The sequence below is a fragment of the Saccostrea echinata genome, unplaced genomic scaffold (assembly GCF_033153115.1).
Source record: "Saccostrea echinata isolate AGI-Se365-2 ecotype Australia unplaced genomic scaffold, CSIRO_AGI_Sech_v1 ptg000037l, whole genome shotgun sequence".
NCBI classification, from domain to species: Eukaryota; Metazoa; Mollusca; class Bivalvia; order Ostreida; family Ostreidae; genus Saccostrea; species Saccostrea echinata.
In genome coordinates, this window is record NW_026889786.1 from 291309 (window position 1) to 435487 (window position 144179).

A 144179-nucleotide genomic window follows, 5' to 3' on the forward strand; every position below is an offset into this window, starting at 1 on the left:
GTCAGCAGTGAGCAGTTGGCAGTTAGCAGTTGACAGTTAGCAGTTGGCTGTCGAATATGGAATTCCATAGGGAAAGGAATTTAGTTTGTTTTTTTTTTTATGCTGGGCAGAAATTTTTTTTGACTGGGGTAGACCCCCATGGAAAAAATTCCTGGATCCGCGCCTGCTAATCAACACAGAGGGCTCACGGCGGGTGTGAACAATCGACAGCAGATGCTTACACCGCCTGTAGGCACTTGATCCCATGTCTGCCTGGTGTTTTCTATAGGGTCCGGTGTTTTTGCCTTGTTCACGATTCTTATGCTTTACTGGATTTATGAGATTGATCACTGTTCGTTTTCTTCACGTTTACACAGATTGGGAGGGGGCACAACGTAGCAAAAATTCCTGACACCCCCCTTCAAAAAAAAATTTAAAGTCATCTCAGACTTTTTTTTTTTGAGAATTAGCATTGTTTTCTATTGTAAAATACATACTGACAAAATTTAACTGTAAATTACCTTTGTTTTACCATAAAGTATATACATATTTAACTTTGTAAATTATTGGGTCCCCCACCCCCGCGTCAAGTGCCTCTCTAAATCCCTCCCCGTTTCTAATTATCAACTCTCATCGAAGATGAAACAAACAGAACAAACTTTCATAAAACAAGGACTGCGTTATATTCATTAAAAAACTGTTGCTTATCATTCCACATCATTATACCATACAGAAACGGTGTAAAAAGAAGATTTTCACTTTTTAGCTCACCTGAGCTGAAAGCTCAGGTGAGCTTTTCTGATCACATTTTATGTCGTCCGTCTGTCCGTCCATCTAAACTCAGAACCACTTGGCCACTTTCAACCAAACTTGCCACAAAGCATCCTTGGGTGAAGGGGGTTCAGATTTATTCAAAGGAAGGGCCACGCCCTCTTTCAAGGGGAGATGATTAAGAAATAGTGAAAATTTGGTTGCATCTTTTAAAAATCTTTTTCTCAAGAACCACTGGGCCAAAAAAGTTTAAACTTATGCGAGACCTTCTCTACATAATGTAAATTCAACTCTCTTCAAATCATGACCCTCGGCGGTAGGGTGGGGCCACAATAGAGGATCAAAGTTTTATATAGGAATTTATAGAAATAAAAATCTTCAAAAATTATCTTACCAAGAACAGCAAAGCCATGTTTAATCATATTGACATGGAAGCATCCGAAGGTAGTTTAGATTATCATTTGTTCAAACCATGACCCCCAGGGGTAGGGTGGGGCCTTAATGAGGGATCAAAGTTTTACATAGGAATATATCGGAAAAAATCTTCAAATATCTTCTTACCAAGAATGACAAAGCTATTTTTGGTCATATTGATATGGAAGCATCCTCAGGTATAGTGTAGATTAAAATTCGTTCAAATCATGCCCCCTGGGGATAAGGTGAGGCCACAATGGAGGATCAAAATTTTAAATAGTAAACGATGGGAAAAATCTTTTCTTCTCAAGAACAGTAAAGTCATGTTTAGTCATATTGATATGGAAGCATCCTCAGATAGTGTTAAATCAAGTTTGTTCAATTCATGACCCCCGGGAGTAGGTGGGGCCACAATGAGGGATCAAAGTTTTACATAGGAATACATAGGAAAAATCTTCTGGAGAACAGCAAAGCCATGATTAGTCATTTAATTCAGAAGCATCTTCAGGAAGTGAAGAGTCAAGAGTGTTCAAATCATGTACCTGTGGGTAGGGCAAGGCCTCAATAGAAGATCAAACGTCGGGACCACTTTTATATTTAAAACTTTAATGCTGAATTGATTTTTGCTTTTCCCTAGCCAAAGTACTCAGGTGAGAGATGTGGCCCTTGGGCCTCTTGTTTAAAAATATCGACTATAAAAGCATTGCGAAATTTTATTTACAGTTTGAATTAACAATTAAAATGATAAACATGTTTGAAAAAACTGTGATTTTCACGGAAAATTATAAAACCAAATTATTTGCTTTCATTCATATGGCATGTCAAACGTTGCAATATTCGATCTTTTCCAGTCGTATTCACGGTATAATTTTCCATTTGTATTGTATAATTTGCCATTTGTATTCTATTATTTTCATTTGCATTGTAAAATTTTTATTTGTATTCTATATTTTTTCATTTGTATTGTAAATTTTTTATTTGTATTCAATAATTCTCCATTTGTATTCTATAGCTTTCCATTTCTATTGTATGATTTTCCATTTGTATTGTATAATTTTCCATTTGTATTGTATAATTTTCATTTGTATTCTATAATTTTGCATTTGTATTCTATATTCAGATCAATCAGGATATTATACTCATCGGGACATTATACCCTCCCAACAGGAAGTTGAACATTTTTACACCGATAGATGTCGTGTTCGCGCCAGAATAATCAAGTAGAAGAGTTTTTCAGGGAAGATTTTCAGAAAAGGTTTGTCAGGTGTATTGATATTTAATTTTTAAATGACGGTTTTACTTAACTGGTACTGAGGATTAAATCTCTGTTCATATACCATCCTGACAGTTTCAAAATTTTCTAAAACAGACATCGATTTTCATGTTTACATCAAGCGGCCATGTTTGTTGAACGATATGTTGACGATTAATAATGATTAATAACGATGATAGAGGTTGAACCTTGGATGAAAAGTATAAATTTACACAGATTTTAAGTTGACAACATTACCAATGATGTTAAATTGAAAGATGTGATGGAGTAGGTAGTTGGAAGTATCATAATTGAACGTATTGCTATGTGTAAACCATGATTTCTATATACTTAATCGAAGCCCAAATCGAGGAAGGGGTTAAAAAGGCATTGCATATCTTGTGTCTTTATATATACAGTGGGGTAGGATGTTTTGATCCAGGGATTCATTTGCAACTTATTGATAAAAATTCAGGTGCCACAGCCTGTGAGGTTGGGCACAGTTCCTTTTTTCAGTAACTGTTATGCTAAAAGGGAATTGTTCCTCTTTTCAGTAATAAAAAACATTATTGTATACGGGAATTCTCGTCAAATTTTTAAAATAATGCCCCAAATCTGTGTATTAAATAAAAAATGCATGAAAAATATGATGTAAAATATGACGTGCAGCAGTAATCCACGACTTCTACTTAATTTTTCCCTGTTGACAAATGGTACAAAAAGTATGGAATCTCACAAGGGCATTCATTCTCAAACCATCTTTGAATGACTATCTTTTAAAATTTAACTATTTTCATCTGTAAAAGAGGCAGTGGTATTAAAAATTATTTTTACGATGTTTTTGAAAGAAATGATTATAAAATTTAATAAGAACTAATAATTTCATGTACAAGTAGCAATTGCTGAACGTATTCAATCTCACAATTTTAACACAGATAAGCTTCTGTAAGAAATCTATATCGTAGAAATAGTTCATCACTCTTTTTCAGCTTTTTGCAGCAATAAATATTATAGTTTACTGTTTTAAGCATATATACACTTAATAGACTATTAAATATTTAGAGGATGTGAAAATATTCTTGCACTTAATCTTTTATTCAAAGCAAACAGGAAAAAAGAGGGTAAATGAGTGAAAATTCCCATATACAGTAATGTTTTTTATTCATTCTAAGAAAAGGGATTGTTCTACGAAGGGAATTAAAATTTCTTGAAACTGTTCTTTTTTTTTTTCATTTTCTTTTATTGACAACACCTTCTTACATTGGCATATGTTTGATTTATTAATATAGAATATTTTTTAATCTCAAGACATAAGAACCAGTAATTTAATATGAAAACATCCTCATGTAATGTAAATTTAATTTTATTCATATAATTGTAGCCCCCCCCCCCCCCCAAGTGGGGTAAAAATCTTTAAATATGAAAAGAAATTGATGTTGGAATAGCTTGATTTGTTATAGTAATTTATCATATATATTTTTTTAATTTTAGTGCAGAATGAGGTGATACACATTGCACCACAGCGATGGCAGGATTTGAAAGAGAATTTATCATTCACCTGCAGAGTGTTGGTGAGCATAATGTAAATGGCTTGCTGAAAGGAGGCCCTGTCATCAAAGGGAAGAAAGAGTTGCAAAACAGTGTATACAGAAGATTGATGAAAAAATACAGAAGGCAATGGTGGGGGTCTGGTCCAGCCAAAAAGAAGAGAAAGTCTGATGTACAGGAAACCAAGAATAAAGACGATGGAATCCTTGAAAACAAGGAAGATGAAAATTGGGTAGAAAATAATCAGACTTCATGGTCCCAATTCCATTCTGGAAGTTGTACATCCAATTCTACAGGTGTTCTAGAAGAATCGAGGAAGTACAATTCATCATTGATGAACAGTGAAACACACTGTACTGATTTCCCAATAACAGGTATAGTACAAGAGTTTCCTGGAAATCGTGACAATGGTAATTCTCCTTTTAATAGCAGCAACAGTTGTGGATCTCCTGAAGGTATAACTAGTCAAGAACAGTCTCAGGTCATAGGAAAGCAAGTGAGTGCATCTCTTCTTACAGATACTCAGTTTTGTGAACAAAATAACAATTCCCAAAACATTGGGTGCTTGTGCAAAGAAAGCAAACAATGGACAGAATCTCAGATACCAAAAGTGCCTGGTTCACCTCAACAGGAAATAGAGGCTACTGACGAAATTCCCTCATTATCTAAAGAGGTAAAACCAAAGATTTCAGATGAAACCCAAACTGATCATTGTGTTAAAAATGAGCAGGATGAATGTAAAAATGTATTTGAACAAGCACATGAATCTCTGGTTGTGGTTGAACCAAAGCTCTCAAACTTGGAGAAGGATGAAAAAGTTGGTGATAATCCAACAACAACAGCCAGAGCTCCTTCCCGTCGAAAATCTGTCTTAACTCCAATTGCATGGCAGCAGCAATTTATGTCGTTCTTGTCCACAGCTCAGGAAGAAGAATCCTTTGCATCAGATGATCCAGACTTTGTGTGTCATGTAGATATATCCCCAGCTAAAATCTCTAGAAGACAGAGGTCTCGCAACATTAGGAATAGCAGTTGTTCCTGTTGCATTGATGCAGAGAGTCACAATAAAAAAGAAAGACAGTCCCGCCAACGAGAAAAAAAGCTTTTACGAGAGCAAAAACATTTCATTCAGGACATGTTGCATTTGGTGTCACTAAGAAATAAAATAGTGAAACTCATTCAAACGTTACTACCCGAAAATCTAAAACATTTTGTAAAAGCAGAAACAGAGAGCTTGGATGAAGTTGTAGAATTTATTTTGCGTATTCTTCGTTCAAGTGGTAAAGAGAAAGACACTGAGCAAGAGGAATCTCCATCCACAAGAGTGTGTTCTCCAAACAGGTCCCAGGATGAAGATGAATACATGGATGATGAAATGCCTGTATTGGAGAATTGTACAGCCTATGTATCCAACATACCGTCCTCACCTCCTGCTTCCAAGTTTCAAAGTTTGTCTGATTCAGGTATCGTGCAGGACCAGTCTTTCACTTGTGAAGCTACTTGTGAGACAATTTCTGTCAGCGTTGACTTTTCTGATGATCAGACCAATACTTATGAAAATGTTGTGGATAGGAATCCAGTTGCTCCCGATCACTCTCAGTATCTGGGTACAGAACTAGCAAAGTACAAAGGGAATTGTACTGAAATTATTCCAGATGGGACTCATATGACCATTGATGAGGATGAACCAGAAGGAGAGACTTCTCAGGTATAGCTTATGGTTGTCTTGTGTCATTTACTCTAAGATATTGTGTAATGAATAAATGCATTGAGATACATGTATATTAATTTTGTTTAAAATGTGTAGATAGATTGACTTTATACAGTAAAACTTGTTTAGTGCCAACACGGATATAGGGAAATTACGGATATAGCGAAGTTTTTTGCAATCCCCAGCGAAATTCTTAACAATTCCTTGTAAAATTTTATGGATATAACAAACTCTGATATATCAAATTTACGGTTATAGGGAATTGATTTTGTGCCCCCTAGAAGTTGAAATAACGAAATGTACATCTTTTATAGTGAATTTTCAAAAATCTCAATTTATAAAATATTGAACTGACATTAATTTTGTAAGTATATATATCTGAAACTCTACTCATCCGAAAACTTTTGAACTCCAATGTAAACATATTTTATACTTCCCTAGATACATTTGGTATTCATACTTGAAGGAAACATCTATTTTGCAAATTCACTATTTATACTTAAACAAATTCTTTCTACATATCTAATGATTTACGGATATAGCAAAGTAAATTTGCAGGTCCTCAGAACTTCACCATAACCAAGTTTTACTGTATATTGAAATTGACAATTTGAGTAATAAATATAAAATATTTGTAGGAAAATGGTAGCTGTGCCAATGTACTTGACAAAGAATCCATATCCATTGTTGGTACTGAACCAACACAATTGAATAAATCATCTGTGAGTGACAGTGCTATCTTCCATGTCTCAGATGAAACAAGTGCTATAGATGAGGAGTGGAATAAAGGTGACATTGATAGAAGCGACGATGAAGTTACAACTTCTGATAATTCAGCAAACATAAATAATGTTCTGGTTCTGGACAAGCTAGCCAGTGTTCTCTACAACAGTGACTCTAAGCGTGACCTCTCTTCTAGATCTGACCCTATAATGGGTCTTCTAGCAGATAAGACTTGTGAAGAAAACCCTGGAAAAAATAGTGAATGTGCAATAAGAAATTCCACACCTGTGGTAAAAACTCCGTCTGATGAATTTACTTGTGATGTGACATCTCTGATGACTAGCACGGCTTGTACAGACCAGCCAAAAGACAAAGTCATTGATGTGTTTGAACCTTCCATTGTTCTGTGTAAAAAGCCCAAAAAGTGTTTGAAGCTGTTCATGAAGAGAATTCACTCCCTCCTTCACAGGCTTTTACCAGGGGTTCATTTTGAGCATCATTTCTTTAGGAATTCCAACAATCTGGAGTACTTGTTAGATGCTATCATTCAAAGCAATCAAGAAAATCTGTCTGTAGAAGTTTGATTTGTTTAGTAATAATTGTTTCTTCTATATTGTATTTGTATGATGTTTGTTGGTTGACAACATCCATATGTTAGGCTAAATGACCATTTTTTTCCCTACAATAACCACCTGGATTACTTTATTTATTGAAAAATGTCAATTACTCATGGAATATGGTGTACATTGTAACCGTTGAGTCTGACTTGTACACATGTACTTGCCAAAGCCATGAAATGGCCATGTTGTTTTGCTTTTGTCTTTCATTGTATAGTGGTGAATACTATTGGCAAACGAACTATGTGTAGTTCAATCATGTTTCATTCTTAAATAGATAGATATTTTTCATCATGGTAATCAATATTTTGACTATATATGTTTTATTTTTCAATCACTTAATTTTCTGTGTAGCAAATTTATGGAGATGTTTATGAAAGGTCCATCTTCTAGTGTCCATTTTCATAATAATAATAATAGATTTTTGATAAAACAAATCCTCATAATCATTGCAGAGAAAAATGTCACATGTCCTCATGTTTAATTGTTCCAACCTCCCTCAACTGAATATTGTAAACCAAGAAAAAATAATAATTTTGATGTTTATTTATATACATGTGTATCTGATTAGAATAATTACACAATTTTTTGTATACGTTTGAGCTTTCACTGGGGTTGTGTCTACAATTCATAAGTTTGGTTGCAGGATGAATATAAAACTGAATAACAACTTTTACAAGAGGAACTGTAAAATCAAAAGTTCAAAGTGTGATACTTTGAAAATGAAATCTAGGCTTTTAAATACATTCAGGTAGTCTATGTAAAATAGTCTTATATTTTGAAAGAAGTTAAAATTAGCATCCATCTGTCATAGAATTAGACTTAGTCATGTTCATTTAATTGATGTAGATAATATTAGGTCCTAAATGTTAAGATGGAGAGAAGTCTGTCAGAATAGGAAAAAATATACCTGTATACATCTGACATTTACAACTTAAATTTGACAGATTGGGTAACTTGTTATGTTGAGTTTATGTAGGAATTTTTTAATCTATTTTTATAACCATTTAATACTTCCTGTGTTTATAATAGGATGTGATGAGATGGTACATATTTCTCACTGTCTACTTGTTCTTGAATTTTACGGTAAAATGCCTGATTAAGAAATAACTACAGAGCATTTGTACAGAATTATCAGGGCTTGTGAATAGAAAATTCACATCATTTAGTGTAAATTACATGAAGATGGAAGCATAACTATTAAATAAGACTTTTATATTTGTCTGCAAAGTATTAATCTTTTACAAATACTGTATGAAAAAAAGAATTGTGTTTCTAGTCTTTGGAAATTGTTTTCTTTTTTTTTAGCCCACTTGAGCCAAAGGCTTAAGTAAGAGTTTCTGATCGAAGTGTGTTCAACATCACCTATAAGTGGTCAAAATTTCATATGAGAATATGTAGGAAAATTCTTTTTCTCAAAAACTATAGTCTGTGCTCTTGCTGATATTCAAGTATCCATATGTAGCAGTCAAGTGTATGTTCAAATTTGTTATATATTTGAACTGCATTATCTTGAATACTGAAAGTCAGTTGGAAGTGCAAACTACTGTTATTTTCTTTATGTATTTTAATTTCAGTATCTCAAATACTCAGATATCTCAAGTTTTTTTTCTTGGTCCAGTCAAGTTCGAACTAGCGAGGTCTAACTGTAATCATATCCCATTGGGCTAGGCTGTGACCACAATTGAGTTTAAAATTTTTACAAACGTACACTATATATATATATATTTGAAAAAATCTTTTCAAGAACAGCATGGTCTTTTGTCATGTTCATTATTAAAACATCATCATGGTCCATGGGAACATAGATTACAAAAAATCTCAAGAACAACAGGACAGTAACTAAGTATATTGATATGCATAGATCCCCATATAATATGTACTTGTTCAAAGCAAGGTCTTGGAGACTAGATCAGGGTCACTGTGTAAGAATGTTGACATTCACAAGAACAAGAAGGCCACAAAATAGTAAAGTTGACATCAAGTCTTCGTATACTGATATTTGAAATAAACTGGTAGATCACCAAGATAAGGGTGTTTTTTACATACATTGTAAAGAAAAGCATGGTGACTGGTGAGCATTGTAGCCCTTGGGCCTTTTGTATATGGTGTAAAGGAATGTAACTATAATGTATTTTTGAAATAATGTACATGTCATCTTTGTTATGTTTGCATTTTTTTCATTTATTGTTGAAATAAAATATTTAAAATTTTTTTTTTTAAGTTGTACATGTATCTTCAGGACAATTCATTTTCATTGGTACATTATGAAACTGATATATTTTGAATGAAAAACTAGTATGATCACTGAAAGCAAGGTTCAAGAAGAGCCTTACCAACATGGACCTGTAGGAAAAATAAAACTTCATTTTTACCAAACAACTCTTCAAAAGTCACTTAAGCTTATGGTGACTACACATCAGATAAAAGTCATCTAAGTTTCTTGCTAGTCTATAAATGGCGACATCATGAATTTCATTATATCCATTTAATGATTATGGCCATTATTTTCAGTTTTATGTACAGCACAGCCTTTGATGTATAATTACATGTGATGATTTTTTTTTGGGGGGGGGGGGGGTGTAGTAAGGGCACACAACATGTTTTCAAGTACATGAACTCTCAGAATTAGCTATTTTATGATAGTATGAAGTCTACCTCACCTTGGTGATTATAGCATAATGGGGCTACAATAATTATCAATTAATATATGGATATAAACAGGGCCATTTTTTGCATATCTACCAATCATATTTGAGCCCAAAATTTGTTCTCTGCAAAGCAGGAAACTGTCAATGAGATTAGAATCTTGAGAGTTACCACTTTTTAGTCCACTGTTTAAATGGTTCTTATCAACTTTATTGTGTTTTATCAGGGACCTACAAACTAAAATATATATGTCCTTGGTTTTATCTTACTTATTGATTTTTCTGTGTTGATCCACCTAAAACTGTAAAGGAGGTTAATAGGAACTAAAACAGTAAAATTATATGTGCGGATTTCCCTGGTAAAAGAATCAGCAGGACGAATATTTATAGTACAATCTAATCAGCAATTGAACAACTTCCTGTTTGTAAAAAGTTTCCCAAAAAACTTGTCAAAGTTGAAGAAGTTGTTACCAAATCAATATAGAGAAGTGTATAATGAAAACATAGATTTCAAGATGAAGCCCGGAAGTAATGGTCACATTCAGAGAGAGGATATCATGATGAACCTCCTCGACGATTCATCGGAGACTGATGAGCTTCAGCTACCTCCTCTTAAAGGGAAGAAACAAGTTCGAAGGTAAAAGAAATGTTGTAATTGATTTTTTAACACGTTTTAATTACATGCACAATATATATATATATATTTTAAGTTGAGTAGAATCTACATTAGCTGTACGTGCAAATTAAGTCGACCTATTAACGTACCTGTAAACCAGACCAATATGGGATGGGAATGTGAAGACACCTCGGCCCATAGACATTTAGGCCCAATAACACCTCGCCCTAGACGGGTCGGCCCAAGACTTAAAGGGTTTTTATCACGTATCAAAATTTCTTTAAAATGAACCATTTTTATATTCTTAAAACATATAATTATCGTTTCATTATGAAATTATTTTGAAAACGGTTGTAGTAAGATGATAAAATGCCCGTAATATAGTACTCGAAGTAAAAATCTCCACTAATTAGATACTGGTCACATAGTACTGAAACGTCATAGGTGTCGATGGTAAATTGGAACTTGTAAAGCTTATCGTAAGAAAAACTATGTTGAATAGATTTTTATGTTAAGTAAATAGACTACACAACATGGCCGGTTCAAAATTTTGACATCAACCATATTTCTTTGGTTATAGACGGTCAATCTTTTAAGTATGAACATCTAGCAGGGAAATATTACCAGAAAATAAGCCGATAATTGGAGAGGTCACTGAAGATGAAGCCATTGACAACTCGGGACTTCGACTAAAATAAAATAGAACGAATCACTAAAGCTTAACTTCATAAACATTTATAAATATGGGAATTTTAAATTCTCCTTCTGAATTATTTCAATTTATTATATATAAATAAATTCCTGTATATCTTCTGTCTGTTCCAGCAGTGAATATCATGTACTCAAAATGACACTTCTTCAATGGCACCGTACGCCATTAAGAAGTTCACAACATTCCTACTAAATTCTGTGCGACTTTTAAAAAATGCGTGTTGATCATTTATTTATTTCAAAAAAGGTATCTTTTCATTAAAACATTTTATAGTACAGAAAAAAATCGTGATCGGGCAAAACGATTGTTCTGAATGGAGATAAACGCCCTCGCGTTTGCAGAAAAAGCCCCCCCCCCCTTCATCTCTTGACCAAGTCCAGGAAATGTGGGAGAAAAAATCTTCCTAAAATCTTTCTTGTGCACATTTGTGCATCATAAAGCCACAAATTATACCTTACTAGCTGTCAGTTATCCAATTATCACTTAATTTTTTTCTAACAGGTTTAACAGACGCAACAAATGAGCCCTTTTGTATGGGTACCCCTTTTGTATAACAATATTAGTACTTTGCTTGACCAGGATTGACACCTATGACGTCAGAGCAATGGCGCATAACATTGGCGATCAAAATATGCATGTTGAGAAATTTAAACTTTGAATCGCTGAATCATCAAAAATATTAATTTTCTAGCAAAGAATTTTAAATATATGATTTTAATAACATGTAAACTTTGTCATATCAAAAAATTTTGAGACGTGATAAAAATCCTTTAAGACAGATCGGCCCAATCCAAAATTGGTATAGATTTTGTACATTTCCAATGTGCAACTTGCATATGTTCATTGAAAAAAATTAAATGAATAATCAAGGTTTTAATTAATAACCATAAAAAGACTTTCCACCTGTAAACTGATGATAATTGAGGAAAGTGAAGACAGTGAAACTGCACATCCTTTTGAGTCTAGGTCTCTGTCTCAAGTGAGTGTCATTGGTGACAATGATGGGTTAATTACGAGCAGGCTTAATAAAAATACTGTGAGACATGATAACTGATATGATCTGATTTTAGAGGTTGGAGAAATGAAACAATTATCATACCCCCCCCCCCCCCTTGATTTTGTTTTTAAAAAAATAGATTGTTAAAAAAGAATTGTCTTGAAATTTAGTTTTTAGTTTTACTTAAGTTTTTATACATGTATTGGGCATTTTTAAGGGTGATGGAAAGAGCACAAAACATGTTAATGCAAAAATTAGCAATTAATTTTGCAAAAAACATACTGAAATATAAGTTTTGAATAAAATCAATGGCAAAATTAACAGACTTTGTTGCAAAAGGAAGATCACTGATGCAAATCCAACTGTCATTAACTGAAATGTTGCTAGATGGCATGCAAAAAAGAAAAAGTTGTAGGGGATAATATTATACCCTGTACTGGAACCATTGTGTCCATTCCTCTGTATGTCTGAAGACTCAAGGCTAAGCTATAAAGCAATTAGATTTATTGTCAGCTTATTTCAAGGGGTTTCCAAAACAAATTTACAGATGTTAATTCCTGTCATGTTGATTTTTTAAGAATAAATTTGCACTTTTTTTTAAATCTCTTCATTTCTGCATCTTTTCTACACCATGTTGGGGAAAATTTTCTGCAACTGCATACACATGTTCATCAGTAAGATCTCTACAAACTTATTTTTAGAAAAAAAAAAGAATTTTGATGCCTTAATTGTCATTTAATATTATCAATTATAACTGACAATAAAATTCATACTGTACCTTCCAGGAAGAGGATCCCTTATGCTGCCTCCACCTCTCCTGGTGGTGGTGTCTGTAACTTGTGGCAGTTCATCAAAATGCTGGTTTTCTTGTTACTGGTGTGCTCAGTGACAGTGATGGGTTTCATCACAGTTTGGCTTTCCAATCAAGTGAATGACCTTCAGCAACAGTTAAGTCAAGGTAAATAAATCACTGAGTTAAGCTGTTCGGGGAAGGACAGACTGATTGATTAATTTAAAACATGTTGTTTGCAGGAAATTTAATGTATTGTTGTTTAGTGTTTTCACAAACTTGAAAACCAAAGGTCATTATGACCCTTTGAAATAAATAATGATTGATAAAAATGATTGATTGTTGTTTAATGTCCCTCTCAAGAATTTTTGAAGGAGAATTTTAGAGGGTCAAAATGCATTTTGATAGCTATTTTCTTATATATATTAATTTCTAAATGTTTAAAAAATTGAAGAAAAAGTGATTGCGTTTTGGCCATATTTACACATTTTACAAGTTCAGCCATTTTGAAAAACTGTTAGTTGAAGACTTGAGGTCAAATCTTTAAAATTAACCTTCTTTCATTTTCTGAATTAATAGTACTAGGTACATGTGGAACCACACAGTTTACCTTCCCTTTGGTTAAAAGAACATGTATCCATCTTATTGTTTACTTTTATCCATGCTGAATTTTTTTTCTTCAAATTTTAGGATCATCCAATGATATGTCATATCATGCTTTCTTTTTTTCTGTGCAGTAATCCCTCTGTTCTCTGATGAAAAAATGCTTCAAATCCACAGGCAGAAGGAAGTAATTTCAGGTTTTTTGGGTGGATGGGGTGGTTACCAAACATATCCTTTTTTAATTTTTAATTTTTTTGGGGGGGGGGGGGGGGCTACCAAGGAAAAATTCCATGACAAGGGGAAAAAAGATCATCAGCCATTATTATTGAGGGAGGAAAAGCATAAATTAGCTTCAATTTATTTTAGGGGGGCACTACAGAGGAAAAATTCCATGACAAGGGGAAAAAAAGATCATCAGCCATTATTATTGAGGGAGGAAAAGCATATGATAAAGTAGCTATCTTTTCTATAATAAACTATATATGGGCCAAATATTGGAGCAATACTTTGATTCTTCACTATGTGTACATATACTCCGGTGATTTTAATCACATTCAGGATAATGCTCCATCAAGATCTTGCTTTCGTTGAAAAAATTATCAGGACTCGATATTTTTATGCACGTGAAAGGGGAGGAGTATTTGAAGAACGAGTTATTATGGTTTTGATGCTTTACTTGTACGACTTAATATGTATTTGTAACTTCCGGGTTTTCGTTCGATAGAACATAAATCGATTGAAATTTCTCTAGGCCTATGTCTTCTTTTTTAAAGTCCTATGTTGGACCCCCAGGGAAATTTAGACGTTGGTTTCAAACCATCGAAGAAAATGAAAAAGCGTCGAGAACTTGACGCTTTAGTTGGAAGTGGTAAAACTCGTCGTAAGACGAAAAATGGACACGAACTTTTGCGCACTGAATCTGATTCCTCTGAAGTGGATGAATTTTTAATAACAGATCGGAAGAATTTAATGAGACAGTGAGTTTTCAACACAAGACATGCCATTATATCATTACTTGTTTGAAATGAGATCAGGCATTTTCTAGTGATATGGTTCATAATTTTGCATATTTTTAAAGTTGTGACTTAATTAAAATATGATTAATTTAAAGTAGGTGTGAAGAATATTATTTATTAAGGAGACTCTCATGCACTTCAAGATACAGCGGCGTCGGCAAGTATTTCACATTGGGGAGGCGAAGTGGATCGAAAAGGGGGTTGATCCTAACTAACTTTTTGTGACATGAACTAAATAATGAAAAATTCTGCCAAAATCTAGATATTTTTCCATTTAAGTTAATAGCTTAGAGGTATATCCTGATTAAAAAAGAACAATTAAATTTGCAACAACAATCAAAAAAAAAGCTTTATGTGCATGTTTTAAGATACATATGCTATAAATAAAACAAAACTGGGTCATTTTTAAATAGCAAGGAGATAGTTTGTTTGAATTTGGATTTTTGGGAGTTGAACTATGTTCAATCTCCCTTGGTCATCACGGGCTTTCTAAGCACAGTAATTTGTATTGATTATATAGTGGCCGTCCGTGGGGCTTCTGTGTCGACCAATTTACTCCTGTGATATTCAATGTAAACTTGCATAAACGTCCGCCATAAAATAGTCCATTTTCTGAATTTATCTAACTTTGATAAATGACATGAAACTAAATGCAATTGAATTTCATTTAACTTAATTTGAATACTATATTTTGATTAAATTAAAATTGGTCTATACAGAACTAAAAAAAAATGTTGAAAATTGTCGTCACGAACCTCCCTTGCAGCACACACAGCGGCACCTATAAACAATGAAATGGAAGTATTAACGACAACTCTGCACATGTAACTATATGACTGCGCGAAACCTCTTTGCATTGACTAACGCGTGGTAAAAATTATTTCACAATCAATATTATACCTATTTTTTAGCCATAAATATTCGAAGTTTTCAACAATATTTATTTGGTAATACAATAAACATCAAAAGAATAAACAAATTACATGTTCATTGATTTGGATATAAATGTACAATTGTTCATTTAATATTGAATCCTAATACGTTTAACATCGAAGAGGAAGAAAATCGAAGAGAAGGTGATTAACGTAAACAGAAAGGTGAAACTTAAAGATAAATTACCAGAGTAAGCTTTTTGAGTTTTCAAGTTGTTTTCATGCTGTGGCATAAAATTTATAAGCATTTCACATATATGAAATTCTTGATAAAATAAGTCGGAACAGCCGAGTCAGGCATTTGAACTACATGTACATGTAAATTTTAAGTGGGAAAACAACAAATTATAACCGTTTACGTTAGATTCGTATAACAAACTGAAACTGCTTTTTTATTGTTATTTTTCAAACTTCCAAACAATTAATAGTCATGTGAAGAAGGAAATAAACCATGGCAAAATCTCGCAAATATTTCACCTATACTTCTAAGTACATTAGGACAGAATACAACTGTAAAGTCTACACAACTGTAAATGAATTTACCGTGCAGTGATTTTCAGGGCAGAGTTGTCAAAATTTTTGAATCACTGTCAGACATTTGGTATGACAAAGTCAAATGATCTGTTAGACTGGACAAAGTTTTGTCAGACATGAATCTTATTTTGTACGCTGAATCGCTGATAAAGGGAAAAAATAATAGCACTAAAATAAGATGTCTTTTAAAATTTATGATATTCGCTCTCACAAAAAATCCAATCTTATGATACAGAGTCTCTAATCAGAGACCTGCTTTAACAATTTTGATCGACAATCGGCACCATACGTGCGTTTTCGGCGTTTTGTGGCCCTTACCTAGGCACAGCGTTTTAGAAATTTGCATCACGTTCAATGTTTCAATTAAAGGGTCGTTTGGACCACAGTTTTCTTGTACGTTATCGGTCCAGAAAATTCCTTTCCGACCTTGCCGACAAGACTGAGTGTTTTTGACCACTCTGCAGATAAGAATTACTTATAAAGAAAGAAGTAAATTTGTGACAATTTCAGATGACATTAATTTTTAATCTTAGATTTCATGAATTTATCAACATTTAGTGGGTCACGTGTACAACACTAGTATTGAACTTGAAAAACGTGTGTTACATTAATTAATGCATTTCAACATGTCTGTATATAAAAGTGTATTGCAGTAATACGTTATCATTAAAAGTTTCATTTGATTTTATTAATAAAACAATTAAAATGAATGAATACATGCGTGTGCGGACACAATGGCTTATTAAGACCAGTGATCGATGTGTGAGAGAGATCGATCCTCATTATTACAACAGTTTTATTTCTTGCAGTAGCTCGTTAAACTACATCTGATTTTTAAAAAATCAAAACAGATTCAAGTCGATCGTTTTAATTCATTGAAAGTTTGAAAAACTTGTCCAGCTCAGCTGTATAGTATACCTGAAATTCAATTACACTGAAATTTGTATCAAATCAAAATCACAAATAGTAAATGTCACTCGCGTTGCACAGTTGTTCAAATCGTTTGCTCTAGAGATTCAAAGTAATGTGTTTATCATTACGTCGTGGGTTCGAATCCCACTGCGGTATGCATTTAGAAACGGACCCTTCGGATGAGACCGTATAAATCGAGATTCCATTTCGCAGGAGATGCTGGCACCAATAAAAAAAAAATCCCTCACTGCTCAATGGTTTTGTGTGTCCTGTATAGGTAAAACTTTGCAGCCCTAGCCTCCATTGGCAAGTGGTAGTGTCTATTTATGAGTAAAAATTCTCGAAGAGATGTAAAACAAACAAAGAAAAGGCAAAGTATTCAGAGATACTTACTTTTATATAGAAATTTCTTCGCATGAAATTAAAAATTATGGGATGTTAAAAAAATACATAATGATTGAGTTATAAAGAAAAAAAAACATTTTGATAGAAAAATTAAATACAAAAATTCTATAAAAATTAATTATTGTGTCCGAAAAGAACCAGTTATACCCAAAAGATAATATCAACTGCTTGTTCCAATCAGAGGAAAAAAAATGACGATTTAGTGTCTGGTGATGGTAACATTGAAAATAAAAAGTGCCAGTTGGTTGTTGGCACCAAGGATCTTCTACATATTCAGAAGAGAGTAGGGAGGGCGTCGTGCTTCAGATGCTTTCATAGGTATTTGAAATAAATTATCAATGCTCGAAAAATTAAAGAAAGGAGCCCAGAAGATAAAGATTTTATTTTCAGAAATTGGGACGAGCTGTATCAGCATGTCCATTAATATTTTGCTGATTCATATATTACATCCAAATGACTTGAAAAGTTACGCTTGTTTTGAGAGAACTTTGCTGCAATAGAACCATTAGAATGCAAGCCATTCAAAGTTGTGTTGATTCAGTTTGCTTAACAAATTAAGACCGCGGAACAATTTGGGTGGGTACAATTTGACACGGACGTCCAAGAAAACATTGGATTGAAATTCTAGTTTGAAATTCATTTTCAATCCACCTCAGCTACGCAAGAACATACGATGTTACTGATTGACCAAGAAGACAAATAATTTCAATTTTGGAATAGTTTGAAATTTATATAAATCAGAATTTTCTGTCCAGTGTATTTAAAGAAATATAAATGGACAAATATTTGATTTCTGTATGGTATGTGTATGTGTGTGCTGGGAGGGAGGCGGCCTGAACGATCTTGGAATAAATATGAAAATTTTCTTTTAAATTGACAACCCCTCCCTGCTTTTGTTTATCAAACAGTTTTCAGTGAAGACAAAACTAAAAAAAAAGCTTTTGTCATCCTAGAAATAAATATATTCTATCATGTGAAGGCATGATCTGACTCGACAATTTTTGACCCCCCCCCCTTCTAGAATCAAATGGCCGTTCCCTGAAAAAGTAATCCCCGTCTTCTTTTACTTTTACGTATCCTTAAAATTATATGCTAAAGTAGTCATAAATATGAATGTCAAACAACATGTATTTGGGAATTGAAATTATTTGTCTTTCGGATCATACATTCACACTTTAGGTTTGAAAACAGCTCAGGTGGATTGAAAATGAATTTCAAACTAGAATTTTAATCCAATGTTTTCTCGGACGTCCATGTTGATTGTACCTGCCCATTTCATTGTCTCTCTTTAAACATTATGATTGTAACAGATGAAAATTTAAATAACGTAAGCTGCATATTTCTAATTTCGCCAGTTAATGTTCTGCGCTCTTATATTATATGGATCCTATGCATGTGAAATTGGCTAAAAATGAATTTTGGATATTTAATAAATGAAATAAATTAGATTTAAGTTGAATGTATGTGCACAGGAAAAAAATCTTCATAATTGCAAAACATTGTTGTTAATATTGTGTAGATTTAGAGACCCCTAAGAGTTTGATATCGCCATATTAATTTATGCGGACACATTTTTTTCATGACAGGCACGTAGCATCGGGGAGGGGAGAGGGGTCTGCCCCCCCCCCCCCCACACTTTTTTCCAAACATGAAATTTTATAAAATTTTAATATTGTAAATGTTCATTGAAAGTCCGCCCCCCCCCCCCCCCGTTTGTTGCAGAATATTCAAATAAGGGTGATGTAGTAGTGTATGAGTAAAATTTGATACTGAAAGAAGTTTAAGACCTATCCCCACACCCAGAAAAATAGAATTTTCGAGCCCCCCCCTTTCAAAAACGATGCTACGTCCCTGCATGGGAATATTAAGTGGTAAAAGTTTTTGAAAATCTGAATAAGAACAGCACGGTTAAAGTCATTAAAGTTACTCAGGTGAGTTTTGTGGCACATGATCTTCGTTATTCAAATGTTTTTGAAATTATTTCTAATGTTTGGTGTTGTACATGTATCTCTGTCAAATCTGCAATAGTTGACTTATATCTAAAGCATGAAAAAATGTTCCGACACTATAGCTCCTTTACTTCCTATTAAATCTTTCACATTACTATGTTCAACTCCCATGAGTACTTTCAGTACTTTGATTTTGAAAGGTTAATGACGAGGTAAAGATTAAAATACATATAATTTTCTATAATTGTATAATATTATTGTTACTTGCTGAAAGGAAGCATAATTATGAAATTTAAAATGAACAGGGGAATTATACCTCCATCTTTGAAATGCAGAAATACGTTTGACATTATTAAAAAAAAATCAACTGAAGTTGTTTTAAAAGTAATTTACCCAGTATTTTAGTATTTTGCTTTAATTTAATAGCTTACAACTTCGATTCATCAAAGATTTCAGAACACTGATCGACCGATTGGTGAGACAATGAACAGGCCTGTTATATGCAGGGGAAGGTGTCAGGAAGTGGGGGAGGGGCTCCATTTTTTTCCACACTTTCTCCACTTGTTTTCTGAGAATAGTCTTTTTGCTCAAGTTTTGATTATGTAAAAATTCATTCATTTAGACGCTGCTTGTCCGCCCTTCTTTCATACACACTTTTTGTTGCTGTTATAGGGAACGACTTTACTTTACCGGTCCCCAGAAAAACGCGCTAAAATATAGTGTCGCCGTAGGCGACTTCAATATATATGAGATCGCATGAGCGATCGAAAAAAATAAAAAATATGAGGTTTTAAGCCTTTTTGGCTCCAAATTCGAATTCTACGGTTAAAAGTTTAGTTTAAAACTTCGTTTTTAAACGAAGTTTTTAACCTCGTTTTCTGAAAAAAAGTAATAAATGTTGTTTATTCAGTGAAAAGAAGACAAAAAATAATTGTGAACGAAGCGCGTGCGGCGCATGCTTAGTGCCGTTTCTTTCGTATTTAGCCATTTTTTTCATGTAAACAAACCAACGAGATGTCGTTGAAGCTGAATTAAGATCTTGCAAAAAATACAGATGCAACTGAATTTCTTAATTAATCTAAAAGAACAAGACACTAACCCTAATCTCTCGGGTGGTATGCGAGGACTAACCCAAATCTCCCAGGCGGATGCTAGACCATGTTAGACTAACCCATGTGCGAGGACTAACCCTAATCTCTCGGATATATGCGAGACTAACCCTAATCAGTCGAAAACTTATGCAAGGACTAACCCTAATCTTTCAGGTGGGTGCAAGGCTAACCCTAACCAGTCGAAAAATGTGCAAAACTAACCCTAATCAGTTGAGTGACGTAAATCTTACGTCATAGTGCAATGAGCGTGCGGATCTTGCGGATCTGGGGACCGGTAAAGTAAAGGGCGAATTTGTTGCATCTAAACTAGTTCAGGTTTTGGTTTAAGGTTTAAAACTAGTTTTTAAACTGGTTATAAGTTTCGATCCGGTTTACCTTGGTAAAACAAATGAACAGTTTATACAAGATGGCATCTAAAAGATGCATGCATGATTAATTATATTAATATTAATCATGTTAATTGGAAATTTAAAGCGGAAATAATGCTGCTGATGAAAAAAAGAGATAGAATAGCAAGAATTTTATGACGTTTTTCATGTGTATTTACAATGTAGGAACCTTAAAATACCGTTTACTACAGACTTTAAACATATCAGATATGTTAAAAATAAGGCGACCATACTTTATCCAAAAATGGAAATATGAAGAGCTAGAACATATTAACCAAATTACACATGCAAATAAAGTTAAAATCTTTTTCTTTATAAAAGATTCCAAGAAATTATAGTTTTTTCTTCCTTGTTTATCTTACTTAAAATGCAGTATTTATATTTATAATGCCTCAAAGATTCATCAAATGATCAATTTCCACATTTTTAACACATGGAAATATAAAAACTCAGGTATTTATAATACATGTACTACTCTTTAGATTTCAAACAATAAAACCGTCTTTACAGTAAGTTCTACAATTTACCATACATGTTAAAAGTTTGTCCAAATGATTCAAAACTTATTTTTGAAAAGGAAAATTTAACATTTTCTGTTCATTATCATTGAACAAACACCATTACAACATGCAGCATTTATCTATTCTCTGAAGCCTTCTATAAAACATCAGAATGTGGCATTAAAGTCAAAAAGAGTTGTTTGTCCTCGAAAAAACAATCATTTATAACTTTTTTCTTTATTAAAATAGTCACCACCTTTCATCACCGCCATACTGGAATACTTCCCGCTCTTTCGTAAACCGAATAAACCACCATCGGAGGTGGTTTGGTTGGTTTAACGAACTGGTTTCAGTTACAGCAGAAACAAATAGAAAACCGGTTCTGGGTTTAAACTAGTTTAAAACCAGTTTGTGGAACAAATGAACAGTTTACAAAACTGGTTCAAAACTAAAACCAGTTTTTGAGAAACAAATTCGCCCAAAGTCTACCCAACATAGAATTTCCAAAAACGTTGCTAGCTATGGGATTGAAGAAAAATTCGTTGCAAACTTGCTAGTAGCGATGGATACCATGATTATTGTTTACACATGCCAGGTACAGGTACATCCCAATTTGCGTCTTTGTAAACAAACAATTGATAAATAGCTTTTACACTTTGCCGCTCCATTGACCACAGATTGCCGTTATTGTTGCTGCTCCATTGACCACAGATATCGCCATTACAAATTTTGTTATTCTGTATTTCTCATTTAAAATTAATTTTTTGGGGGGCAAAATTATTGGGGCGCGCCCCTTTGCCGACGCCCTTGAGATAATCATGCATTAGGCCTACGTGAGCATGTTTACATACAAATATACTATGGACATTTGACACTTCTGGCAAATATGTTAACTTTCAAAACACCTATGCTTTTGTTTAATGTGTGACTTGTATTTGGTTTTATAAATGCCCATACATGTTGACTGTACCATTTTATGCGGGAATTGTACCACTTTTTTTCTCCATCTCCCACCCACCGCTTTTATTTTAAAAAAAAAATCTGCCACTTTTCTACAAAATTCATTTTTGGTTTGCATATTATTTTCTTGGGTAGCCATTTTGGAAGTCACTAAGGTACGGAATCTTCTTTGTTCATAAGATATTGAACTTGTTTATTATTTATGAATTGAACCGGGAGTACAAACATTTAAATGGATTTCAAGCGTGTGACTGAGAATGACAGATGCACAGTACTGCACATTTCTCTATGTATTACATTGATTACAAAATAGATTTTGATGATGTCCCCACTGAGAAAAAGGGAGAAATAGTATTCTAGAATCTGAATGAAAACTTTTGTATACATTGATAAAAGTATACTGGTAATAATAATTTGATCAAATTGTACATGTAATTATGGACCATATTGCTTTATTAACACCTGACAAGTTGATTTTATATCAGTATATTTCTTTTTGTTATGGACAGTAACATGAAATGTTGAAAACTCACTTTTTCATTTGAAATCTTGTTGAAACAATAGGGGCCGAGTGTCATGCTGTTCCACCTGTTTGTCTGTGTTTGGATTTTTTATGGTTGTAACATGTTTCATATTTACCGGTGCATTGTTGTACATGCATTTTCAAATGAAAGAAAGTGTTGAAAAAATCAGGGAGGAGATCAATACAGGTGATTATTTGTTCATGTTGCTGATTAATGCAGTCAGTTTTGCTGTGTTGTATTTTATTTTTAGTTATTGTATGTTGGTAATATCTTTGTGCTTTTTTAGCTCACCTGAGCCGAAGGCTCAAGTGAGCTTTTCTGATCACATTTTGTCCGTCGTCCGTCCGTCCGTCTGTAAACTTTTCACATTTTTGACTTCTTCTCAAGAACCACTGGGCCAATTTTGACCAAACTTGGTACAAAGCATCCTTGGGTGAAGGGGAATTTAAATTGTTAAAATGAAGGGCCAAGTCCCCTCACAAGGGGAGGTAATCAAGAGAAGACAAAAATAGGGTGGGGTCATTAAAAAATCTTCTTCTCAAGAACCACAGGGCCAGTAAAGCTGAAACTTATATGGAAGCATCCTGGGGTAGTGTAGATTCTAAATTGTTCAAATCATGACCCCCGGGGGTAGGGCGGGGCCACAATGTGGAATCAATGTTTTACATTGAAATATATAGGAAAAATCTTTAAAAATCTTCTTCTCAAGAACCACAGGGCCAGAAAAGCTGAAACTAATGTGGAAGCATCCTGGGGTAGTGTAGATTCTAAATTTTTAAAATCATGACCCCCGGGGGTAGGGCGGGGCCACAATAGGGAATCCAAGTTTTACATTGAAATATATAGAAAAAATCTTTAAAAATCTTCTTCTCAAGAACCACTGGGCCAGAAAAGCTGAAACTAATGTGGAAGCATCTTGGGGTAGTGTAGATTCTAAATTGTTAAAATCATGACCCCCGGGAGTAGGGCGGGGCCACAATGGGGAATCCAAGTTTTACATTGAAATATATAGAAAAAATCTTTAAAAATCTTCTTCTCAAGAACCATTGGGCCAGAAAAGCTGAAACTAATGTGGAAGCATCTTGGGGTAGTGTAGATTCTAAATTGTTAAAATCATGACCCCCGGGGGTAGGGCGGGACCACAATGGGGAATCCAAGTTTTACATTGAAATATATAGAAACAATCTTTAAAAATCTTCTTCACAAGAACCACTGGGCCAGAAAAGCTGAAACTAATGTAGAAGTATCCTGGGGTAGTGTAGATTCTAAATTGTTAAAATCATGACCCTTGGGATAGGATGGGACCACAATAGGTGTATTACATGGGGGAAAGTCTGGTGAAGAACAGCAGGGCCAAAGTTACTCAGGTGAGCGTTGTGGCCCATGGGCCTCTTGTATATATTATTAATTGGACAAAATTTGTTTCTTTTTATAAATTTTCAAATGCCAATTCTTGGTTTTTTTTTTAATGTGAATTTTTTTATGTAAGATTGTATTTATATACTTCAGTGTTTCATTCTGATAATGTGAGAATGAAGAGGGGTGGGGGAAGGGATCTAAAATGATTGGAAATACCATAAGGGATTGTAAAACAAAGTTCAAAGGAATGTGATCAGTTTTATACATGTAATTGTAAAATTTGATATGAATAGATAATTGTTACAACTTTTTAAATTGAATTTGATATTCTTTGTACAGAAATTTATTGTTTAGGAAGAAAGGTTGAGTTTCTGAATTTTGTTTTACAGTGAAAGGACATAGTCTACAAACCACTATGGAGGACTTACAACAACAAATTCAGAATGATATAAAAAAGGCACTAGTCAACATCACCAAAAGCCCTCAAGAAATAGAAGCCATTAAACAGCGCATGATCACACTCACTAGTAAAGTAAGGTCTACAGTCATTTTATTTTTGTTTTACCACATGTAGATTAATTGCTGAATAATTGCACTTAGAATAAATAATTGTTTTTACTTCATTTTTGTCTCAATAAAAAACAATTAGATGGACACATTGAGCACAGCTGTTGCAGCAGTTGGAAATAGTCAACCAGGCAGTAAACAGATAGTAAATGAAGTTAATACACTTACCACACAAGTTCCAGTCATATCAAAAGTAAGTTAAGCAGTACTTTGTTTTATGTTGTTATTTAAGTTTTTTTCCTTAAAATTTTCGAGCTATTGTACATGGTTTACTTGTGAAAATACATGTAGAGTATTTTATATTCATATTCCAGTTAACTATTTGCCTTTTCCTGATGTAACATTCAATTCAAGAAGAGTACTTGATCTTTGAATTTTTTTTTAGACTGTTGCTAATTTAGGAGTTGATGTCAAGACGATGAAGTCAACAGTGGATGACTTGATAAACTTCAAGAAAAATGTTGAAAAAGAGTTAGCAGAAATAAAACTTCACGAGGAGGTATGTTGTGTATCCAAACAATCTTTTTGTTTGTCTTTTAAGAAGTATTTTTTCTAGCAAAATACTAATTTTAATTTTTTTAGGTCACCTGAGTCACTCAGGTGACCTATTGCTATCTCTTTTTGTCCGTCGTCGTGCGTTGTCCGTCAGTCGTAAACTTTTGAACATTTTCAGCTTCTTCTCTGGAACCAGTGAACCAATTTCAACCAATTTTGGCATATAGCATCTATGGGTGAAGGGGAACAAAAATTATGAAATTCGTGGCCCCTGCCCCCCTGGGGCCTGAGGGGTGGGGCCAAAACCATCAAAATTAATGCACTCTTTAAAAATCTTCTTCTTTACTCCTGGACATCAAGCAGTCAAACTGTTGGCATGATTGTAATAAGCATTGAGCCCTCTACCAAAATTGTGAAATTCATGACTCCAGGGTCAGGGGTTCTGGTCCTAGGGCAGGGCTATATAGATCATATAGTGAAAGTGCATTATTTCTTTGAAAATCTTCTTCTCTACTCCTGGGTATTATTGAAACAAATTGAATTCATAGTTATGATAAGCAAGAGTGACTCTACCAAAATTGTGAAATTCATAGCCCCAGGGTCAGGGGTTCTGGTGCTAGGGCGGGGCTATATAGATCATATAGTGAAAGTGCATTATTTCTTTGAAAATCTTCTTCTCTTCTCCTGGGTATTATTTAAACAAATACATGGTTATGTTAAGCAAGGATGCATTTTCCAAAATTGTGAATTTCGTGACCCCTGGATCAGAGGTTCTGATGTTAGGGCGGGCCTCTATTTATTATATAGTGAAAATGCATTAATGCTTTAAAAATCTTCTCTGCACTTGGGCATATCAGAGGCAAAAAGAGTAAAAGTTTTAATAAGGAAGGGTATTTTTACCAGATTTTTGAACATCAAGACCATTTGGTCAAGTGTTCTAGTCCAGGTCAGGGCTCTATTAATTTGTATTCTACTGAGAGGAGTTATTCCCCTTTGCCATTTACTTGTGATAATTAATCACTGTAAATAATGTACTTGAAAGGTTAATAGAATAAGAGAATTATGCAAGAATTTTTAATTGTATAATACAAAAAGTACTTTCATAGTTTTAATGATCAGGTAGACTTGTCTTATTAAGGTTTTCCATCCCTAATAGGACCTAATTCTCTATCCTTAAATATCAATCACGTATATAATACTCTGATATTAATTCAAAAAACTTTACAGTAGAAAAGGATTTACCAAGTGAAAGTTTCAAAAATGTAATTAACTAAGCAGTATTTAATTAATAGAAATTGTTGAAGTCTATGGAGACAAGTGATTTTTTTAAATAAAAATTCAAATAATAAGAGTATCAATAAATACTGTGGTGGAAAGATGCTTTAAATCATTAGAAATAGAATGACAATTGAAAACAATTATTTTACCGTATATTTTTTTTAAAATTGATTTTTATTACTTAAAAAAAGAGGGAGATAACTCTTCAACAAAGGTCAAGTCATAAATTAGGACACGTTCCATTCTTACATGCTAATAGTAATAAATGGAGATTATGTCTAAATATACTGAGTATTCCACCCGTACACATTTGTTATGTATTCAAATTCATTGAATCTGAGGCTATTAAAGATGGAATACCAGTACCTTAAATGTTCATCAAAGACCAAGGATCTTACTCAGGCCAATGTAAGAGATTTCCACAAGGAATTAAAAGAGTACAGAAGCACTGATAGTTTGTTAATATACTCTCTGGTGAGAGTGATAAATGGGGAACAGTTTAGAACCTAATTTATGAACTGTTAATGAATACTAGACTAATTATTTTGTTGATCCTGAACACCCTATTTTTCTTGCTTTTGGGCAACAAAGCTTCACCTTTCAGTTCATTTTATACTCTATGGATCCTCTAAATTGTTGTGTTATACTCAGGTGACCGTTAAGGCCCTTGGGCCTCTTGTTTCAAAATGTGTTGTGTCTGAATTTACATATATGGTAAATATATTTACTATGATTACTCTAAAGCTGTACATTATTTGTAGCCTGCTAGTGGTGGGCAGGAATCTGGTGGCAGAGAGTCGTCACATGTTGACCTTAATACAGATATATCATCTGTAAGTTTTACTAATGAGTAGGGATGCACAATTTTTTTTTTTTTTTGTATACTGGTATATCATGATTTTTTTATTGTGCAATATGTATCGTGATATGGATACTAAAATACCGGTATTTAGTATTTAATTACAAATTACGGAAATAATTATTTCGTTCAAACGTTTGATTCACACTTAACAGAATTGCAAAAAATATAAAACAGTAAAACAACGACATCTAAGCATCCAAACATGCTCTGTTAATAAATAGATAAAAAAGAAATAGGTGCAATTAGGTTTTTCACTATATATTTGTTAGAAAAAAAAATTTGGAAATTCTTTTGAAATCATAGTAAAAAGTGCTTATAAAAATATCATGATATTAATTATCTTGATATTTTTTTGAAAAATCGTGATACAAAATTTTTGGCGATACCCATTCCTACTATAATGAGAGGATAATTTGTAGCATTAAGTCCGTAGATGTGTTACATGTGGAGCCGTGACACATTTAACGAGTACTAATTAGAACTGGAAATGATTTGGTCATAGCTACATGTATTTAGTTATAGTTTCAAGTTAGTATACTGTTTAGCCACATAATTAGAAAATAAACTGATTGCTAAAATTTGTTTTTAAGATGTGTGAATTTTAATGTAAGAAAAGCTTATTTATTTTGAAAATTGTAGTGGTCATTGTTCTGTCGTTTGAATTTTTTTTGTCCCACACAAGCGCTCAGGAGAGGTGACTTGGAATTTTTACTACAAGTACAACTTTGTTAAAAAGATGCATAAGTTGTCATGTATAATGTGCAAAAAAAGAAAAAGAAACTATGATTGGGGGGGGGGGGGGGGCATTCTAAATGATTGTTAGTAAACTTGTAAGCATGCTTTTTGCAGGTATATCTTTTTTCTTCTTTCTTGCAGAAAATACAAAAACTAGGAGATATGATTCAGATAGTCAATAACTCTTTATGGTCTGAGCTGCCTAAAATTCAGTCCAAGCTGTCAAGTCATGAGGTGAGAGAGGGGGAAGAAGTTGAAATCCAGCTTCATAGAAATTGTATACTAAAAGTATTAAATATGGACAATGCCTAAATGAATTAATTATGTTGTTTTCCAGGTCTACTTACTAGCACTACAGAACATCACTGCTAAATTACAGAAAGATTTAACTTCCTTGACTGGAGACCATTCATCCATAATGAAGGACCACAAGGACATGGGTGATGGTCCAAGGGAAGGAACTGAGCAGACAAAGGTTCTCATACACCAAGTGGTTCGTAAAGTTTATCACCTGAATAAGCATCCATACTTCATATATATTCAGAGGAATTTTGCCCCATCTTTTTTTGCAGTCAAAAGCATAAAATATAAGTATGATTTATTGTAGATTTTTTTAAAAATCAAATTAGCTGAATAAGTTTAAATTTTCTGAGAAAAAGAAGGAAAAAAAAAAAGATGCAATGTATAGTGCTAGATAGAATGATACTTCTTATTCAAGTTAAAAAGAAAACCTGATATATTTTAAGGGGGAAAAATCATAAAGTCTAAATATCTTAAATTGACTTGTTAGGTTTGATAATTGTTTAGATAGAGGACATGGGTCTAGCCAATCGGACAAGTCCCTCTAAGTCCTTGGATGACTTATCACTGAAGATAGATGACATTACGGCTAGTGTTGGTACACTGAAGAGTCAGTTCAAATTGGTAAGATTACCTCAAATAAAAGTCTTAGGATTTTTTTTTCTTTTCAACTTTTATGTCTGTAAATAATAATAAAAATTGATTTGAATACATTAAATATATGTTTATTTATATACTTCACCTAATTCTGTCATTTGTATCTTACTATTACAAATTTGATAACATGTAATCAACTTTATATAATTTTAGCTGTTAAAATTATTTGAACCGTAAAAATTGTTAGATTGTTTCAAATAAAATAAAACATGTATGATAACCATCTCATTATTTATTAGTATTTCTGAAACCACTTTTTTGTACTTTATTACTAGATGAAAGAGTCCCAAAATGGCTTTGGTTTGACAGATGCTGATTCTATTAAAACAAGTTTACAGGTACATGTATTTTCAGGTCACCCGAATCACTCAGGTTACATACTGGTATCCTTTTTCGTCTGCTATAATGCATAATCTTTCGAACATTTTCAGCTGAAAGTGGGTTAAGCAATTTAAAGTAATTTTAGTTTGAAACATCTGTGGATGAAGGGGAAAGGTTGTGAATTTCATGGGGGCCAGAATTATCAAAATTCATGCAATCTTCAAAAATCTATATACTCCTGGACCTATAGCAGTCAAAGTGTTGTGATGTTTTAATGAGCACTTAGTCCACTAACAAATTGTGAAATATGTGTCCCAAGGGTGGGGCCTAAGCTATATGAGCCAATCCTTGCAAAAATACATACATGTAATACTTCAAAAATAACCTGACAATCATTTTGCAACACTTATTTTCATGTGTGGGGTAGTTTACAGTACATTAAAATGACCAAATACACCATCAGTTATTTTGTGCATATTTATTCCCAGAGTACTACTGCTTTTGTATGAATTTTATTCAATATAGGCAATAAATAGTGCAGAATAATCCCTTGCATATTGTTTTTGCTACTACATCGGTTATTCAAAATGTGAAAATATTCACATGTACAAAACATGCATATAATTCAGTATTATATATATATATATATATATATATATATATATATATATATATATATATATATATATATATATATATATATATATATTAATATGCTCTGCTTTTTCTGAATTAGGCTCTGAACCAGTCTGTTGAAGTTCTGAAGACTGACCTCCACACATTAATGAGTAAGGTAACCAAGCAGTCCAATGCAGTGACTAAACTCACCAAGACAGTAGAGGTTTTACAACATTTCTCTGCCTCACTGGACAAAGACCACAGAGATATGCTTAAAGGTGTGGAATATAATATGTATATATAATATGTATAGTCTTAATTTTAATATTGTAATATCTTGATATGAAGAACTATATTTGATATAAACTGTCAATCCTATTTTTTAGCTCTACTGGTCAGAGACCAGAAGAGCTTATGCGATAGTAAGGTGTCCGTCGTCCGTCCGTCTGTCTGTCTGTCTGTCTGTCCGTCTGTCTGTAAACAATTACTCAAAACGCTACTCCTCCTACAGTTTTGGTCCGATTTCAATATAACTTGGCACACCAGTAGACTACACTAAGATACATAATTTAGTGCATCGGTTTTTGATTTCGATGGACGGTGTTGCCATGGTTACTAAAAATAGAAATTTCTGTGAAATTCCTTTAAAACGCTACTCCTCCTACAGTTTTGGTCTGATTTCAATGTAACTTGGCACACAAGTAGACTACACTAAGATACATAATTTAGTGCATCGGTTTTTGATTTTGATGGACGGTGTTGCCATGGTTACTAAAAATAGAAATTTCTGTGAAATTCCTTTAAAACGCTACTCCTCCTACAGTTTTGGTCTGATTTCAATATAACTTGGCACACAAGTAGACTACACTAAGATACATAATTTAGTGCATCAGTTTTTGATTTCGATGGACAGTGTTGCCATGGTTACTAAAAATAGAAATTTCTGTGAAATTCCTTTAAAACGCTACTTCTCCTACAGTTTTGGTCCGATTTCAATATAACTTGGCTTACAAGTAGATTACACTAAGATACATAATTTATTGCATCGGTTTTTGAATTCAATGGACGGTGTTGCCATAGTTACTAAAAATAGAAATTTCTGTGAAATTCCTTTAAAACACTACTCCTGCTACAGTTTTAGTCTGCTTTTAATATAATTAGGCATACAAGAAGACTATACTAAGATACATAATTTATTGCATTGGTTTTTGAATTCAATGAACAGTGTTTCCATGGTTACTTAAAATAGAAATTTTTGTGAAATTTCCATTAAACGTTACTCCTCCTACAATTTTGGTCGGATTTCAATCTAATTTGGCACACAGTTAGAATACACTACAATACATAATATGTATTTCTGTTTTTTTTTTATTTGGGTGAATGGTGTTGTCATGGTTACTAAAAATAGAAATTTCCCTGAAATACTTTCAAAACGCTACTCCTCCTACAGTTTTCATTTGATTTCAGTATAACTTGGCACAGAAGTAGACTACATTAAGATACATAATTCTATTTATTGTTGCCTGTTGCAATGTTTCAAATCCAAGTGCTACTTTTCTTTTGTTATACAAACAGACCAGTAGAGCTACAGTCTCATCAGAGACTTCTGGTTAGTGGTTTTATTCATTTAATATTCTTACGGCAACACTGCATAGAAGTCTAGGAAACTGTGAATTGTAATTGTGGGAGGGAGGGATGTACATTATGTTCTTGGTTAAAAAACGGAGGAATACTATATCACTTCACAGTTTCTGTATGACAGTAGAATGGACCTTTTTCCAGCTGTTAAGATGTTGAGAGATTTCAGATCACAATGCAAAGTTTCATTTATTTTATGGTAAAATATTTAAATAGTTATTAAAAAGATTTTATTACAGGCCAGATGACAACAACTATTCCAGCTAATCATGAAATAAAAACAACAGCTACTTCCAGTGCAAAACTGCAACCAGAAGCAGTGACAACTAAAAAATTACCCATTTCAACTACTGTAGCTCCAAATCCTGATGAAAAAAAATCAGAGGGTTTGGGAAATAAGTCTCCACAGGCAATAACAGATGGACAAGTTACAGTTACATTGCCAGTAAATGAGATAGTGCTTAGTGGAGTTAACAGCACTGATGATAAAAATATCATGCTATATCACTGGGAACAAATTAGGTAAGGACATTTTTTGGTGAAATAAAGCAATGGTAAGTTTCATTTTCTGAACCTATTCAAAGCATATTGGTATTTATTATGGACTTGAGAGATTAAAAGTACCGGTAGTGATAACTTTAATTCCCAAACCTATACAAAGCATATCAGTATTGATACAGTGGTTATGTATTACACAGCATCCAATTTTCTCCCATGAATTTGTGCTTAAAATAGATAAGTGGAACTTGGAAAAGTCTATCATAGTCCTGTATACATAGATGTAGTACTTTAAACTTGTAATTCATTTCTTAGTGGGCCAACATCCTTAAAAATTACCCAACAAGATGAGGCTATAACCACAGCGACTGGCCACATTGTTGCTGGGCAATATGTGTTTGAACTTCAAGTTTGGGATGAGGAGAACCTCACCAGCAAAGCACAGTTGACTGTAGATGTCAAAGACAAGGATTCAGGTAATGGGATTAGTTTTCAGAGAAAAAAATATGAAAAGACAGATACAGATGCCAAGAAAAAAGTGGCAAAAGTGTCTCGTTTGAATTTAAGAAATACATGTAGCTAATTTTTTTTAGGAGGAGATTCTGACAAATCTACCACCAGGAGTGTATCTTCAATCCCCCCAGGTAAGAGCATACTACAAAACTCACTTCTTCCTGTACATTTATTAGCTCACCTCAGTTCTTTTGATTAAAATATGGTGTATACAGTGTGAATTTGAGGGGATAAAATAAATATTTGCAGGCATGTTGATAAAGTAAATTTAAGGTTGTTAAATTGAAACAATTAAGGCTTACAAAGATGCATATGAAGAAAATAATAAAATCTGCTTTACAGAGTTTCTGCATGAAAGTCAGGTTGCCAATGAAGCCCTTGGACATGTTTTTATATGCCCCACAAACGAAGTTTTGGGAGGTATATAGGAATCACCTTGTCCATCCATTCGTCTGTTCATGCAATCTTGTGCGGGCTATAACTTTCTAATGGAGAAACATATGAAGCTCATACTAGGTATAAAGATTGCTTATGACCCGAGGGTTTGTCATGGTCATTCCAGCAAGCTATAACTTTGACTTTGTAATGGAGAACCACTGGAAGCTCCTACTTGGAACAGATATTGCTTATGTTCCAAGTGTGTCCTGACCTTGACCTAATGTTGTTATGGCAAGTTCAATGTCAGTGGCAGAAGAAGTTTCTGATGGAGAAATATTGCATGTCCATATTTTACTGAAAGATTTCTAATGACCAGAGGATGTGTCAATTTTTTTTAACCAAGGTCTTTTTGGCAAGTTCAAGGTCACATTTACAAAATTGGAATGAGCAGTAAAAAAATTGCAGCAGGGGGTATTATTTTGTGAGCTCACTCACAGTACCTCAAGTTCAGTTTGATTTTCAAGCATCCTAATGTAATTTGTTCACATCATATCCCAACCCCCACATCCTTCTACCTCACTTTGTAGGGGCAGGGTAATTATCAGTTCTATCATTATCAATTATGGGTCTAGTATTTGAAATAAGAAAATTTATATGGGAAGAACTTAAAGGTGCTTAGACACAGATTTGAAGTTAATATTTTCTCAAATTTTCTGTATAATATCACGACTTATATATTGCAATAGCATTTCACACGAAAATATAATTAAAAACTTATTTATCTGGAAATTATTGGAACTACGAATTCCTGGACACGTTTGATTAACACATCCTTGCACTTTCATAAAATTTTATCTTTATCCTTAACATTTAAGAAAAGAAGCGATTTTGTTGTGTATTAATGAAAAACATTACATCTATAATCCAGAAAATTCAGAGTAGAAATGTGCGAAAGCAAACCTCTCACTAATATCGTCAGCCCGTGCTCAGTGTTGTGTACAGAGTTTAACAAATTGAATACATCTGTGAAATGTAAACTGTTTTTGTAAACAGGGCACAAGCTCTGTTATTGTTAATGTTTACGATTCACCGGGTGTGTTCAAATGTTAAAGTCTGCACACACCACTGAGCACGGACTGACAATACTGTGAGTGGGTTTTGCTTTTGAACATTTCTACTCTGAATTTTCCGGATTATAGTTTTAATATTTTTCATTAATACACAACAAAATTGCCACTTTTCTTAAGTATTAAGAATAAAATTAAAATTTGTGAAAGTGCAAGGATGAGTCAATCAAACGCGTTCAGAAATTTGAAGTTTCAAGAACTACGAGATGAAATAAGATTTTTATTATATTTTAGTATGAAATGCTATAGCAACATATAAGTCATGAAATTATACAGAAAATTTGAGAAAATATTAACTTTAAATCTGTGTCCAAGCACCTTTAAAAAATGTATTTTTCTCTGGCATAAAATAGCATTTCAACTAATCATTCAAACAAACTCATATAGTGTAGATATAAGATATTCAAAGTGCTTCTGTATACTTTTGTGTTGTACATGAAAGTAGAATTAACATAAATCTATATTTTCTTTGCAGCACCATTACATAAGTTTATTGATATGACCCTTGTGAAAACATACGATGGTAAGTAAAATATTTTGATTTTATGAGAAAAAAAATCTCTTTTTTTGCTTCTCCAAAGAAAACTTCAATCTAATGCATCTTTTAAGAAAATAATGCTGATCAGGAAAATTAAATAAAAATGAGGGTTTTATTTAATTTTCCAGCAGCAAAGGCCTCCCAGGTTTAAGTTCTTGGAACAAATTTATTTATAATTAATTTTATGCCTTATATTGATTAGAGTTGCATGGATGATGCATCTAATATGTTTCATTGTACCAGTCAGGCCAATATTTTCTAGAAGAATTTTCAGCCAATAGTTTCCAGAAAAATGACCAGGTTAATGTTTTTGAAACATGTTAAAGTTTTTGGGGCAGGTTAAAGTTCATCAATCTCATTCTCAAGTAGCTATAAGCCCTATGATGACTTTCTTACATAGTTGATGGATTTGCTTTGAATTCAGAATCTGACCTACATTTTCCAGATAAGTGACCATGATAAAGTTTTTGGAGCAGGTCCATTCCAAACTAACTATAAGCTGTATGGTTACAAAACATGCATGGATGATGCATCTAGGGATGCAAACTCCATAAATGCTTTGGACTTTTTGGATTTGACTCACTGTACATTTTTCAGGGTGATTAAACAGTTAAAATTTTTGAAACAGAGCCACTCCTTAGTATCCTACCCAGGCCAATCTTGCATAGATGTTGCATCTAGCAATGCTCACTACTGGAACATTCATTTGTTGTGAGATTTTGCCTTACTAATGGAAAACATTTGTTGAGTGAGCTTTGTAATTTTTGATCACATATATGTTACAGACTTAGACTTAGGTGTTCGTCGCTGGGACAAAAATGGAGATGGACTTGTTGATGCAGATGATCTTAAAGATTACATGCCTGATCCCCCCTTACCACAACAGCTTGAGAAATTTGACTTTAATCATGATGGACTGTACAGTATAGATGAACTGGCTGTAGCCCTTGGGTTTCAGCCCTGGCCTAAAGGTATAGTTCCAATTATAAAGTAAAAACAAAGTACAAATGCTTGTCATGCATTTATTGCTGTATATACATGTATTTAATTTGGAAGAAAGGAAATGCAGACATACATATAAGTATAAATAAAAAAAAAACTGAGAAAGGTTAATTAGTATCACATGTAGTGAGAGGTAAAGTAACCTTATAAAATATTCAGAGAAATTTACTGGATACATTATTACTATATAATTATAGAAGTATAAGAAAATATTCACATGCATTAACAGGGATGTGTCTTCTTTTTATGCTTGAACAGAGATAAGACCTCTTTTTACATAATTAATTGAAATATATTAATGTTAAAAATATTATTTTGCTCTATAAAAAACAGATGAGAAAAATGATTCAAAATAATACTATTAAAAGTATTTCTTTCCAGATCAGCCCCAACCTGTAGATAATGGAGAAAAACACTAGAGAATGTGTAGTGATCAGTAAGAATGTTTAACATTCCTACAAGATATTCCAGGTCTCTTGAACAAAAAGAGTTTGTGCCATGTTGTAGAGTGGGCATCAAGAATTAGTGGTTATCTGTGATAATTTTGTTTTAATTTTAAACATGTTACATCATGTTTCATCATTTTGCTTTGAATTTTTGCTAGTGTGATTGAAAGGACTGGGTAAAAATAAAATAATATAGGCCTTTAGGAAAAGGGGGGAGCAATAATTTTGCCAGTGTATAGTTTACTATTAATTGAAAATGAGGCTAATTTACAGTTGTATCCCCTCAGTAATTTCACTAGTATGTACAAATACATTAAAAAAAACAATGCTTATTTATTTGTGGGCCTCTTGAAGAACATCTGATGCCCCTCTTTTTTGCTTTTTAAGAATTTTATGTTAGGTTGTGCCCCCTGAAACTGAAATAGCTTCCTACTGCCTTTAATGAGAGAGTGTTATAGTTTTGTTTAGTAGTAAATATTAGAGTTAAAAAAAAAGAAATTAAAAAAAAAACCTCATCAGTTTGAATTCAGTGTTGATTTTTCTTACAATCATGAATACTGTAAATCAACTATAATTCGCAACAATTTTATTTGTGATTTATCAGTTTGAAATCCATCCACCGCTAAAGTTTTGTGACTGAGTAAGAAACATTGTACATAAATGGTTCATGGCAATAAATTATTCATAAGTAAAAGAATTTAGGAAAACTCTCTAATATTTCTCTCTTGCAAATATAACTCTTGGATATTTCTCATTTGCATATACAAGTTGGATTACAATATTTGTAGATTATTATATCAGGCAGTATATGGCTTAATACTTACATTTTCTAAACATTTTTGTTTTCATGAGTTTATAGGATGCACAGTCACCTGAAACCATGTCTTGTTTTATTTCATTTCTGCTTGACTTTGTTTTGAAAGAAGGAAGTTTTAATTCATTTTCCACTATTATTTACCTATTTTTTGAACACTGAAATGTATACTGAACATTTACATGTAAATATTATTTCATAAACATTGATTAACTGCAACCTAATAGACCTGTGATTCTGTTGTGCCAATGTTCACTCATACTGTGTTTTAATATATCTATTATCCATGCAAAAAAAAAAAAATGTACACCCATGAGGTTCTTGATGTTCTCTGTGTTGTGGATTCATATGTTCCAGAGCAAAACAAAAAAAAAAGATCTTAAGTGCTAGGATAAATTTTTGTACTTAGATCAGGTTTCTGAATATATAAGATTAATATGAAGACTTTTGTTGTTCAGGTAGAAAATCATTGTAAATCATCATTATACATGTCATCTTTTTTTATGCACTAGGGAATTACTTGTAGACTTTTAAAAGCATAAAACATGTATTAAAGCACATTTGCACTAAGATTACTGTTTCATTCTCACATGTCATTTTTTTTGTGTACATCATTACTCAATAGAATGCAATGCAAAGCGATATGTCTGAAAAATTGTTAGGAATAGAGTTTTCGGGATTTTCAGAAGATATCGTTACAAATGAACTATTTATTTATTCTTATGTAATAGAATAGAATTATTGTATTGTAGTGTAAGATTTGTGTTTTAGATATTACATTGTATACTTATGTTTCTGTATACTTTTTGAAAGAAACAGTACATGTACTTTGCTTTCAAAAGCTCTAGCTCCAGCTTAAAATGCCCGTTTCTAGTTTGGGGGACATTTCCCCTGCCAAATTAATCGTGGATGTCTAGTCCTTTCCATTCTAATTCATTTTTGTAATCCTATAAATATTGACATCTCATCATTATACTTCAAAGTTGTTATTCACCAAGACAAAATTCCATTTGTTGCTATGAGAATTTGTCACTTTATACTTAATATATTTACATTGAGAATATGAAACTGTAATGAATGAAAACCTTGTAATGTTTGAAAAAGGCTAAACGAAAATTATATGTTTTGTTTTTGTTTATAAAGATGTTGACTGGATCATTGTTCTATATATTGAGTAAATTCTGAATGTATGTTATCTTGTGTTTTTAGACTTTTGTTGTAGTTAAATTGATTATGGATGTAAAATGGGAGCATTTATGATTGCTCTGTGTAGGAACTTAAAATTGACAAGTCTATCTTTCTGCCCAACAAACATTTCATATGCTGACTTAGTAATATGACTCGGTAAATGGTGAACTTTGATCAGTGTTTTATCTATTAGACCAGCAATTTTAGTTTTAAGTCACATTAAAGCACTCAAACAAGTATATTATTATAATAATTATTATTATATATACACGCATTTGGTCTGCAAAATTGAATTTGGCCCAACTGACCAGAATTTTTTTTCTATTAAAAAAAGCTATCTCGCCCTGAGATTGTGTAATTTCTTTATCTGGAATACATATACCAATATTCCAGTGCACATGTATTTCATACTTTCCCCAGTGTCCTTGGGTAGAGGATGTGCAGTGACCTTCAACTAAGATTTTGTAAGTTAGATCATTATAAAAGTTTGTGTGATTCCCTGTTTAGGTTGTATTGCCTTTCCTTGAGGTCCAGTATCATTCGTCAAAAGAGTGTGCTAGGGTAAAATGTGGATTGACCTTGAACAAATTTTATGCCTCAAAGGTCAGGGTCAGAGAGGAAGATTGTGACATTTTATTAGGAAAATATACATTTTTTTTAAAAACATTTGATTTATATTTTGCTAACAAAGAAGTCTTGAGTAATGTGTGTTTAATGAAGACAATTCCTTGTCCAGAGGTTTGTTTTCTCATTACTTCAACATTATTTATCAGTCTTTTGGACTTGGTTTCAATATGTTGGAAAGAGTGTTGTTTACTCCGGAATACAGTTTTCCTCCTTTAGATAGACATGTAGTAAAAATTCATGTGTACTGAATTGTGATTGACAGGCACATATTTATATATATGGATAGATGGGTAAAATCTGCTTTAATATTTCTTCCGTACTTATGAAAAATCTGTTTTAATATTTCTTCCCATAAAGAATCTAGCACTTGTATTGGAGAAAAAGATTTATGATTCTGCTCATTAGTTACCAGCGTTTCTTCAGCTTTGTAAGAATACGTTCAACAATCTTAATAATCTTGTTCCAAAAAAAGAGAAATTTTTTTAATTTGCACCGTTTACCAGTATGTAACGTACGCTCTATTTCACTTTGCACTTAATTTAAAGTTCATTTACCATCTGGTAAGAGAGATAACTCTCTTGGATATATATCTACTATTCCTTTATAAAACTGTCGACTAAAAGGCCACTTCTATCGCCCCCCACCCTTCCCCCAATCTTATGAAAATCAGACTTGTAGTTTATCGTAGAAGAGTGTTTGTTCACGTGATAATTTGCATAAACACTGAAATTCTTTAATTTATAACCTTTTCACGATCAGTATTTTGTTTTACATAACAGTGGCTGATTTAAACAATCTGCAACTATATAATAATTTCTGATCCTACGTTACGTAATTATAGGGGCATAAGAGGCCAAAATGCTTAATCTTTGACGCTTTATATTTCGAAAAGGAGAAACATTCTGAAAAGCGAAGATGTTCAGATTAATGTTCTTAACAATATGCAATATATCAGGCAAGGTAAACTTGTAGGTGTATAGTGTATGGGTTACTTAATCAAAGATATGAGGGTCATTTTCTTGACCTGAACATGGGCTACGGTAGGTGTATCCTTTCAGGGCTTACTTGTTCAATGTTTGCGAAACATTCCGATTAAGGACTTGAAGGGCTGGGCCAAAAATATTTCTTTTTTATGTACATAATTATCTCGAAACGTAAAAGAATAGTTGTTGAACGCAATTGTTTATCTGATATCAAGAAAAAGGTGGTTAATCCCTCAAATAAAGACCGAAAGTCTAAGCTACAGGTTTTCTTGATCAATACTTTGTTATACATTACTGTTGCAAAAATGCTCATCTTAACAATCTGCAACTACAGACAGTGATATATTGATCATTTGTTACTTAATTTTAGGGGACATAAGGGGCCGGAATGCTAAATCTTTAACACTTTGTATCTCGAAAAGCAGAAATATTTTGTAAAACAGCATTTGAACAAAAGATGTTCATCAGGATGTTTTTAACAATATGCATTTTTTCAGTTTTTGCAAAATGGTGTCATACATGTATATCGAAAATCCTCCCCGATAGTAAATCACCACCGAAAAATTTAGTACATGTAGATAGTAAAACTTTTCTAATGGGGGATAATATGCATGTATTATTTATTCTGCATAATAAACATAGAGGGAAGCCATAGTATTTAGTAATAGTAAACATTCATGTGTTGGGGGGGGGGGGGGTTACTGAAGGTGTACTTTACAACATCAGCATTAAATAATAATTACAATTTTCCTATAAAATTAATTAAATCTACTCTTTCAACAACCCCAAACATAGGCGTCGGAACCGGGGGGGGGGGGGCTAGGAGGGGGGCTTAGCCCCCTCCCACTTTTTTGCAAAGATAGACATAATATAGGCATTGAAAATTGGGGCTTACCTTTTTTCGCTGGTTTAGCCCCCCCCCCCCCACTTTCAATTTGCTTCCGACGCCTATGCCAAACTAACATTTCATAATATATTATGGTGTAGTTTGGACCACCAGCTCGCTTTTAAATTATGGTGTATTGTCCCTCGCTTTTTAGGACGAGGAAGCGAGATTTAGCTTCGATCATCCTCACTCCCTTGCGTTGTAACTTGGTATTCCCACTCCCGGGTTGTATAGTGATAGAATGTTTCGAGATGTCTTACTGAAAATTGTCAGGGCATTAGTAATAAACATATTGCAAATTTCATGATGTGGCCAATTGTTTCCAATGAGATTCAAAGATAGCTTACACTTTAAGCCAGACTCTGAGTCTCTTATGGCCCTTGGGTATATCCATGAGGCCAAAAACAGAGATATGAGACTTTTTAGCTCACCTGAGCCGAAGGATCAAGTGAGCTTTTCTGATCAAAGAGTGTCCGGCGTCCGTCTGTCGTCTGTAGTCCTTAAACTTTTTCACACTTTCAACTTTCTCAAGAACCACCTAGCCAAATTCAACCAAACTTGCCACAAAGCATCCTTGGGTGAAGGGGATTTAAGTTTGTTCATAGGAAGTGCCGCATCCTCTTTCAAGGGGAGATAATTAAGAATTCGTGAACATTTGGTGGCATCATTTAAAAATCTTCTCAAGAACCACTGGGCAGGAAAAGATGAGACTTGTGTGAAAGCTTCATTACATACTATACATTCAAGTGTCTTCATATCATGACCCCGAGGGGTAGGGCGGGGCCGCAAGAGGGGGTCGAATAACCTCAAATAATGGAATGACCTGATAACCTTGGAATGGACTAGCCAAACCAAAGGGTATATAAAGCGAAGATTTGGGAAAGTCAGGAATTTAGAAGCTATGAACTAAATACTTCGTGAATATGTCATAGAATATATGTCATAGATTAGAAAAATAATTTATGAGAAATAAGTCGGATAAACCCAGGGAGTATGGTAACACCCCCTTTTTGTCACTAGGCCTAACAACTCCAGCAGCCACAATTATTTATTTAACAATAAAAATGGGATACAACGAATTTAACAAATCGCTAGGTTTGATGAATTGATCAAATTAACAACTGTATTACACTTGTGCCTAATATTACAAGTTTGACCAGAAATAATCAAGACACACTGGTATTTTACAACATTTTATTAAAAATACAAATTCATATCGAAATTTGATTCTCGTTATAAACAATATAGATGTACATGCAGTTGCATCTATAAACCGAGATATACTTGATAAATACTAGTATAACATGACTCCTACAAATGGTATATATCATTTGATTTTATGAAGCTTTATCCAAGCTAGTCATCTCTACAGTGGATTAATTAATTTGCAAAAAGCATGCACTAAAAATGAAGTTTTTTTTCTCCCATTGATTTCTTTTTTAACTCTTGCAAATTAATTGCATTTTTATGTCAACAACAATGAAATACTTCATTGAATATTTCTATCTTTTTATATGCTACTTGTGTGATTTATAGCACATTGAAATGCAAAAAAAATATTATAATATATATGCATGAATGTTTTAACATTCATAAATCCTCCGACTTAAAGGGGTCTGGACACAGTTGCATTTTCGTTTTTGTTTACAACTTTAAATTTCTATTTTTATTTAAAAAATAACAGCAGTTTAATGAATTGAACTTACCAGAAAAATCTTAAAATTCAGAGACAAAAACATGCTTCATAACATCGTGTCAAACACCTGCGTTTGTAACCACGGACTGACAACACTGGTGAGTTGATTTTGCTTTCTCACCTTTCTACTATAAATTTTCTGGATTATAGTTTTAATATTTTTCATTAATACACAACAAATTTCCAAATTTCTAAAATATTAAGGATAAAATATACTACGTGAAAGTACAAGTATGTGTGTCAATCAAACGCGTCCCGAAATTAGTTTTAATGATTTCCAGATAAAAGAAGTTTCTAGACACCCTTTTTATATCTTTGTCTGAAATGCTCTAGAAACATATGTCTTGATATTATACTGAAAATTTTAGAAAATCTGTGATCAGACCCCTTTATACGTAGTCTTAGTAACATGTATCGACCCTATAAAATAGCTATGTCCAGGCTCAGTCGGGTCCATAATCTTATTACAAAATCAATTTAGTTTCCACCTAACTTCTCACAGAAATTACAACATCAATTATCCGAGACGTTCCAATCCATTTAATTGTACAATGAATAAATGAGGGAAATATTTAACGAAATATTTTAATAAGAGAACTACGCATGGGGATGGGGTTTTACAACAATCTAAATTCCAATATCTTCACAAGACACTTTCATATTAATTCTACTAAATTTTGACATAAACAAAAATATAATATTTTTATATTTGTATAATAATTTTTATATTACAACATTCGAGATGAACTTTGACACAAACTTCTTAATATCTTTCCGCAAAATCTTGGCCAACGCTCTAAATTTATACGATATGAAATGGGAAATGACGCGTAATTTATTTATTTTTTTTGTCTGGGTATGTCAGCAAAGAAGAAATTTCCCTGCTTTACATCAGACAAATCTCCTCAACAGGGAATAGGACTATAACAAGGAATATACATGTACAATAAAATAAAGAGGAATATCCACAAACTCTTCATAGTTAATTCATTGGCGGTGTGGGAGGGCGATTATTCCGCATAATCATTGGACTAGATGTCACCCACGAAGGGAGAGTGGTGCCCCACATATCGTTTTGCATCCACGACGGAGAAGCTGTCGTCCACATGCCATTAGATCCACCCATTTCTGGATAGCCGCCACCCATGCTTGTAGATCCACCCATAGCATTGTCAGTGCAAGTGTCCTTGCAATGACATGTGGCTATAACTTTGTGTGTAAAGACTTGTTGTATTGGATTATGTGCACCTTTCATTATTTTACCATCATCGTTTACTGAAAGAAGAAAATGGACGAATAATTTAGGCTAGGCCTACATTGTACCTTGAAAGATTTTGTTTGTTTGTTTGTTTGTTGTTTAACGTCCCTCTCGAGAATTTTTCACTCATATGGAGAAGCCACCACTTGCCGGTGGAGGGTTGCAAATTTTGACCTATACTCAGCACTCAGAGCCATTGAGCAGTGAGGGATCTTTTTCGTGCCAGCACCTACTGCGAACGGGACCTTGGTTTATACGGTCTCCTCCGAAGGACCGTCTCCACGTCCCGCAGTGGATTTGAACCCGCAACGTAAGGATCTACTCCTCACACCGCGACTCTAGAGCAAACGCTCTAACCACTACGCCACGCGGGCGAGTACCTTGAAAGAATGTCTCGGAATAATTTTCGGTTCTGAAATAGTGACGATTCTTCGATAGTACCTACCAATGTAATGTTCGAGAGGTGCATCATATGGCTCCAATGGACTTCGCCGGCATTTTTTCGGAATCTTCTTTAAATCATCTACAATAAATTTTTGCCGACTTTAAACCAACAACATGTGCATAATTCAGGATAGAGGAAAAATTAAACAAGAAATGTTTGAGAAATGTATGTCATGTGGAAACATTTAAAAGGGAGCTACTTTAAATTATGAATGTCTGTAATGATTGTGAAAATAATTGGTCATCTACTAGTCAGGGGCAAGCATAATACAAAGTTTGATCTCTACCAGACCTCTCTTAGAGAGACTACCAGTGTATTAAATTTGATGTCTATCAACCAAAAGGTTCTCAAGATTAAGTGGTTGATATCTTCCTAGCGCCAGTTTGATCAAGACCTTTAACCTTGTGATCTCAAAATCAATAGGAGTCATCTATTCTTTAAGGGAAATCAATGTACCAAGTTTGATTTCTGTCAAGCAAATGATTCTCAAGCCATTGAATGGACAACATCTTGTCTCAGTAGAGCACTCTGACCCCGACTTTTGACCTTGTGACCTCAAAATCATTAGGGTTATCTACTCTTCAAGGGGTACCAGTGTACCAAATTTGATGACTGTCAATCAAAGGGTTTTCAAGATACTGAAGGTCAACATTTGATCTACCGACCGACATATACCGAGTCGGACAGACCGACAGGTGCAAAGCAATATACCCCCTTTTCAGGGGGGGGGGGGCACAAAAATAGTACGATCTTGCTGTCAGATAAAAAAGTTATATATCAAAAATGTAGTTTCAGACATACCTAGTTTCATCCCCTTTTCCATAAGATATTTACGGAGATACGCTTTCCTGACTACTTTATGACCACCCTTAAGCAAGAAGACTCGGAGTATGTTACCGCTGCACATCCCCATTTTTAGTTTCTCTTTCATTTGCGTCGTCTGTGTCATCTCCTCTCCATCCCATCCATTGGCAAACGTCAGGATGGCCTTAGTTACATAGTTGACCTGTTGTTCAAAAGGACAGGAGACCATGGAGGGTATCTGCCAAGAACTGCTTCCGGTATCATTTGACATGGGCTCACTGTGCTTGTTCACCAAGTATTTTGTCAACTTCATTAATGAATGTGCTATATTTTCAGGTAGAATGTTTTTCTGGTGAAGGTAAAAGGTTAAAAGTCGGGCCGCTTGAGCATACTTTAGTACCTCCATACCATACATATTAGTCAACATTGGATACATCTCACCCATATGGTTGATTTGTGCAAGACCTCTTAGCATCTGACCGTATATTAATCGTGTCGTATTTGCAGGAAACTGTTCAACCATAAACTGGGATTTCATTATCAATAAATTTATGCTTTGGATCATAGCAAGACCAGTATAAGATCCTGTAATGAGTGATTTGTTGACTGGATCTGATTGGGAGTCCCCCCACATCTGCAAGGATTCCATTTCAGAACTCACGTCTTTGTAAGTTTGCATTGCATTCATTATCCATTGTAATCTGTCCTCAAGTCCATCCAAAGTCCTTGGCTCATGTACCTCCATTTTCTGTATTTTCATCATTGTATCTTTTTCTGCTCGGCCAACAAACATACAAAGTCCTATATGTGGTTGTGAGTAGAGTCCGGACAGATGGCGCTGCATGAGTTGAGACATTCCAGCATGGACCAGGTCTTCTTTAGTATCCATGCTCATCATACGCAGTTCAGTCCCCTTCCATTCCTCGTCCATGCTCTTATAAATAAATAGAACGAAAATAAGACCTTAATAGTGTCACCGATTAACTTCAGACAGTAACATGAAATGTACTACATAACATGTTATGCAAGGGAAAACTGCAAATAGTTAATTGATTAACATCATATTCATAAAAATGTCATGTTTATTTGTACTCACATTATACTCATAGAATGTCATGTTGCTAAATAATGCCCATGTTTTCGTATCAATGGGATTTGGACACAACACACAGTCATCCATTTTGTCATCTAGGAAAAGAAATCGACTTTTATTTCGTGTAAACACAAAGAGGATAACTATAAAAATTTGTTTTGTTTTTATTTTTGTTTGTTTGTTTGTTTGTTGTTGATGGTTTCTTTTTGTTACTCTTACAACTTGAGCACGTGACATGAACTGGCACTGTTGTAAAATCATTGCATTCATCATCGTCGTTGTTTATCTTTAGAGGATCGTAAAAGATGACCAATTCTGCATCTCCTATGTATAGACATGGACAGACATAATGCAGACACAAAATCAACAATGTAAAGCTGCTTCAAGTAAAAAGAAAAGGTTAAAATTTCAAGACAAAAAAAGTGTATATATGAAAATGTCTTTACCGCAGACTGAAGATTTTTCAGGAATATAGTGTCCATGGAAGTGAGGAACTATGTTGAATTCTTTTCCCGGCTTAATTGCTGGAAGACAATTTATGAGAAGCGGTGATCAAGATGATTGAATAAAACAAAATTATTTTCATTCTGTTAAGCCTAGAAGTGTCCAAAACCTCGACTAATAAGGAAATGTAAAAGCAACGCGTCGGCCATGCTGCCAGGTATTAATTCTCTTCTATAGAACATAAAAATATAGCCGGCAATCAACCAAGGAAAGTGCGATATTTGGCTAAAAGTTTATATGAAAGTCAACTGATTCTTTTATGGAAATATGAGTGTTTCGACTCAAGAACTGTCGAATCTAGTATGAAATCTTAATATACATATATATAATATATACATGTAGTTCAAACCATTGAGTCTCAACCCAAAATTTTAACTCGTGGGAAATTGTAAAATTAGTCACTCAAACATTTGTAAGATTCGATGTCTCAACACCCTCTCTAGGTGAAGAGGTACGAATCTCACGAATTTAAAATTATATCAGGTCACTTTTAGTTATTTGAGTAGTACCCCCCACCCCCCCCCCCACCCCGGAAAATAGAATCTGGTGTGGGATTTTCGTAGGGGAAATCGTACTCTAGAGCTTATTTTCCAAGGGGAAATCCTACTCTAGAGCTAATTTTTCGGAGGGGAAACTTCAAAGATTTTAGAGGGGAAAGCCTATTCTACAAGACCGGTACAGAAACATTGAGTCGTGGATACCCAGGTACATCCAGGCTAAGTAGCGTACCTATAAACATTGTAGTTGCGGAAACATTTCGGTTCCATCCACAAAACATTAGCGAATATATCCCGGCTACTTACAAATAAATATGTGATAAGAGGATATATCCTGGTACATACCAGTACAGGTAAGCGTCACTGATATCTTCTTCTTTTGTTAAAGATAACAAAAATAAAAAAAAATATTTTTATGGTAACAAATTGGTGTTTAACAGTTTAAGTAAGATTAGGTACCACATGTGCAATGTTGATAAGTGCGCGGTTGCTTTGTCTACATACCTTTGTAATAATACCATGTCGAAATTTATAGACCTAAAGAAATGTTTTACCAATTCGTGGATTTTAACTATCCCGCTTCTCCGATTCCTTGTACATCAAATATGAACATATATATCAATTACTATTATTAGTTTAAACAAAAAGAGTGCTCGTCTGGTTTACCATCTGTAATGGCAATTTGCCCGATGAGTTGGTCGACAATTGTGTAGGTAGGCACTAAGCATTTCTCGCCATGGTCTTGCATCATCTGTTTCTTAGTTGTGAGATAGACCGCTACCATGTGAGGGGTCTCCATTGTAGCGTTAGGTAGAGTTCTGTTTCCAAGGTTACGAAGTACTGCCTAAAACACAAGTAGCAATTCAAAATATTGCTACGTATTGTAATGATATTAAAACACGTGGAGATAATGTATAATCTTTCATATTCTACAGTAAAATGTCCATGTAATTGTATCTTGTCAAAATAAACTAACAAAAAGAAGGGACTTTCCTGCAACTCTCTTTTCAATCTAAGCAAGAACTGTCCTTAAAGAACTGCAGGCATGCTTATGAAGCTATCTTAGGACTAAGACATCTCTCAAGACGAACTTGCGACATATCTTAGTCCTAAGTGAGGTCAACGAAGCTATCCTATCACAGGAGACTTCTTTCCTAATCTTAGTCCTAACTTTAAGACGAAGAAGAGCTTTTCTAAGACAAATCTTAGATGATTTAAGAGCGCTAGTCCAAGAAAACTAAAGAACTTAAGAAAGGTCATACTTTATAATGCTTAAAAAGAACTTTGCTACTTTGCTAAAAACTTTCACAGCAAATTATAATGGCTTATTAGTAAATCTTATTGAAATGTAAGTGACTGAAGGTTATAACTTCTATGAGAGTGAGCACCCTTTGTGTTTAGTATGAAATCTATGAAAATCCACTGTCGTAGCATTAACAAGTCAAGACCCAAAGAACATTTAACTTCCGAGTCATGTAACCTTGATTATTTTGTTTTACAAACAACTGTGGGTAATATCGATAAACATGTAAAAGGATCCTGTCAAAAGCAATCTTTGTGTTAGCGTTAGCGTTACCTCTTGATACGACCCCAATACGATTTTTTTTTAAATTCTGCATTTCCGAGGCCTTCATAATTTGATACGTCTGAGCTCTGTTACATTGACTAAATGACCTTTGTCTGTGTCATTACAAATCCTATGAACATTATCAACCCCGAGGGCAAGATTGATTTTATAAAGTTATTCCATAGCAAAATTATGCTACTAATAAAAAAATTATATAGTCCTGAACATGAACTTCGAACTCAATGAACAAAATGACCACGATGCAGGATTGTTATGTATCCCTTGATCACAAGCAAGCCAAGTACTATCTTCTGATATTTTTCTTCAAAGGTCAAGGCAGAATTTTTACTTTTTTTAAGCCTGTGACCTTGACCATGTCCAAATTATCCTTGGTCAAGATCAGAACATACTCTCAAGTTACAACAACTTTTTCCTCGATTATATATATTAGCATCTAATGTTTATCCATTTCGAAAGAGGTACACTTGTACACCAGTAATTGCACTAGGATTCTCAAAAAATCTGTTACGAAATACAGTGACAAAAACGGTTACAACCACAACAAACGTCAAACTTACATGTACACCATATTCACATAAGGGGTTTAATTGAATATTAAACTTACTTTGTTGAAGTCCATGTACTGCGAGAGCTGAGACAGAAGATCGTTGGAGTACATCCCCGTGTACAGCTGTGGTTTCATAGGCGTCTTCATCGCGGCATCGATGTGGAGACTTATATCTATGTCTGCAACAATCATAACTAGATAGTTGAGCAAGACAGCTTTCATGGTAATTTTTTTTACCAAGAGTTCAATCCGTAGTTTTCTCTAAATATGTTTAACTTTTTCTATTTGAAAAAAAAATTACAATAGAAATAATAAACTTCAAAGTCGTTTTCTACAAATTTGGAAGAGGTTTTAATTCGACTTTTTATGCATAATTTTATTGATAAAATAACAAGACAACAGTGACAAAATCTTGGAGACCCCTGTGTTCTCCTCACCTTGGGTGGCGGGGAACCCCTACATGAATGCACGAATTAGACATAATATACATGTACTATTAATAAAATAGAGTACAGGTAATTCAAATATGAAAGTTTAAATACTGGTATTAGTAATATTACATGTTCAAAGATTGAAGAGATTTCTCTTATATCAGAAAAAAAAAAAATATGAAGAGATTTCTCTTAAAATCGGAAACAAGAGGCTCATGGGCCACAATGCTCACCTGAGTCACTTTAGCCCTGCTGTTCATCATCAGATCCCCCCCCCTTGTAATACTTTGATTCCCTATTGTGACCCCATCCTACCCCAGGAGGCCATTATTTGATCAATTTAATCAAGATAATCTAAACTACCTCACGGAGTTTTCAGATGAGATTCATCTTTTCTGGCCCAGTGGTTCTTGAGAAGAAGATTTTTAAGGATTTTTTGTATTCTGAGCTTCATATGTAAATTACTATGATTTCAATTTTAACACGCCCAAACTGTCACGCTGTTAGCAAAACGATAATAACCAAAATTGTATACATGTATTTTTATGCAAACTTTGAGGATTTTTCAAAAAAAATGGAGCGGAGACCCACTCACATCGAAAAATAGTGTTATAGTATGAGAAAATGACTCTTTTTGTCCTCTTTAGTGTGTGAATAATATTTAAAAGGCAAATAATTTCAATCTTTGTGAGATTTTTGCAAATTGTAGAGATTTTACATAAAGTATACTTTAATGTTAGATGAAATATCAAGGAAAATTTTGATATAACTAAAATTAAATTTTCACTTTCATGTTTGTCACACTAAAGGCTTTTCGCTCGTCATGTTCACCCATCTTCTTTCTACAACATATTATTTGGAGTATCCTGTGCACAGGCCATTACAGGCGCGGATCCAGAATTTTTTTCCAGGGGGTGGGTTCACCCCAGTCAAAAAAAAATTCCAATCCGAGTATTTCTTGATAGGCCAAAAAAAAAAAAAAAAACGTGAAAAAAAAACTATTTCGTGGTGGTGATGGTGGGGTCCACATTTCTTAGGAGAGGTCCAAAGTAATTTTTTATTTGCTTCAGTATATACTTTTAATAAATCTGCAAATTCCAGGGGGGGGGGGGGGCGGCGGACCGCGCATGCATTAGATCGCCTTAATCCGACTTACAAAATATGTGGGTGTATCTTCTTTTTTTTTAACACCCCACATATTTTGTAAGTCGGATTATGCAGATCTAAAGACCTGTGGTCCTGTGCTATAAAAATAAGATTGATTTGTTTTGAAAAAGGAAATACAGTAAAATGTCTGTCTTATTCGCTAATGAAAAAAATCTCTTCTTTAAAAATGATACTGTAATGTGATATTCGCTTCTTTCTCTTGTCTGTATATGAATGTTTATAGAATAGAAATGTAGTATTATGTTTCTGTTACTTGGAATAGTGTTTCTCTTTGAGGATCCATCGCAGAAAATCCATATCATATTTTATGTAACATATTTTAAAATTTTAAATTCAAGCATCATCCCTATGAGTGGATCCAAACTTATATATATATATATATATATACCGTTTCTACATCATGCTAGAAGGTTCATGGCCTATGTAATTGAAAATACACCGAGTTTGGGAAAAACAGTATGGGTATTTGTGTTTAGGTAATTGCTCAAATATTAATCGAACTTCTGATTCTAGATCAATAATTGTTGTGAGATAGCTAAATTGAAATTGTTTTCATGCCAATACAATATCAGCCAAAAAATATGCGGTAGCCTGAACCCTTCGTTCCCAACACCTTACGAACACTAGCTCAATACTCAATATACATGTGTAGATTAATATTTAATAGCTATACAATGAATAGTTACCCGAGTTGTCACATATTCTTATCGCCCTCTCATACTCAGTTGCAATAACCATTCCATTGCTCCGCACCTGAGCTCTCAGGTATCCTGTGAAGTAAAGAAATGTAAAAACATTCATCAACAATTAAAAAAATATTTAATTTATTTACACAAATATTATCAAGTTTTATTTATCAAAAACAAGGATTTTTTGGCCTCTTGCTCATGATCAAACTTCATATTTTAAGTACAATTTGGTGAAATAATGGTCGATTATTTATGTATTTGAGAAACTCTGTCACGGAAAAAAGCTATATGTATATTTAATAATCAGTTCTCACCACTTCCACATGGTAAATGGGCATTATCTATCACCATGGAAATATCTGAAGGTGTCCATGTTGTACTTTTTGAGTAACCACCGATGGCTATCATAAAAAACAGAGATGATTTAAACAACGGCCAGAATATTTATGGTGGTGACTGTAAAATACTTCTAAAGTACAGCGACAATAAATAACTAAATAAATAAAATAATAATTTTCACGAGTAAAAAAAATCTTACTGAATTTCATGAGCATCGATTCGTTTTTGTTACTCATAGCAGTTGTGTTTTCCAGAAAGCAGATGGTGACTTCCGCCATGTTCAGATCTTCATCAGCGACCATTGACAGTTCTGCGCTGTCGCCACAAATTTTCTTGCAATACAAAATATGTTTGACAACTTGCAATGTGAACTTAGAGAATCTTTATATACAATTTTTATTTCGAATGACAATATATGTGCAAACAAAAGTTATTATACATGCATATATATCATATTACCAATATGTCGTAGCCATTTTCAACTGTAGCAGCACCATCATAGCCCTGACAGCTAAATGTTAAATTAACTGAAAATACCAAAACAATTTCTTAGTAATATTTGAGTGTATATATATACATATATGTGTGAATTCGTCAAATTACATGAAAATTGAATACGTGCCTCCCTTCGGTACATATATATAAAATTATCACAGATATCATTTGTGAGATGTACTTTTGGCTCTATAGTTTAGCTATATACCACAAAATCACTAAAAAGGTTCATTTTACTTTATTCCGTGAGCGGACGAGGGCTGCTCGGACACTGTGTTTATTCATTTCTTCCCTCTAATGAATGTCTTTTGGTGAAAAAAATGGCGAAAATTGGCACATTCGTTTTAATTTTTTGTTTTTCTCTTGAATGATTACAGTTTCATCTATAAATTATTGGAGATCAGAAAGTGTGTTACATCTTGAATCTACAGGCACTTGGGGGATGGACCCCCCCCCCCCATTTTTCTGGGGCCGACAAACCTTTTCAATATTTTTGTATTCTGATATACACTACATGTCTCTATAAGCTGTTTTTAAATATATCGTTTTCGACTGATACATAAAAAAACTCTCTTTTTATGTATTAGTCGAAGTGATATATTTAAAAACAGCTTATAAAGACAAAAGGGATACATTATCGATACATGTAGTATGTAGTGCATATTAGAATATAAAAACACCAAAAAGGAGTGTCGATCCCAATTTAAACAGAAACAAAAATGGAAAAGGGGGAGGGGGTCAATCCCCCAAATGCCTGTGCTTGAATCAAGGTCATTTGAAAGGTCAAGGTCACAAAGAGTGGGAATATAATTTCTTCACCTTTTCCCTTTACAGGTTTAAAACAGAAGCATTAGATACTCATTAATTGAAAAATTGCTTAAACGATGAAAAAAATTCCCTCTGCGGTCGTTTGAAGAAGAATGAATTTTTTGATCAGTCTAAGGTAACCTAAGTTTTTTTTTCTTACAGGAATAATATGAGTTTCGTGTAATCTCATCTATCAGAACATTTCATATACATGTATTGAAATAAAATTACCAGGCTTTATTTAAATAGTCACGATGTGTGTGTACATGTTCATGACCTTTCTTTTCGATCCAGAGAAATTAACAAAAAAGCACGAGTCTTTTTCAAAATCAGAAGCAGCTATCTATCAACGTTTAAGCTCATTTCTCTCGAGAGAATTTCGTTTGAAATATTCTTGATCGAAACTTTTGTATTAGATCTGCTTAAACAATTTTCAGTTGATTGAAATTGTACAATTTTCACTGATTAGAAATATAAATCATGTTCAAACACTATTCAGTTTAAAGAATTCTTCAAAATGTAGACCCCTCATTTGAAAAGTTTGTACAAAAATTTATTTGGCAAAAATATACCAATGCATTCATTGTCAAAAATTATTTTACCAGGTTTTTTTTATTTATTCTTTGGGGATTTTCAGGTTTTTATATGTTACTTTTTTTTTTTTAAATTTATTTACTTTATTTATTTATTTATTCATTTATTTATTTACATATGAGGCAAGCAAAATAAAAGTAAACGTTCTTTATACAAAAAGATTATGCTAAATTTATGCTATGCAGGCACGTAGGAAGCAATTTCAGTTTGGGGGGGCACAGCCAAACATTTTTCAGTTGACAGTTGAGGGGGCACTACCAAAAATTTTCTGACTGACAAAAAAAAAAAGGGTATTCAGGCGGTTTTATTGAGGGGGCACATGCTTATAGTATCTATGTTTACTATAGTAATCTATATATCGGCAAAATTATTGGGGGGCACGCCCCCCCGTGCCCCCCCCCCGGTTCCTACGGCCATGCTATGAAGAAGATCGGTAGACGTAAGAGAATCTTGGAGAATCACCATCAGATACTAGTATTTCTTCTCCGTAGACTGGTGTTCTTGGATTCATTGATTCTGTATCACAACAAATAAGATGAAAAAAGAAAGAATCAACGTATAAACCAGAAATTAAAATCGATTTTGCAGTAGCTGTTACACAGTTATTTAATTCTCGGGTCATTATTTGGAATCTTCAAACGCACCTATATATCAGCCTAGATTCTTGTATAACCATATATGTTCCGTCGTGATTTCACCGTGTTGACGATTTATACAATAACACATATTAATTAAACACGATCAAATGATAGTTAATATCCTTACATAATGTATTTGTGCAAGAGTGATATTGGTATTTTTGAAGGAAATTTTAAGGAAAACAATTATATAAAACGTTTAAGCTTATAGCGTATGCATGCTTTAAAGCGAAAAATTAAACCGCTTTTTATAAATTCTTGGAAATAAAAACCAGCTCTCAGACTTAAGCTGATCAAAGCTGAAAAGATCGTGTGTCTTTTTTTTTTAAAGTGAAAATTGTTTACACATAAAAACATGTATAGCCCTGTACATATATCTGTCAAAAAATGTATACCCCCATTTTATCACAGGTGGCCCTCCATTGTCACCCCAATGCACGAGTCCCCCATTGTTGACCTTGCTTGTGCAATTGAATCATATTTCAGCTTAACAATGGCACAGAAACAGAGTGTGAAATAGAGTACGAGTATAAGGGTTGGTAACTCCATTTAGATATATACCTATCGAAACCGTATCACCTAATGTTTAAACTCTAAATATGGGGTAGACTTTACTTTACCGGTCCCCAGATCCGCAAGATCCGCGTGCTCATTGCACTATGACGTAAGACTTACGTCACTCAACTGATAAGGGTTGGTTTTGCACATTTTTCGACTGGTTAGGGTTAGTCTTGCACCCACCTGAAAGATTAGGGTTAGTCCTTCCATAAGTTTTCAACTGATTAGGGTTAGTCTCGCATCCATCCGAGAGATTAGGGTTAGTCCTCGCACATGGGTTAGTCTAGCATCAATGGGTTATTTTGTGTCTCCTTTTCACTGAATAAACAATAGTTATTACTTTTTTTCAGAGAACGAGGTTAAAAACTTCGTTTAAAAACGAAGTTTTAAACTAAAATTTTAACCGTAGAATTCGATTTTGGGGTCAAAAAGGCTTAAAACCTCATATTTTAAATTTTTTTCGATCGCTCACGCGATCTCATATATATTGAAGTCGCCTACGGCGACACTATATTTTAGCGCGTTTTTCTGGGGACCGGTAAAGTCAAGTCGTTCCTAAATATGTAGTCCTTCTTTAAACTCCGCCAACAACGCGATTTTGCTCGCACCATATTAGCTCTCAGTTTAGTGCTAATATTGTCATTGGTTGATTATATATTCATTAAAATAATACGAATCAGTATACAGTATACCCTTGTGAGAAAGGGACAAAATGTGACGGACCAGACCATGATTGGAACCCAGGCCTCTTGACCAGGTTCCCTACCACCTCAGCTATTTGAGTTTAATCTGCTTCATCGCTACGCTCCTCCCTCCTCAAATGTTTTTGCCCGACACCAACCAAGACTCTTCACTGGCAAGTCTTTCAACCGTATCATCCTGATCACGGCACCAAATGTAACAGGAACAAGATCTGACGGACCATATACCAGGACTCAAAATAAAAAGATGCTCTACCAAGTACCACTAGTTATGTTTTCTGAACTCTCTGGTCACTAGCGAACGAATCTGCCTGACTGCAACACCCTCAACCCTCCCCATTTCCCGGTCCCCAATACATAAATATATATTATTATAACAGTAACTTGATCCGAAGAGCCGTATCACGTCAAGTTGACAGGCGCGGATCATCAGATCAAACGAGACGCGAAGCGTCGAGTTTGATCTGATGATCCGCGCCTGTCAACGAGACGTGATACGGCTCTTCGGATCAAGTTACTGTTAAAATGATAAATTTATTATATACCCCTTTACAACTAGCAAAATGTAATAAAAGGTAACTTTTTGGATAAATTACATAACTTTTATACATTAAACAAACCATTTTTTCAAGGAACTTTTTGAAGCGCGAGAATAAAAACGTCATTTATCTGTGTACTACGTCATCAGTTTCAGAGAGGGGTGATATGGATTCAGAAAACCACAGTGTGGTACGTGATCCGGAACGTCGGATCACACCGTCATAAATTGCATAAATTCAACAGTAAAACTGAGTGACAAACAGTTGGGTATATAATAAATGTAATTTGATTATTTAAAAAGAGTGTACAATAGGTACTCATCCACCTGGGAGTAAAAGTGCATGATGAATAAAAATTGAAAATTTGTTCAACTGGTAAAAATTGTTTTGAATATGCTACAGCTGAGAATGACACAAGAATATTTTTTTCTACATTTTTCACCGCGCCGTGCAGCATAGCCTACTCTGCAGAAACCATGGGCATTATCACGTGACAAAGATCCAGGTTCATATTAAGAGGCATACATCATCATTTTGATGACAATAAATTCTTACTTTATTATACCGATGAATCAATTTGATGAGCAAATGCACTAAAATTTATATTTATTTATTACTATTTTATTTATTTTTTGCTTTGAAGACAGTCTGAAACAAAAATGATTACTCTTTCAGCTTTGAATATCTTGTGCTTTCCTTGGATGCTCAGTTGTGAAAGTACTTTTTGAAATGTTAAATTTCGTTTGCGGCCGAGCTTTGTGATTTACTGAGACAATAGTAGCATGTAGTATCAATTGCTCAAGTGAATAAACTCAAAGAAAATCTTATAAAGCTAAAATCTAAAAGGCTTATCATAAAAAAGCCTTGTTTATAAGAAAGAAAACGAATTGTTGCTTTCCTTGATGTAAGTTTATGTATCTGGACTTTACTCAAAAACAAATATGTATCTGGGATTAAAATATTGCTAATTACTAAACATTGTTAATTACGCTGAGTTTGTGTGTATGTGTGTTTTGTACAGAAATATCTTTTCATCTCCAAAGGAATTTTTAGTTCTTGCCGATAAAATTATTAATGAAAAATAAAAGAAAGATTTAATGCTGCTTCATACAAAACGTGGCCAAGAGGATGCTCTGTTGTATTAATAGGAGACTATTCTCAATGATCTAATTTAAATAACTTTCGTTGATCGTCTTGAGATCAATATAAAACTTGAAAACAGTAATGTTGTATGACCTTTTACGTGTTAGCACAATTTTAACACAAGTTGGATGGATTCCTAATCTTGTAAAATGGTATGGAAAAAAATCAAATAGTTTAGAGAGAAACAAAATTTGATGGAAAGAAAAACGAACAGTTTTTGCTCACCTTGTAACCCATTTGAATACGAGAAGAATCCCCAAACCAAAATAAGATGCGGGATGAAATGAACTTCTCTGTTCATCGTCCTTTCGTTGTGTTTTGACTAATTCCCCATACCTGTAGAAAGCAAGGTCTTGTCACGTGTTACAACGGTATTTGTCGCCATGACAACCAGAGACAGACTTACCCAGCCCATCTGACCAGCATGCATTATCCACCTGTTATTGATCAACAAGTAAAACTTGACACTAGTCACAGTACATACAATAATGTAGACATGTATAAGTAGAATACTGTGTACAGGTGAATTTGATAGCAATGCTCAAAATAAATTATAGTATCCTCTTTCAGGGAAAATGCAAAGAGAGAGAGAGAGAGAGAGAACTGTTTGAATACTTGATCTACATTATTGGATATACCTGTTGTACAGGATCCAATATATCATATTTTATTCTTTAAAAGTATAATATTATATAATGTGGCATTTCGATTTCACACTTTTTCCATTGTAAATACATGAAAATTGATTACCTTGGAGAAAAAAAACTTGCGAAGAAAATCACGTTTTTTGGTTTATATTAAAAGCTTATTCTGTCTGAGTTTTATAAAACTGTTTATACTGTGAAATGATAAGTCCTTGAAAGAATTAATATTGATACTTAAGGGGGATGGTCTAATAAAGATATGTTAGATAAGTGTAGAGTGCACTTTAAATTTTCGGTACTTTCTAGCCCTAATGGTCGAAGAATAGAACTTATACAATTGTAAAGCCACCCATCCCTCTGTAAATTATTTTTCAAAATGCTATCCCATTACAGAAAAAAAATTAAAAGCAGAAAACACCATACACATAAAATGTTTTGATTTCAAAGATTGGCATTTACATGCTCATTAAGAATACCTGTAAAATTCCATCAAAATGCTACTAATTCCACAGTTTTGGTCTCAATAACCTTGGTATACAAATAGACTATATATATATATATATATATATATATATATATATATATATATATATATATATATATATATATATATATATATATATATATATATATATTGATGAACAGTGTTCCCATGGCTACTAAAAATAGATTGTATTTATTTAGTAACCATTTCAACTTTCTTCATTAAAAAAACAATATGTGTTTGTGAAACACTGATGCCCACATATGGCAACTTATAGCGAAGGTTAAACTTTCTCAAATGCAAAAAAAAAAAAATATGTTGGTACCAAAAATAAGGTCTTGTACCTGTGAAATATGAAATTCCTAGCAGCAACCATTGAAAAGATATGGAAAAGGTTAAAGTTTTTCAAAAGTAGGTCAAACATCAAGGTCAATGGTCAAAATAATGGTGCCCAAGGAAAGGCCTTCTCACAAGAAATACACATGTGAAATATGAAAGCCCTAGCACCAACCGTTCAAAAGATATGGCCAAGGTTAAAGTTTTTCAAAAGTAGGTCAAACTCCCAGGTCATGGTCAAAGATGTTGGTATCCAAAGTAAGGCCTTGTCACAAGGATTGCATATGTGAAGTATGAAAGCCCTAGCACCAACTGTTAAAAAGTAATAGCCAAGGTTAAAGTTTTCCACAAGAAGGTCAAACTCCAAGGTCAAGGTCAATGGGCTACAATTGTTGGTATCTGAAGGAAGGTCTTGTCGCAAGGATTACACAATTGAAAAAATAAAAGCCTTAACACCAACTGTACAAAAGTTATGGCCAAGGTTAAAGTTTTCCAAAGTAGGTCAAACTCATAGATCAAGGTCAAAGTTTTTGGTATCCAAAGGAAGGTCTTGTCACAACGATTACATATGTGAAGTATGGAAAGCCCTAGCACCAACCGTTCAAAAGTTATGGCCAAGGTTAAAGTTTTTCAAAGTATGGCAAACTCATAGGTCAAGGTCAAAGGGTCAAAGTTATTGGTATCCAAAAGAAGGTCTTGTCACAAGGATTACACATGTGAAGTAAGAAAGCCCTAGCACCAACTGTTCAAAAGTTATGGCCAAGGTTAAAGTTGGGTAAAATTTTGTAAAACTGGGTCAAACTCCAAGGTCAAGGTCAAATATGATGGTACCCAAAGAAAGTTCTTGTCACAAGGTATACACATGTGAAATATGAAAGCCATAGCTCCAACCAATCATAAGTTATGAGCAATGTTAAAGTTTTTGTGGACAAACAGACAGATGGACAGGGCAAAAACTATATACTCTTCAATACAGGCTTAATATCCATGTTTACAGTAGTAAATTTAGGTTATGTCCTATTTTACTGTCATGAATCAATACTTGAGTCAAAAACCAGAGGAGCTGATGCATTGGTAATTTGTTAAAGTTACATAGTGAGTCAATATTATGTTTTTCTTTTAAGATAATTGTATCATAAAACTAAAGATTTATGAGAAATATGAATAAGGCGAAGTTTTGAGATCTCAACTGCACGGTAAAAGCAAGAAAAGACTGCAAAATGTAATGCCGGAAAAAGAAAAGTTGTATCTATGGCGTGATTGTTATCGTCAATGTCAAGGTCATGTGTCTTTTCTTTTAATGTGAAACTTGCAAACAACATTGGATTGGAGCAATCAAAAGTGAGGAATAAGTTCTGATCATCTTTTTTGAAGATTATATCAAAATTCTCAGTTATCCGAACATTTATATCTATGGAATTGACACCTTGGTAACTTCTTCAACTTTTCTGCACATGCATACCTTAAAGAGGAAGAAGTGAAGCAATATTTTCGTGTTGGGGCAAATTAAAATTATTTTTACTTATATTTTTCTCCATAAAAGTAGATTTTTTAGGTTCTGAAAGCTGTAATTTTCTGAAACCTAATACTTTCAAGAATTGAATAAAATTTGCATGTCTTGCAAAAATTCTACATTTGTCAATTTTCCCGTTTGTCCATCATGGTGTCTCTTTAACTCTCTGTCCATATGTCTGTCTAACTATAAACAAGTTTTCAACATACTACGTCTTTTACAGTTTTTGTCAGATTTTGATCAAGCTTGTAACATATGTAGATTTTATCAAGATACATAATTTTAGTTAAATTTTACTTTCTATGAATGCTTTGCCATGGTCACTAACAGGTGCAGATCCAGGAATTTTTTTCCAGGGAGTGTGGGGGTGGGGGGTATGTGTTCCACCCCAGTCAAAAAAATTGTCTGAGTCAGTCACAATACATATACTTGAGGTAAAAATGTTGCATGCAGTGAGCAGGACTTTGAAATTAACCCTACATAATAACTTGTATTGATTTCACTTTTGTGTGCTTTCTCATTTCTTTATTCATGTATCTGCTGTCCAAAAATATTCTCTGCCATAAAAACATTTTTTATTATTTCCTTAAAAATAAAATGGTTTTTCATGTTTACACTATATCATTTACATAAATAGATTTCAGTCACATCATGTTTTGTGTTTCTTTTCTTTCATCGTTTGTTTGCTGTTTTCTCGTCTTCTCTTTGTGAGGGGATTACGAGGGTCATAAATCTCATAACGATCAAGTTCTTGCACATTTGCATCAATCACTTTTCTCTTTCTTTCCTCATCTTCAAAAATTAATTTGTGAGTCATCCTGCAAAGAATTAGGTACAAAATAAAGATCTGTTGTCTGTGACCAAAATGTTAATTCTTCTCAAAAATACAGTAAAACTTGTATAATCTAGATGTTGTATATTCTGAAATCTTGTCTTTTACGATGAAAACTTTTAGTCCCTTTCATTGAATTTAATTATTTAGAATGTATAATCTGGAACGTTGTCTAATCTGTCATATACCTATGGAAACAGAGATGTCTGGATTAGACATTTTTTATTGTATATTTATTTCTCTTTCCACATGACGACACATTTTTCTGAAACCTTAATTAAGGAGAAAACATACAGTTTATTTAAAATCTATAATTATTACAAATGTACAGCCACCTTGATGAGACATGAATTGAAAATTATTGGTAGCACTAAGTACTGGTGATTTATATCCTGGCCATAAAAAAATCATTACCAAAGTATCTTATCACAAAGAATACAGTAAACCTCTGTCAGCATTTCTCAGGTCAATGCTACTCTGCATTAGAAAATCATTCACATTATGCTGAATCAGGTGATTTGCTCTAAGGTGATGTTGAATACTTAAAAAAATGGACTTGTAATATTTTGTAAAGTAATAACTATGTTATTTTTTAGTTGAACAACAATTATTTTCATACGAGAGGTACACATGTTGCCTGCAACAGTGACATTTGGGTATGATTTTTAAAACTTGAAATTTATAACATGTTGAATTGAATTCAAAGTTTATTTGAAATGTCTTTTTATCTTAGAATTGAAGGGAAGATCTAAGACCAAGCTAGGTCACATATGGTTATCAATCTCTTACAATTAATTAACAAATGGTACACTGTAAATTACTTTTTATTTGCAAAAAAAATATTTTCAGGTATTTATGGGAGACCATCTGCTTGCAAAATTTTCATTCTCACTTATACATGTATTATTAAATATTACATATAACAACTTACAAAATTTAAGAATATTTTGTCTTGTTTATAAATAACAAATAACTATCTCAAGAAAAGAAGGCGTCACAAAAATTTGGTCATCTACAGTATCAAATTCCTACATACTGCTGTTAAAAAATATAAATGTATGCTTTAAAATTATTACAAAAATATTCCCACAAGGTATAATTCATGGTCATAAGACTAATAAATGTATTAATTTAAAAAGGTCTACTACCATACAAAATATCAAAATTCTGTATATTATACAATGTATTATAATGGATATTGAAGGATTTTTACAGATTTTTACCATGATATATCCCCTGGGGCCTCAGTTTCAGCCTCCCCTTCAGGGGCCTCTTCCTCATCACTGTAGTTAGCTGAGATTCTTTTGACAGAGTCCAACTTGGACTGAAACTTTGCCAGTAGGGCCAATGTTGCCTCTTCTCTGCCACTTCCCTTCTTCACTTTTGCTTTCTTGTATTTTTCTCGCTCAGCTTTGTACGCTGCTATGACCTCATTCTTTTCTTCTGGTTCTAAAATGTCAATTTTCTCCTAGCTATAAATATTTCAGAATACTATAGACAGTTTTTCTAATCAAGCTATTAATCTAAAATTTATGATATAAAAGCATGCCTTTATTGAATATAATATTGTTTCCACTGAGCTTGTCTCTAGTCTTTTTTTACCCTTTCTTTTTTGTAATTATGATTCTAGCCAAGATGAGGCCTTTTTCCCTCCTAATTTTCTCAAAGCAAATAAGAACCAAGGTACTGTGTACGGGGTTATTTTCACCCTTTCACACTTGCAAACAATTTTGCCCAGTCTTAAATTCGCCTGGTCATAGTTTTGTTTTAGAAATTATACTGTATTCTTTGAATTCGCCCAAATAAGGTTAGGGCGAAAGGGGCGAAAATAAAACGGGGGCGAAAATTTCCCTGTGTACAGTAATTAATTCTTCTTTTTAGATTTAAGAGTAAAGAAAAAAAAACCAATAACATGGTATATGTTACACAATCCTCTGACAATAGTGGAAGACCACATCATTTTACTGTTCAGTACCAAATAAAATTCTTTACACAGAGACTGTTTACTTCAAAAAGAAAACTGGTCTTCATTGTGATTTTGAGGACTTCTTTTAAAAGTTTAAAGAAACCTCTAGTACATTTAACTTTGAGATGTCTGAACTTGAAATTGTTGTCTTGTTATAAGTTTATAGAATTCCAAATTTAGCAGTGTAAATCTGTAGCGTGGTTGTGAATTCCATTTCTATGCATACATTGACAGAGAGTTTAATTTAAAAGGTTTCATATTTCTCTTCTAAAAAGATGTTTGGGTGCAAAAACAGATACTCCAACTTCTTCCAGCCTAAAGATAAAAGCCATCAGTTTTCTGATCTACTGTCACACATGTATGAATGTATGAATGAAAGTACCCGGTAATCATGTTTCTATTACAAAAATGAAAAAGGGGTTTGCTCTGAAATATATCTTGACAAGAAATAAATGTGAGGACGATCTGTTTAATTTTTTATGAATGACTAAAATAGATAAGGTTGGTAACAAAGCCCTATGTTTTGTGTCCTTTAGCTGTATGACATTAATATTGGTGTCATTAGGTCAATCAGGAAAATGTACTGGTAAATTAAATTTACCTTCTTTAACTTTGTTTTCTTCACTTTGTTTCTTGTCTGTTTTCATTTCCCTCAGGTCTCTCTTTAATCGCTTTGCCTCTTGCCGCAATTCTTCACTAGGAACAAAATTAACAAGGAGTGATATCATACAACATTTTATAAGAAGAATTTCACAATAAAGTCATTAAATGACTACTCTAGATTTCTTATTCTCCAAGCCCAGATCCACCACTGCCTTCCTAACTAGCTCAGTCAAAGCAAGCAATGGATTATGTGTGGATTTTTCAAATGACCTTCATTCATTTCAAAACTTAATTGGAGATTTTCTATCCAAGAGCAATATGTATTTGGAAAAAGTTGAGAGATATATAAGGCTTATTTATCATTTAATATGAACAACTGAACTGTTTTGTGAAATTTTACATCCGATATTTGAAATTTTCCAACTACATGTAGTTTATCAAAAGTATTTGAAAAAAATTTAATTACTTAGTGTTTTGATTACATTTCAAATTCCAAATGCATTTTCAATGAAATTTTTTGTGCCTTGAATTATTTTGTATGTATGAAAAAACTATGATGATGTACACAAGTAAGCAATGGAAACTAGTGCTTGTCTGTAGAAGCACAGATAATCGACATCTCTTTATCACTTTTACAGTGACTGGTACAGCTAGTAATTGCATCACCCCTTTTTATCACAAATATTATCCATAGATAATCAATGTTCGTTGTTATAGCAATAGAAGATACAAATATTCCTGTTCCATAAAGCATATATAATCAAAAAATGCAAATTTCTAAGCAATATATATTTATTACTTTGGTTTATAGACTAACAGAATCAAAATTTCAAACTGAGTGACAGCTACTGTATATGAGACAGTGAACCAAATGTTATATCCAGTGCATCAGCTTCTGAATCAGTCTTATTCTCTCATTGTTTACTGATCCAATCAGAAAAAAAAACAGGTCATCAAAGATTACAAAACTTGTCTGAAGGAGTGTCGCTATAAGTTAGGCAATCTCTCATATCAAAATGATAATCTCCATCAGATTTTGTAGACATTCTGATGGAACAGGATATCAAAGATGAATTCATTCCAAAGATTCATTACAAAGGTACAGCTTGGGCATGATTTCAAAATCTCATTGTCTTTGGATTTTGACTTTGGTGATACATGTATGACCTGGAATCAAGGTCATGACCCCCTTTCAATAATTCCAAACATGCAAAGTCATGACTCAGACATAGGTAATTTCAACTTAGTTTCAACATATCACTGTTGATGACCTTTAATCCTGCCTTTGATAAAATCTTGAAATTTCATTGGTAAAAAAGAATACTGTGTAAATCCATATCATGTTGCCTACTGACATGATATAGTCCAGATATCCATCTTCCCCCTCCACGTGACCTACTGACCAGATATAAAATCCATCTTCCCCCTCCACGTCACCTACTGTCCAGATATCAAATCTATCTTCCCCCTCCACGTGACCTACTAGACCAGATATCAAACCCATATTCTCCCTCCACATGACCTACTGTCCAGATATCAAATCCATATTCCTCCTCCACATGACCTACTGACCAGATATCAAAACCATCTTCCCCCTCCATGTGACCTTATGTCCAGATATCAAATCTATTTTTCCACTCCACGTAACCTACTGTCCAGATATCAAATCCATATTCCCCCTCCATTTGACCTACTGACCAGATATCCACCTTCCCCCTCCACATGACCTACTGTCCAGATATCAAATCCACATTCCCCCTCCACATGACCAACTGACCAGTTATAAAATCCATCTTCCCCCTCCATGTGACCTTATGTCCAGATATCAAATCTATTTTCCCACTCCACATAACCTACTGTCCAGATATCAAATCCATATTCCCCCTCCATTTGACCTACTGACCAGATATCCATCTTCCCCCTCCATATGACCTACTGTCCAGATATCAAATCCACATTCCCCCTCCACATGACCTACTGACCAGTTATAAAATCCATCTTCCCCCTCCACATGACCTAATGTCCAGATATCAAATCCATCTTCCCCATCCATGTAATCTACTGTCCAGATATCAAATCCATATTCCCCCTCCATGTGACCTACTGGCCAGATATCAAATCCATATTCCCCCTCAACATGACCTACTGACCAGATATCAAATCCATCTTCCCCCTCCATGTGACCTACTGTCCAGATATCATCTGAGATATGACATGGTTTTACATAATATATAAACATCCTTAATTTAACACGCTTAAAATTTTTAAATTTTTCTGTTTTTACACTTCACAGGTTTTTTCTTTTAATTTCACAGCCATTGAATATTATGTAAACATCCTTAATTCAACATGCTTAAAATTTTTAATTTTTTCTTTTTTTTCAATTTCACAGCCATTGAATATCTCATTATTAAATATTTACAATTAAAATAATTACTCTTTAAAAACAAAGCAAGTTATAAGAAATTATTATTTATGACAAACGTATCCACCAACTTAATGTAAGCTGTTGTGATTTACCTCCGATTTCATATGATTTTCAATGTTGATCGTTACTTACTATCCAATTACAATGTACTTTAAATCACTTTTTTATTCAAGGAAACTTTTATTTTTGTGTAATTACTTGAGACGGTCTGCTCACAAAAATTTCATTTTCATGTATAATTCTACTATTAAAAATTATATAGAGCAAAAACCAAAATTTGTGAAAATTTTGTTTCACATAATTAAACAACAATCTTGCAAAAATAAAGTGTTGCAAACATTTAGTGACCTGCAGTACTATTTCACTTTTTCAAAATAAGAAAAAGGGTTTCAAAGTGCATGGCACATAGCTAGTATATTTATATGTAAATTCTACATTGATAGATGTGAAGATAATGAACAGAGTTAATGTTCAAAAGTCCAATTAAACAATACAAATCAAGATCAGAGCAAACATGGACCCCCTGAAAAGTTGGAAGCAGGTGCCATGGAGGAGTGAGCATCCCCTGTCAAATTGTCACACCAGACATGACCCTCTGATGTCCTATATATTCATGATGGCTTAATGTTTGCAGAAAAGTCTTTGATCACTTACACATTTAAATTTAAACCACTGAATTGTATTCCACTTTTTTACAGTATGTCAACAAAGAATGGGAAAAAGACAACTTCTTCCCAAATTTGATTTAAAACAGCATTTTATTGACTTAATGATTACTAGAATTTATGTTGGAAAATAATCACACCATCTATCAAAAATACACAAAAATCTATTTTATCTTGACCATTGATTTTTTTTTTCAATCACTACACAAAGTACTCTATGGATAAAGTATGAAACTGACCAAAGGGCAGAAAATGTATATTTCAGACAAGCTTTTATATAAAGATCTGTTTAAACCTTTACATTCGACATATAACATTGGTTCAAACTGACTGCATCCCCTTTCATATGAACAGGCACTCTTTATGTGAAGTATGAGCCATACTGGGCAAAAAGAGGAAAAATATGTTCTGAACCAGGAACAGAGACTGTATTCACCTTAGACCTAAAAACTTGGATCAAGATCAAGATCACCATGACGGATGAGCCAAAATGGACAAGGGAGAAAATATGTAACTCTTGACCTTAGACTAAGACATTGTTTGAAGATAATTCCACCACCTTTACCAAAGGGCACTCTTTATGTGAAGTATATGTGGTATTGGTCCAAAGAGAGAAAAAAAAAATGCTCTGAACAAGGATTGTAACCAGAAATCTGTTTTGACCCATAGCTTTTACCTACAAACTTAGATCAAGGTCCCTGCACACCCTTTATCCACAAACACCCCAGGAGTGAAGTACAAGTCAAATTAAGCCAAGGGGAGGTAAAATATGATCTGGAAAATTATTTTTTTAGGGTACTCTTGGGTAAAGTAGGAGCACAGCCCTCCACCAACAAATGGTGGCATCTCTATATGAGTGAACAATTCTTGAGAGGGACGTTAAACAACATACAAAGAAACTGTGGAGCCATGTGTCTCTGATAGGCATACATTATGTTATGGCATTGTCATGTTGATATAAATAATAATACTTGTAGTAATCATTTATGCAAACGGTTGATCGTTTTCTGTGATCAGCTGATTTAGTAATATTTTGTGTTGTTATACGACCCCTAAATTAACATGTGCTCGATGTTTGTAAATAACGTGGTATATATGAATGTTCATGACTTGATGCATTGTTGTTTATAACTTATTTACATTGCATAAACTTCTTTTATCACAGTGTTACAGGGATATTGTTAAACGCTACTGATATGTCATGTAAATAACAAAGTTTTCATGTTCTATTTACCTTCGTCACATGTGAACTGCCATTTTACCGGAACTGATTGTATGGCGCGCTAGAGTTGTAATTTATGCATTTGACCTTAGGTCACTGTCTATTTTCGTCTGGCGGTCTTTTTGAATGTATATTGCCATTTCTTCCGGGTTGTGACATTTATTTGAGTGACAAAGATTCTTTGTAGTAAAATGTTTACAGTTATGTTACTTTATGTATAATTAAAGTTGTATTAATTATTTTATATGGAAGCACCGATAGTGTCTCCGGTGGTTTCCAACCTTGCGCGTGTGTTACCCCGGTGGATTGAGAAGTCTATATAAACAGCCGGTAGACTTTCTCCGGCACTTTTTCCAGCTTTACTTTTGGCATATACACGTTACCAAAATCATGGAAGTAAGTGTAAGGAAATAGAAGGTTATTCCTTCTGCCTTTGGATAAACGGTAATCTAATTAACGGGTTAATCCCTTAATTAATCACCTAATTAGTGCAAATTAACGAATTTCGCAGTTTTTATAGAAAAAGGACTAGGAATTAGCGTATTTAATTAATGGGTTAATCCCTTAATTAATTACCATCTGAATTTTAATAGGAATAGAACTAGGAACAACTTTATTTTCATAAAAGTCAACTAATATTATTATCTAAGATTATTTAGAGATTATTTCTCTGAATTCTGGACTTCGTTGATCATTATTGAGATCTCTTGATTATTTTAAGAGACTTAATATAATTCTTCAAGCATAAGAGTTTAATTTCACATAAATATATATATATATATATCAAGGGTTATTCCCAGGATATATACTTCGGATAAAGTGATCCCCCTATTTCTATAATTTGGAATTATAAAATAGAGCCAACGTTGTATTGATGTTGTTGTGTACGTATAACAAAGTGAATCTTTGTGTATTGTATTGACATATGGTGTGTATTTATGTCATTGAGATGGTTATATATGAACAATAAACCTGTAAACTGAAAAGTCTGTTTATTTAAGCTGGAAAGTCAGTCTGGTTATTCTGGACTTAAAACAAATCCTGACAAGAGTAAATAAAGAAAACATCCTGACATCCTATTTTAGTAAATTATCATAATAAGCTCTACCCCTGGAGAGCGTCACAAAACAAAAAGGAGCCAGATTGGGCAAAAGGGAGAGAAACTCTACTCCAGAGAAGTAATATGAGATGAATTTCCACAGCCAATAATATTGTTAACTGATTAAATAATTTTTTTACTCACGTTCTACTTTTCCTCTCTTGCTCCTCTTCCTGGTCTTTATCTGGTGAAGGGGATTTCCTCTTTTTCTCCTTAAATAATAAAAATATAATCAAAAACAAAACAAAACAAAAACAAAAAACAAAAAAAAACCTTTGTTATGTTTTATGAATTAAAGTTCTAAATGTAAAATATGCCAGTAAGTTTCAATGAAATGCATTCTCTACAAATGCATGCAATCTTGGAAAAGCTTTCTTTTTTTTTATTTGAAATTTTATTGTAAAATCATTGGCAATAGGCTAACTCCTTTTGAGCCCTCTCCCTGTTTAAGCTTCCAATATGAAGAAAAAGAAAACAAGAGAGAGAGAAAGAGAGAGAGAGTTACAAATCTCAAGATAAGTTATCCATCAAAAGATTTGTAAATTTCCTATCTATTTTATATATATTTTATATATCTATTTTGAATTTGATTTTTCCTTGAAATGCTCTGTTGTAAACTGTTGTGTTAAAATTAAAGATTTCATGACAAAATACCTTGGGGGGCTGTGCTAGCCTCCGTCTGACTTCCTCCTGATCTATCTCTGTTGTTTCAGTACTGAGAGAGGGGTCATCAATAAGGTCATGGCTGCTTTTGCTCTTTCCTTTGTTGTCCTTGGATACCAGATCTACTTCCTCTTCCTGTTCCTCAGCTTCATCTCCAAATGACAGCAATTTGTAATTTCTGAAGGGGAAAAAAACCAAACATTTACGGTATGGGTTCATTTCAGAACAGAACTTGAACATTATGTATTTCTATTAAAATATTTAAATTTACAAAATGTAAAAGATATGACTAACATTTTACTAATAATCATGATTATCAACTTATTAAAAGAAATAAGTATGCTGCATGTTTTATAAAAATTACAACAAGATGGAGCAATGAAATAAGATTTATCTCCCTTTCACTACAAAATGCTTCTATCCTCAATCATGTTCAACTGATCTACAAGACTGCATGTAAACTGATAGCATACTTTGTGGCTTTTGACTTGCTCTTCACTTTGTTTTCTTTTGAATCTTTAGATTTTCTCTCATGAGCAGATACTCTTGGAACAATGTCATCAAATGGATTTGATAAAATCTGGAGTAAAATATGTGAAAAAAAATATTATGGAATGTGACATCAATCACACTAATCACATTGTGAACAATCAATCAAACCCCAACCCCCCCACAACGGGGGGACTCCTCAATGTTGTTTCATATTTTGTTTTTACTCCCACTCCATGAACTAAAGTGCTGGGGTACTTACATGAGTGGTTTTGATTTTGTGAGGTTGGTAGGGTCGATCGTGTTGGTCCACCTCTACTTCCTGTAGTTTTCCCAAGTTATACAGTGTGTTTCCCGTTACCTGGTTGTAAAGAATGTTGAATTGTTTATGAATTATTTATAAAACCAAGGTTGCAAACCTCAAGGTCATATTAATGTCAACATTGTTTTCCAAGGAAACTTTTGCCTGTTGAGTTTGCTCTCTGAAGATAAAAAAAAATCTATCGAGCAAAATCCTAGTTATGGAACAAGTGCTTGTTCTACAAAAGAAATTATGACTAAGACCAAAAACTTCAGTTGATTGTAAAATTTTGCAAAAGTAATTATTTTGTTTGAAATTGATATTTCTAAATTCCTTTTAAAAAGAATAAAACCATTTTCAAATTTATGTTAAATAGAAAATAATAAGCAGAATTAAATTTTGGTTTTAGTCGTAAGTTCTTTTGTAAAACGGGCCCCAGAAGTTTACAGTCAGATATACACAAAAAAAAATAAAAAATAAAAAATAAAAAACAAACTCTTTTATGAAAAACTTTACCTGAGCTTTTGATTCAGTGAAGCTAATAATAAGCCATATCTACCTTTTATCTAATTAAAAAAAAATTGTTTTAAAAATCTTTAAAATACCTTTCCAAATATAGTATGCTTCTTTTGTAGCTCAGGGGTTGGTCCCATAGTCATGAAAAATTGACTGCCATTATCATTTGCTCCAGCATTTGCCATGGCAACTAACCCTCTCCTGACAAACCGTAATCGAGAGTGAATTTCATCCTGAAGTGTAAAAAAAATCAAAGAAATAACCCAAAAACTCCATAGAGGACTATGTTTAAAATGGTCTACAAATCTATTTACATGAATGATCTATATTTTTCACTGAAAATAGGGAGAAATTTTATCTCACTTGTGGCTCAGGGAATGAACAGCAAATACACCACTATTTTATTTCTTATCCCCCACCTCATTTCATGTATATATTTAAAGTGTAAAAAGAGGAACAATTTTTTTTCTAAGTAGACTCAAATTTACTTTAAATGGCTTTCCATAAATAGATTCTCCACCAGTTCCTGTTCCAGTTGGATCCCCTCCTTGAACAATGAAGTCCTTAACCACTCGATGAAATATAGTTCCATTGTAGTACCCCTCCATGCAGAGCTGCACAAAGTTTCGACATGCCTTAGGTGCTTCTTTAGACCACAATTCAATGTCAAGATCTCCAGCTGAAGTTATTAATAAAACCTGAAAAAATCGACATTTCATATAAAGATAACCTTTTTAAGAAGACAGATCATTATGTAACTTCTTTAGTAATATAAGAATGAATGGATGATTCTGTATTAAAGCTTGAAATGAAACACAATTTTCTGTGATTGCCTAAATAGGCTTTTACTAAAGCATCAAGGGGAAGATCTTGTAGTGACTGATTCACAATAGATGGTTTGTGCTTAGGTCAATTTTGACAACATAATGAAATTTTCCTTGTATAATGTACATAACCCACCTCCCACCCCCCACCCCCATAAAAAAACTAGAGGTACTGTGAGTACGGAGTTCACAAAATGATACCCCCTGCTCCCATATGAGTATAATGGCAAGTCCATTTTTTGCTATGGGAAACCCAAATATCTGTCCAATCAGAACATAAGAGGCGCACAATGGCACTATATAATAAAGATTCTGTGAAAGTCTCATCAAACTTTATTCAGTGGTTTAGGAGGAGTTGCAAATGAAAGAGATGGCTAACCCCAATTTTACAAAAAGAATAGCAGTGTTAACAGTTGCTGTGGGAAACCCCCAAAATCTGTCCAATCGAAACTTAAAACAGGAGGTGCACAATAGCACAATGGCACTAAGTAATAAAGATTCTGTGAAAGTCTCATTAAATTTTATTCATTGGTATAGGAGGAGTTACGGATAAGAGATGGGTACCCCCAAACATAATGGATGGACGGACACACACAGATGGACATCCCCATCACTATATACTATGTTAATTATTATAATCCCAGAATTTAAATCTGAATGAGACTTGTTAAATGACATGCTCATTCTAACATTATGCAAAATGTCAGAGACTCGAAAACTTCTTTAAAAACTTGAGAAAATAAAATGTAGACTTCAACATCACATTCATTGTGCACAGATACTATATGGCTCAAAAATAGTATTTTTGAGTTAAAATGAAAAACCAACACTTTATTTAATTAGACAATTATATCAAAGATTATTTAACTTCATAAACAACGTAAGCATCTTACAATTGGTGAAATCAGAAAGGTGCTCTTTTAAATCTCAGAGTACAGGGTTTTAGTTTTACTAGTCTGACAGATTATTTATAAATGATATTCTGCCAGTCCAGGACAAAATTCACTAGCCTCTGGCTACCTGACCAGCATCCGTGTCAAACTCTGACTTGGTTTGTTGGATTAAAAATTCATTCCAAGTGACAGACTGTCCTTTTGTGACAAAAATATGAACAATTTTATTGTGTTACTTAACAAAAGTGAAATTAGATTGTAGCTAGTGTAGTACATGCCAACTTGAAATTTATGTATTTCTAATTGTCTAAGATTTACAAAGAAATGAAAGTTCTGGCAGGGACTTTTTATATCAACCGATTTAGAGGGGGTGCAGGGTTTGACACTAAGGCATGTCCAACCGACCCAGTCTAGTAAATGAGTGGTCCGGTCGTGTAAAATGTATGTGAACTAGACCAATTGGTCATGTTGATAAAATAACTGTTAAACCCCATTTCAGTCTTTCAAATAAATATTTTAAAAACTTTTAAAGAATTTTTCTTATTTTGTCAGATTGTAAACATGTAAAGAAAAAAAATCTCTGCATGACACCAGAGACATATAAAAACCATGGTTTTTATATGTCTCTGATGACACAATCACTATTATAATTTTTACCCGCTGCTGTAATAGACAAGTCGCGGTAGAAACTAGCATCATTCAGTATCAATATGGTATAAAGAGTAACTGACTGAAAAAATATATTCTGCAATTAATTTATTAATATTTAGGATAAAAAAATTTTTAAGTTCCTTGAATGATCTTTAAAGCTTACAATATTTGCCTGTCTTGATGAACCAGATTCAGTTGGCTAGTCAGTCAATATCTTGACATGTGCGAGAAACGATTTCAAATTTACCTCATTAAATTAGCTATTATAAGAAATAAATTTGCAGGTTTAGTCAGGACTAGTGATTATACGGTCAGGGCTAGTAAAAATTATGGGAAGTAGCCCAATTGGTCTAGTACTCGTAAAATTAATGTCAAACCCTGGGGTGCTGGTTTTTAGGGACGTGTTACTGTAATTTGAGAAGTTTCACTGTACATGTAACTCTTGATACTCAAAGTCCGCGGGACCAAGGAAAAACTTCGAGAAATCAAGAGTTCGAGTTTTCAGGAGTCTGGAATTTTCCGGGTTGATTGACAGGTTTTGAAATTACTCTAATCAGATGTTATGATTTTCATTCAATCTTAAACAGGTGTCACGGCCGTTGGATTCTCGTTAGCATGGAAGCATATCATACAAATTGAAAAAATAGGCTAATCTATAATCTATCCTGAACATACTTTCCCATTGGTTGGGGGCTCTTGAATATAAATATTACTCATTTCTTCTATTCTACAATTTCTTGTCTTGTCTGTAGCTGTTCACAAAACGAAAGTAGATAAGCTTCATATCGAGGCTATGGTGGCGGTAAACTGAGATACCGCAATGCGAAATCGGGTGGATTTCAGATTATATAAATGGAGTAAATGATAGGGTAATGCACATTTGTGTGGTATCAATTTTTTTAAAATTTGTTTTTAAAAAGAAGACATTTAAAATATAAAACCCAGAAGCACAGATTTTCCGAAGGTATCCCCCGAGTTATTTTTGTTTAGGTGTTATCCCAGTATGCTAATAATGGATAGAAGATTGAAAACGAGGCACAGACAGAGAGGGAAACTCTTGCAGTAATACTAGATTATAGGTAAATATTATCCACGAAAATACGTGTCATCTTTCGATTCTGTTTTAGTTTGTCACCTGCGATAGATAAAAATGGTATTCGTTATTCATTACATGTTGTTATTTTTGTTTAATGCGATAAGAAATTTCCTTTATTCAAATTGCAAAGTATAGAGGTATAACAGAATACTCGATGTAGATATTAAAATGTCGCAGAAATATATCCGTTCACATCCTTAACCGAAGAAGAAAAAAACGTAAATTTTTGGAGTTATATGTAGTGTAAAAAAGCTCTTAGTTTATGTTAGTTACTATATTTTTTCCGAAAGGTGCCGTATGTTTTGTTATTATTGAAGTAGGTGCTTTTGTTGACATTTTCCATATATGGCACAGTAGGAATACGACACGCATGCGCGGATAATTGACAAGCATGTCACAATAAAAGTGGGTTGTCCTAAGAGTCTGTATTTAAGTATTTAACTATTTGACAAAAGCAACTAGAAATGCTTAATTCATTTATTGCTAGACAGGAATGAAATGTCAAATATAACTGAAATTTGTGTGTTTTGAAATTTTTACCCACTTTTTTTTGAGGATATGTTAAAATTGAAAAACTGAATGTAGTTTTTCTGAATATGACTGGAGTTTCTGACTTGGCAATGTTTCGATTTAATTTTTGGCAAAAGCCCTTTCTCTCTCATCATGCTGCTGTTCTTGCAGCTTCACAGATTAATGCGATGGAGAATTCAACATATCTACCAAATCCACTGACTTCACCAGCTTTAATGGTTCTGGCTTCAACTGCCGAGGGTCACGAGGGAGGACGCTTGCCTGCTCCCCCTCACCCATACCCCACAAATTCTGAAGGAAAGGATATGGTTTCACCTTATGGAAATCCTCCATTCACTATGTATAGGCCTGGGGATCCATTTCCCCCACCCATGTATTCTGGAGTACCTCCATTTGTGCGGCCAGACCGAAACATGGGAATCATGCCACCAGTAGCCACCAGTGCATTTAGACCAGTTAGCACAGACTCAGAAAGTTCCTATCACTCGGCATTTGGACCGTCGGCCAAAAAACCTAAAATAGAAACTGGGTCGGCTGAGGAGGAAGAGAGAGAGGAGGGGAGTCCCAGATCTGCTACCTCTGCTCACATCAAGGAGGAGCGCCCCAACAGCATCAGCTCTACTACAAACTCAGAGGGTCTGTCAGACGGTGGAGAATTTGACCGAGGAACACCTGATGAGGGGCGTAGCCTCAGAAGTAAGTAATAATAAAATTAATATTCTTATTGATTTCTATAATTCTTATCTAATGTATTTGAAAAATGTACAATTATGTTTGATAAATAATATTTTCTTTGGCTTTAACATCAGTTTTCAAATGTTTTAAATGTTAAATCTAGATACAGTGTATAAAAGAAATTTTGAAAAAATAAATCATTATTATAATGTGATTCTTAAATTTAGCTGTAAGGGATTTCCCTTGTAGACATTTTGAGTCCAATGAATGTACATGTAATGCTAAGACATTAATTGTCATGTGTATTAAAACTAGTTATGATTGGAAGTGTGACCCATTGATGAATTATTTAGATTTCTTCCACAGAAATCTTTGTTCTTCTATTAACAAGTTTATATTTTAAAACTTTATTATTTTAATTTAATTGTTTTCACGTATTTTTCACAAACAAATAAATTGTTCAATATAAGGATGAGTAAATTGTATTCTTAGAATATAATTATATAATCATAAAGAAACTTACTTTATGTACTTTTTGAGAACTTTTTAAAAAGTAAAATGAATTTGAAAAAAAATATATTGGACACTAACAAATTACAGTACATGTGTGGAAAGGTATATTGATAATTTTTTCATGTCTCTGAATGTGAAATTATTTAGATGAACAAAATTTGAAGAAAAAACTGTTTTGCAAAGATTTTTTTAGAGCTAGGCAATTTTTCTGTGTTTGGGTGCCTCATAGAAATAAAACTCATTTAGATATCTGAATATATTTTTTTATTAATATTTTTGTCGAAGATGACTTCAAAATTAGAAGAAAAATTTGAGACAAAAAAATTGCAGATAAAAAGGGAAATAAAAAGAAATATTCCTATACAGAGTACTTAATTTATATGTTGTTTTGAAATATATTGAAATAATTTAATTATTAAATGCATCATTTAATTGGATAAAGAAATTATAGTTTATACCGTATAACCTGTGTTGCCTATGTCACAATGACTTATGTCAAAAATGTATCAATCCGCCAGATGCTACATTTAAAATATGAACATTTTGAAGGCATTTTTTAAGGAAAAATCATCTTATTTTCTACATGAATAGATGGAAAATTGAATTATAAGGAATGAATGTAAAAGCTACCCAAGTTATAGTGGTATAACCTGGGTTGAAACAGTTTACGCTTTTTTATAAACCGCTTCGTGATTTATAAAGCGTAAACTGCCCCAACCCAAGTTATGCAGTGTAACTTAGGAAGCTATTGAATTCATTCCTTAATAAAACTTACTGCAAGTTTCATTCTGCTCCTGGCTCAACACAAAAAACAAAACAAAAATGAATAAATAAATAAATAAAATTGAATTAAAAAAATATTAATAATAATACCGCCCCCAATGTTAATTTGTTAATAAAATTTTATTAATATTGTCTGTCCAGTGAACGATGGGGGATGAAATTAAAGAAATGTTTAACCTCAAATTTGACATTCAAAGGGTGGTCAAGTTCATATCAGATATGTCTATTCAACAATGGTCTAGTAATCTGAGTTAGCCTAGGTTATTAGATTATCAACTGACCATTGATAGTGTCATAAAAAAGCTAATTGCTGTGTTTTGGGGGGACATAGGAGCTTTATTGTGAGAACTTTTGACACGGAGGAGAGAAAAACTTTCCTGAAAAGGAAACGGTAAGTATTGTTAAGACTGGTAATTGTAAAGAGAGGCCATAAATAAATAGCATTGTACCTGTTTCAGGATTTTTTTAAAATAAGAAATGAACAGTGAATTTGTATAAGAATTAGGCTAGCGTAAAAAAAAAAAAAATTAATTGTTCCTTTTCATTGTATACATTATCTGATTCAGAAGTGATATTTTTTCTTCATTTTTGAAATGAAAATGTAACTTTTTTTTCTTCATTATTTTAATGAATAAGTGATATCATTTTTCCCATCTAAATAATTGTCAAGAATAATATCAGTTGATATGCTCACCATATGTATAATTTTCCTCAAAAAGATTTGAGAAATTTATAATTAATTATAATTTATTTTATAAATCAGGGCAATAAGCTATATACCTATAAATCAATCAATAATAAAAGAAATATTCTAGATTTTGATTTTTTATCAATATTTTTGAATGATTATAACATTTATTGAGCAAATTCCAATTTTTGAGAGAAATTCAGTATTTTTCTTGAGCAATTAGCTTATATAAATTGTTCATTTTCTTACTTTTTGCCCTCATTTCACATCAGGGTATAATTTAACCAATGATAGAAGCAAAATTCTGAATTGTCATAAATGTTTAAGAAAAATTATACTATTGATATATTTGAAATATTTTCTGATAAAATCTGGTTGTATGTTTATGATGTGAAGTGTTTCAATTTCAAATTAATAATAATTTAAAAATTGTTAATTTTTATTACTTCTAAAAAATTGATGAAAATTAAGACCATTTAATACAGAAAACAAATTTTATACGGTTTTTCTTCTTTCTTTTTGGAGAGTTTGAAGTTTTTATCTTAAGGAAGTGAATTTCATTAAAGAAATCACCTTTTTTTTCACCACCCCTCCCCTATGTTTTTTTTTTAAATAGTGTTTTTATGGCAAAAATAATGACTTTATTGATGTACATTTGTATACAAAATAATTTTGTTTGGGTATGATTTTAATATTTGTAAGTCAGTTATGTTCAACTTTTAGTAAAACAAAAAGATGAGAGAAACATTGGATAAAATATTTTGATGAATAATTATCAAATGGAAAAAAAAATAAATAAATAAATAAGTAAATTCTTGAATTAATCACATTTTATTTGAAATGTTCAAACTTTAATTTTCAAAATACATTCATAGTCAGACATAAAATGCATAAACCTTCTTTTTCCTTATTCATGTTAATTTAAAGCATAGTTTTAAAATAGTATGAAGTATAGGGAATTTAAACATTCCACAATTTATCAGTGCAAATTTGTATGAATACTATGACAATGAAATAAAGAAATGATAAAAATAAAATGTTGGGAGGATATTTCTTAACTTTGATATAATTGATTCATTTATGATATTATATGTGTATAAATTTGAAAAAAAATACACTGAATTGGGATGAAAATGTACTTATTAATATATAACATTTTTTTGGAAAATGACCTAAATTTTTAATCAGAAGATCCTTTCAAAATTATAGTTGTGAATCATGATTGACAATGATCAGTCATATAAATAGATCAAAAATGTAAGACAAGATAGTCACCTCGTACAAAAAATTCAACTGGTCCCAGGGGCAGAGTTCAAGTAGTTAGTAGTTCTTTGTCCCGTGTTCAAGCAACCACAAGTCCCCCCACTTTCTAAAATCTGACAGCCAATTTGTCAGAGAGTGATTTAATTTCGATTTAAAGATTTAATCAAAAATAATCCCTGTTACAAGTGGTTCCCAAAAGCCATTTTGTGATTACTATCTCCCATTTAAATATTTTCAAGTGTCTCTTTCAAATAAAGATCTGAAAAATAAATGTGAAAATTGATTAAAACTTCATTACTGTCGTTGTGTAAAAGGAAAATGGCGAGGTTGGACAGAATAAACAAGTTACCTTGGTAATTTATTGAACTTCATGTTTTTTACAGCTATGAAGCTTTATGGGTAAAATTTTGAAAGGAAGTGGTTTTTTGGGGGGCTTGAAGAACAGGCAGTTAGAGAACTTAAATTTCAGTTATCATATTGATAAACGACTTTACACAGGAGAGCTGTTCAAATGAAAGGAACTATTCATACCTCTTGTTTGATACTGGGAATTTTCCACGTAGACTGTTTGTAGTAGAATTAAAATCATCTAAATTTCTTTTTGCAATGAGTTTATTACTTTCTGGGTGATTTAAGAGTACCAAATACGGAGTTCTAATACAGAAGCTGATATATTGGAGTCAGCAGAACTAACAGAAAGTACCATGAGGACTGAATGATAACAGTAAAGCTGGGATTTTAGGCAGTCATTGTATACACATTTCTTCCCGAGTCGGTCTGTTTCATATTCTTATAAAGGGATTTAAGAATGCATAGTTTTATCTCAATTTCTCCTGCTCACTCGGACAGTTTAAATGCTGCAATATTTATTAGACATCGTATTTCCGTTTTGGAAACCTGTTCTGGTAATAAGTACCCTAATCTTCTATTTGTTTAGGTTTAGCAAGAACGTATTGGAGAGGCGAGTCAGACATTTATTTTCTGTCAGGGTAGAGTCCTGGTATTCAAATTTCAGGCTCTATCTGATGGGAAAACAGTTATTTATGTGACGATGAGGAATACTAGGGTTTAGTCATTATCACGACAGTGGGCTATACGGGCTTAGGGTCCAATAGAAACAAAGGTGATAGGACTGCGTCCTGTGTATTTATCACTTTACCAAATTGCGCAGGAACTCCAAAGACTTGTCAAGTCTAAAGCCTCTTGGAATACACCCCAACCAGTATTCATGGCACAGGATTACAGACCAAAGCAGAGTTACCATTAAGTGCCAAAGTCAAATTGAAACTTTTTTCTAACAATCTCCCAGTGTTTATAAGCTTTGGCCCAGAGATCAATTTACAATTTTAGTGAGAAAAATGAGGAATAACACTTAATCTTGATTTTTTTCAATGATTTTATGCATGAGTTTCATAATAGAGGGGTTAAAGGATTTGCTTTCTTTTGGCAGACAGATTATGTGTCTCTTGAATATGTCTTCATAATTGTTTGAAGTGGAAGTCATTGTGTTTTTGTGTTCTGGACTTCACTCCATTCTGAACTCTGCTTCAGTTCACCTAAAGCTTCTTTCCGTATTCTTCTTTTGTCCATTAAAACTTTTTTATGAACATTCAGAATCATACCTTTTATGTATGTTATTCATGCTGGTCACAGTTTCTCATATTGTTTAGAAATAAGGGCTTTTCCTTGAATGGCTGAATGCAGATTTGTGCTGTTTCCAGCTTCCGTCTGCTTTTGTGATGGTGGAGCAGGCTGAGAACTTTATTGACTGTGCTATGATTTAGTGAGTTTTGTGTCAGAACTAGGAACAGATGCAGGCCCATCAGTCCTCATCAAATAAGAATTTACCTGTTAACTACCTAGGCAACTTCCAGACAGCTCCAGAGCATTTCTAATGAGCTATGATCTCTCCATTTGTATGACAATGTGTTTATGTCTGTTAGGAACCCCTAAGCCTACTTCAGGTGTTCAATGGAACTTTAAAGATCCTTCTGATGTCTAATTTGACACTGTCACTTATTCTTGGCTGTTGTACAAGATTTTGCACTTCACACTCCCAAAAAAAGATCTAAATTCCTCCCCAAGAACATCCAAATGCCTCCCTAAGAACATCCAGATGTCTCCAAGAACATCCAAATTAAGGAACAATATACGATTAAATTTTGCTATCTTGAACACTGATATCTTGATTACCATTGATATGTCAAAGTGAGTTGGAAGTCTCTACCACTTTTTCTTTATGTATTTTAACCTTGAGAACTTGAATCCTTTAATATCTTGAAGTTTTCCTCAGCCCATCAAGTTTGAGGTAACAAGGTTTGACTGTATATGTCATGCACCCTCAAACAAAAATTCAGGCAGAAAAAGGGGGTAGGGGTTGGCAAGCCTTAAGATTAATATTGAGGTCATCATAGACTTTCCAAGATTATGTCAGAAGCTGAGGAATGATTTACCAAAGAAACAATGTAGGAGGGAAGAGTTTATACCAGTAGCTTAGACAGTGCCTGAATCTTATGTAATAAGTTGTCTCCCCCCACCCCAACTCTTCATTGACACTGTGACATCTTTAAAGCTCACCAGAGTGCAAATATGCAGTAAGAGATCCCTACTGCAGCTGTATGACAAAGTTTCTGTTGGAAAACAACCATTTATCTTAATTAATCCCCCATTGGCTTAAAGTCACTGTCAGATAACTTCCAATCTCTTACCTGCTATGTCAGGTGTATTGTGATGAATTTCTACCTTGATATATCAAAGGTTATCCCCAGTATTAACAGAGTGAAGTATTGATTTTGAAAAACTTTGATGCCAAGAAGTATTATAGACCATTTATTGTTAGTGAAAGAAAAAATCTTTTAAGGGAAAAAAGGCAGTATTACAGAAAATGTCTTGTTTAATCTGGAATATGGTTTTCCAATCAGTGTTCAGATCTACATGTATTGCCCAGTGGGTCTTATATAGAAAAATGGAGAGAAAAAAATGGAATGCTCCCCATCATATGTATGCTTGGAGTTGTGATAATCTTGCTTTGATACTAGCTGTTTGAAAAAAAAAGAGATTTTTTAAAAGCATTTTGTAATATGCATTTGCTAGCATTTCATAAAAGGGAGATTTAGAAATGTTATGGGATAGAGGTTAATTTTGGTTGCTTTAACCAGGAGTAAGTTTTGAAATCCAAAAAAAGTCTGTTTAATTTTCAAAACCCATTAGGAATGATTGAAAACTATGGAATTCTAAATTTTGGTTCTTGTGAAGGTGTATTAAAGTATACACTGTAACAGTTTGTTGAGAAATCTGTGATTGACTTTTAATCTATTTCATGTTGGTTTTGACATCTGTGGACTTTTGTGCTCAATGTTTGATGTGGTTAGATGGCTACTGTATTGTAAGGTTTAGTTTACAGTCCTTCATGACAGAAACCTGCCAACCAGCACTCCATTGTCAATTTAATATTTATTATTTTACTTTTAATGGGATTGGAAATCAACCTGCTTTCTATAGCTGTAAAAGCCATAGGGAACTCTTTTGTGTGGAGGTAGTTTATTGTTTGATTGCATTGGGAACTGCTATTTGAACAAGAGTTAGTACCTATGTGTTGATAGAGTTTAACAGATGGGAATCAATTTCATGGACTTGGAAGATATTAAATTCTTTTTGAGTCATCTACTTTGGTCATGACCCAAGATTTATTTTTTCAAGCTGTACTTTATGAGTGAGATATTTTCGAATGGATGACAGAATTTTCATAGTTGATTGATATTGAAGCAAACAAAGGTATAATAAAGGAATTGATCATTAAAAGGAAACGTGATTGAATGGTTTTGATATAGAGTTCTTCATAATTATGAAAAGGTTTCTAGGAAATTTTAAGTATATTGTCAGGATGATTGTCTTATAAAAAAAAAGATCTCTTGAAAAAAATTATGATTTTTTTGTTTTTTATAATACAATTTACATCATAGAATTTTTTCTCTATTAAATGGTTTTTGATTTTGTTCTTCAAGTTGCATCAGTGATTGTTAGTTGTAGGAAATAAAAGTGATGAAGTATAAGAAAAGAGAAAAGATCCAATGTTTGTTAAATATATTCCTGTTTTAGTCTTTGGACTACATGATGAGAGGGGTTTGTCTAGTTCAAGACATACTAGAGGGATCAGAAGTTGGCCTGGGATTTGCCAGCCAAAATCAGTGGTAGTCCTAGATTAGGCACATCAATCCACTTATTACCTGCACCAAAGCTTCAACAAACATTTCTCAAATACTGGTAAGAACCATGGGACAAGCTTCAAGTCTGTCTCCCCCCACCAATAGCAAGTCTGACCCTGTAAAGCAAAGCCTAGGATCTGGATGGGTGTGCCGGAATCTTAATTCCTGTATAATCAGGTGGAACTCAATACAAGTCATCTTATGGCCTTTGTCTTTTTTACCTGAAGGCAAATTGAACAAAAAGGATATTTCACTATGTAAAGTTTTGCATCAGATTAGGTAACATTATTGCATAACTTTATCATTTGGTATCCGCCCACAAAAAAATGCATTAAATTTTTAAAATTTCATTTTAGTAGTATCTATATCAGAGCTTGAATTTGAATTGATTTTTTTTTCTTTTAGCAGTGAGAGCTGCTTATCCATTTTTGTGGACTGAAATTCTTTATCAAATCTATGTCTGTCTGATCAGAGCTTAATTTTTGATTTATCAGATAAGTTTCCACTATATGAAAATCAGATGTTTGTTTTCATGAACATGTGTGAGAACAGAGGGAATTCACACAAGATTGAAAAAAATCAAACATAATCTCTGGAAGTCATATATCATGGGACAATGGCTCGATTTTTGTCAATCAGTGTCACTTGGAAGCTTGTGCAAATCCTCTGCAAACAGTTGACTTTCTCCTTAATTTCCAAGCGACAGGAATACCATGCAGTTCTAGTGACTTTAAAGTTTTTCTGTAAATCCCCCCTAAACTCTCTTCAAATGTCCACCTTGTGAATGCTCCCCGCAAAATTGTGTCTTATCCATTTTTGCATGAAGACCAGATTTGCTTGTACTTAGTGAATTTTGGAGGTAGAAAATGCCTTGAAGAGAATTAAGAGAGGATAAACTTGTAATGTATAATACTGGTGGTGTATAGATCAAAGATCAATTTCTAGATAAAGTCACAGGTGCAAATTTTTAGAGAGATTTTATTGATCAATGATCAAGTCCTATTGGTATCCTGGATTTTCTAGATGGTCTAATCAATAAAACAAAGAATTTAAGATGGCAAATAAGGGGAAAGTATAGTCAAACAAGTGCCATAGTTTTTTGAGTCAATAAGACCGTGATTTTGTGAAGAAGATTTCGTGCTACTCCAAAAGAACTCTTTTTCATCACAACTTTAAAAAGTCCAAAACCACAAGATTTATGATCACTCTAGTACTGTAAGAGTACCCAATATTTGTTTTCTGTTTAGAGAATTTGACAGGTTTATTTATCAATTGAGAAGGTACTCCACATGAAACAATTGCAATTTTATTACTCCTAGAGTTCTCTCTATCAACAGCTGTCTGTCTGATTGTCTGTCTGTGATTGCCTGTATCACTTTAATTATTTTGATTTCATAGTTTTAATACATGATTATGGCTATTGGCTCTAAGATCAGTAATCATCAAGACTTAGGGATTTGAGATTCAAGGTTGAACCTCAAATTCACGTAAAGGCTGGGACCATTGACTCGCTCCGAAACATCCCTTGTATTTAACATATATTTAATATCTTTTGAGAAACCAGAGTTTGGCTGTACAGTTGAACTTTGTATTTTGAACATCGAAATCTCAATACCATGGATATGCCAAAGTGAGTTCAAAGCCCAAATCACTTTTTAAGCTTCTGGAATCAATAATTCTGGGGCACATAGTTTTTGGTCAGTTCTGTCCACAGAAACTTTAACATTGCCCATAACTTTTGATTAGTTGGTGCTAGGGCTTTCATATTTCAGAAGTGTATTCTTTTTGACAAGATCTCTGTTGGGGTACCAACATATCTGACATCTTGACCTTGGAGTTTGATTCACTTTTGCAAATTTTTGCCAAATTTTAACCTTGGCCATAACTCTTGAACAGTTAGAGCTAGTGTTTTCATATTTCACATACCTATTTCTTGTGACAAGACTTTTTCTTGGGTACCAACATTTTTGACCTTTTAACTTGACCTTGGAGTTTGACCTACTTTTGAAAAAAACTTTAACCTTGCCCATAGCTTTAGAACATTAAATTTGGCACTAGGGCTTTCATAATTTGCGTGTGTATTCCTTGTTACAAATTCTTTTTTTTTTTTTTGGTTCCAACATTTTTGACATATACTTTTGTTAAATTTTTACCTTGGCCATAACATTTAAACTGTTTATGCTAGGGCTTTCATATTTCACATATGTAACCTCTTGACCTTGATAATTGATTTTGTCCTACTTTTGAAATACTTAAACCTTGGGCATGAACTGCCATAATTATGGGCATCAGTGTTTCACAAACAAATCTAGGTTTTTATATATTTTAACCTTTATATCTCAATTCCTTTGATATCTAAATTTTTGGGCCCCTTCAAGTTAAGATAAAGTTTGACTGGTTATGATTACAATCCATATGTTTCTTAAAGAGACATATAATGAGTCAAAATCATATTATATTTCTTTAATAGTATTTGTATCATAAATCTAACAAAACTATAAAAAATAGGAGTATAGTGAAGTTTTGAAAACTAAACTGCTGTGTAAAGCAGGGGTTGTATCAACTGCATCATTATTGTCCATGTCAAGGTCATGCGACTTTTATTTATACTGTAAAACTTGTTAAACATTGAACTGGAGCATGAAAAGGTAAAAAGTATCTCAAAATTCCCAGTGTACTGACATTCCACTTCTTGTGACTTTATTGAGACAATAGTAACTTGTTCAACTTTTCTGCACATTTGAGCAATAAGCAGGAAGGAGGCAGAGGCCATGCAAAATTCTATTTTTGTCAATTTTCCAGTTTTTGCATCACTGTGTCTCCTTAATGCCATCTGTAACAGTTAGTTACAATAATAAGGAGAGTATATGCCTGATTTTTTTTTTTTTTTTTGATTGGCAATATGTTCGGTATGTCATCAGCATTTATAAGACATGTATTTGATCTTCTGAATGTATCACTTAGATGCCGATTAGCGGTCTGTCTGTTTATAGACAGATATTGTAGAATTGGACTTTGTGAAAATCCCAACATTAAGATTTTGATTCAGTCTTGTCAAACAAAGAAGTGGCAATTTGATGGTATTTTCCTCCTTTGGTTATCTGTAGTATTGTAGAATTGAGGGGTTAGAGTTGATGTATGGAAGAATCTTGAGGAAACACTGAAAGAAGAGACATATGTAGTTTGCTGATAAAATGGATCTAGTCAGGGTTTTGTTTGTATAGTCTTATGATAGTCACAAGTTTACCAGTAAAACATTTAAATTGCAGAAACTTGTAATTCACAAACAGGATCTATTGTGAGGAGGAAAAAAAATCAAAAATTTTCAAATTTCAAAAAGAGTTTTATATAAAATATTTAAAAAGTCTATTTTTAAAAAAATGGACTTTTCGCAAATATTTAGTAAGAGAGAAGAAAACAATCAGAATTCTTGGCAAGCGTATGTTCAGAATTCTTGGCAAGTACAAAATATTCATGAGTACTATATATTTTCAGAGCTGAGAAAGAGGAGTGCCTTAGATGGGCAGACCCCGTGTTGTCCAATCTGTGGACTGACCCTGAGGAGTGGGGAGGTGGACTCTCACATAGCTCTGGAGGTGGATCGTCTAGAGAAAATCATGAGGTATCTTACAGTGTAGGACTTGCTCACGATTTTTATGCCCCCGCCATGAAATGGCTGGGGAATATAGTGTTACCCCTTTCCGTAGAGTTTTTCTATGAATTTGAATGTATTTTAAATACAGTTGAACTTTGTAATCTCGAACTTCAATATATTGAATATCTTGGATATATGGAAGTGAATTGGAAGTACAAATAGTTTCTTAATGCAATCTTAGTATCTTGAATCTTTGGATTTGTTGTAGTTTTTTTTCTCTGTCTTATTGAGTTCAAGATAAAAAAAAAGTTTGACGGTGTTTTATTATATTTTGGATAAATTTTTTTCAAAACTTACACTGTATCTTTAAAATCATTTTTTCCCCTGATAAAGTGATAGATGTAGTAAATTCAAGCACACTTGTATGTTGCAGAAACTGCATGTTTTATAAGATTGTTTGCCAGGATATAACATACTGTCATAAATACCCAGAAGATGTACAAAAAAGTCCTTATTGAATACAGTATATGGAATAGAGAGATCAGTATATTTCAGTAATCGACCAATACATTCAGTTTCTTCATCACTAAACCATTTGTCAATGATTACCTGGAACAATGCATCCTCACTTTCTTTCAGTCTTTTTTTATTGTGGATCTAACTATATTAGGCTGCAGTTCAATCGTACTCCTGCTGAGAGACATCAGTTTGGGTGACATTTGTAGAAATATACTCTTTCTTTGAAAGTGTCTGCTGCTGGGGTAATTTGTTGATGGATGCTGAAAGGGTAGTTCAGAGATGACAAACCTGAGTAATTGTCAGTTGATCCAAATTGAGTTATGTTTACAAATGCAGACAAACAAACTTCTGTCGCTGCACTGGGCAAAGACAGAAGTAATTTTAGGTTGTCAGACTGATGGATTATTCCACCAATCAAATTAGGCTGCAACAGATTACTCAGCCAATCAAATCAATCTGATCAAAGTACTGCTCAGTGTATCTTGTTTCACTGAAAGTCATTCAAACCTAATTGTAAAGAGCTTTTTCTTGTATTTTTAGAAGTGGTAGAAGGTCAAGGGACACAACTCCACAGGGCAGAAAGGTAATTATTGGATCCCAAACTTGACTTTGACCAAAATTTGATTTAAAATTGTGTTAGATGTCATTGAATGCCCCCCCCCCCCCCCCCAAGTTAAATAATCTCTTTTGGACATAAAGAAAATAGTTATTTAAATATAAGTTTATTTTATATTGTACCTGCATACAACGATATCTACTTATGTTTGATCTTTATGAACATGTGATTCTTCTTCAACAAGAAAAAAATTAAAACTAGAAAGCTAAAATATCAAAGAAAATTTTACATAATATGAAAAAGCTTTTCCTTTGTGTGGCATATTAGCAACTTCTGCATAAATCAGAGTGATGTGGGATAACCTTGGCACCCTGCGAGACTGTGAACAATCGGAATTAAATTACAGTCATTTTGCAGACAAGTTGCTAATCCCATTGAACTAAAATACTACATAATGATGAAGGCTATGAGGAATCAGCAGTAGAAGACTTACATTGAATAGCTGTTCTGTATCACATTGCCTAATTAAGCATACTTTATAGGAATTTTATTAGTAAATAAATGTGTACGACCTCCTAATTATAGTCTAGGGTATCTCACACAGTTTTTATTTTCTTTTAATTTTGAATAAACTAGAGGCTTAGTTAGAATCATATGTTTCAAACTGCATTCATTCTCTTCACAAATTTTAATCCATGTTATGGGATATTGGAAACTGTTGTCAAGACTTGTTGTAACTGCCAGTAGGCTGAGGATTAGGCTGTTGCAAATTTCTGAAAATTAAAGCTTGGTTCTTGTAAAGTTAGTCATCAAATTTGGTAATCAGATTCTATTGTGGTCATTTTAAAATCAAGCTTCTCAGGAATGCTCCAAGATAATTGTTGAATAATAGTTTCAGTGTTACTAGCACTGCATATGATGAAATTGCATCTTTATGGATGAGGGGGCGTGGCCAGACAATAATTGATGGACAGGTAGAGTTACCCGGTGTGTGTATCAATCCATCAGTGTATAGAAATTTAGGAACTGATCTATGCTTAGAAGTCACTCTTCAGAGTGTGGAGATAAAAATAGTCTGATTAAATTTCCTGTTAACCTTGTTATGACAGTAGTAGGGAAGCCTATGTGTATCAAATGACAATGATGCACATCACATTAGTCATAGGAGAAATATTCTGATACCTGGGAAAAAGAAATGCTTTAGTCTGTGTAAAGTGTATATTAAAATATACCAGTATGAGAAATAAAAGTTTGAATATAAAAAAAATTTTTTTTTAAAAATAGTAAGTGAAGTACAGTACAGAGGGTTTTTTTAAAAATGTGATAGTACATGTATTGTCAAATTTGATATTGATATAGGATTCAATTTATTTGAGATAATTTATAAGTTGATGAAGATTCTGATATTATGCACTCTATTCCTTTTTAATATCAGGTCATGTTTCATACAGTGCAATATATGAGTAATGATACACGCTTTGTCATTCTTAGCTATGCATGATTTTGATTCAATTTCAAGATTTTGATTTTATTGGGTTTTTTTTTTTTTTTATTTAGACTTTAACTTCTCCATCTGCTCACAGACAGAGGAAGGACTCCCCATCTATTGAAGCAGCATCCCAGTCCAGATATGATGTAAGTATTGTGTGTACTGTTAGTGCTATAGTGCACAGATTCAGTGGCTGTGTCTTTCATTCCAGATATAATATAAATTTTAAGTGTGCTGTCAGTGCTACTGAGCACAGAATCAGTGGCTGTGTCTCTCATTCTCTCATTCCAGATATAATATAAATTTTAAATGTGCTGTCAGTGCTACTGAGCACAGAATCAGTGGCTGTGTCTCTCATTCCAGATATATATTTTAACTGTGCTGTGTGTGCTACTGAGCACAGATTCAGTAGCCATATTTTTCAATCCCAATGTAATGTAAGTTTGGCATGTGCTGTCAGTGCTACAGGGCACAGATTCAGTGGCTGTGTCTCGCAGTCCAGATATAATGTAAGTTTGGTTTGTGTTGGGCACAGATTCAGTGGTTGTTTGTATGTGCTCAGAGTGCTACGGACAAAGATTTAAGGTTGTGTTTCTTTACCCAGATATGTGTGATATGAGTACCATAAAACACATATTCAATGTTTGTGCCTTGTAGTCGAGTTAAAATGTGAGTATTGTATATGCTATGGGTGCTACAGAGCACAAATTCTGGTTGTACTTCTCAATTGGTGAGTGCTACAAAGCACAGTTAAATGGTTGTGTCTCTTAGTTACAATTTAAGCATTTGTCAGCTGTCAGATTGTACCTCTTAGTCCAGATATGATGTAAGTATTGTTTGTGCTCTGAGTTCTACAGGGCATAAATTTAATGGTCGTACCTCATACTCCAGGTATGATATAAGTATTTGTGTGCTGTCCGAGTTGTGCTGTTGTTTGTGCTGTGAGTACTACAGAGCACAGATTCAGTGTGTACATCTCAGTCCAGATATGATTCAAACATAACTATTGTGTGTGCTGTCAGTGCTCGGAGTCACAGATTCAGTGTGTGTGCTGATAATCGCTGGGTCTTTTGTATTGTAAAAGGTCCATCACTCCTGTTCACTTTTATTTGTTTAATTTATTACTGGATTATTTGTGTAACACCTATATAAGACAGTCACTGTCTTATGTAAACTATTGTGCTGTGGAATTTAGTTAGTGTATAATGATTTTACTTTCTAAGTCACTTTGATTAATTTTAGATTTTGATTAATTTTAGTTTTGATCTTTTTACAGTTAAAATGACACAACATTTTTCAGTTAAATGATCAGTCCAGATATACAAAGTTATCATAAAAAAAATCTTCCCAAGTGCATATATTTTATTTAGGTGCAATGTAAAGCAATACAACTGAAAGAAAGGTGCCTGCAAATATTTCACCTTTACACAAAGATAAATAGCTTTAGCCCCAGTCAGAAGGGGTTTATATATTGATGGGGAGTTTAGTGTGCACTCCTAATCAGCTGATAATTACAGTGTACGAAAACTAGACCTGTTCATAATCAATGTACTCAGCATTGAAAGAATCAATATATAGAAATGTGGGACTGTTTAAGAAAGGGACGTGTAAAAGACGAACTGAGAACATGCATTGAAAACTGAGAAAGTTCAGAGCATAATTGCTCGTTTTGCAGTCATTGATTTGAGTTGTTATGTACAGAATAAACACGGTTGCTTATAAAGATAATTGTAATTTTCAAAAATTTTTCCACAAAAGATTTTCTTTTGTTGTTCATTGTAAAGAGAGCAGTGAATAATGGAAAGGGGAGGGCACAGGTACCCCTGAAAAACTTAATATAAGATGTTTGAAATGAAGTGTTGTGAATTATTTATTTCTCTGTGAATTTGCCTCTCTGTTGAGGGCAGGTTACGGTTAAATCCTATTATCAAAAGGCTGTAATTAAACGATAATCAATCATATATTGGCAAGCAGTGCCCCTTGCATTCAAACAAACTTTTTCATCAATTATTGTAATTTTACCACTTTTAAGACTCAGGGTGTATAATACATCCTTCATGATACTAATTAACAAAAGCACCCTGTTTTACTTTGCAAATACAATTTCTAATGTTGGGTCTGGCACTTGATTGAAAGTTTTATTGACACAACTGTGAAACGAGTTTGCAGTTACAAAGTGCCTGCACCAAATCCCAGCCAGTGAAATTCAAAAGGAAATCAAAAGGCCAAACAATGTGAAAACTTCACTTTGAGAAGTTAAGCATGTGACAAGTACAAAGACATGCCAATTTGTAAGGGATAGAGATGAACTTAGTAAAAGGAGTAAAAGTTATCAACCAAAAGAAGTTTTAAGTCTTTTGAAGCCCATGTGAGAGCACCTTGTCTTACAGATTTCCTAGGTCTATTGAAATCCTGAAACCTTTAACCAAGTCGGCTTCTAGCTAATGGAGAAATAATGATGTAGATAATGTGTCCAGTCAAGCCAATATCCCAAGTCCATTGTTAAGGCATTGCAACACCTTATGGACCCTTTATCAAGAGAAATGGCCATGTTTAACTTCAATGAGGAACAGTAGCACTAAAGGAGGATAACTTCTCTAAGCTGTTACTCTCCCAGTACATTATGGGATTAAAAGGATTAGCTCTTCCATATTGTCAAACATAGTTGGTCAAATATTTTTGATTGATGTAGATACAAGTTGATCCCGTTGACATCAAAGTCAATTTGTTCCAGGGGGTAACTAAATGTCCTGAATTTTAACAGTTGCTCCAAATTTGCCATGGACATTACTTAATGTTAAAGTTATTTTTTCCAAAAGATATATTAAGACTTGTTTGAATAAGTGAAGTATTATCTCTAAGGAAGAATGTATATAATATCCAAATTCATTATTTTGGTGATTATTTGATTCAGTCACTGTTTATTCTACTGTACAAGGGTATATCATATCTCGTAGACTTTGATGGATATCCTCATTATATATCCTCAAGCCTTTTGCTCTATGGAGTGACAATTTATTTAAATTCCTATGCATTAGTCATAGAAATTTGGTATTTTTTTAACTTTTTTCCCAGTATATGATCGTCACTTTGAAAGGTTTTCCTCATCTTGAAATCAGAAATTGATGACCATGTTGAAAACTATACAAAGTTATGCAAACCCTCATATTTTATTTTGGAGATTTCTTTTGAAGAAAATTTTAGGGATACTCATCTTGTTTGAAGTTTTTAGTGGATGATTAATACTGCCATCAATTTTTGTACCCAGGTTTCTTTCAACTAATTCTTTTTTGTTTAGATGGCATGACTGCATCATAATTACACTTTAGCATGATGACATGTCCAACAAGAGACTTAAGTCTGCCCCTGCAATCCATAACACTTAGGAAGTTTTAATTTGAATATCAGGGAGCCAGCATTTTGACAGGTATATAGATCACCCTGCTTATGAACTTTTTGTCCAGTTTCAACCAGATACTCCCTAGTCTCACTCTGTGACCAATTATATGGCAGCAACAGATGACGTACCTGGCGCAGAGAGACGGGAAGGAAATTCGAGGACACCCAATGCCTTGGACGATCACCCACGGCCAATTTGATTCACATCACAGTGTCTCCATTGTCGATCTGTTCAGTATTTGATATTTAGATATCTCACCACTGATACCTCTTGGCTGTCATTTTGAGTGTGTGTGTTTGTTTTTTTATCCCAAATTCTATAGAGATGCTTTTGAAAGTTCGAATAAAAAAACTCCGGTAGATGTTTCTGATATTATTGTTCCAATGTCATTACGTCTGAGATGTGTCAGTTGATTAGGGAAGTATGTAGTTTGTGCATTTGCTTTAGGGGTGAAACCTTCAAATGGAAAATCACTTATGGTGATCAAAAATTTGACAAATAGAAATTGATTGGGAAAATAATTGTTTTTGTGATTATTTTTTAGCAAAGGATAAGTGAAGTTTTGTTTTTTTGATTCTCTCTTAGGTGTAAATCATATGGTCCACCTTGAAATTGTATAACCCACTGATCTTGGTAGATTTCACAATAGTCCCAGTTTATTGTTAAATGATTTTTTTGTCCTTACCGTTGAAAAAGATTTTTTGGGCTGATACTCTATCAATGGTATCTCTTTCAAATCGTTGAAATGGAGACAGTCACCGTTGATCATATATTTCTGCCTCGTTGCAAAAAATAGCTGGTTCTCATTTGGAGTTAATTGCCGCAACAAATCATTATTGTGAAAGGTGTTGGGCCAGCTCATGCTAACTACATAATGCTCTGTGTTTTTTTTTATTTCAGACATACATGCGAATCAAGTGCAATCGCCAATCAAGACTTAGTGGTGAGTTTTAAATTCTTTTTTTTCCTCAGAAGGCGTGTTCTAAGATAATTTAATGGTTTTCAAGTGATTTAACTGGCTGCCATATTGTGGTGTACATTGCTCATCAGAAGTAATTGGATAAAGATATCTAAATGTCAACTTATTTATTGTAGTGATGTGCTAAATATATAACTTTCTTTAATAAATACAACTGCAAATAAAATGCCATGCAAACCATAGGTAATGTGTATCAATTTTCAAGTATAATGTGAACTAAAAGAATATAAAGAGTAAAAATGTTTGAATGACTTAGAAAATTTCAGTATATGTGGATGTAAAAGAGAAAGATGAAAAAAAAAAATATCAAACTGAAGTGAACACATGCAGCTTATTTGCTCTCATGAATATTGCAATATAATGCAGGTTTCAGATAGTTCAAGCCACATGCTGCATAACTAAGTGAAAATTAAAAAAGAACAAATTTAAGTAATGTATGATATACATGTATCAGTACTTATATCTCTGTAAAAATTATTCATTTGTGCTTGCAGCGAGAAGTAGGAACCGTAAGAAACGTCCAGATGAAACTGTTTGTCCTGTGTGTAATGAAAGAGTTGTCGGGTCACCAGAGGAACTCAATGCTCATGTGGAAATCTGCCTAAAAAGGGTAGGTATTTAGTTTATACAATATAGGATGAATAAAAAACAATTAGGAAAGTTTTAAATAGTGTTATATTGATAAAGTTTTGAAATATTTAAAAATGATATTTCAAAGGTCACACATGAAAATCAGTAGTACTGTCACAATATTTATTTTTATGAATGTGATTATTGTTCTATGTCACTTAGTATTATCAAAAGGTATTGTAGTCTAATGAACTATCAGACTGATTTATTTTGAGTGTGTGACAAGGAAGATAACTCTTATAGCCTTAAGTGATAAACAAGAGTTCATTCTTCAGAAAACTGATGAAGATGAGCCAGTGGATGTAGAGGGAGATGAGCAGTGTGAGGAGTATACCTGGGCAGGACAGACCCGAATCAGGGCCACCACATTGTTACAGGGAGGTCTGGGAGGTCAGTACCATAAAAATATAGAGATGGAAGAGGTTTGAATTTAATAATAATTAGCCCTTTGTGGTACAGCTCTTTTGCAGGGCAAATTAATAACTTCTGGCAAAATTTTTACTAGCAGAGGATTAAAATTTACTAAATAATTGCTGTTACATCATGAAACAGTCTATAACATAATCAATATAACTAAATATCAACATTAATATCTGGAACATTTCAGTGTAAAAATATCATAACTGTGAAAATTTTGTTGAGATAATTGATGGTTCAAAATCAAACTGAGACCTGAATTTTTAATATAGTCAAACTTTGACATACCAATTGTGCTTAACATATCAGTGTTTGAGGCATCAAAGCTCTATTGTCCAGTATAAAGCATTTACAAAACTTTGGCATTATGAAGGCCATTCTTTGATTTTCAGGTTCAGGTTTCCAGACATACAGCAGCAAGCGACAAATGGACGAGGACATAGATCTGGACGTAGACGGGGACGATTCCAAACAGTACGGGGAACCTCAGTATCCTTCTGTGTAAAAATACATGTACCAAAGTCTAAAATAATAGTCTGTGTATATAAAAATAAATGTACCAAAGTCTAAAATAGTAGTGTGTGTATATAAAAACACATGAGCCAAAATCGAAAATATTAGGGGATTTTCTCTTGTGGATGTTGGATTAAAAAGATTTATGTTTAAAATTAACACATAAGATGAATCTTTGTTACACAGCTCAAATTATGCCAATATTATAAAGATAAAAATTTAATTGTCTCCCTTTGACTGCACAATGAACTCTCAAAAATGAAAATAGATGGATTACTTTGGTCATGAGACTTGTAGTATCACATTTAGAAATGGCTTGAAGCATACTTAGAATTTATTTAATTAAAAAAAAACCTATTCTTTGATTTGCCTTAATTGGATTAGATTTAGTGAGGCAGACATAATACCTTGCTCCTCTGAGGAACCTGGTGAGGACAGAGAGAGGGCAGCCCTCCGAGGAGCTATACTGGGGTAATGATTAAAATATTTATCTTAAAGCCTTGAATTTGTCACTGAATGGCAAACTTTGTAAAAATTTTACCCAAAGTATTTTAGTACTCAGCTTCTTTTTGATTTACAGCTCTTCATCTTCTACAGCTGAGGTCAATACAGGTAAGTTTATCAATTTTATTATTAAATTTGACAATGCAAGAGAACACTGTGCATATAAAAATAAAATATAGATGGATGTACAACTATGTGAAAATGTGATACAAATTAGTGTTCTTTGTGAAAATATGAATCACTCTTGAAAATTACTGTCAGAAAGAAACCATTATTCCTTTTCTGCTTTAGTTAACTTTGTGGTTCATATTTTTTTCAGATTTTCAAGTCGACTCGGACAGTCCAGATGAGAATGGAACAGATACCTACACACAAAATAGGTCAGAGACAAACAATAAAATACTACAGCAACAATTAAATAGGACAGAGACAAAAAATAAAATACTACAGCAAGAATTCAATAGGTCAGAGACAAACAATAAAATACTACAGCAACAATTGAATAGGTCAGAGGCAAACAATAAAATACTACAGCAACAATTAAATAGGTCAGAGACAAACACTAAAATACTACAGCAACAATTAAATAGGCCAGAGGCAAACAATAAAATACTACAGCAACAATTGAATAGGTCAGAGGCAAACAATAAAATACTACAGCAACAATTAAACAAAAATCTTTTTTACAATTCGAAAACTCATTTGTAAAATTTTTGGAAACAAAATTGTTCAGTATAAAGTAGGGTGGTTTGTCAATGAGTACTAAGTCAGAAGGTGTAAATGTCAATTACTAATATCACCACTCAGTAACTTGGGGAAAAAAGGTACAAACCTGCAATTTTTACTTTCAAATTTTTTTTTTAATTTCAAATAAATTGCATAGGTTTAAACACGTCAAGGTGCTGGTAATTGTTTAATGTTTATATATGCGGCAAATGTGAAACAAATGTTGCAGTTAGTCTACTGATGGCTGATTTTATCCTGGAGCAGGTTGCTCATTCTCTCATATTTTAATATGTAACATTCAAAATTAAATGACAAAAAATTAACTTGTATTCTATTAATAAAAAAACTCAAATATAAAGTGTTCACTGAGAAAGCATTAGAGAGAGATGTCAGTGCCAAAAGTGAGATTTTAAAATTTTTTAGACAAATTATCTTACATTTGATTAAATTAGTTCTCATATTCAGATGGACAGTTTCTTATTGAAGCATGTTTGTCAGTTACCTATCAGAAATGTATAAAGAATGCAGTAAAAGTGATACATGTATTATTTAACATTCATTTGTATGGCAGATATAAAAGTTATATAAATTAGATATAAAGTAACAGCCAATGTTTTCAATCAAGTAATCTGATACATGGTTGGAAACAGGGCTGCTTAGGCAGTTACAAGTTTTTTTAACCCGGTTTGATACCATATTAGAAAGTGATAGGATTTTCTTTATCAGAATTTTGTAATTCTGCAAGACTGCAAATAATAAATGCACTGTACTGAAACTTTGTTGAGTATCATCAATGATCGCATGTATGTCTTCATTTGAAGACCGAACAATTATACGTGTACCACCAAATGATATTTATTGTTGTCCATGTGTGTTACCATTCAAATATGTGTAAACAATAGTGCTTTCCATTGTAGTGCTGAAACATTCTCAGGCTCGGCATCAGAAGTCATTGCTGCTTTAAAACTAAAAATCAAGGATCAAGAGAAAGCAATAAAGAAGGATAAATCAAAATGTCTTATTTGTATGGTAAGGCTTCTTAAACATTGTGGATTTCCTAGTAATTGTCACTACTCAGTAGAGTCAGAATAGTAGGTGGATTTCCTCAAAATCTTTCCTTAAAGAAAGGTCTTTTACATTTTAGGAACCATACACAAACCCATTGGCTTCCATTCAGTGTTGGCATGTGCATTGTGAAAACTGCTGGCTGAAAACATTAGTAAGTTAAATTTATTTAAGAAAGTTGTCCCTCAGACCTCACTGGCAGTATCATATAATAAAATCTCACTAGGTTGAGAAACTGCAAAATGTCAACTAAGCTAAAAGACAGATTTTAATTATTCAACCAATTCATTTTAAAAATAAAGTGACCATGTGGCAAAATATTTACAAGACAAAATTTCCTAGAACACATTGCCCAGCAAGCAATGAAAAAATATCAATTAGCTTGATGTTAAATCATTTGCTGATGGTACTTAATATAAAATGTATGTATATACTTCGAAAAAGGCATCATCTGAAACCCAAGGTCAATCTTGACATATTTTAAACTTACTAGAATATGGTGATACTATTATTTGCATGTACCAGTCTTAAAATCCTTTGTTGGATATGAAAAATCAAAAATATTGATTGGATATGCACTATTATAGTATACTACTAATTGTGTTTTCAGGGTGCTAAGAAGTTATGTCCACAGTGCAATATGATAACAGCGGCCCGGGATCTGAGAAGGATTTATCTGTGAAAAAGTAGGGCCCTGGATAGAGAAAACGGTTACAAAGACAACACTACTGGCATCTGCCTCTATAGCTGTGATTATATAGTGCTTGTGAACCATGTGCAAAGACACAGAATTCACACCTCAGATTTTAAATTATGCAAAATATTAAATATTAAAAAAAGAATATGAGATGTAGAATGTCAGAAATGTGATGTGTGGGTGAAAAATATAAAAAAAAAAAAATGCTGGTGTAGATTTTCATCCTTCATCATCACTGTGTAATTTTGTTTTGTTTCATGAAATGTATTATCTTCAAATTTTCCAGATACATGTATACCATTTTGACTTTGATTTTTATGATTAAAATATGATGCTTACTAGTTAATGTTCCATGTCCTGTTTATGACTTCAAGCAGGTAACCTGCAACACATTTCCTCTTCTTTGTCTGGTGTCTTCAGTTACTTATCAAAAATTTGTAAGGGACAAAACTTTTGATTGATTGCCATTTGGACTTCAATTTTACATAATAATCCCTGGCTTTTAAAGTTGCAGTCATCTCCATCTGAATCATTTTTTTTAAGATTATATATATATATATATATATATATATATATATATATATATATATATATATATATATATATATATGTACATGTTTATAAGTCATCCATGCACATATTTATAGCTCACCTGAGCTGAAGGCTCGAGCTTTTCTTATCAAAATTTGTCCATTATCTGCTGTTTCACAATTTCTTCTCCTCCTGTACAACTACTGGGCCAATTTCAACCAAACTTGGCACAGAGTGTTCTTGGTGAAGGAGATCCATGTTTGTTCAAATGAAGAGCTACACCCTCTTTCAAGGGGAGATAATTAAGAATTAAAGAAAATTTAATGGCATCTTTTAAAAATCTTCTTAAGAACCACTGAGTCGGAAAAGATAAACTTATTTGAAAGCTTCATTACATAGTATGGATTCAAGATTGTTCAAATCATGACCCCAGAGGTAGTTAGATTCAAGTTTGTTCAAATCATAACCCCAGGGTTGTAGGGTGGGGCTTCATTAGGCAATAAAAGTGTTAGATAGGAATGTAGAGGGAAAATCTTTAAAAATCTGACGAGAAACAGCAAATCCATGATTGTCAAATAAATATGGAAGCATCCTCAGTTAGAGAAAAAAATACTGAAACAAGAAATTTGGAGTAACTAGAAGCCTGGAAAAATTATGGGCATTAAAAATGTACTGCTCTGTAAAATTCAAGCTATTGACTTAAAGTTGAACATGACTCATGAATAACCTTAGACCATCTTTAAAAAATTGTTTGTTTGCCCTCTCTGGCTAAAAATGGCCCGACTCAAAACTTTTTTAACCTCCAGGAAACTATCATTTCTTTTTTTTTATTCATTCCAGAATTTTCTCTTCCTGACAAAACTATTTTTAAGTTTATAAATACCTTCAATTTCAAGATTTTGAACATCCAGCATTGATGTCGAAAAATTCTGGGGGAAAAAATTCTCCCACCTACCTACTGACCGACCCAATTTTTTTTTATCCTGAGTTGGGAGAGTTTTATCATTTATCATAAAGTACTTTCCCAGCAATGATAACAGAATTGAAGACTTTATTTAAAAGAATAAATCAAGAATAAATCATTAATGTCCAACATAAATCTGGCATAGCCACTGATATATAATTCAGTGGACATTATAAAATTTAGTAGACAAAAATTGCAAACTTTCCTTTTAAATCAACCTAGTGCTGCATATCTATATATAAACAGTGTATTATAATTTTTTATTTGAAAAATGTGGTAAGAAATAAGTGTAATATCTATATATTAAAATTTTATATCCACCTACTTGGTTAATATTAAATTGCCAGAAAGGTACCTCTAAAAATTCCAGAAATGTAAAAAAAAATAAATGTCAGAAAAAAAAAATAAAAAATGTCAGAAATGAAAATAAAAATTGTCAGAAATGCAATGCAAAATTCCGGAAATGAAATGCAGGGACCTGATTGCTTTCTGGCTACTTGCTAGTATGCACAACATGTACTGGTAGCTTACATTTGTCTTTGTTTACCGGTACATTCTATTGCATATTACTTGTATTTTTGTTTGTTTGTACTGCACTGACCTGTGCATTCTTTGGTAACTTGGAAGAAGCATACAAATGATGCCGAATGTAAAAGCAAGTGCATAAAATGTCCAAATATAGTAAAGGCCGTACTATACTCCCCACTTGAAAAGCAGGGGGGTGTATAGTGATGCGTGTGTCCGTTACACTTTGGGGTACCCATCTCTTATCCGCAACTCCTCTTACACCACTGAATAAAATTTAAGTGATACATACACCCCTGTTCCCAAATGAGAATAATGGCAAATTTCATGTTTTGCTATTGGAAACCCCAAATCAAGGTATGTGTTCGATCAAAATACAAAATAGGAGGTGCATAAAGGCACTGTGTAATAAAGATTCTGTGAAGTCTCAATACTGTAAATTTTTTCATTGATATAGGAGGAGTTGTGGATAAGGATGGGTACTCCCAATATTATAGAAAGAGTGGCTGCCATGGGAAACCCCAAGCATGTGTCTGATTGAAACATAAAATAGGATGCACAATGCCAGTATGTAATGAAGATTTCATGAAAGTATCATAAAATTGCAGTGAGTGGTGTAAGAGGTGTGGATTAGGGATGGTTATACCTTCAACAGACACCCCATCACTATATCCCCCCCCCCCTTTTTTTTTTCAAGCAAAGAGTATAACTAGAATTTTCAGAATACTTTCTGTTGACATTAAATGTTAAAATAAAATGAAAATGCTACCTATGGACTTCAAAAAAATATACAATGAAACAGCTATCACTGCTGACTCTAAATGTAGGAACAATTTTAGAATTGAAAGTCGATATAAAATGTGAAAACTACATTTATTGACTGTACAAATAGATACATGTCAATAGTCTCATCTTTGCTAGCCAAGTTTTCCTCACAAAGTTTGTAAGGATCAAGTGTAGTGGATCAGAAACTCTTGGCTATCAAAGATGCAATAGTCTAAGTAATGAATATTGAAATTATTCACATTGATTACAATAAATGTGAAGTATACAAATAAAAGCTGTTACAGTATATAGATATACTACTAGTGAAAGTAAAGATGGGCCAAAAAAAACCCTCTATTTTCCTTGGCAATATTATTGGGGGGTGAAAATTTAAGCAGTGACAAGATACGAATAAGTTACACAATTAAAGATACAGATTTTTGTGGAAGATATAAAATGCAGCTAAATGAAAGCTATGGAGTGTTAAAGGTAGACATCATAGCAGTCAATAAGCTATTAATTAAAGCATTAAATGTGAAAGTTAAGTAATAATGGCCAATGATTGTGTAACAGGAAAGGAGAAAATGTATGGCTGGACTGGGAATCGAACCCAGGACCCCTGCATCACTAGTCAGGTGCTCTACCAACTGAGCTACCCAGGCCGATATCCACAGCCCAAACCATTACAATTGAATTAGACCTTTTGTCGTCAAAGTATAAAACAATCAAGTCTTGTCTAGTTGACTTTGTGAAAAATAGAAGAAAAATCTTAGCTTGTAGTACCGTAAATCAAATGGCTGAATAAGACAGAAAACTTTTAATATATATGTTTTATTCCACAATTTTTATGATTTTAGAAGAAAAATTACTAGTAAAATGTTTAATTCATAAATAAATAAAAGTATTAACAAATGAATAAAAACAAACAATAAAATATTTTATGTTTCAACATAATCCAGCATTTTGCGAAAGTCAGTGCAGAAGATCGATGCACTTTATTTATGTACTTGCGGAACAATATTCCTATATAAAGTATATAAGTGTATAATCAGACTAGTGACCTGTGTTAAAACAAAAAGATTCTCTCAGTTTAAAACCTTTCATATTCATGCTTTATAAGCTTCAACATTACTTACAACAGAAAGTTTCATATTAGGATAAAACATATGTTCAACATAAACAATACTCAACATACATGTATGACATCATATATTTATAAAAATAATTCACATATGTCAAAAAAAACAAATTCCTGGCTCATGTATCAGGAAAAATCTTGTGATATAAAATGGAAATATATAATTTGATTTTTTTTTTCGCTGGAATTCTTCACTTATTTTGATTTCAACTTTCCTACATAAGAAGCACTTATTTGACAATAATACCATTTCTGAACACAGTTCTTTATAGCTCCCCCAAACAGGTTATATAGCTCCTCCGATCAGGGTTCTGAAGGGGATTCATCGTCTGAATTATCCGGTAGTCCTTTCTGCATTCTTTTCTGTTTTTGATTTAGTTCTTCTCTGCAAGAGAAAGCTCTATTAAGTATATGGAATACCTAGTACTTATAAAAGATAAAACATACAGAACTTTGTGTACAAACCATACTATTAAAAAGTTGATACAGTTGAACTTTGGAATCTCGAACACCGATATCTTGAATACCATGGATATTTCGAAGTGATTTGAAAACCCTAATCACTTATTCATGAAGTATTTTACCTGGGTATCTCGAACCCTTGGATATCTCAAAGAATTTTCTCAGTCCCATCGGGTTCGAGATAACGAGGTTTGACTGTATATTAAAAAATTTTTCTGAGTGAAGATCAAATCTAGATATGATCACCTTGCTTCAAAAAAGTCAGTGCACACTTTTCCTATGGCATGTTGATTAAGAAAAGTTTTTTTATGGTGTCAATAATCTGTAGCAGTAATGTTAGATGAAAGCTTACTGGTGCAGGTATTTGACACAGTCCTGAAATCCATACATCCTAGCAATATCAGCAGGCTTATCCCCATACTTGTCTCGCTTGTATATGGGTACATCTGCCACAACTAGGGCACGCAATACTGTCAGCTTCCCAGTCTCTGCTGCAAAGTGTGCTGGCGTCCAATTCATGTCTGCTCGAGCCAGTCCATCTGCGCCATGGTCCAGTAGAAGACGCAAACATTCTACGTAACCTGCAGGGAGGTATAAGTTTAAATTAAAACTTTATGATAGAAATGAACATACAGTTGAACATTGGTATTTCAAACACTGATATCTCAAATACCATGGATTATAATGTTTAAGCGATCTGGAAGTCCCAACGGCTAATTCTTTAAATAATTTACCCTCAATGTCTTGAATATACTTCATTATCTCAAAGTTTTTTCTCTGTCCTATCAAGTTCGGGATATAAAGATTTGACTGTATAAAATTTATGACAGAAATAAAATCATAATAAGAAATTTAACAAAAAAGTTACTTTAAAATTGGAAACCGAATACAGTTCTCATCTATGCCTCCATGGGTTTATAAATCTTCATACCATATGCATCTTTGCTAGCACAATTGTTTTTTGGTCCACTAACCTGGTCGATATATAAACATTAAAATGATATTGCCCATTTCTAAAATTAGCTGTTACAATGGAATTTCTTTATTACCTTTAGCACTCGCCCAGTGTAGAGCTGTTCTGTCCCGCCACTCAGGGTCTCTCAGATTAATGTCAATCTTCTTGCTAAATATAAGTTCCTCTAATGTATCATAATCACCAACAGAGGCTGCTTCATGAAGTTCTAGTCCTGATGTCATACTTCTTCAATGTATTCTACAAAAATACAAGTCATGAGTGACAGGATATACCTCTAAACTACATGCAACACTTCATAACTCTTTCATTATGTTTGATTATAGGCAAGGGCGAACCTTGTCATGCAAAGAATTTCTTCTCAAGAACAATTGATCACATTACAGTATATCAAGAGTTATGAATTTTTTATTTAGTAATATAAAAAAATGTTTATAATTATTGGAATGTACAAAATAAGTATTTTCAAAATTAATATCCAACTTTTTAATAATTTTTGTTTATGCATTAAGTTTATATATACTTGTTTATTAAATTTTTGAAAAATTAGAGATTTTATATTAAAAAATGAAATAAATTTATATACTTATGGCTTAAGAAAGTTAGATAACTCTTGCTCTTGTATCGACCGAAAATGGACCGAGATTTTAAAATAAATGCTCTCCTTTAAATAACTCGAAGATGAATTTTTACTTGTAGTTGGGAAAATCTTGCAGTCCCATTAAAAATATATCGCTTCACAAATTATGGGAAAGATAAGAGAATCTAAGCAGATACCCTCTTCTTAACAGTATCCTAGTAGTAACATTTTTAGCCTATGGCTTGGATCCTCTTCCTAACAGCATTATCCATACTAGTAGTAATATGTTTACGTTTTATGACTGGGATAATTTGTTTACCTTGCCCGTCTCTAGTAATGTTACAGTGTCAACACCACCATACTCTAATATACATAAAATGTACTTCTCATTTGACCCCAAATATCGATATCTGTCACATTTTCCAGGCTTTCTTTCCTATATTACTTATATTGTTCTTGATATGTTTGCCAACGGTTTTTCCGATGGCATCCAAAAATGACTTCTTCTAGAACCACTATTTATCGATGAGAGGTTTCGTGTACTTCGTATAATTATATCGCGAGAATAACAATCAGTGTTTAAGAAATTTTTTTTCACATTTAAAGTCTATACTTTTTAAATCTTCCTTATTTTAGGTTAAAAAAAATTATGAATCTTTATTACATACCTATTATACATTATTGTTGAAATAAATTTGGTAAAAAATAATAAATTTGAGAAATATACATTAATCATTGATTAAAAGAAATGTCTTCAAGGGAGATAATCGTAAATGTTATTTTCTAAAAATAAACAATCTTTGCTTGTCTTTAATCAAGTCTATGTGTCACACATGACACTGTCATTCAGTGAAATGGCTTGTCAAGTATTGTTTTCATAAATGCTATTTAGTGTCACACTATTTACACTTACTTGCTGATATCAATGAAAAGCTAAAACATTTATTTATGCCTATGACGCCTACATCAAAATTTAAAGGACGTTTCATGTTTTATCCACTTGCGGGAAAACACTAATAAACACATAACTTTATTCAACCATCATAGTTTTATTGGTACGAGCCTATTAAAATTTACTTATATTAAAGAATCAACATGCATCGTTGGTATACAACTTTAGATTATAAATTGCAGGTCACTTTAGTAATTTACGAAAATTACACGTAATGTAACACCTTAGCTACATGAGTAAATTGTTTACCGAAATATAACAACAACTGTTACAGGTACTTCTGGAAAAATGCCAAGTTATCTAACTTACCTGCTGTTTTAGCTGTGATCAAGTGGATTGGTCAATCATTCTCACTAATAGTCACTCGAATATTAAAATATGAAATAAAATAAACTGCAAAAAACGGAAAGGAAAAGTGGTTAACAGTAAATCCAGATCGATCCCGAAAGATTTCAAAATAAAACAAGCCAGGTCTTGAATGTTAGAAAGACCTTTAAATAAATTATCGATCTATTTTTCCTTAATCATATACGATTGATTACATTATTTAAAAGGGACAAGATTTGCGTATTAATGTAACACGAAACTGCAAGATTGCTGAAAACTGATATTTATATATTTTACACTGTTATTGCTAAATTTCAAGTTGAAATCATAATTGTTTTCAAATGTCGGTATTACTAAAAATGTAACTGTTTATACTGGCCTATTTCTTGAGATCTCTGTCGTAAATTGTGTACAGGTCGATAGTATATGCTTTTTTTTTTTTTTACTGAAATTCCTAGATCTAAAAGAAACCAAACAACAAATGAAAAACGAAACTTTTTTTGTTATACTAACGAAGTCATTCGACAAGTTTCGCATTTCTGGGTTTTTCTGTATCACAAATTATCTCTGTATATAGATATCTAGACAGCCTCAAATAAGATATCTATATATATACTTTACATATATACATGTACATATGTACTATGAATTATAAAATTCTGCATGCAAATTGACAGCAAGTGCAAGTGTAGAGATGACCACATATGACGCGATAAACTAAATATGCATTGCTAGCTAATTATCCATTATTCCGTTGACAATTTTGAAGAAATAATAACTTTAATGCGTTTTTTGTTTTGTTTTTGTTTTTGTTTGAATAAGCATGCTTACATGATAATTACTAGTATTTTGATAAACATGCTTACATGCAAGAAAGATTTTCTTGTGTGTGCAAAAATGTTTCCACTTAAAAAAAAAATAGTAAAGTTAGTCTTAAAATTAACTACAGTTTACAAATGAATCGGAAAAAGAAAAAAAAGTTTTTTTTAAAAAAAAATGCTGATTCATTCATTTTTGGGATGTAGTTCTAAAATTCTCCACTTATTAATTTCCGAGGTCTTTCCCATCCATATAGAGACAAAGTAAACCTACTGATACTTAATGAAGAGTATCACTCCCCGATCTCTTCGTTACTTATTTAGAATCGTTCAATTAAGCTATATGACAGTAAGTCTTGTGATGGTATATAGAAAGAAGACTGTTATTTAAAACACTAATGAAATATCCTACTAAAGATTAACAAAAAAAGATTTTACAGTCGACTGAGAAACAATATTTTCCAAAATCAATTAAAAGTAAGTATTCAGAATAAACTGAACAAAGATCTTTTGCAGTTACAAAACAGGAATGATCGTCTATAGCACAGATTAGTTGTGGAATCTTTCTAATTTACATAAACACCGTGTGGATGATTTGATTAAAGATGAAAACACTTTTCATAAATACAATAAACTCTTCACGATGTAAATACTTTAGGGCGTAAATATGGTTATATGTTTATTTTCAAGAATGCTCGGAACAATAATCATCATTTCATTCATGAACCATTGATTTTCAGGTTATTTACACAAACTATAAATCTACATATCAATAACATTTACATATGAAAAAGCTCGTTTTTATAGAAGAACAAAGAATAAATATATTTATCATAAATTATGTGAAAATTGTACATCAATGAAATAAAACTCTGATTAATGTACAAAGCACTTACAAAGATAAATTGTTTGCATTTTTTACCCTGATAAATTTCAAATGTGTCAGTGTAATTGACTTTCTCCTGACAAGCGTAAAATTTATTTATTATAATTACATATTTGCTCATATTGTACTAATATTCTGCACAAGGGGAAAGAATTTTTCTTTCTTTTATTTCAGTTTATATTTAATTTTCTTTCAAAAAGGACGGTACATAAAGCTTTTTGTTGTTAAAACAAGAGGGAATAGTTTTAGAAAGGCAAGAAAAATTCAACAACACAGTATCAAAGCAAATTAACTTGAAACTGCACATGGATTGTGTAATCTTTGCTAGTAAAAAATTGGTATCATGTTAGCCCAGTAGATAACCCTTAACAGTGCACAAAGGAGACAATGCGCTAATTCACAAAAAAACAAAACAAAACAAAACAAAACAAAAACATCCCCCTCAAAGAAAACAAACAAATAAAAAAAAAAATCAAATAATTTTTTCTTCTTGCCGACATATGTGGCATTTACTCCTTCATCCCATGTATTATATTTTTGTACTAGTATCAGCAACTTCAGCTTTCTTTTGAAAACAAACTATTAGCTCGCTTAATAACATATTTACTTTCATCTCACAAAATGTTACAGTCGTAACAAGTAAGAAAGAATGTATTAAAACATTGTTTTGAGAGAATGAACTGCATGAACAATTGTAGATCATGTATCAGTAAAAATCCTCTTTTACGGAAAATACAGATATGATATTAGGGGGGAAATCAAAATAAATATAGATAAAAAAATAAAGGTACATTTACATGTTTTTTAAATTAGAAATGTTTTAGAAACATACAAGTCCTCGTGCGGCAAAATTAAAAAAGGAACAACTATAAATTTTAGAATGTCTGTGATAATAGTGAAAAAGGGGTTTTCTACTACTCAGGAGCAAGAATAATACTAAGTTTGATATCTATCAGATCTCAAAATTACTAGAGGTAGTTTACTTGTTAGAGGGTACCAGTGTACCAAATTTGATGGCTGTAAAGAAAATGGATCTCAATTTACTAAGCTGAGTATGTTCCCATGCCCAGAGAAGTTTGACTCTTAATTGAGCTGGTGACTCAAAATCAATAGGGGTCATTTATACTCCTCAGCTTGAACCAGTGTACCAAGTTTGATGTCTGTCAAGCAAAGTGTTCTCAAGAAATTGAACGGACAACACTAGGTCTACCGCGACCGACCGCCTGACAGGTGCAAAGCAATATACCCCCTCCCTTTTGAAGGAGGCTTATTTTAATAAATACCTTTATTTCACCATATAACATTGTTTAAGAATGAAGAATTAAGGAATGTTTGGTGGAGAATGAAACGACTTATCAGTTTGGAAGTCTTCTTGTTCGAAAAAATCATATCATTTCGAGAAAAAAAAAGAAATATAAAAAGACACACCAGAATGAAAAAAGGAATTTGTGTAATTTCATATTTTTTGATATTTTCAATGGAAAAGTTTTTAATTTTTTGGAAGAAAAAAGTGAGTATCAAGTTAGCCCAGTGGATATCCCGTACCAATGAGTAAACCCACAGATACGAGATAGATCTAACAGCTTTTGTCTCTGTAGAAAGTGTTTCTTTTTTAATCAGTCCCACCAGGCCACGGCTCACCCACAAGTACCTGATTAAAATTTATATTTAAGGAGGGATGCCACACCAAAATTTTATTTCATAGACCTTTAAGTCATCCCTGATAAGTAGTTGTTTCAGCATTAAAAGGCCAATATTAGCTCTTAATCGTTTAATAAGAATTTTTTTCCTATTTTTCATGGAAAATGAAAAAAAAATGTTTTATTTTCTAATAAGATGCTTTAGGGTTAAAAATTACTTGTCCCATCCCAATAAGTGCAAATGAAAAACAAAACAAAAACAAAACACAAAAAACATGCTTTGAAAAACAACAAAAGAAAAATCATATTTTGTACTGGTCCCATCCCGGTGATATATATTGCCTGTCCCCTAAATCATTGTTTGGGCAGATTGAAACACCTGGGCGATTGTAGATCACGTATTAGTCAATCCTGCTTTATAAAAAAGTATAGAAGTCATAAAGACAATAACAAAATAATGGATTTTTTTTCAAATTTTGGAAAAAAGGTGAGTATCAAGTTAGCCCAGTGGATATCCCGTACCAATGAGTGAACCCACAGATACGAGATAGATCTAACAGCTTTTGTCTCTGTAGAAGGTGTTTCTTTGAATCAATCCCACCAGGCCACGGCTCACCCACAAATATCTGATTAAAAGAAATATTTAAAGGTCTGCTCATGGAGTGGTGCAATATCCGGTGGAAGAGTAAAAAGGACAGTATAGTCCAGTCAAATTGTCATAAACCTTAAACAAATTGCAACAGAATTTTTTTCTTTATTTATAATTAGTAAATAGTATTATAATCAACATATAAAAACTCTAGAAAAATATATAAAGGCGAAAGATGTGTTTTTCAGAAATAAATATTTACTGGTCTGATAAAATATGTATTGCAGAAATGTGCTACCATATGCACCAAGGGAGACAATTTTAACCACTGTAAACAAACCACTTTTCTTCTTAAAGAAGCATAATAAAATTTATAATTCATTTTGTATACATGCTCTGGTTTAAATTTCACCAATGCACTGGAGATATAAGATCTGAGAATCTTATATATGTCTAAACTTAACGATATATTGTTGAAACCTTAGTATATACTACATTATCTGCATCACAATTTTTAAGCATGTAGGAACCTTTCTTTCAAATATTAGGTCTATGAATCACAAGAAATTATATATTAATCATGCATTTCTGTAAAAATTCAATCTTCCAATTAATAATAACTCGTGCACATATATAAATTAGTGTTTACTTCTCTTTTATTAGATATTGGAAACGTTAGGGGAAATATTCTATGGAAAGTTGTTAGTGGTATTTTTGCAACATAAAAATATTTTATTACCTACAGTTGTAAAAGTTATATTTTGGTGTATGACCTTGTTTAAAGATTTTTTTTTCTTTAGAATGTTGATTATATTAGTGAGATCTACTTTGCTATTTCCAAAAAAAAAAAAAAAAATAGATTAGGCCATCTTGGAAAAATTTTTTGGTTGCCCTCTTCCGACTGACTGACTAAAAATGGCCCGACTCAAAACTTTTTTGTTTTTACATTCGAGGACATCATATTTTTTTCTTTTTATTCCTCTTATCCTGTCAACAAATATGTTGAAATTGTCTAGAAAAAAAAAAGATTTTCTTACCTACCTGCCGATTTAATAATTTTACCCTGAATCAGGAGAGGGCAAACAAACAATACTTTAATGATGGCCTTATTCATATTTTTTTTTTTGGGGGGGGGGGGGGGTGCATAATCATTATAATTATGCTTATTATGTATAGTATATTTTATTGTAATTTGTAAACATATTTCTTAAACATTATATTTGTGTCACTTTGATTCAGATTTCGCTTCTAGTTTCTATTTAACATAACCCCGGAGCCAAGTAGGGTCACACGAGGGCCGGGATCTAAATTTACAGGAAGTCTTTGAAATAAGCGGCGTTGTGGAATATTTGTATTTTTTAAACACATCCTATTATGTAATAGATTTGTGCATTTCAGCTTTTTAAAAACTACACAACATTATCGACTTATTTTCCAAGTAGCATCCCAAATACACCTGCATATATAAGAAAAGTTTTGTAAAAATACTATTTTCCTATCACGAAAAATGAAATTTATCACTTAAAAGAGCGTAGAAAATGATCAGATAGGTAATTTAATTGTCATAAAAATGACTCTAGATCTAAGCCTCTATAAGCAGCGCTTGTGAAGATTGGTTGATTGTATGTTGTTTTACGCCCGGTTCAAGAACTTTTCACTTATATAGAAACGTCACCATAATTATATCGGCAAAATGCTTGAAATTTAGACCTTTACACGGCGCTTAGGGCTATTGAGCAGTGAGGGTTCTTTATCATGCCAACGCCTACATGTACCGTGATATGGGGCCTTTAATGGGGTTTTTAAAGTCTCATCCTAAAGACCTGCAACGTTTACTTCAAAGTGCCGAGAGCTTAAATGATGTGATACCCCCCCCTCCCCCCCCCCCGAAACACACACACAAATTACAAAATAAATCCAAAGGAGATATAAAAACTATCAATGAACATTATATTGAATACAAAAAGAAGCAATTTGAATATATACTATTGAGGTTGACATTTAGGTGAAGAACCAGTTCCAGTTTCAAGATTATCATTCATTTATTTTTTAGGTATTCTGTGGCACCTTCAATGGATTTTTACGATATTACTTTTTATTATATCTTTTAATTAACCTTTCAGATAAAAGCAATGGGGAAAACTGACTTTTAAGATTTCGTTCAAGTGATACGTATCCATAGATATGACGTATTTCAGATGAATGTCCTAAGCATGCATTGCTTTAAAGGGAGATTTGTCGGGAAGGGGGGGACTGACCCCCTCCCCCTGAGATTTTCAAGAGTTAAAAGGTTATATGTAAAAGTAACAAAAACATGTCTATGAACCCATTTCCCCAGGACACTTATTAAAATGGCAACAAGTCATGTGCATTATGAACCCATTCCCCGGGACACTTATTTAAAAGGCAAGAAGTCGTGTGAATTATGAAAAGAGACCCCCCTCCCTCCCTTCTCCTCTGAAAAGGTTTTTAAGTTTGAGGCAATTAATTTTATTCATTTTCATTTCCTTTTACTTATTTGTTTATTTATTTATTTATATTTGCTTGTCAGAAAACTTCCGAGACTTGACATCTGTGATATTTAATATGAACCCTCCCCCTCCACCCCCCACCCCTGACAAAAATTCCTGGGATGAGTGCTTAATTGTCCCCTATATATAATTTAAAAAAAAATATTTTAACTAATAAAACTTGTCATTCCTACTATGGCTACATATTCTTTATCCCTACACAAAGCCATACTGAGGAATTGGAATAGTTTTATTTTTCAATTATGTCCGTTGCCATGGAAACAGGAATTCATAACAATTAATGAAATAATTACCAGTTTCAGTGTGCAGGATTCATTTCTGCATGACCTATCAAGAAAATTTAAGATCATATAGATGGCAAAACTATTTTTATGCATATATAGAGTGTCTTTTTAAACAGTGATTTATCGGCATTTTTGAACAAAAATCGGGTTTTTTGAAAACTGAAAAAAGTGATGTTTGGACAAATATATTTTTCTAGAGTTTTGATATATCAAAAGGCACATGATAAATAACAAAATTCTACTGGAATAATTTCTGTTGCAATTTGTTTAAGGTTAGGATGTTTTAGGACTAAATTGACTGGACTAGTAACTCTATTTATGTTGACATTTTCTTTTAACATGGTTTCCTGTGTATTTTTATTTCTTTGGCTTTATACCAAAGACGATATCTGGATAATAAATAAAGAATATTATTACACATATGCTGTAGTGTAAAACACCTTTATCAAGAGATCGAACATTAACGTGAGCTCGGTGAACAAGCAAAAGAAATCACCTCCATTTTGAAACGCTCCTGCAGGTCCAAGTATAAATTTTAAGTTGTTTCTTATTGAATCTTTATGGTATATTTCATCCTAAAAATTCGAAAAATTGAACAAAATAAAAAAAATGAAAGTATCACATTCCACTTTGCATAAAATCTTTCAATATCAATTAAAAGCAGATTGAATTTCTTGAAACACCCATACATTATAGACTACAAAGAAAAACGACTTTCGGCTCATCCCCACCCCTTGGAAAATGACAAGTTCATACCTTTAACAAAAAGAAATGTACCGTTTATTTTTATTCCGTTTATTCTAGTTATTCTTAGAACCATTCAAGAGTCTGAATCCTAAATACTATAGTATTATATCATTACAGGAAATCATTAACGAAAGAAAGAAAATTTTACACGTTTTTTAAGTGTTTCGCAAAAAAAAAAAAAAAAAAAAAAAAAAAAAAAAAAAAAACATGGTGAGTATCAATTTAGCCCAGTGGATATCCCGTACCAGTGAGTAAACCCACAAATACGAGATAGATCTAACAGCTTTAGGCTCTGTAGAAAGTATCAATTCCACTAGGCCACGGCTCACACAATAATAGTAGATAAAAAGTAGTATTTAAATGTTTGCTCATGGAGTGGTGCAATACTTGGTAGAACAAGTTAAGGAAAATAACTCTGTATTTGTTGATATTATTGCAAAATGTAAACGGGCAAATTATAGATTTTGTGGTTCAAGTAATTGAATATATATATTTCTCAGACGTTGTGTTAAATATTTTTTTTATATAGATATGCTTGAAATAAACGTAGTGGGTAAGTCACAATGAATTACGTCAGACATGCAAAATATATCATTTATAAGAAACAAGTCTCTACAGTATAAATGTATGTATCAGTACAAAACACAGCTAGGTGAAGAGCAGATATATGTATTCTAATCCCGCTAAGTATGTATAATTTTTCGTCCCCAAACTTCTGTGTTTCACTGGTTCATATTCCCTGTATAGCCACTTTTAGCTTTGTAAATCAGAAAGTATTATACATGTAAAATAATTATTTTTATTTCACTTCATGTGGCAGTCTTATTAAATAAGAAAGAAGGTTAAAGGACGGGGCAATATTTATCACCAATTTGGGACCGGTGCAAAAGAGTTGTGGTCCAATATCTTACAGAATGTCCCATCCTCATTTTTTATTTTCCCTCTTTCCCCTTTTTATCTCTTCATTTTTCCATTATATTGTTCATTCCCCCTCTCTTTTCAATTTTGTACTCTGTAATCTCCTTTAAAAATTAGTTTAAAATACACGTCTTTGTAAAACTACAAATATATATCATTGTTACATTTGTACCTTGATCTCTAATGAAGAGAACTAATGTAGGCCAATTTTGCCTGCTGTACAATTCTTTGTTCATTATATATATTTCTACATGTATGTTTATCAAATAAAATAATTCTTAAGCCAAATCCTCATTTTTTGTGCTAAAACAAATGTCCCAGAATCGGCCTTTTAGAGGGGTGGGGTAAATAACCACCCATACTCTTTAATAAAAAAAAAAATGGAGGATTTTTATTTTCAAAACTTAAGTGAGGGAATTTTAATGTGAGTTTGGATTAAACCCTTATTGAAATATAAAATATGAACCATATTTAATTATTTGAATTATTTTAAAGTCATTTTCAAAAAAACATTTAAAAGCACTGAGCTCACCCCGCCTCCCATAAGTTTATAATGGCAAAGTCCATGTTTTACTATGGGAGACCCGAAATAAGTGTCCGATCAAAAAGTAAAATAGGAGGTGTACAATGGCACTATATAACAAAGATTCTCTGAAAGTTTCATTAAATTTTATTCAGTTGTATAGGAAGAATTGCAGTTAAGAGATGGGCACCCCTCAATGATAGAGAAAGAATGACCGTGTCCATGTTTTGTTATTGGAATCCCGAAATATGTGTCTGATTAAAAAGTAAAAATGTACAATGACACTATGTAACAAAGATTCTCTGAAAGTCTCATTAAATTTTATTCAGTGGTATAAGAGGATTTGAGGATAAGAGATGTGTACCCCAAAGCGTAACAGACGGACCATAGAACTTAGGAAATGATGACTTTAAACGACTGTTAATATTCTTGTTTCATGCTCTTGCGCATCGAATCAACTGAGAGATACACACCCCATATGCAGGTGATAAGGGTATATTGCTGCATAAGCATGCATGGGAATTTGACGATTGAAAAGTTAAAGTCATCACGTTTATCATAAAGCTTTGTTGTTAGATTACCATTAACGTCTTTTTCTAGTAAAATATCCAAATATGAAAAAGATGTGTCAGACTCTGTGGTATCTTTTATTTCAAGCTCACTGGAATATATCGTGTCGACATAGGAAAGGAAATAACTATTGTTAATTGACAGTATGTCGTCGATATATCTAAATGTCGAATTGAAGGCCACAGCAAGAGATTTCTTTTTCTCATGTATAAGATTTTGAATAAATTTTGCTACAAATGAATACAAAAATAGGTCTGCTAATAATGGGGCTAATAATGGGGCGCAATTGTTACCCATGGAAATTCCAACAGATTGTTGGAAGACATGGTCTCCAAAAACCACATAGATATTGTCAATCAGAAACTCAAGCATCTTTTAATATCAACTTCAGAGTACTTGTGTGTACAATCTGAATGTTTTTTAACAAAATAATTTTGCAAATGACCAATGACAAGTTAAGTATATTTTCCATTTTTGAAAAAGCAGTTGTCAATGATGTCAAAAGCCTGGACTTTAATTTATCGTGGGGAATGGTTGTATATAGAGTTGAAAAGTAATAAGTTTTTATGCTATTGATTTTGGTAAAATTTTGTGATATATTACCCATCACTATGTTAAGGTCAGTCAATCAATATTGATGAGTTCTCTTAATTGACCAGAACTTTTTTTTTATTTTTCAATGGAATATGACAAATTTGATATTGTTTTCCTTGTTAAGCATGTATTTCTTTAAAATAAAAAAAATATGTATTAATTTCCAGAAAATTTGGAAATGTTTAAGGTGGATGAAACAGTTTCTAAATATAAAGGTCAGATCAAAAATGTTGAAAGAAAAGAGAAAAGCAGAATTCGAGGGCTTACTAGAGGGTAATAAAATAAGTATTCATGTATGACTATTAAGTGTATAAAATAACAATTATTTAAATATTATATTTGGTTCCACAGTTATAGATACTTGTATATTATATATCAGTGTCGATTCATTTGATATGAATGGTATTTTTGTTTCAGTTTCATTGAGAAGGAATGTGAAAATCCATTCTATATTGTTCTTGTAAAAAAAATACTTACCCCATCCCAATTAATGCAAAAAAAATCATGCTTTGTAAATCAAGAAAAGAAAAATCATATTTTGTACTGGTCCAACCCTGGTGATAAATATTGTTTGGCCCCTAAATCGTTGTTTGGGCAGACTGAAACACCTGGGTGATTGTAGATCATGTATTAGTATAAAAAAGTATAGAAGTCATATAGACAAAACAAAATAATGGATTTCTTTTTATATTTTGGAAAAAAGGTGAGTATCAAGTTAGCCCAGTGGATATCCCGTACCAGTGAGTAAACCCACAGATACGAGATAGATCTAACAGCTTTTGTCTCTGTAGAAAGTGTTTCTTTGAATCAATCCCACCAGGCCACGGCTCACCCAAAACTTCCTGATTAAAAGTAGTATTTAAATGTTTGCTCATGGAGTGGTGCAATATCCGGTGGAAGAGTAAAAAGGACAGTAACTCTATTTATGTTGACATTTTCTTTTAACATGGTTTCCTGTGTATTTTTTTTTCTTTGGCTTTATACCAAAGACGATATCTGGATAATAAATAAAGAATATCATTACACATATGCTGTAGTGTAAAACACCTTTATCAAGAGATCGAAGATTAACGTGAGCTCGGTGAACAAGCAAAAGAAATCACCTCCATTTTGAAATGCTCCTGCAGGTCCAAGTATAAATTTTAAGTTGTTTCTTATTGAATCTTTATGGTATATTTCATCCTAAAAATTCGAAAAATTGAACAAAATAAAAAAATGAAAGCATCACATTCCACTTTGCATAAAATCTTTCAATATCAATTAAAAGCAGATTGAATTTCTTGAAACACCCATACATTATAGACTACAAAGAAAAACGACTTTTGGCTCATCCCCACCCCTTGGAAAATGACAAGTTCAGACCTTTAACAAAAAGAAATGTACCATTTATTTTTATTCCGTTTATTCTAGTTATTCTTAGAACCATTCAAGAGTCTGAACCCTAAATACTATAGTATATCATTACAGTAAGTCATTAACGAAAGAAAACAAATTTTACACGTTTTTTAAGTGTTTCGCAAAAAAAAGAAGAAAAAAAAACATGGTGAGTATCAATTTAGCCCAGTGGATATCCCGTACCAGTGAGTAAACCCACAGATACGAGATAGATCTAACAGCTTTAGTCTCTGTAGAAATTATCAAGCCCATTAGGCCACGGCTCACACAATAATAGTAGATTAAAAGTAGTATTTAAATGTTTGCTCATGGAGTGGTGCAATACTTGGTAGAACAAGTTAAGGAAAATAACTCTGTATTTGTTGATATTATTGCAAAATGTAAACGGGCAAATTATAGATTTTGTGGTTCAACTAATTGAATATAATATCCAAAAAATCTCACAAAAAATATCAAACAAGTATGAAAAATTTCTTTTCTTTCTTTTTTTTTTTTTTTTTTTTTTAAATTTTAGAATCCTTGATTTTACACAAAATACTACTACAAGCATTAATTGATTCAAAGCAAGGCGCGGAAGGATAAGAATAAAAAGGTTTTTAAATCAGGGTTTTTCGTATTTTTGTTATATCATATAGTTTTTACATGCAACAGAAAATCCACAATTTATCATACTGTATTAAAGACCACATAAAAAATATATTTCTCGGAAATTATGTTGAATATTTTTTATATAGATATGCTTGAAATAAACGTAGTGGGTAAGTCACAATGAATTACGTCAGACATGCAAAATATATCATTTATAAGAAGCAAGTTTCTACAGTATAAATGTATGTATCATTACAAAACACAGCTAGCTGAAGAGCAAATATATGTATTCTAATCCCGCTAAGTATGTTTAATTTTTCGTCCCCAAACTTCTCTCTGTGTTTCACTGGTTCATATTCCCTGTATAACCACTTTTAGCTTTGTAAATCACAATTAAAGTATTATACATGTAAAACAATTTTTATTTCAATTCATGTAGCAATCTTATTTAATAAGAAAGAAGGTTAAGGGTCGGGGCAATATTTATCACCAATTTGGGACCGGTGCAAAAGAGTTGTGGTCCAATATCTTACAGAATGTCACATCCTCATTTTTTATTTTCGCTCTTCCCCCTTTTTATCTTTTCATTTATCCATTTTATAATTCATTTCCCCTCTCTTTTCAACTTTGTACTCTCTACTCGGCCTTTTAGAGGGGTGGGGTATATAACCACCAATTCTCTTTAATTAAAAATGGAAGATTTTTATTTTTCAAAACTTAAGTGAGAGAATTTTAATGTGAGTTTGGATTAAAGCCTTATACATATAAATGTTGTATTTAAATATAAAATATGAGTCGTATTTAATATTCAGTTTAATCTAATACAGTAACTGTTTTGACATTTGGAAATGATTCGTTTTATAACTGATTTAGGGAGAAAATGAATTTCTTAGAATTTCAATGAATTTTTGCAAATTTAGCTTTAATATCCAGGCAGTGAAGAAATGCTAAAGGTGGCGGGAGACGATTTCACATAACCGAGGCCACGTCAAAACTCTTGGGGAGGGGGAGGAGAAATGAAACAGGGTTGAAAAGGTTGATTGGAGAGTTTAAAATACGAGGGATAGTAGACCATGTATTAGTAAATCCTCTTTTACGAAACATATAGAAATGACTTTAAAAAGAAACTAGATGTACTGTGAGCAATGAGCTCACAAAATGATACCCCCGCTTCCCATATATTTATAATGGCAAAATCCATGTTTTGCTATGGGAGACTCGAAATAAGTGTCCGATCAAAAAGTAAAATAGGAGTTGCACAATGGCACCGTGTAATAAAGATTCTGTGAAAGTCTCATTTTTATTCAGTGTTTCATTCAGTGTTAAAGGAGGAGTTGCGGATAAGAGATGGGTACCCCTCAATATTACAGAAAGAGTGACAATGTCTATGTTTTGCGTTTGGAAACCCGAAATACGTGACCGATCAAAATGTAAAATGACACTATGTAACAAAGATTCTTTGAGAGTTTCATTAAATTTTATTCGGTGGTATAAGAGGATTTGCGGATAAGAGATGTGTACCCCATAGCGTAACGGATGGACCATAGAACTTATGAAATGATGACTTTAAACGACTGTTGATATTCTTGTTTCATCAACTTGTTTGTCAATAACTTACATCTTTTTAGAAATTGTAGAGCATGTTCTTGCGAATCGAATCAACTGAGAGATGCATACCCCGTATGCAGGTGATAAGGGTATATTGCTGCATAAGTAAGGGGATTTGACGATTGAAAAGTTAAAGTCATCATGTACAGTATATCATAAAGCTTTGTTGTTAAATTGCCATTTATATATAACAAAAGAATATACAATTTAAGAACAATTTATTACTAAAGATTCCATTGGACATTGGGGACTGACAAAGTTTACAGCTAAACGATAAACTTTCAGCTAAATAAACACTGAAAAGTATATACACCCCAAGCCAGGGTGAGAAAAAATTTACAGTTTCAATTTGACATATACTGTAAAAAACATGAAAAACACACTCTGCAATGAGTGTTAGCATAATCTACACTATAACAAATTAGATTCCCCTCAAGAAAACGCTTTGTTGTTTTTCTAGTAAAATATCCAAATATGAAACAGATGTGTCAGACTCTGTGGTATCTTTTATTTCAAGCTCATTAAGATATATTGTGTCGACATAGGAAAGGGAATAACTATTGTTAATTGACAATTTGTCGTCGTTATATCTAAATGTCGAATTGAAGGCTACAGCAAGAGATTTTTTTATACTCATATATAAGATTTTGAATAAATTCTGCTTCAAATGAATACAAAAATAGGTCTGCTAATAATGGGGCGCCATTGGTACCCATGGAAATTCCATCAGATTGTTGGAAAACATAGTCTCCAAAAACCACATAGATATTGTCAATCAGAAACTCAAGCATCTTTTCAATATCAATTTCAGAGTACTTGTGTGTACAATCAGAAAGTTTTTTTAACAAAATAATTTTGCAAATGACCAATAACAAGATAAGTATATTTACGAGTTCCATTTTTGAAAAAGCAGTTGTCAATGATGCCTGGAGCTTAATTTATCGTGGGGAATAGTTGTATATAGAGTTGAAAAGTCGAAAGTTTTTATGCTATTGATTTTGGTGAAAAATTTTTTATATATTACGTATACCCATCAACATGTTAAGATCATTCAATCAATATTGATGAGTTCTCTTAATTGACCAGAACTTTTTTTATTTTTCAATGAAATATGACAAATTTCATATTTCTTTCCTTGTTTAGCATGTATTTCTTAAAAATAAAAAAAAAATATGTATTAATTTCCAGAAAATTTGGAAATGTTAAAAATGAATGAAACAGTTTCTAAATATAAAGGCCAAGTCAAAAATGTTGAAAGAAAAGAGAAAAGCAGAATTCGAGGGCTTACTAAAGGGTAATAAAATAAGTATTCATGTATGACTATCAAGTGTATAAAATACAATCATATAAATATTATATTTGGTTCTATATATGTCGATTCATTTGATATGAATGATATTTTTGTTTCAGTTTCATTGAGAAGGAATGTGAATATCCATTCTATATTTTCTTGTAAAAAAAAATACTTGTCCAATCCCAATTAGTGCAAAAAATCATGCCTTGTAAATCAAGAAAAGAAAAATCATATTTTGTACTGGTCCCACCCTGGTGATAAATATTGCTTGGCCCCTAAATCGTTGTTTGGGCAGATTGAAACACCTGGGGGATTATTTTACTTTATGGTATATTTCATCCTAAAAGTTCGAAAAATTGACCAAAATAAAAAAAAGTTGAAAGTATTACATTCTACAGTGCATAAAATCTTTTAATATCAATTAAAAGCAGATCAAATTTCTTGAAATACCCATATATACTACACAGAAAATCAACTTTTGGCTCATCCCCACCCCTTGGAAAATGACGAGTTCGAAGATCTTTTTTTTTCAAAAAAAAATGTACCATTTATTTTTTTATTCTTCTTATGTCAAAACGTTTAGATACTAATTTTCAAGAGATTTTTAAAGATATTAAATTGCAAGCATAATTTCTTTCTACAGAATTATTTTATCCTTTGACGTCTTCCAAATACAAATGTATTGTTTTAAACCTGGGACCTGAACTGCAACTAGGGAACATCAATTTTAAAAAAAAATAGGGTATCTAGGGTTAAGTCATGCAAACAGTTTGCCTTGTACATGTTATACATGTATCTGTTTTATAACTTACTTAGCCCAAGTCCATATTAAAATCAGGTCAGAACAGCTGATTTTAATCAGATTGGCTCAACATTTGTGCCTTAACCATGGGCCAATGAGCTGTGAATTGAGTAAGTGTTAATTATAATCATGTAAACAGTTTATCTGCTAGATGTCCGTGAGTATACAGAAGAGAGTGTTAGGCCTATGTATTTTCAATATATCATGAACTCAGGCCACCTTGGAGCGTAAACACCAGATGCAGGTGACACGAGTTTCAAAATTTTGATTATGGGATATGCACTCATTTTAATCTTCAAATCAGTATATGCCCTCTAGATCTCTTTAAGAAAAAAAAATCAAGAATGTGATGAATTTCCTACATGACAAACTCATCCCCACCTGGGGCCTGAAACAAAGGTCCGGGGCCAAGAATTTCACAATTTAGGTAGAAGGCTAAATATTTTCAATATGACGACATAAGGCCCTGAGATCCGAACGCTGGACCTACAGTGTTTGAATTTAACAATTAACAATTTTAAAACGTTGAGTAGATATAATCACGTAAAGAGTGTGACCTCTAGCTGTTAATGTGAAATGTGAAGATAATGAACAGGGAACATTCTTAATATCAGTTCTCTGTAATTATCAAAAAATGTCAGTACGGCCTGGCCACACTACATTTTCAGTTTTAATAAAACTTTTTGTGTGTATTCATATTGTCACATCATTAATGATTTTAAAATTTTTTATTCTAAAAAATGTTTCGTTGCTATGGTAACGAGACCTATTTTTCCCCTGTATATTCTTCCTAAAATTTGACCAAAAAACGTGATTTTGTAGGTTTTACTGAATAAAACAGAACTTATAGGAAACAAGAGAATGAGAAAGCCTACTTTTGTATAATCAAAGTACTGAAAGTACTCATGGGAGTTGAACATTGTAATGTGAAAGATTTAACAGGAAGTAAAGGAGCTATAATGTCGGAACATTTTTTATGCTTTAGATACAAACCAACTATTGCAGATTTGCTAGAGATACAACATCAAACATAAGAAATAATTTCAAAAACATTTGAATAACGAAGTTCATGGGCCACAATACTCACCTGAGTAACTTTAATGACTTTAACCGTGTTGTTCTTATTCAGATTTTCAAAACTTTTACCACTTAATATTCCCATGCAGGGACGTAGCATCGTTTTTGAAAGGGGGGGGCTCGAAAATTCTATATTTTGGGTGTGGGGATAGGTTTCAAACTTCTTTCAGTATCAAATTTTACTCATACACTACTACATCACCCCTATTTGAATATTCTGCAACAAACAGTAGGGGGACGGACTTCAATGAACATTTACAATATTAAGTTTCTATAAATTTCATGTTTGGAAAAAAGGGGGGGCAGACCCCTCCCCCTCTCCAATGCTACGTGCCTGTCATGAAAAAAAATGTGTCAGCATAAATTAATATGGCGATATCAAACCCTGAGGGGTCTCTAAATCTACACAATATTAATAACAATGTCTTGCAATTATGAGGATTTTTTCCCTGTACAAATACATTCAACTTAAATCCCAATTTACTTAATTCATTAAATATACCAAATTAATTTTTAGCCAATTCTCACATAGTATCCATATAATATAAGAGTGCAGAACATTAACTGGCAGATTAGAAATATGCAGCTTACGTCATTTAAATTTTCATCTGTTACAATCAGAATGTTTAATGAGAGACAATGAAATGGGCGGGTACAATTCAACACGGACGTCCGAGAAAACATTGGATTGAAATTCTAGTTTGAAATTCATTTTCAATCCAACTGAGCTGTTTCTAAACCTAAAGTGTGAATGTATGATCCGAAAGACAAATAATTTCAATTCTCAAATACATGTTGTTTGACATTCATATTTATGTGAGTACTTTAGCATATAATTTTAAGGATACGTAAAAGTAAAAGAAGACAGAGATTACTTTTTCAGGGGACGGCCATTTGATTCTAGAAGGGGGGGGTCAAAAATTGTCGAGTCAGATCATGCATCCACATGATAGAATATATCTATTTCTAGGATGACAAAAGCTTTTTTTTTTTAGTTTTGTCTTCACTGAAAACTGTTTGACAAACAAAACCAGGGAGGGGTTGTCAATTTAAAAGAAAATTTTCATATTTATTCCAAGATCGTTCAGCCCCCTCCCTCCCAGCACACACATTCACATACCAAACAGAAATCAAATATTTGTCCGTTTATATTTCTTTAAATACACTGGACAGAAAATTCTGATTTATATAAATTTCAAACTATTCCAAAATTGAAATTATTTGTCTTCTTGGTCAATCAGTAACACCGTACGTTCTTGCGTAGCTGAGGTGGATTGAAAATGAATTTCAAACTGGAAATTCAATCCAATGTTTTCTCGGACGTCCGTGTCAAATTGTACCACACATTTCATTGTTTATCGTTTAACATTTTGACGGTAACAGATGGAGATGACGTAAGTTAATATTCCGCGGTCTTAATTTGTTAAGCAAACTGAATCAACACAACTTTGAATGGTTTGCATTCTAATGGTTCTATTGCAGCAAAGTTTCCTCAAAACAAACGAAACTTTTTAAGTCATTTGGATGTAATATATGAATCAGTAAAATATTAATGGACATGCACACAGCTCATCCAAATTTCTGAAAATAAAATCTTTATCTTCTGGGCTCCTTTCTTTAATATTTCGAACATTGATAATTTATTTAAAATACCTATGAAAGCATTTGAAGCACAACGCCCTCCCTACTCTCTTCTGAATATGTACAAGATCCGGGCCATGGCCGTAGGAACCGGGGGGGGGGGGCACGGGGGGCCGTGCCTCCCCAATAATTTTGCCGATATATATATTACTATAGAAAACATAGATACTATATGTCTGTGCCCCCTCAATAAAAACGTCTGATGACCTTTTTTTTTTTTTTTTTTTTTTTTTTTGCTTGTCAAGAAATTTTTGGTAGTAGATAGTGCCCCCTCGACTGAAAATGTATGGCTGTGCCCCCCCAAACTGAAATTGCTTCCTACGGGCCTGATCCCTGGTGCCAACAACCAACTGGCACTTTTTATTTTCAATGTTACCATCACCAGACACTAAATTGTCGTTTTTTTCTTCCTCTGATTGGAACAAGTAGTTGATATTATCTTTTGGGTATAACTGGTTCTTTTCGGACACATTAATTACTTTTAATAGAAATTTTATATTTAATTTTTCTATCAAAATGTTTTTATCTTTATAACTCAATCATTATGTATTTTTTTAAATCCCATAATTTTTAATTTCATGTCAAGAAATTTCTATATAGAAGTAAGTATCTCTGAATACTTTGCCTTTTGTTTGTTTGTTTTACATCTCTTCGAGAATTTTTCTCATAAAGAGACACTACCACTTGCCAATGGAGGCTAGGGCTGCAAATTTTTACCTATACAGGACACTCAGAACCATTGAGCAGTGAGGGATTTTTTTTTTTTGGGGGGGGGGGTGCCAGCACCTAATGCGAAATGGGATCTCGGTTTATACGGTCTCATCCGAAGGGTCCGTTTCTAAATGCATACCGCAGTGGGATTCGAACCCACGACGTAATGTTTAACACCTTACTTTGAATCTCTAGAGCAAACGATTTGAACAACTGTGCGACGCGAGTGAAATTTACTATTTGTGATTTTGATTTGATACAAATTTCAGTGTAATTGAATTTCAGGTATACTATATACATGTAGCTGAGCTGGACAAGTTTTTCAAACTTTCAATGAATTAAAACGATCGACTTGAATCTGTTTTGATTTTTTTTAAAAAAATCAGATGTAGTTTAACGAGCTACTGCAAGAAATAAAACTGTTGTAATTATGAGGATCGATCTTTCTCGCATATCGATCACTGGTCTTAATAAGCCATTGTGTCCGCACACGCATGCATTCATTCATTTTAATTGTTTTTATTAATAAAATCAAATGAAACATTTTTTAATAATAACGTACTACTGCAATACACTTTTATATGCAGACATTTGAAATGCATTAATTAATGTAACACACATTTTTCAAGTTCAGTACTAGTGTTGTACACGTGACCCACTGAATGCTGATAAATTCATGAAATTAAGGATTAAAAATTAATGACATCTGAAATTGTCACACATTTACTTCTTTCTTTATAAGTAATTCTTATCTGCAGAGTTATCAAAAACACTCAGTCTTGTCGGCAAGGTCGGTAAGGAATTTTCTGGACCGATAACGTACAAGAAAACAGTGGTCCAAACGACCGTTTAAAACATTGAACGTGATGCAAATTTCTAAAACGCTGTGCCTAGGTAAGGACCACAAAACACCGAAATCGTCCGTATATGGTGACGATTGTCGATCAAAATTGTTAAAGCATGTCTCTGATTAGAGACTCTGTATCATAAGATAGGATTTTTTGTGAGATCGAATATCATAAAACTTAAAAGGCATCTTATTTTAGTGCTACTATTTTTTCCCTTTATCAGCGATTCAGCGCATGTATCTGGTCTGACAAAACTTTGTCCAGTCTAACAGATCATTTGACTTTGTCAGACCTAATGTCTGACAGTGATTCAAAAATTTTGACATCTCTGCTCCGAAAATCACTGCACAGTAAATTCATTTACAGTTGTATAGACTTTACATTTGTATCTGTCCTATACTTAGAAGCATAGGTGAAATATTTGCAAGATTTTGCCATGGTTTATTTCCTTCATCACATGACTATTAATTGTTTGGAAGTTTGAAAAATAACAATAAAAAAAGTTTCAGCTTGTTATATGATCTAACGTAAACGGTCATAATTTGTTGTTTTTCTCACTTAAAATTTACATACGTACATGTAGTTCGAATGTCAGACCTGGCTGTTCCGACTTATTTTATCAAGAATTTCATATGTGAAATGCTTATAAATTTTATGCCACATGAAAACAACTTGAAAACTCAAAAAGCTTAATTTAGTAATTTATCTTAAAGTTTCACTTTCTGTGTACGTTAATCACCTTCTCTCCGATTTTCTTCCTCTTCGATGTTAAACGTGTTAGGATTCAATATTAAACGAACAATTGTTTATATCCAAATCAATGTAATTTTTTTTATTCTTTTGATGTTTATTGTATTACCAAATAAATATTGTTGAAAACTTCGAATATTTATGGCTAAAAAAAGGTATTACATTGATTGTGAAATAATTTTTACCACGTGTCAGCAGAGACATATAAAAACCTTATATGTCTCTGGTGTCAGTCAATGCAAAGAGGTTTCGCGCAGTCATATAGTCACTTGTACAGAGTTGTCGTTAATTTCCCTCTCATTGTTTATAGGTGCCGCTGTATGTGCTGCAAAGGAGGTTCATGACGACAATTTTCAACATTTTTTTAGTTCTGTATAAATCAATTTTAATTTAATCAAAATATAGTATTCAAATTAAGTTAAATGAAATTCAATTGATTTAGTTTCATATCATTTATCAAAATTAGATAAATTCAGAAAATTGAAATGGACTATTTTATGGCGGACGTTTATGCAAGTTTACATTGAATATCACAGGAGTAAATTGGTCGACACAGAAGCCCCACGGACGGCCACTATATAATCAATACAAATTACTGCGCTTAGAAAGCCCGTGATGACCAAGGGAGATTGAACATAGTTCAACTCCCAAAAACTACTATTATTCCTCTTTAGTATTACATCAGAATTTCCTAAAAAACTGTAATTCTACATAATGCCTAAACAACACATATCTTTGGGGATTTTGGCATTTTGCCAAAATAAGAAAATTTCCATTTCAGACCCCTTTTCAAAGTGATTTTTGTATCCTTTGCACACTGATTTGAAATTTATAAAGCAGTGCATTATATAGATGGTACATAAGTTAGTCTAAACACATAAAAATATCTATGGGACATTTAAATATTTTTTTAAGAAAGCTGATGAAAAATTACTCAAAATCTACAAAATTTCCATATTTCAAGGAACATATGCACATTTCATCATGTTCATATAGAAAAGAAATGTTTCCTTTCTACCTGTTTAGATGTCACTTATAGTAAAAGTAGTCCATATGTAGGAGATGTGTCATGTAAAAATATTCACATCCCATTTCCATAAGCATTAAGATATGTTGGAATGTAGTATGTCTGTCTGTCTGTCCAACTCCACAACATGAGTAAACATGACCTAAATTGTATGTGTATCCTGTCATTTGCAGTGAATTGACCAATCATCAAATTATAATTCATTAACAATCCAAAGTATTATTGTTTCCTGCTAATCTTTATGCAATATGTTCCTTTAAATAATGTTTCTTATACATGTATATATAAAGCTGTTCTTAGCTAAGAGAACTGTGAACACCCACACAAATGCCCCCCCCCCCCCCCCACCCTCCTTCTGTAAAATTGACAAATTTGAAGTACATGTAGACTGATCACGGCATGTCTCCAGTTTCCTGAAACTATCCCCTTAGGTTGAAACTAATATATATGAAATAACAGTTTTTCTATGCATTCTCTGTTACCATGGAAACAGGAATGCAAGATTTGTTACCATGGAAACAGGAATGCAAGATTTTTAACCAAAATGGCTAAGTTGTGTTTAACAATCTTGCCAAAACTACACTTATTAAACCTTTTATTATACCTATGTAGAATTAAACCTGATTATTATATTTTTTAAAACTAAATTATTGACATTTTAGATTTGCATTTTTATGATGTTGCAAAAATATTTTGAATATTTTAATGCTTTGTCAAATAATGGCAAAACCTTATGGGTTTTTTTTTTTCAAGATTTGGTCAAACTTGAAAAATTCTGGGATGAAAGATAACAAGAGGTCCAGGGGCCACATCGCTCACCTGAGCACTATGGCTAGGAAAAAGCAGAAATCAGTTCAGTCTAGAAAGGTTGAAAAGTTTAAATAAAAAAGTGGGGGGTGGGGGGGTGGGGGGTGGGGGTCATGAATTGAACAAATTTGAATCTACATTATCTGAGGATGCTTCCACATAAATATGACCAACCATGGCTTTGCTGTTCTTGAGTAGAAGATTTTTAAAGATTTAACCTATGTATTCCTATGTAAAACTTTGATCGCCCATTGTGTCCCCGTCCGACCCCCGGGGGTCATGATTTGAACAAACTTGAATCTACACTACCTGAGGATGCTTCCATGTAAATATGACCAATCATGGCTTTGCTGTTCTTGAGAAGAAGATTTTTAAAGATTTTTCCTATATATTCCCATGTAAAACTTTGATCGCCCATTGTGGCCCCACCCGACCCCCGGGGGTCATGATTTGAACAAACTTGAATCTACACTACCTGAGGATGCTTCCACATAAGTTTCATATTTTCAAGCACAGTGGTTCTTGAGAAGAAGATTTTTTAATGATGCCATTAATTTTTCACGAATTCTTAATTATCTCCCCTTGGAAGAAGGCGTGGCCCTTCATTTGAACAAACTTGAATCCCCTTTACCCAAGGATAGTCTGTGCCAAGTTTGGTTGAAATTGGCCCAGTAGTTCTGGAGAAGAAGATGAAATTGTGAAAAGTTTACAACGACAACAACGACAACGCCGACGACGACGGACAACAGACAAATTTTGTTCAGAAAAGCTCACATGAGCCTTCGGCCCATGTGAGCTAAAAAAACAAGCAGGACATTCAAAATATGTTACTCATTTCAACTTAAAGTATTTGTCACAATTTATGAAAAGTTCATGGGCAACTGCAAACCAGAGGTACTGTGAGTGAGGTGAAAAATTTATAAACCCCCCCCCCCCCCCGGATTCTTTTTTTAAAACTTATGAAACATGACCTTGAACTTGATAAAATGACATTGGTTAAAGTAATTTCACATCCTCTGGTGATAAGTAATTCTGGACTAAAATATAAACATCCAACGTTTCTCCATTGGAAAACTATACACCTGACATGAATTTTTTCACCTTTCCTGCCAGTGATCTTCAGCTTACTACATTGACCTTGGGTCAAGGTCATGACATACTTTTAGCTCAATTTATGTTTGAATTTTCAACTTCCATAAATTTTCTTTATATTTTTTTATTTTGCCAGTAACCTTCAACTTGCCAGAATGATCTTGGATGGCACATCCTCAAGTCATGATTAATCTTTATGCCAATTATATGTCTTAGATAAGACTGCACAGACAGACAAGGTGATTCCTATATACCCTTACTCCAAAACTTCGTTTGAAGGGGGTGGTACAGTACAAATGTACGCATGAAATTGGCAATATGTAAAAAAAAAAAACCAAACAAAAACAGCTTTTGTGAAGATTTCACACAGCATTTTGTACTATCTTTCTTTAAAATAAATCGACAAATCAACAAATCCAAGCTTTTAATCTGTATCATTCTGACATTGTTTAAAGCAAGTAAAATAAATTTTTAAAATAATGTCATTAATATCACGTAAAACCCCCACACTCCACCCCCACCCTTCATATTCCTCACACACAGAAAGCCAAATCAGTATCACTACACTACAAAGTCTGCATCAGTTTCCAAACACTGAAATCTAAAATACAATTAATTCTCAAATAAAAATATTACTCTCACAGGATTTATCATTTTTGAAGTCTGCAAAAAGCTTCCCTCTGTCTGTCAAAGACAAAATTTTGTTAAAGCATGCATTAGTGTAATGCACATCCATTTGAACTGTTGATAAACTGATACACAGAAAGACAGGTGGACATAGGGAACCCTATATACTGTTTTTTGGGACCTTAAGGTCAAGATCTAGTAAATGAAAAGAGCCTACAGATTTCTCAAACTTGAGAAATAAATTCCTTTTATGATGCTTTATAACTATAGCTCAGTCAAATAAGGTGTATCGGGGCATAATTTGCAAGAAAACAAGATGAAAAACCATCTTGTAAACTGTCATTTTCAATGAAAAATTAAGAAAGCCAGTCACGAATATGGGAGTTTTTTCCATATCAGACGAAAGAAATGTATTCAGATTGCCTACAGTCTCTCAGAAAACGGTAATTTGTATGTTCTTAGCCTCTTCTTTAAAATAATGTAAAATTGAATATAGGCAAATTGAATGACATGAAAATACTTTATTTTCTACACAATTCTATTGGAGCTGTAAAGTACGGGAAAAGGAAAGTTTAAATTGATTATGACGTCATAATGGATCTAGCACCGAAAAGACTGTCTAAAGTCATTTACTAGATCTTGACCTTAAACAACAGATTATTAATACATGCATAATTTTACTTTTTAGTACATGAGAAAATTATACATACAAATTTAAACAAAGTGTTTGTCATATAATTAATAATTAGGTTTGCAGTGGATCATCTGTATTCTGTAAAGCCAGTTGAAAATTGTGAAATATTGTCCCCCACATGTATCATTTTAAGGAAGTTCTTCCTTTCACTTTCCAATTTAAGTTTCATTTTAGGTTCCTGCCAACATCTCATCACATCAGCTTAGTCAATTTCCTTCTCTTTATTCATGTAAATATAAATTCCAAAAACAAAAGAGAATTTTTTAAACTTTTTTTATATATGCCACCTTTACGGTATTCTCTGTAAATCTTGTCTCTGTTTTTTTTTTTTTTTCACTTTTAGAGCCCATCTCATTTCTTTTGTTGGTCAGGCATGTAATGACCTACATTGACATATGCAAGTAACACTGATAATTAGTTAATGAGAATTATGCAGAGTTGAGTTTTTCTGGCAAGGTACAGGATGAAGCTTGATAAGTTCTAAAACAAACTGTAATATGGGCGTTCAGATTTGAAGATGTCCTCATATGTCTTTCTTTAGAATAAACATGTTCCTGTTACATTTGAACTTTGACAGCTCAAACATTGATATCTTGAAGAGAATGGGTACCAGTATGTTGAAGTGGGTTGGAGTTCAGCTTTCACTTTCCTGGTTTTAAACCTAAATGATATGGCATCCCTACTCAAATATGTTTGAGGTGAAATTTTCAACCTGCAACAGTAAATAATACCTGCATTTTCCAATATACACTGATTTCAAGCTAAATTAAATGTTTATGCAATCGCTTTAGAAAGTTGTTTTCTTTGTGCTGATTATAAGAGTTATTCCGTTACTGGACAGGAATTAAATTATATAAAATAAACAAAAGGAATAAGCAAAGTTTAAATTTAGGTAAACTGGAATATTTTGTAACAATTTAATTTATTTTCATATTTTAAGAATGGTCACCTTGTAAAGAAAAAAAGCTGTCCATTTTCTTGCAGAATGCACCATAACTTCTACAGTCATGGCCTATTTGGTCCTGTTTTGGTGTACTGGTCTCATTTTTTCTTTATTCATCTTATTTGGTAAATCCTTTGATAAAAATTAATGAAAATAATTATTTTCCTAGGAACATGATCAAAAGGAAAATTCACATAAGTCATACACAGACATGTTCATGTATGTAGTCATCTTACCAGTAGTGAATATTTGCCAGAGTATCAAATAATTTGTATTGAATTTTATAGAAAAAAAAAACATGGTGAGTGGTTTAAAAAAATTATCATTAATAGCTAGTTATAATTCAGAGATGAATATTTTAAATGTATGTAGTTTTTTTAATTATGTTTTTAATACTAATATATATGTACATATATTTTTTTTACACTGTTTGCTATTTGAAAAGATTATACACAGAATTGAAGTATACATATACAGTACTTCACAGATGAATGAAAAGTCTATATAAACAAAAATAACTCAGTAAATATTTTCAGTGCATTCTTAACCTAAATTGATTATGTCAGTACATGTAGTACATTTTTGGATATATCTAATAAGTTTAAAGATTAAATGATAATGGCCTTTTGAATGGAATTATGACATCAAAACGGACTTGCTGTTTTCCAATTTTCTGCTTATGCATGAACATAGGAAGTTCAAATAGTGTCATTTAATAGGATAAACAATGAGAAAAGCTGACAGAAGTGGAAATATATATTATAAAGATAAATGATTTTCACATAAAATTGTGTCCCAGCACATCACAAAAAGTAAATCTACTTATAATGGCACAAATTTTTATACATTTATATTTTGGGGGAAAAAATCAGTTGTATCAGCAAGGAATATTTATATGCTTCATATACACTTTTTCTCAATGGCATATTTGAAAAAAAAAATATTAATTTATTGGTAAGAAAGTCAAACCGTCAAAAGGTATAGGGCGCTTAATTTGATAAGGAAGGGCTAGGAATCACCACCTACCGGTAAAAAAAACTGTGTAACGTTAGGCAAATAAAATTAAGGAAATATGCATTGGTTAAACTTTGCATTTTTGTGATGATCAGAGTATACATAAATTTACCTTCTGTCTTCATTGTTTTAGATGTCTGGGCTTCTTTTCTTCTTCCAGACTGTAAAACTTTGATGAGGTCTTTCGCCAGAAAATGTTAAATGTTCATACCATGTTTTATTGTTTACTACTACACACCTCCAAACGTTAGAGAGTAGTTCAAGGGAAGTAATTAGGAAGCAGAAATGCTTCAAAATGTAGAAAAAAACTAATCTTTACCTTTGAATTTCTTTTACACCTTTGAATCTCCCACCAATATTTTACATATTTTGATATAATCAAACATCAGCCTTTCATAATTAATTATTATTTGTAATCAGTGTGCCTTTTTTGTTTTAAGTCTCCAAAAACTCCATGAAACTAATCATCTATCTGATATGTTATACTATATAACATGACCATTTACTATTGTGAAATTAAATGAAAACTATAGATATCGTTGCTTTCATCTGTAGTATTAGATATAAATAATTAAAACAAATTAAGTTATCTCTTTTCATTTCTAGATACAATTTTTTCTGATAAGTACATGTTTTTCATAATTAACGACAGTGAGGAATTTTGCATCCCGTTTCTATGGCAACCAAGGGTCTATTTCATAAACCCACTTTAGATTTTACAATTAATGACACAACTGTATAAAATTATTATTAGAAAATCAAAATGTTTTTCTATGCGTGGCCAACCTATTTTGATAATTACAGAGAATTGATATTAAAGTCTATTTAAACAATACATATTATGAGCAGAGCCAACACGGACCTCTGAAAACAGAGGTTGGATCAGGTTCCATGGAGGAGAAAGCATTCCCTGTCGACCGATCACACCTGCCATGTGCTCCTTGTCATGATCGGGTAAACGAAAAAAAAATCGTAGTCAATTCAGTGTGAAAGTAATGGCCTGATATTTTTTTTTTTTTTTTGGAAAAACGTCAGTTAACATTAGACCCAAAGACAGATTGTATTTACTAACAAGGTCATTGTCTCGACAGTAGAAATTGCGCAATGTTGAATCTATTATCACGAGATTGTTGATATCCTTGTATCGTCAACCTATTTTCAAGAGTCTGTCTCGTGTTTAAGAAATTTTACGTACATGTACATAGAAAATGCTCTTCTGTATCGAATTAGCTGGGAGACATAAACGCCATATGCAGGTGATAATGGTATAATGGAAGTTGCCGATTGAAAAAAAAATTGAAGTCATCAAAAAGTTTATCAAAAAGTTTATTTATGAGTTTGCCATCAATGTGTAAAGAAATATTAAAAGATTTAAAAACATATATCTACTTCTTTCAGTATAGACCATCTTAGAACCATTCTAGAGTCTAAACCCTGAATACCATATCATTACAGTAAGTCATTAACGAAAGAAAGAAAATTTTACACGTTTTTTTTAAGTGTTTCACAAAAAAAAGGTGAGTATCAAGTTAGCCCAGTGGATACCCCTTACCAGTGAGTAAATCCACAAATACGAAATAGATCTAACAGCTTTTGTCTCTGTAGAAAGTATCAATTCCATTAGGCCACGGCTCACACAGAAATACTAGATTAAAAGTAGTATTTAAATGTTTGCTCATGGAGTGGTGTAATACTTGGTAGAACAAGTTAAGGAAAATAACTCTGTATTTGTTGATATTATTGCAAAATCTAAACGTGCAAATTATGGATTTTGTTGTTCGAGTAATTGAATATTATATTGAAAATATAACAAAAAATACCGAACAAGTATGAAAAATTCCTTTTTTTTTTTTTTTTTTTTTTTTTTTTTAAGAATTTTAAAATCTTTGATTTTATACAACATACTAGTACTAGCATTAATTGATTCAAAGCATGCAAGGCGCGTAAGGATAAGGACAAAAAGGAATACAGAATCAGGGTTTTTCGCATTTTTATTATATCATATAGTTTTTACATGCAGCAGAAAATCCACAATTTATCATATTGTATTAAAGAACACACAGGAAATATATTTCTCGGATATTATGATAAATATTTTTTTATATAGATATGCTTGAAATAAACGTAGTGGGTAAGTCACAATGAATTACGTCAGACATGCAAAATATATCATTTATAAGAAACAAGTCTCTACAGTATACATGTATGTATCAGTACAAAGCACAGCTAGGTGAAGAGCAGATATATGTATTCTAATTCCGCTAAGTATGTATAATTTTTCGTCTCCAAACTTCTGTGTTTCACTGGTTTATATTCCCAGTATAGCCACTTTTAGCTTTGTAAATAAGAAAGTATTATACATGTAAAAAAATTATTTTTATTTCACTTCATGTAGCAATCTTATTTAAAAAGAAAGAAGGTTAAGGACCGGGGCAATATTTATCACCAATCTGGGACCGGTGCAAAAGAGTTGTGGTCCAATATCTTACAGAATGTCCCATCCTCATTTTTTATTTTCGCTCTTCCCCCTTTTTATTCTTTCATTTTTTTCATTTTATTGTTTATTTCCCCTCTCTTTTCAATTTTGTACTCTGTACTCAATTAAAAATTAGTCTAAAATACGTCTTTGTAAAACTACAAATATATATCATTGTTATATTTGTACCTTGATCTCTAATGAAGAGAACTATTAGACCAATTTCGCCTGCTGTTTAATCCCTGTTCATTACATATACTTCTATGTTTACCAAATAAAATAATTCTTAAGCCAAATCCTCATTTTTGTGTTAAAACAAATGTCCCAGAATCGGCCTTTTAGAGGGGTGGGGTAAATAACCACCCATACTCTTTACTTAAAAAAAATGGAGGATTTTCATTTTTCAACACTTAAGTGAGGAAATTTTAATGTGAGTTTGGATTAGACACTTATACGTATAAATGTTGTATTTAATATAAAATATGAGCCATATTTTCATTCAGTTTAATCTATTATCTGTTTTGACATTTGGAAATGATTCTTTAAATCACTGATTTAGGGAGAAAATGAATTTCTTCGATTTTAAGAAGACGTAAGTTTTCATACAACCCATTAAACATCATTTTAAGGTCAGTCAATTGATTTAGTGAGTTCTATTTATTGACCATAACTTTTGTTGGGTTTTTATTCAATGAAATTTACAAATTTATCATTAATATCTAGACAGTTAAGAAATGCTAAAGGTGGCGGGAGACAGTTTCACACAATCGAGGCCACGTCAAAATTCTTGGGGGAAAGAAAATGGAGAAAATGAAAAAGGAATTAAAAGTTTGATTGGAGAGTTTAAAATACGAGGAATAGTAGACCATGTATTATAGTAAATCCTCTTTCACGAAACACACAGAAATGACTTTAAAAAGAAACTAGAGGTACTGTGAGTACTGAGCTCACAAAATGATACCCTCCGCCTCCCATAGGTTTATAATGGCAAACTCCATGTTTTACTATGGGAGACTCGAAATAAGTGTCCGATCAAAAAGTAAAATAGGAGGTTCAAAATGGCACTATGTAATAAAGATTCTGTGAAAGTCTCATTAAATTTTATTCAGTATTATAGGAGGAGTTGCGGATAAGAGATGGATACCCCTCAATATTATAGAAAGAATGACAGTGTCCATGTTTTCCGTTTCGAAACCCGAAAAAGTAAAATGGGAGGTGCACAGTGGCACTATGTAATAAAAATTCTGAGAAAGTCTTATTAAATTTTATTCAGTGGTATAAGAGGCGTTGCGGATAAGAGACGGGCACCCCTCAACATTATGGAAAGAATGGCCGTGTCTATGTTTTGCTATTGGAAACCCGAAATATGTGTCTGATCAAAAAGTAAAATAGGAGGTGTACAATGGCACTATATAACAAAGATTCTCTGAAAGTTTCATTAAATTTTATTCAGTGGTATAAGAGGATTTGCGGATAAGAGATGTGTACCCCAAATCGTGACTGACAGACCATAGAACTTGATATTCTTGTTTCATCAACTTGTTTGTTAATAACTTACCACATTTTAGAAATTGTAGAGCATGCTCTTCCGTATCGAATCAGCTGAATCAACTACCCACCCAAAATGCAGGTGATAAGGGTATATTGCTGCATAAGTAAGGGAAGTTGAAGATTGAAAAGTTAAAGCCATAACATTTTTTCATAAAGCTTTGATGTTAGATTGCCATAACGTCTTTTTCTAGTAAAATATCCAAATATGAAACAGATGTGTCACACACGTGGTGTCTTTTATTTCAAGCTCACTAAGATATATCGTGTCGACATAGAAAGGAAATAACTATTATAAGATTTTGAATAAATTCTGCTTCAAATGAATACAAAAATAGGTCTGCTAATAATGGGGCGCCATTGGTACCCATGGAAATTCCAACAGATTGTTGGAAGACATAGTCTCCAAAACCCACATAGATATTGTCAATCAGAAACTCAAGCATCTTTCTAATATCAACTTCAGAGTACTTGTGTGTACAATCAGAATGTTTTTCAACAAAATAATTTTGCAAATGACCAATGACGAGGTAAGTTAATACGAGTTCCATTTCTATTTAAAAAAAAAAAAGCCGTTGTCAATGATGTCAAAAGCCTGGACTTTAATTTATCGGCGGGAATGGTTGCATAAAGAGTTGAAAAGTCGTAAGTTTTTATGCTATTGATTTTGGTAAAATTTTGTGATGTATTACCCATCACCATGTTAAGGTCAGTCAATCAATATTGATGAGTTCTCTTCATTGACCATAACTTTTTAATTTTTCAATGAAATACGACAAATTTGATATTGCTTTCCTTGTTTAGCATGTATTTCCTAAAAAAAAAAAATAAGTATTAATTTCCAGAAAATTTGGAAATGTTTGGAAAGGCCATGTCAAAAAGAGAAAAGCGGAATTCGAGGGCTTACAAAAGGTACTAAAGTATTCATGTATGACTATAAAGTATAAAATACAATTATATAAATATTATATTTAGTCCCACAGATACTTGTATATTATATATGTCGATTCATTTGATATGAATATTTTTGTTTCAGTTTCATTGAGAAGGAATGTGAATATCTATTCTATATTGTTCTTCTAGAAAAAAAACAAAAACAAACTCGCCTCCCAATTAAAAAGAAAAAAAAACATGCTTTGAAAAACAAGAAGAGAAAATCAATATTTTGTACTGGTCCCACCCTGGTGATATATATATAGCTTGGCCCCTAAATCGTTGTTTGGGCAGATTGAAACACCTGGGCGATTGTAGATCATGTATTAGTCAATCCTCGTTTATAAAAAGCATAGAAGTCATATAGAAAATAAAAAAATAATGGAATGTCTACATGTATTTTTTTATATATATATAGTGGAAGAAAAAGGTGAGTATCAAGTTAGCCCAGTGGATATCTCGTACCAGTGAGTAAACCCACAGATACGAGATAGATCTAACAGCTTTTGTCTCTGTAGAAAGTGTTTCTTTTTTAATCAATCCCACCAGGCCACGGCTCACCCACGAAAACCTGATTAAAAGTAATATTTAAAGGTCTACTCATGGAGTGGTGCAATATCCGGTGGAAGAGTAAAGGAGAATAACTCCGTATTTGTTTACATCAGGAAAAAATAACAAACAAATTAATAGATGTGTAAAACCTTTCGAAGAATTTCAATAGTATCCTTAGAACTTATTGCAAATCTTGTTGTTTTTAGTAAACTGAAAGCAAGGTTCAAAGACCCGTCCCTCGTAAAGACAGAAATTCATTGATTTTATTTTTATAAAATTATAACTAAAAGTTTTTTTTATAAGTAAAATTACCCTACATAATTTCCATGCAGAAAATGTCCAAAAAGAATCAAAATATACAAGAATTATCTTTTCCAAACATTACATGAACGGATGTAGAGATGTCGGGGGCATCTGGAACCCCCACCCCACCCCCTCTGAAATTTTCAGAAGTATTAAATTTTTATGTAAAAGTAACGAAAAAATGACATTAGACCCCCATTCGCTAGAAAACTCAGACCCCTTTAAATTTTAAGGAAAGTCATATATCAGAAGAAAATCCCCACTAATCAATAAAATAGAATTTTCAGGGTTTGGGCAAGTTGTTTAAATTTTTTTTTTTTTTTTTTTTTTTTTTTTTTTTTTTGCTTTTCAAAAATTCTGAGTCCTGAATGCTGAATGGAAAACCCCCCTCCCCTCCCCCGGTAAAAAAAAAAAACTGGATCAGCCCCTTCACTGTTTTTTGATGTTGATATGATAATACAGTAACACTCGGTTATAACGAAGTCACTGGGACCTGTGAAATTACTTCGCTATATCCGTAATTCGATATATCCGTATAAGAAATTCGTTAAATGTACATAGCAGGGGATCCAAGAAAAATTCGCTATATCCATGAATTCGCTATATCCGTGTTCGTACTAAATTAGTTTTACTGTACATGTACGTTTTATATGAAATGAACATAGTAGGTATACATCAGAATGAACTGCATCGAAACAGAAATACAATGGCAATGTACAATATGTCGAAAACAAGTCGACAGTAATTGATACTACAAAAGAGCTAGCTTAAAATGAGATATAGTTTATTAATTCAACCAGAGATTCAATTAAATTCTTCTTCCTGCCAACATATATCTAATTTTACTCTTTCATATTCCGAAGAAAAATAAAATCAGCTTCTTTTAACTTGGTTTAGTAAACAAACTTTTATCATTATTTAAACAATAAAATGCTTTCTTTGGTTGTTAGTACGGGAATTAATGTCGCAGCTGTTGCAGAAAAAATACATAACCCGCGTAAGCGGGTTATGTAAATTTTTTTCTGCAATAGCTGCGACATTAATTCCCGTACTAATGAACAAAGAAAGTCATTTTATTGTTTATATTTATATCTGAATAAAAAAACATTTAAAGTAAAATTAAACATGTTAAATATTGTATTATAGAAGTGTATGACATTGTACGTATAATTGATGGAACAGCCGTTGCTCAAGAAATCTATACAGGTGGCTTGCTTAGTGTTGTTTACTCACAGATAAACGGCAATGGGTTTCTTAAAAATATAAAGGAAATAATATTCAGTGGATGTAAATATTTTAAAATTATCTCATTTTACAATTACAAAATTCTTAACATATTAGAAAGAAGGTTTCAAATGTTGTTTGGAAAGAATACATGTAATACACTTGAAGAGTTGTAGATCATGTATCAATAAATCATATTGTACTAAGATAAAGAAATAATTTTATAAAGAAAATGATGCAGTAAAGTACGGTTACAGCGAACACGATTATAATGAATTCAAGTGATCCCCTTTAGTTTTTTTTTTTTAATACATTATGGCATCATCAGATAAAACGAATTACGTTGATGACAAACCAAACTTGTTCGCCCCAGGGGCATCGCTATAAACAAAAGACAGTAACGAAATTAATACTTTTTTATATTTTGGAAAAAAGTATGGTGAGTATCAATTTCCCGTACCAGTGAGTAAACCCACAGATACGAGATAGATCTAACAGCTTTAGGCTCTGTAGAAAGTATCAATTCCATTAGGCCACGGCTCACACAGAAATACTATATTAAAAGTAGTACTTAAATGTTTGTTCATGGAGTGGTGCAATACCAGTCTGAGGAAGAGTAAAGGTCGATAACTCCGTATTTATTGAATAAACAAGTATTTTATTTCGTTAGAATAGTAGAACTTTTCTTTTGTTTGAGTATTTTAATGTTATATAGGAACTTTCAAATAAGCATACCCCCCCTTTTTTTTAAATTTTAGAATCCATTATTTCGTAGAACATATAGCAAATCGTGTTCTAGTACATGTAGTCTGAAAGCAAGACCAATTCAATGTTTTTCGACTATAAATTATCGGTATGTTAAACCTTCTTTTCAGGTAAAATTCATAAAGTTGTCCATGAAGAATAATTCCAAAATGTATCATATTAAAGTACATTAAAAATATAATTCACAACATTAAATAAAAAAAGGTTGCTTAAAAAAAGGAGATAGTTTACTATTGCAACTAACATTCAAATAATTTTCTTTCCTGACAACATATTTTTATTCTTTTTTTCTCTTTCATTCCAAATATAACAAATTAGGCGTTTTTATATTATTTTAAAAACAAAAACTCAACAAGTATTGTATTATTATTATTTGATTTCTCTTTAACATTCTAAACATGTCAGAAAGAAAGTGTACAAGCAAATTGTGCCCCCCCCCCCCCCGCTTTCGGTGTTTTAGTGGTTGCATGGGTCGTAATTATTTATGGCATATTGTAAATTTCTTGTTTGTGTGTCCTTCAAATTTCTACATCAAGGTCATGAAGTCAAAAATGATATACCTTTCTGAAATGTGTTGTCATAGGTCATGTACATGTAAAATATGAAAGCAATATCTTCTCTTATTCAAAAAATCTTACCAATGTAAAAATATGAAAAAAGACTAAGGTGAAACATATAGGTCAGGGTCACGAGGTCAAAAACCAGAGTACAAACAGAAAGGTCTTGAAACGGGTAATGCTTGTGTCAAATAATACTCTTTCCTCTGTCATTCAAAAGTTGTCACCAATTATGTTAATTTTTTTTAAATTTAGGTCAAACCTAAAGGTCAAGGTGTCAAATATCATAGCACATTCTGAAACTTATTGTCACAAGTAATGCACTCGTCAAATATAAATACCCTATCTTCTGTCATTCATATGTTACGTGTATCACCAATGTTAATTTTTTTTTATATTTGTTCAAACCTCAAGATCAAGGTCAGGAGTCATCGCACTGTGGGACGTGGAGACCGATCCTTCTGATGAGACCGTATAAACCGAGGTCACCTGTCTCAGCAGATGCTGGCACGAAAAAAGATCCCTCATTGCTCAATGGCTCTGAGTGCCAAGTATAGGTCAAAATTAGCAGCTCTCCACCGGCAAGCGGTGGCGTCTCCATATGAGTGAAAAAAATCTCGAGAGGGACGTTAAACAACAAACAAACAATTCTTTTGAAAAGTAGATCAAACTTCAAGGTTATGGTCAAGCGGTAAAAATTCATAGTATATTTGCAAAGGTCTTGTCACAGGTAATGTGCTACTTGTGAAATATGAAAGCCCTATCTCTTCCCATTCAAAAGTTATGACCAAGGTTAAAGTTTTTGTGACAGACAGACTGACAGCTAGTCAGACTGATAGACGAATGGGATTTAATGTCCCTTCGCTTTCGCGATAGCGGGGGACAAAAAAAAATATACGTACGACAGTAAGAAATAAAGAAACCTTTTACATGTATGTTTTAATATTTTAGAAGAAAAAGGTGAGTATCAAGTTAGCCCAGTGGATATCCCGTACCAGTGAGTAAACCCACAGATACGAGATAGATCTAACAGCTTTTGTCTCTGTAGAAAGTGTTTAATCTTTTAAATCAAACCCACCAAGCCACGGCTCACCCACAAGTGCTACATTAAAAGTAGTATTTTAAAGTCTTCTGATGGAGTGGTGCAATACCCGGTAGAAGGAAAACACTGGTAAAGGACAATAACTCTGAATATGTTGACATATATGAAATTTTTTAGACATAAAGATTCATTATCTTTCGTCATCATCTTAGATCTTTATATGTATACGAGTATTTGCATATTACCGGTACTTAAAAAAATTGCTGAAAGGTTATTTATTAGGAAGAGACACAAGCTGGTTCCTACTTGCTTGTCCTTCTGTAATTTCTATATGAATACCCTGGGGTAATCCTAAATATCTATAGCAAATAACTTTTCTTAGAAAAGATTTTTTTTTTGATAAAAAACATGTAGGAAAAAAATACACTAATTCAAAAAATTATTTTGAAGCAATATTCTGGTCATTGCGTAAATCCAGAGGAAAATTTTAACAAATATCTCAATTTAGATATGTTACAGTCTTCTTTGATTTTGCTGTTCAATGTATTTTCCAATCATTTTATTTAAATTATTTCCTTCTCATTTTTTAGAAGCTTGAATACTTATTTAGTTTATTATGACAAACACACGCAACAGAAACACTTCAGAATTCGCCGAAAAGTATTTTTCCAGTAATTATGTAATGTACTTCTATAGCAAATGGTGAATAATGAATCGAGCATTTGAAAACCAGTACACGATGTATTCCTTTTTTTCTCATGGTTTTATTTTATTATTACCTTTTGTTAGCTGTGGAACAACCTTAAGTGTTTGTTTTTTCTAATATTTGAGATTCAATTGAAACCTGCCTATGTAAATCTCCTTCAAACAATTTGTACAATTGGCGAAATGATCATTTACACCAAGTCAAGTGGATGGTGCAAACTTTTAAAGAAATTCTTAAGAAATTCTGTGCAGTTTTATTATTTCACACGAAAACCGGAAGAAGGTACTTAGATATTCAACTATTAAAATCAGTGACCTGAATAACAATGTTAAAGACCATTATCTTGAATTTTTAAAGAAAATCTGTATTTTTGAAAACGCACCCTTTTCTGTTTTATTTACAGTTTTTAAAATCAAGCTTTTAACGTAAACTTTTAACATAAATGGTATATTTCATCTAATTTTTGTTACCCTACACTCGATATAAATGTTGTGTATATGTATTCAGGTAACACCTTACAAGAAAAAACAAAATACGGGGTATGCTTCTATCCTCTCTGCCACACTCCATTTCGCCATATGCAACATAGAGGAACTAATTTTGCACATCGGCAAATGCTTCACACTAAGCAAGAATATAACAATTTTTTCAAAGACTTAATTTTCCTTTAATATATTGTTGATTTCAAGTAGTGATTCAACGCCTACCTTCTACGTGCAGCCTTAAGAGCCCAAATGTTCTACTTTCTACATCCCTAACAGACCAAAATTATTTGTTATAATTAAAACGTTTGAATATATTGTGAAATTGTTAAAAAATTCTCAGCTTACACTAGACTGTTATAGATAAGTTTAACTTATTAAAGTTTATTCTTTTTTTTTAATGTAACATATTCTTTTTTATAGCTTTAACAAACCAACCCATGATAAACTAGAAGTTTTATCTTCTATAGCCCTAATAAACCATGTGGTCTACGCTCTTCTTTAATTTGTCGCCCGTGTCATATTATAATTTTTGAATTTACCGGGTGGTAGTAAATACAGGTATTTTTTGTATTCACTACCACCCGGTAAATTCAAAAATTACAATATGACAGCCCGTGTGGCGCACATCGTTTCATTATAGAGTGGCGGAGTAGGGAGTTTTGTGTCGCAATAGGTGATGGCAGGAAAAAGATCCTAACTGCACAAATACCGGGTACAATTCCACCAGCAATTGGTGGCGTCCAAACATTCAGTGAAAAAATCTACAAGGGGCGTAAAGGAAATAAACAACCAAATCTACACCCCGAGAAAACCAAATGTTCTATCTCCCATAGCTTTAATAAACCAGAATTTCTAACTTTTTAAGGTGCAAATCAATACAAAGTGCTACGTTCTATATAGCTCTAAAAACTTACTTTTTCAGCTATAGCTTGATTTTTGTGTCATGCGGGACTAACATAGTACGTTTTCAAGTTCTCAGTTCTCTAAAAGTGATAGTCATAATATTTTACTTTTCATTAGCTTCACATTGACTATAATATATATTGGACAATTCTATAAGATTAAGATTCAGATAAGTGAATATATAATATTTATTGAACATAAATAATGCGCTTTCTCTGTACAAATTCCTTTGTACCTTTTTAAATTTGTATGAACTTGTTTAGTGTACTCTTTATAGGTAATGTTTTTCAAACGTTTATTTATGTCTTCTAAATCTTCCATATTTCACTAGCATAGTAATCAAAACTTTTCAAAGAGTGCTAAGCCTTTTAAGGTAGCATAAGATGACGCGGTGTCTACAGCCAAGGGAGAAACATACCACCGAGTTTAAGGGATTTAAGAGGCTGGATTACTATTGATAAAGAAAAAGAAGATTCTCCAGTCTTCTATGATACTGAGGT

General features: G+C 32.9%; 5 protein-coding genes and 1 long non-coding RNA gene across 9 annotated transcripts; 3 read left to right on the plus strand and 3 right to left on the minus strand.

The window, feature by feature from the left end:
• Positions 1 to 2367: 2367 nt before the first annotated feature.
• On the plus strand, positions 2368 to 9231 carry LOC133200113 (uncharacterized). Of its 2 annotated transcripts, XM_061335857.1 has the most exons (3): positions 2368 to 2419; positions 3913 to 5672; positions 6314 to 9231. In XM_061335857.1, the coding sequence occupies exons 2-3, from the start codon at positions 3942 to 3944 to the stop codon at positions 6980 to 6982; spliced, it is 2400 nt and encodes a 799-aa protein (XP_061191841.1). In that variant the 5' UTR covers positions 2368 to 2419; positions 3913 to 3941; the 3' UTR covers positions 6983 to 9231. The 2 variants fall into 2 exon arrangements, with proteins under 2 accessions (XP_061191841.1, XP_061191840.1); XM_061335856.1 differs by lacking the exon at positions 2368 to 2419 and having other exon boundaries at positions 3908 to 5672.
• An 846-nt stretch (positions 9232 to 10077) lies between these two features.
• LOC133200114 (uncharacterized) lies at positions 10078 to 37955 on the plus strand. 2 transcript variants are annotated; one of them, XM_061335859.1, is made up of 17 exons: positions 10078 to 10300; positions 12774 to 12946; positions 24363 to 24505; positions 24623 to 24733; positions 24926 to 25039; positions 27075 to 27146; positions 28052 to 28144; positions 28248 to 28403; positions 28718 to 28834; positions 29143 to 29205; positions 29925 to 30084; positions 31684 to 31966; positions 32258 to 32418; positions 32536 to 32586; positions 34436 to 34483; positions 35284 to 35469; positions 35882 to 37955. In XM_061335859.1, exons 1-17 carry the CDS (start codon positions 10179 to 10181, stop codon positions 35917 to 35919), a joined length of 2091 nt encoding a protein of 696 aa, XP_061191843.1. In that variant the 5' UTR covers positions 10078 to 10178; the 3' UTR covers positions 35920 to 37955. The 2 variants fall into 2 exon arrangements, with proteins under 2 accessions (XP_061191843.1, XP_061191842.1); XM_061335858.1 differs by lacking the exons at positions 10078 to 10300; positions 12774 to 12946 and adding exons at positions 14086 to 14358; positions 22655 to 22800.
• Positions 37956 to 42963: 5008 nt separating this feature from the next.
• LOC133200117 (uncharacterized) lies at positions 42964 to 73852 on the minus strand. The gene is made up of 20 exons (XM_061335863.1): positions 73782 to 73852; positions 71227 to 71436; positions 70828 to 70971; positions 70184 to 70282; positions 69906 to 70012; positions 69424 to 69610; positions 68914 to 68981; positions 63354 to 63448; positions 62010 to 62235; positions 60651 to 60772; positions 51962 to 52029; positions 51702 to 51834; positions 48934 to 49055; positions 47408 to 47585; positions 46187 to 46264; positions 45960 to 46064; positions 45744 to 45835; positions 44645 to 45581; positions 43844 to 43921; positions 42964 to 43415 (listed from the first exon to the last, which is right to left on the minus strand). The coding sequence occupies exons 1-20, from the start codon at positions 73821 to 73823 to the stop codon at positions 43123 to 43125; spliced, it is 3384 nt and encodes a 1127-aa protein (XP_061191847.1). The 5' UTR covers positions 73824 to 73852; the 3' UTR covers positions 42964 to 43122.
• A 213-nt stretch (positions 73853 to 74065) lies between these two features.
• On the plus strand, positions 74066 to 98296 carry LOC133200116 (E3 ubiquitin-protein ligase Rnf220-like). 2 transcript variants are annotated; one of them, XM_061335861.1, is made up of 15 exons: positions 74066 to 74185; positions 74884 to 75429; positions 86356 to 86482; positions 87515 to 87557; positions 89088 to 89165; positions 93320 to 93362; positions 93893 to 94008; positions 94304 to 94418; positions 94838 to 94934; positions 95343 to 95429; positions 95539 to 95570; positions 95782 to 95842; positions 97106 to 97217; positions 97333 to 97407; positions 97864 to 98296. In XM_061335861.1, the coding sequence occupies exons 2-15, from the start codon at positions 74901 to 74903 to the stop codon at positions 97933 to 97935; spliced, it is 1587 nt and encodes a 528-aa protein (XP_061191845.1). In that variant the 5' UTR covers positions 74066 to 74185; positions 74884 to 74900; the 3' UTR covers positions 97936 to 98296. The 2 variants fall into 2 exon arrangements, with proteins under 2 accessions (XP_061191845.1, XP_061191844.1); XM_061335860.1 differs by lacking the exon at positions 74066 to 74185 and having other exon boundaries at positions 74779 to 75429.
• A 3281-nt stretch (positions 98297 to 101577) lies between these two features.
• Positions 101578 to 105237, minus strand: LOC133200226 (ankyrin repeat domain-containing protein 66-like). The gene is made up of 4 exons (XM_061336042.1): positions 105150 to 105237; positions 103385 to 103548; positions 102688 to 102916; positions 101578 to 102258 (listed from the first exon to the last, which is right to left on the minus strand). Exons 2-4 carry the CDS (start codon positions 103530 to 103532, stop codon positions 102177 to 102179), a joined length of 459 nt encoding a protein of 152 aa, XP_061192026.1. The 5' UTR covers positions 103533 to 103548; positions 105150 to 105237; the 3' UTR covers positions 101578 to 102176.
• A 24814-nt stretch (positions 105238 to 130051) lies between these two features.
• Positions 130052 to 132389, minus strand: LOC133200227 (uncharacterized). The gene is made up of 3 exons (XR_009722901.1): positions 132298 to 132389; positions 131178 to 131303; positions 130052 to 130940 (listed from the first exon to the last, which is right to left on the minus strand). It is a non-coding gene; the product is annotated as an uncharacterized LOC133200227 (long non-coding RNA).
• Between the last annotated feature and the right edge of the window lie 11790 nt (positions 132390 to 144179).

Excerpts from the sequence above, each read along its gene's own strand:
- LOC133200116 (XM_061335860.1), top strand. The coding sequence starts at position 74,799 with ATGACTGGAGTTTCTGACTTGGCAATGTTTCGATTTAATTTTTGGCAA. Across the intron at positions 93,363-93,892 it reads TCGCCAATCAAGACTTAGTG|CGAGAAGTAGGAACCGTAAG; the intron begins GTGAGTTTTAAA and ends TTGTGCTTGCAG. Across the intron at positions 95,430-95,538 it reads CTCCGAGGAGCTATACTGGG|CTCTTCATCTTCTACAGCTG; the intron begins GTAATGATTAAA and ends TTTGATTTACAG.
- LOC133200117 (XM_061335863.1), bottom strand. The coding sequence starts at position 73,823 with ATGAGTAATATTTATATTCAAGAGCCCCCAACCAATGGGAAA. Across the intron at positions 60,773-62,009 it reads GCCCCAGGGGATATATCATG|GATGACTCACAAATTAATTT; the intron begins GTAAAAATCTGT and ends AATTCTTTGCAG. Across the intron at positions 52,030-60,650 it reads TCCCCTCACAAAGAGAAGAC|TTAATTTAACATTTAGCTGT; the intron begins GAGAAAACAGCA and ends TGGTATTTTCAG.
- LOC133200113 (XM_061335857.1), top strand. The coding sequence starts at position 3,942 with ATGGCAGGATTTGAAAGAGAATTTATCATTCACCTGCAGAGTGTTGGT. Across the intron at positions 5,673-6,313 it reads CAGAAGGAGAGACTTCTCAG|GAAAATGGTAGCTGTGCCAA; the intron begins GTATAGCTTATG and ends AAATATTTGTAG.
- LOC133200226 (XM_061336042.1), bottom strand. The coding sequence starts at position 103,532 with ATGACATCAGGACTAGAACTTCATGAAGCAGCCTCTGTTGGTGATTAT. Across the intron at positions 102,917-103,384 it reads ACACTGGGCGAGTGCTAAAG|GTTACGTAGAATGTTTGCGT; the intron begins GTAATAAAGAAA and ends ACCTCCCTGCAG. Across the intron at positions 102,259-102,687 it reads TGTGTCAAATACCTGCACCA|AGAAGAACTAAATCAAAAAC; the intron begins GTAAGCTTTCAT and ends TTTCTCTTGCAG.
- LOC133200114 (XM_061335858.1), top strand. The coding sequence starts at position 14,159 with ATGTTGGACCCCCAGGGAAATTTAGACGTTGGTTTCAAACCATCGAAG. Across the intron at positions 24,506-24,622 it reads TGATCACACTCACTAGTAAA|ATGGACACATTGAGCACAGC; the intron begins GTAAGGTCTACA and ends AAAAACAATTAG. Across the intron at positions 28,835-29,142 it reads TGAAGAGTCAGTTCAAATTG|ATGAAAGAGTCCCAAAATGG; the intron begins GTAAGATTACCT and ends CTTTATTACTAG.